The sequence below is a fragment of the Pelobates fuscus genome, chromosome 7 (assembly GCF_036172605.1).
Source record: "Pelobates fuscus isolate aPelFus1 chromosome 7, aPelFus1.pri, whole genome shotgun sequence".
In the NCBI taxonomy this organism is placed as follows: Eukaryota; Metazoa; Chordata; class Amphibia; order Anura; family Pelobatidae; genus Pelobates; species Pelobates fuscus.
In genome coordinates, this window is record NC_086323.1 from 84,181,218 (window position 1) to 84,325,396 (window position 144,179).

Sequence of the window (144,179 nt, forward strand, 5' to 3'; positions counted from 1 at the left end):
AACTCCTCTGCAGAGCCAAGCATTCCATGCTTGGCAGCCGTCAGCAGGTTTACCCAATGCGCAGTGTAGGTGATATACCTGCCCTGACCATGCTTTGCAGACCAGGTATCAGTGGTCAGATGGACCCTTGCCCCAACACTGTGTGCCAGACATGCCATTGCTTCCTTTTGCACAATCGAGTACAGGTTGGGGATTGCCTTTTGTGAAAAGAAATTTCGACCGGGTACCTTCCACTGCGGTGTCCCAATAGCTAACATTTTTTGAACGCCTCAGACTCCACCAGCTTGTATGGTAAAACCTGACGGGCTAATAGTTTGGACAAGACAGCTGTCAGACGCTGGGCAAGGGGGTGACTTTCTGACATTGGCTTCTTACGCTCAAACATGTCCTTGACAAACACATGACTGTGGGCAGATGAGCGGGAACTGCTCAAGGCGGGAGACGGAGTGGCAGATGGTTGAGAGGGGGCAAGGAGGACAGCAGTGGTTGATGTGGCTGAAGATGCTGGACCAGGAGGCGGATGGTGGCTTAGGGTTTGCGTGCTGCTTGTACTCATGTGTTGATCCCATAGGCGTTTGTGATGTGCGATCATGTGCCTACGCAAAGCAGTTGTACCTAGGTGGGTGTTGGACTTCCCACGACTCAGTTTCTTTTGGCACAGGTTGCAAATGGCATCGCTGTTGTCACATGCATACACACACAAAAAATCTACACTGCTGAGCTCTGCAATGACGGCATTCTGGTGGTGGACACAGCATGCGTTGATTGGCGTGCTGTCGGGCTGACCCCGGGTGCCGATGCATGCTGTCTGACTGTGCCACTAGCTCCTTGCGACAACCTCCCCCTGCTTTCAACTCGTCTCCTCCTCCTCCTCTCTGTCTCCCAATCTGAACTTTCGCCCTGTTCTTCTTCTTGCCGAGCGGGCACACACGTGACATCCATGGACGCATCGCCATCATCAACCACTTCACTTGTATCTGACAACTCAGCAAAGGAAGCAGCAGAGGGTACAACATCATCATCATCACACCGTACGTCCATGTGTGTAATGCTGCCTGCCTGAGACATATCCCTGTTATCTACATCCTCTGGCAATAATGGTTGCGCATCACTCATTTCTTCAAACGGATGTGTGAATAACTCCTCTGACATACCAAGTAAAGCGGCTGTGGTGCTAGTTTTGGTGGTGGCGGCAGGCGGGTGAGTGGTATCTTGAGAGGTGACTGAAGCTAAGCTGGAGGAGGATGGTGCATCAAGGTTCAGAGCAGAAGCTGTAGAAGACTGGGTGTCCTGTGTTAGCCAGTCAACTATGTCCTCAGAACTTTTCAAGTTCAGGGTACGTGGCCTCTGAAAACTGGGCATTATTCTAGGGCCAAAGGGAATCACAGCACCACGACCACGATGGCCCCTGCGGGGTGGCCTGCCTCTGCCTGTCATTTTTTTTTTGATTAGTGGTACTATGAGTGCAAGCTACTGTGAGACCAGATATGAGTGGCAATGTGCACTGGCAGAGGTTAGCACAGTACACGCTGTAGGCCTGACACACCCGCTTGAAGACAAGTAACTGCTATTCAATCTATAACAGTGAAAAAAGTTTTTTGGTTTTATATGCACGCTATTGTGTCACCAGATATGAGTGCCAATGTGCACTGGGAGAGGTCTGCAGAGTACACGCTGTAGGCCTGACACCCGCTTTAAGGACACTAACTACTATTAGCTTACAGTGAAAAACTTTTTTTCTTTATAAAAGGCACGCTATAGAGACACCAGATATGAGTGGCAAAGTACACTGGCAGAGGTTGGCAGAGTACACGCTGTAGGCCTGACACCCGCTTTAAGGACACTAACTACTATTAGCTTACAGTGAAAAACTTTTTTTCTTTTTAAAGGCACGCTATAGAGACACCAGATATGAGTGGCAATGTGCACTTGTAGAGGTTGGCAGAGTACACGCTGTAGGCCTGACATAGCCGCTTGAAGACAAGTAACTGCTATTCAATCTATAACAGTGAAAAAGTTTTTTGGTTTTAAATGCACGCTATTGTGACACCAGATATGAGTGGCAATGTGCACTGGCAGAGGTCCGCAGAGTACACGCTGTAGGCCTGACACCCGCTTTAAGGACACTAACTGCTATTAGCTTCAGTGAAAAACTTTTTTATTTTTAAAGGCACGCTATAGTCACACCAGATATGAGTGGAAAAGTGCACTTGCTGAGGTTGGCAGAGTACACGCTGAAGGCCTGACACCCAGACGCTTGCAGACAACTAACTGCTATTCAATCTATTACAGTGAAAAAAAAAATCTTTTTAAATTTCAAGCTTAAGCTATTGTGATACCAGATATGAGTGGAGGCACTGGGCAAATGGGCACAGTATCCACTGAGCCTGACACAGAAGCTGGCAGGCAACTAACTGCTCTTCAATCTATTACAGTGAACATTTTTTTTATTTTTAAAATGTCAAGTTAAGCTATTGTGACACCAGATATGAGTGGTGGCACTGGGCAAATGGGCACAGTATCCACTGAGCCTGACACAGAAGCTGGCAGACAACTAACTGCTATTCAATCTATTACAGTGAAAAAATATGTTTTCTTTTTAAATGTCAAGCTTAAGCTATTGTGACACCAGATATGAGTGGTGGCACTGGGCAAATGGGCACAGTATCCACTGAGCCTGACACAGAAGCTGGCAGACAACTAACTGCTATTCAATCTATTACAGTGAAAAAAAATATTTTTTTAAATGTCAAGCTTAAGCTATTGTGGCACCAGATATGAGTGGTGGCACTGGGCAAATTGGCACAGTATCCACTGAGCCTGACACAGAAGCTGGCAGGCAACTAACTGCTCTTCAATCTATTACAGTGAAAAACATTTTTTTATTTTTAAATGTCAAGCTTAAGCTATTGTGACACCAGATATGAGTGGTGGCACTGGGCAAATGGGCACAGTATCCACTGAGCCTGACACAGAAGCTGGCAGGCAGGCAACTGCCATTACATTACAGCAGAGATCAGATGAGTCCTTCAGGACTGTAGTGGACACTGAATACCCTAGCCTAGCTATCAATTTCCCTATCTAATGAGCAGCAGTTACACTTTCCCTCCTCTCACTAAGAATGCAGCCTCAGAATGAATCTAAAATGGATGCTGGGAGGGAGGTGGGAGGGTCTGCTGCTAATTTGCTGGAATGTGTCTGCTGACCGTGAGGCACAGGGTCAAAGTTTGCGCAATGATGATGAATAGGGGGCGGATCGAACCGCGCATGTGTTCGCCCGCGGTGGCGAACGCGAACACGCTATGTTCGCCAGGAACTATTCGCCGGCGAACAGTTCGGTACATCACTAATGGCCAATAATTCCACTCATTAGCTGATGGCATGCAGGACACTTCTGCACTATCAAGCTTGAATAAACTGGTTTTCACTGCATGTGTAATACTGTGACTCAACATGTTGTTACTACAGTGCCAAAAAGCTCAGTCTCTTGGCTTTAATTATTAAGCCCATGAGGGTATTTAATATGGCCAAAAAAACAAGAACCTGGATCTAAGACTTGGATCCTATACAAAAAAGTGCTTTGGATGTAGGAGATAGAACTCAGGAAATTTAACCCCTTAAGGACACGTGACATGTCATGATTCCCTTTTATTCCAGAAGTTTGGTCCTTAAGGGGTTAAAGCCATGGTCAAGTAATTTATATTGAAAGTGTTAGTGCAATGATTCAGTTGTTAAAGAGAGACAGCAAAAAAGGTCAGTTGAATCTGCACTTAAAGGACCACTATAGTGTCAGGATAACAAACTCTTTTTCCTGGCACTATATAGTCCTTATTTCTCCCAACCCTCAAGGGCCCCCTACTGCTGGGCTGGAGGGGTTAAAACCCCTTCAGCCACTTACCTATATATAATTAATGTAGATGATCATTGATGTGCTCCCTCGGTGATGGTGACCTCTCCTCCCCCTCCAACATCAGCTCCCGAGTGGAGCCGAATGCGCATGCGCCGCCAGAGCCACACGCACATTCAAACCGCCCATTGGAAAGCATTACACAATGCTTTCCTATGGACATTCTGCGTGCTCAATGCGAATTTCGCATTGAGCGTCGCGGAAGCACATCTAGTGGCTGTCAGGAAAACAGCCACTAAAGGCTGGATTAACCCTGCAATGTAAACATAGCAGTTTCTCTGAAACTGCTATGTTTACAGCTGCAGGGTTAAAACCTGGGGGACCTGGCACCCAGACCACTTCATTGAATAAACAAAACAATTGCTTGTTACACTTTTTATTTTCATAACAAATTAATACCCTATATAATTAATGTAGATGATAATTGATGTGCACAATGTACTTTCCAGTTGCAATAACAAGTCAATAATGTATATGGCAAAGAAATAGACTTGGAGATTACTTTATAAACTGCTATTTAACTGAATTTGCACTGATTGGGTCATCATTCCAATTCCTGGAATGATGGCCGAAATATATTGTTCAATCACAAGTAAACATGCAATGGCCGAGTATGTTCGTTTTGATTTGCAATTCTTAATCCTGACCTTGACACAAAAAAAGATGATTGATGGTTAGGGGACAGTCACTAAATGTTGATTTTATTTGCAGATCAAAGGAGACGTGACCAATAGAGGGGGGAAAAAAAATGTAGTGAAAAACCCTATAATAATTATAATTCTTTACTTTCTGCTTCTCTTCTTTTTCCCATCTATTGGTTACAGTTTCTTCCTTGATCTGTGAACCAATTGGTGGGAATATGTGCCTACTGGTGTACTGTAAAATATAAGAGATTTATATTTATAAGATTTATATTATGTATATATTTTGCATTGTACTGTCTGGCCTATTTTTACACCTTTGGTTCGTCTGATTGTTTTTCCTGAAATAAGGTCAAGCCAAATTGCCATATGAAAAAATCAAAACATAGGTGCGCTGTGCCTTTAAGACAAAAATGTATTTAAAGTGCAACAAGTGCTGTATTGTGCAAAATGTGCTTTATATAAAGTGCATAAATACCCTTAACACTTATATGGTGCTCTCAAATGCAATTGTGATATAATACACAAGACACTCACTTTTAAAGTCATATGTAGATCCTCTCCATATAACATAAAAGGAGGGGAAAAAAACAATAATAGTGTAATTCCATAACACAGAAAGTAAAATGTAAATGTGTAAAGTGTTCACTCACAATAGTAGAGCAAAGAAGAATGCTCTAACTAAGATAGCTCCTAAATCCCTCCAGGGATACAAACGGCAAAGACAGAAACAATCCACTTTGGGATTTATTGCACAGATTAAATAGCAGCTTATTCCAATGTATCAGTTCAGATTTCTCACAGTGAAGGGCCGGTGTTCTATCAAATTCCCCTACCTCGTGAAAATTCCCTACCCTCGTCACTTCCGGGGAGGGGAATCAGCTGGATCCTGTGCTGCACATGTGTGCTAGCACTCCTGCTACCCCTCCACAGCCAGGTCCTGGAAGGTAAGTAAAACTAGTTTTACACTTTCATTATAGCTAGTGCATTCACTAAGCTTAGGCACACGGGACATTTAGGGTTAAGTGAGGGTTCAAATTAGGGTTGCTGTGGAGGAGTAGCAGGAGTGCTAGCACGCATGTGCAGCACAGGATCCAGCTGATTCCCCTCCCCGGAAGTGACGAGGGTAGGGGATTTTCACAGGTAGGGAATTTTGATAGAACACCTGCTTCTTCCACCGCGAGCTGCCAAAACACTGCAATCAGAGACTTCCGGGGGGCGGAGTATTCAGTCTGCAAGCTTCCCAATGTGCGTCCGTACGTGGTCAGCGTGATGACGCATTTCGCCATGTGCACGGCTTCTTCAGTTCTGCCCAGAAGTCTATCATTATGGGCGTGTATTGCATCCTTTCGTTGAAATAGTCATGTAGTTTGACAAATCGTCCATATGAAAAAATTACTTTATAGTTTTATTCAATATATAAAACATCTAAAAATCTTCTTTATTTGAATACAAAATTTAACCTTTAAAAACCAAATAGCATATAATAGTACATTTATATCTATAGATATAATTTCTTATGATTATATCTTAAAGAAACAGCAATATAAAAAAAAATCAACAATATACATTCTACATAAAAATAACATAAATATCATTAGAATTAAATATGTATATGTACCTGAGTTTCTGTATATATACAGATTATGGAAAACCTGCTCAAATAGGAAATAAGAAGAAAAAATGGACATATACATAAGGATATCTCTTTTTTTCAGAAATACTTCAGTGTCTATAATTTATCCAAAGAATACATTTAAAAATTACATATAAATATATATATACACTAGTATATATAAAAAATGTATAAAAATTTATTAAAATCAGCTGTCATAATTAGAGCAGACTTTTCTGCTCTACTATTGTGAGTGAACACTTTACACATTTACATTTTACTTTCTGTGTTATAGAATTACACTATTATTGTTTTTTCCCCCTCCTTTTTTGTTATATAGAGAGGATCTACATATGAATTTAAAAGTGAGTGTATTATATCACAATTGCATATGAGTGCACCCTATAAGTGTTAAGGGTATATATGCACTTTAAATAAAGCACATTTTGCACAATACAGCACTTGTTGCACTTTGCAAAATTTTGTCTCGAAGGCACAGTATTATTGTATTGTATGTGTGTTTTTATGAGCTATAACACTGTTTATGGTGCTGCTTCTTTTAAAAGATTGGTTTGCACTTTAATCTAAAAGACAAATAACATTAGCGCCTATATTTTCACTTGTCAATTTTTTTTCCCAAATTGCCATATGGCCTAAACTCAAACGGCCCCCAATTGTTTTTTTTCAGGAGACATGATTTAGCGGAAATTATTTTTTCTGCCATGCATAAATCTTTTAAGACGTGTTTCTTTCTTCCTAAATGTTAAATTGGAGCCTAGTAGGCAGAGTAGTCAGAGTTAAAATGTTGAACCATGGAATCCATGTCCTTAAAGAACTATATTTTGTTAGAATCTATCTGGGTATAAATTTCACAGCACTGCGGAATATAGAGGCACTTTCTAAATGCCAGTATTAATTATAGTAATATAAGTAATATAAATCATGACCAATGGAAAACCAATCAACGTTTTAATTGATTGTCCTACTTGATGTTATAAGTTTTTAAGACTTCTATCTGATGCTATTTTGTCATGACTGGTTGTTGTTTGCTTTTATAGGATTAAATTACATGGGGTATCCATGTTCTTGGGTTTTCTGCAATGCAAGAATTAAATAGGTCCCTGTAATGAGGTACCTGTGACAGAAATGGGTGCAAACCTTGATTTGATGTGACAATGAATAGACCTGATCACTGTGTTTAAAGGTCATTGAGATAAGTTGCTGCAACTACAGATATAATAGTTAACAAGGAACTGGCAGCTGTTTTGTTAGACTTTATACAGGGGACACAGAACATACAGGTTATATTACTCAGTATAACATCCTACTCAAAAAAACAACAACTTTCACACCGAAGAACAAACAGAAATACAAGGTAAGTAATTTACAATTTCTATGAATATATCTTATTTCTAGTATATGAATCAAGGCAAGTGATCTTATTGTTAGAAACCCCGACTGGCTTTGATGTTCTTCCTGTGAAGTTTAAGAGTGTCTCTCCTGTGTGTGCAGGAAGCTATTTACAGAGAATAATAATGGCTTTCAAATTGCTGATGTAAGAAAGTTTGTAAAATGTAGTGAGCATTGATGGAAAACTGATTCTGCTTTAAACTGACAGCATTGTAATGTTTTAATGCATAGTCCACTGTTACAAGTGGATATCTTATTTATAGATACACTACATCAAGCATGTCAAACTCAAAGGCTAGCACATGTCAAACAAACAAGGTTTAAGATTATGTGGGCTGAAAAAACAAACCAAACCTTAAATTTTCATAGAAACGTAGGTTTATTTTGAAAAGTACAGTATAAAAAACAACAACCAGCACCGTCCTATTCTATCCCCAGCACCCTCCTCTATAAAACCCCAGTGCTTCCCTCTATACTAAATCCCAGTCCCCCCCTCTATACTAAATTCCTGTCCCCCCTCTATACTAAATCCCAGCCACCCCCCTCTACTTAGTACCAACACCCCCCTCTACTCAACCACAGCCCTTGTTAAAAAAAAAAAAAAAAAAAAAAACAATATTAGCCAACAAGCAGACTCCACTCACATTGCCTTTGCCAATATGCGACTCTGAAGTCCAGCCTCTGGTATAGCCCCAATGGGGGCATCGCCACTCTGTGCCAAAGCAGATCCTCTTGCTACTCCTTGAAACCCTGTGAAGGTGGAGCAGGTTGACGTCACGTCTGAATGTGACGTGGCGTTGCATGCCTCTGTGCACCTCCAGGTCCTCCACAGTCCAGCCGCGGCCATCACAAAACACTGACCAACACATGCACTGACATACACACACACTGACAGACAGACAGACACACACACAGACAGACATACAGACAGACACAGACACACTCACTGACAGACACACTCTCTGAGAGAATACACACACACACTCACATTTATACATTCTTGCACACATTCACAAATCATTTTATTTCTTGCTCCCTACCTTTGGGAGCTAATGTGGGGCATTTCCCTGGGGTCCAGTGGGGATCTTCTCTCTGGACGTCTCCTTTCCTGCTCCTCACTGCTCCCTCACGTGCGCAGTTTAGTGATGCTGGGCTGGAATGAAGCCAGTATAGACAGCACGCTCGAGGGAGCAGTGAGGAGCAGGAAAACAGACTGAGCTCCCTCGCTGCTGCCAGCATCCTCTTCCCCCGGACAGGTACATTTTAGCAGAGTAGGCACTTGCAATGTGGGGAGAGCAGGTGCCTACTCTGCCTTAACAGTAAGCATATTAAACCCGCAGTTGTCTGCCAGCTTCTGTGTCAGGCTCACAGTGGATACTGTGCCCACTTGCCCAGTGCCACCACTCATATCTGGTGTCACAATAGCTTAAGCTTGCATTTAAAAACAAAACATTTTTTTTCACTGTTATAGATTGAATATCAGTTAGTTGTCTGCAAGCGTCTGTGTGTCAGGCCAACAGCGAGTACTCTGCCAACCTCTGCCAGTGCACATTGCCACTCATATCTGGTGTCACAATAGCATGCATTTAAAACCAAAAAACTGTTTTCACTGTTATAGATTAAATAGCAGTTAGTTGTCTTCAAGCGGGTGTGTCAGGCCTACAGCGTGTACTCTGCCAACCTCTGCCACTGCACAGTGCCACTCATATCTGGTCTCACAGTAGCTTGCACGCATAGTACCACTAATCCCAAAAAAAAATGACAGGCAGAGGCAGACCACCCCGCAGGGGCCATCGTGGTTGTGGTGCTGTGATTCCCTTTTGCCCTAGAATAATGCCCAGTTTTCAGAGGCCACGTACCCTGAACTTGAAAAGTTCTGAGGACATAGTTGACTGGCTAGCACAGGACACCCAATCTTCTACAGCTTACGCACGGACAGCTTCGGGCACCTCTCAAGATACCACTCACCCGCCTGCCGTCACCACCAACACTAGCACCAGCTTCACTTGGTATGTCAGAGGAGTTATTTACTCATCCGTTTGAAGAAATGAGTGATGCACAACCATTATTGCCAGAGGATGTAGATAACAGGGATATGTCTCAGGCAGGCAGCATTACACACATGGATGTACGGTGTGATGATGATGATGTTGTACCCGCTGCTGCTTCCTTTGCTGAGTTGTCAGATACAAGTGAAGCGGTTGATGATGACGCTGCGTCCATGGATGTCACGTGGGTGCCCGCTCGGCAAGAGGAAGAACAGGGCGAAAGTTCAGATGGGGAGACAGAGAGGAGGAGGAGGAGACGAGTTGGAAGCAGGGTGAGGTCGTCGCAAGGAGCTAGTGGCACTGTCAGACAGCATGCATCGGCACCCGGGGTCAGCCCGACAGCACGCCAATCAACGCATGCTGTGTCCACCACCAGAATGCCGTCATTGCAGAGCTCAGCAGTGTGGAATTTTTATTGTGTGTCTGCCTCTGACAACAGCGATGCCATTTGCAACCTGTGGCAAAAGAAACTGAGTCGTGGGAAGTCCAACACCTACCTAGGTACAACTGCTTTGCGTAGGCATATGATCGCACATCACAAACGCCTATGGGATCAACACATGAGTACAAGCAGCACACAAACTTAAAGCCGCCATCCTCCTCCTGGTCCAGCATCTTCAGCCACGTCAACCACTGCTGTCCTCCTTGCCCCCTCTCAACCATCCGCCACTCCGTCTCTCGCCTTGAGCAGTTCCTGCATATCTGCCTACAGTCAGGTGTCTGTCAAGGACATGTTTGAGCATAAGAAGCCAATGTCACAAAGTCACCCCCTTGCCCAGCGTCTGACAGCTGGCTTGTCTGAACTCTTAGCCCGCCAGCTTTTACCATACAAGCTGGTGGAGTCTGAGGCGTTCCAAAAATTTGTAGCTATTGGGACACCGCAGTGGAAGGTACCCGGCCGAAATTTCTTTGCACAAAAGGCAATCCCCAACCGGTACTCGATTGTGCAAAAGGAAGTAATGGCATGTCTGGCACACAGTGTTGGGGCAAGGGTCCATCTGACCACTGATACCTGGTCTGCAAAGCATGGTCAGGGCAGGTATATCACCTACACTGCGCATTGGGTAAACCTGCTGACGGCTGCCATGCATGGAATGCGTGGCTCTGCAGAGGAGTTGGTGACACCGCCATGACATGCAGGCAGGCCTGCTGCCACCTCCTCTACTCCTCCTACTCCATCCTCTTCCATAACCTCCTCGGCTGAGTCCTCTTCTGCTGCTGCGTCTTGCTCCACATCAACGGCAACCCCCCCAGCTACCCAGATACTATTCTACATCCCGGATATGGCAGTGTCACGACGTCTTGGGTTTGACTTGCTTGAAAGCAGAGAGTCACACCGGACAAGCACTGCTGTCCGCCCTGAGCGCACAGGTGGAAAAGTGGCTGACTCCGCAGCAAGTGGATATCGGCAAAGTGGTTTGTGACAACGAAACAAATTTATTGGCGGCATTGAAGTTGGGCAAGTGGACACATGTGCCGTGCATGGCTCATGTGTGTAATCTGATCGTACAACGCTTTGTGCATAAGTACACAGGCTTACAGGACGTCCTGAAGCAGGCCAGGAACGTGTGTGGCCATTTCAGGCGTTCCTACACGGCTATGGCGCGCTTTGCAGAAATCCAGCGGCAAAACAACATGCCAGTGAGGTGCTTGATTTGCAACAGCCCGACACGTTGGAATTAAACACTGCTAATGTTCAACCGTCTGCTCCAACAAGAAAAAGCCGTTAATGAATATTTGTATGACCGGGGTGCTAGGACAGCCTCTGGGGAGCTGGGAATTTTTTTGCCACGTTACTGGACGCTCATGCGCAATGCCTGTAGGCTCATGCATCCTTTTGAGGAGGTGACAAACCTAGTCAGTCGCACCGAAGGCACCATCAGCGACATCATACCATTTGTTTTCTTCCTGGAGCGTGCCTTGCGAAGAGTGCTGGATCAGGCTGTAGATGAGCGTGAAGACGAAGAGGAAGAGTTGTGGTCACCATCACCACCAGAAACAGCCTTATCAGCATCGCTTGCTGGACCTGCGGCAACGCTGGAAGAGGATTGTGAGGAAGAGGAGTCAGAGGAGGAATGTGGCTTTGAGGAGGAGGAGGAAGACCAACCACAACAGGCATACCAGGGTGCTCGTTGTCACCTATCTGGTACCTGTGGTGTTGTACGTGGCTGGGGGGGAAGAACATACCTTCATTGAGATCACTGAGGAGGAGGAACGGGAAATGAGTAGCTCGGCATCCAACCTTGTGCGAATGGGGTCTTTCATGCTGTCGTGCCTGTTGAGGGACCCTCGTATAAAAAGGCTGAAGGAGAACGACCTGTACAGGGTGTCCACGCTACTAGACCCCCGGTATAAGCAGAAAGTGGCGGAAATGTTACCGATTTACAACGTCGGAAAGGATGCAGCATTTGCAAAATAAATTAAAAAGTAAGCTTTACACAGCGTATAAGGGTGATGTCACAGCACAACAGGAATCTAACAGGGGAAGAGGTGAAAGTCATCCTCCTCCTCCCACGACCACGCCGACAAGGACAGGACGCTTTAAAGATGTGTTGTTGATGGAGGACATGCGGAGATTTTTAAGTCCTACGCATCGCCACAGTCCTTCGGGATCCACCCTCAGAGAATGACTCGACCAACAGGTAGCAGACTACCTCGCCTTAACTGCAGATATCGACACTCTGAGGAGCGATGAACCCCTTGACTACTGGGTGTGCAGGCTTGACCTGTGGCCTGAGCTATCCCAATTTGCGATAGAACTTCTGGCCTGCCCCGCTTCAAGTGTCCTGTCAGAAAGGACCTTCAGTGCAGCAGGAGGTATTGTCACTGAGAAGAGAAGTCGCCTAGGTAAAAAAAGTCTAGATTACCTCACCTTTATTAAGATGAATGAGGGATGGATCCCGAAGGGACTGACAGTGGGTGATACATTCGACTAAAAAAGGCCTGATGAGATGAGCTGCCCTGGGCTAAAAATGGTCCACACGCTGCTATATTTCAGCTCTGAATGCCGGTTGACTTGCGTGACTTATCCGCCACCAACTACGGTTCAAGCCGCAATGTTTTAGGGCACTTTCTGCCTGGGAAACAAACATCAATTTTTATGGCCGCTGTTACAGCAGCGGCTGCAACAATACCTTATTTTTCAGGCATGTGTACATGCCTAATTTTTCGGCCCTCTGGTGCTGCACTGTGGCTTCAAAAACCAAACTAAAAAAAAGGCACATAACAGGGATTAAACTGATGTGTCAGTGTGTATCATGGTCTCTGAGGACAGGTGTCAATCCATATCTGCCAAGTGACCCTATGTAGGGGGGACAGTCTCTATTCTGCTCTGTGTCAGTGTGTATCATGGTATCTGAGGACAGGTGTCAATCCATACCTGCCAAGTGACCCTATGTAGGGGAACAGTCTCTATTCTGCTCTGTGTCAGTGTGTATCATGGTCTCTGAGGACAGGTGTCAATCAATATCTGCCAAGTGACCCTATGTAGGGGAACAGTCTCTATTCTGCTCTGTGTCAGTGTGTATCATGGTCTCTGAGGACAGGTGTCAATCAATATCTGCCAAGTGATCCTATGTAGGGGAATAGTCTCTATTCTGCTCTGTGTCAGTGTGTATCATGGTCTCTGAGGACAGGTGTCAATCCATATCTGCCAAGGGACCCTGTGTAGGGGGAACAGTCTCTATTCTGCTCTGTGTCTGTGTGTATCAGGGGCTCTGAGGACAGGGGTCAATCCATATCTGCCAAGTGACCCTATGTAGAGGGAACAGTCTCTATTCTGCTCTGTGTCAGTGTGTATTATGGTCTCTGAGGACAGGTGTCAATCCATACCTGCCAAGTGACCCTATGTAGGGTGAACAGTCCCTAGTCTGCTCTGTGTCAGTGTGTATCAGGGTCTCTGAGGACAGGTGTCAATCCATATGTCAAGGTGTCAATATGTCATATGTCAGGTGTCAATCCATATCCATTGTGATTTAGGAATGTTAGGTGATTTATGCCCTTTATGGATTAAAACCAGACTCTGCATCAACTGTGTAATTTTCCATGGGAGTTTTGCCATGGATCCCCCTCCGGCATGCCACAGTCCAGGTGTTAGTCCCCTTGAAACAACTTTTCCATCACTTTTGTGGCCAGAAAGAGTTAAAATTCGCCTGCCCATTGAAGTCAACGGCGGTTCGCCCGGTTCGCGAACGTTTGCGTAAGTTCCCGTTCGCCGTTCGCGAACCGAAAATTTCGTGTTCGCGACATCACTATAGTGAATATTGAGAAAGTTGAAATATGGTAAAACCTGCAGAAGACTTGCAGCTTTGTTCCTGGTAAAATCGAGAATCTCTTAGATTTCTAAATAATTGTGAAGCACTTTATAGTGCGCTTGTGTTATATATGATATATATAAATAGGGTTATTCACTAAAATTAGAACTGCCAGAAATTCAAAGTGAATTTCAAAATTTAGACCAGAAAATCTGAACAAACAAAATAAACAAACCATCTTGAAGTCACTTTAAATTCCAGAGAATTCTCACTTTTGTGAATAACCCTGAAATGTTCAACATAAGGACTAAATGCTAATGAAGAACAAAGAAAGAAAGTATTCTAAAACTTGGCAGCACTTGCAGAATTTAATTGCACCATCAACAATTGCTGACCATGTACCTTTTTTGGTAACAAAGCAGTCGAAAGAGCATGTAGTAGATGTACAAAGTATCCTTTTATCCCCCAGGACAGAGAATAATTGTGAGAATACAATATGTTTACAGTTAAAGCATGAAGCAGAAAGTTTAAACATGGTACAACGTGTATGAAACTTGTTAAACAAACAAACACATCCAACACTTTAAACAAATAAATAGTGTGATGGAAAAAACACTTATCTTAATAGATAGTGATAGTAGCTTTCTCCACGAATATCGTAGACCATGTTCCCTTCTAAATGGTACAAAAGCAGCAAGTGTATTGGAGAATATGGCTGTAGATCTACAAATAAGATAAGGAAACACAAAGGAACAAATATAGTGTTACACTGTATTGCATGAATTGATAGCGCAAAAACAAATCGCACTTACAGGATTATGTAGAATAAGGAGCCTCCCCCGATGTTTGTGGGGGGCTAATCCAGAACGCCTCTTCCTGTAGCAGTGACGCTACAAGTATGGAAAACCGGACTCATGTATCAGGTAAAAAAAGGCTGCTGTTTATTGTATAAAGTGTATATAAAAACACTAGAATAAAATATGCTAAAAGCAAAACAAAATCAGTTGCTAGGTTTATGAAACTTGTAGTTTTGTCGCTGGGTAAAAAAAATCTGTCAGGTTTCGAAATAGATTGTGGAACAGTTCATAGTGTTATTCTGTTACATCTGATAAACATAGAACTTCAACCTACAGGCTAGATAATAATGAAGATCAATAAAAGTAGTCTTAGACTTAGCAACTATTCTTGAGTTGAACTTTTCTGTACTTTATAACAATGTTCATTGTTAAACACTTCAAAGCAGAACTCAAGAATTTTAATATAGCAACAGATCACAGACTAGATTCAGAGCCTAGTATAGCCAATAATCCAGCCAGAAATGCATCCATCCAGAAAAGGATTCTGTCTAGATCAGGGACTCCAAATGTTATAGACTACAACTCCCCTAATGCTTTACTACCAATATGACTGTAAGAGCACATCTGGAGATGTAATCCACAACATCCTAAGTGCTGAAGGTTACCTACCCCTGGTCTATATCTGACCCATTTTAACTATTGACTAAAAAAAATGAAACCATTACCTCTAATTAAAATGGCAATTGATTTATGAAAAGCAAAAATAGAATCAGACTGTGGTGTAAAAATTAAGAAGGTTTATTATATATTGAGATTCTCCAGTCACATATCGAGTATCAGCCACTGAGATGTCTAACATATAACAAATCATTAGGTAAGGACATACGTAGGGCAAATAGCAATCTATGTGCGGTGCTGGAAAAAAAAAAATTAAAATATATTTAAGGGGGAAAGAGGGATCAGGGGGCTAAACTGTGTTTTTAACACTATAGGGTTGAGTAATACACAGTTGTGTTCCTGAGCCTATAGTGTTCCTTTAATCAGATTTCTGTTAATCTACTTTCAAACTCAATCAATCTGTCATGTAAATCCTGGACAGATCAATTTGTTTTGGTCTAGATTAAGAATTAGATTAGTTTGTGGGGACTGAGAAGTATTTGTGCGCAAGTCTAGTAAGCACTAAAATGTCCATAAAAGTTGTAGTGTATGTTACGAATATTTCAGATTAAAACAATAATACCAGTGCTTTTTTTTGTCAATTTTCTTTTCTTTTTTTTAAATTCAGCTTGCCAAATGTCCAGGAAGAGTCAATAAATTTTTTCTCTGTAAGCAATTAAGTGCCAATGTTTTAGTAGCATAACTAACTGAAATGTCAGTGGATTTTGTAATTTCATATTTTTATGTCCATAATTTCATTTTATGGTTTTTCATTCTATGATAAAAAAAAGTTTCACTGAAGTAACTGTAGGTTGGTATAGACACTAACAAGATTGTGATTTGGTTTATAAGAGGTTAAAGCAGTGGTTGCCAAACCAGTCCAGAATTTAGGGAGTACCCAGTTATGTCTAAGGTGTTTTTAGAAAAAAGTATAAACAAATAAACACCTTAGACACAACTGGGCAATCCGTAAATCCTAAACTGGTAGGAGCGCATGAAGATTGGCTTGAGAACCACTGGGTTAACCCCTTAAGGACGGTGGGCGTTCTATGCTGTCCTTAAGGGGCTGACTCTAAACACCAGTGGACGGCATAGAACGTCCTCGCTGTTCTTGCCGCCCACGTTGCCGCCACCATTTGCTCATTGCAGATTGCGGTCTGGGGATCTGCCTGGCAATCCAGGCAGTCCCCCTGTGGCAAATGACCGCGATCTGCAACATCTGATCACAGTGACAGCCAGTCACTGCAATCACTGTGATAAAGTGTCAGCCGATAATTTTAAATCACTGGCTGACACATTGTCTCTGCCCCTCTCCTCACCTCACTTCGATCTGAGAGCGAAGCAGAGAGATCGTTGCTGATCCTGTGGCACTATAGCTTCCCCCCCACCCCTGTCAAGTGCCACGCCCCTCCACCCCCCCCTCATGGTGCAGGGGTTAAAAACCCCTTCTGCCGCTAACCTGGGACCAGCGCTGATGTCTTTTACCACCTTCACCCTTTTTACCCTTTGTGTCAGTTGCAGCAACCCCAATCTCCCTTAACCCCTTCCCTGCTGCCATGATCACTGTACTGTACAGTATATCTACTGTACAGTACTGTATCAGTTACCACTGTGATCAGAGGGCTCTCTGATCAGGCTGACCTTTTTTAGGGTTATTTTTATAAAAAAAAAAAAAAAAAACCCTTTCGGTACTGATCACAGCTGCCTAAACTGTGATCAGTACATTTATTTTATTTTTTTGTGGGTTTTTGAGCATGGGTAGTAGATGTTAGGCAGGTAGATAATAGGTAATTACCCCATAGTTTTTTTTATTAGTTAATTGATTTGTCCCCCTAGAATGGCACGTCGCTACTCAGCAGAGGAGATGTATGCCATTCTGGCAGGCAGTGATAGTGATACTCTTCAAGACAGTGACACTATCACTGCCTCTGACATTGAGCCTCTGAGTGAGACCTCAAGTGATGGTGCCCCACCACCACCCACAAGAGGACGCTTAGAATTCCCAGACGGAGACTGGGTGCCCCAAACATGATGGCCCCAGAAATACCGGCGTTCACTGTTACACCTGGCATCACTGTAACAGTGTACGACTGCAAGCCAATTTGTTTTTTTTTAGCTCTTTATGTCGGACGACGTATTTGAGCTCATGGTTCAGCAAACAAATTTGTTTGCCATGCAGTATCTCTCTGCACATCCGGGGTCCCATTATAGTCGCAGGAATATGTGGAGATCCACGGATGTTGCAGAGATGAAGCGGTTTGGGGCTTTAACCCTAGTGATGGGTATAGTTAAAATGCCCAGTATCAGTTTCTGCTGGAGCAAGCAACGCATCCTGGCTACCCCTCTTTTCCCTGAGGTTATGCAGAGGGATCGCTACCTGCTGCGATTCCTTCATTTTAATGATAACTCACTGTGTCCCCCTAAAAACGACCCACTGTTTGACAGGCTCTATAAAATTCAGCCCTTTACCAAACTCCTGTCAGACACATTTTCTGCAAATTATGTCCCTGAAAAAAATATTTCAATTGAAATATAGAATACTCTGGGCTGCCTACTTTTGAACAGGATATGCCATAATGGTGGAAATGTTATTACCCAGGCTGCCACAATCTCTCAAAGGCAAGATAGGCCAATAAAATCACTTTGCTAAATTTCCAACTTTGCAATGGACATCTAATATTTTTGTCCCCGTGACTTCCCCTCAAAACAGAAAATCTGGTACATTTATACTGTTATATTCAGGAGACAATGTTAAATATAAGTAGTGAGGCTTTGTTGCAATAACTCATATCAGGAATATGAAATGTCCTGTGAAAAGTGAGCTCATGCGTGTGAAAAGGACAAATAAAACTATAACCGCTATGTGGGCCCTTTCATTTCTGATAAAGTGGTTAGACCAAACATCTCAAATTATGCCATTTGGAATACTCTGTGTTGCCTACTTTGGAAAATTGTGTGCCATAATGGTGGAAATGTTATTACCCAGGCTGCCATGCTCTCTCAAAGGCGAGATAGGCCCATAAAAACACCTTGCAAAATTTCAATGTGTTAGAACATAAATGGACAAACTATATATTTGACCCTGTAACTTTCCAAAACCCCATAAAACCTACACATTGGGGGGTACCGTCGTGCTCGTGAGACATTACTGAACAAAACAGGGTGTTTCAGAGCAGTAAAATATATAATGATATTATCAGTGAAAATACAGTTTTTATGTGAAAAATGCAAAAAAAAAAAAATCTGAACCCTAACTTTGGCTAGGGTTTGTGCTCAAGTGGCTACAACAAAAGTCTGGACATACCCCATTTTAAATACCCTGGGATGTCTACTTTTTCAAATGGTATGCCATGGTGGGGATAATTTTCATTTCTGGGCTGCCGTACGGTCTCAAAGCAACCTAGACACAGCAAACTAATCTGACAACATTTTTATTTTAAATTTCCAAAACCCCATAAAACCTGTACATGGAGGTTACTGTTTTACTCGTGAGACATTTCTGAATACAAATATGTATGTTTTATTGCAGGAAAACTGAACAGTATTCTGACATTAACAGTTAAATTGACATGCCGAAATTGAAAAATAACATTTCTTAATTTTTAAAGTTTTTTTTAGATTTTATTCATATAAAATGGAGTTCTGTATATGAATGTTTGATATGAAATAAAAGTTCTGTTTCTCCTGAACAAAATGGTATATAATAAATGTGGGTGAACTTGGTAAGAAAGAGGTAAATTATTGTTGAAAAGACATATAGTCAAATTCTGGTTTGTTTACATTTTGTTTTGATCACAACTTGTAAGGGGTTAAAATAATACTACAAAGGGTTATAAATAAACAGAAACATTTAATCTCCTTTAGATAATGAGTAAAAATGTTATTTGTAAACTTTATATTAGAATATGTAAACATAAACCCTATATTGATCTATTACTTTGCACCCAAAACAGCACATCTTCCTGCATCGCAGGTAACATGTTTCTTGATATGACAGAGTAGCGACACTGACACATGCCTGCCACCATGCCTAGTACACAATCGAAGGCACACGCTCACATACACGAGTCAAACCCGAGGAGCTCATATGTAAACCTGTGACCGTATTAATTGTTTAAAAAGTAAGCATTATACTGTACAGACAGGGAACCGTCACATATTGGGATATCATTGATGTTTCTATGTTTTAAAACCTAATCTTATAAGCAACAGTCCACCTGTATGATACTGCTGGAAGGGATAGTGCTAGACACCAATATAAGACATGTTATATTCAGATTAGCCCATGCAAGGGTCATACCCGCCTACAACCTGTGAATATCTTCAACGCTGCTTTTGTTATATTTTGGTATATTTTGATAAAAATACGTGCAAGCTCCAACAATCACCCTAACGTTCAGCCTGAGAAAACTCGTGATAAGCATACTCAACCAGCATGTGTTTTTTAAATAGTGTTTTCTTAATTATTATTTTGCATAGTATTAAAGTTTATAGACACATATGACAACATATTAATTATTATTACTAGATCTATGTATAATCATGCCCCATAGTGCTTTAGTACTCCCTCTGATTGGAACATGCAGATCAAATTCATTATGACCCTTGCTCCAGCCCAAAATAAATTGGTTATAATGGGGGTCAGAGCCTACCTTTTTGCAACTCTGAAACTGGGGTATGCTCTGCATGCTGATAAGAGCTGCTAAACATTCTCAGAATTGATAGACTGACGGAAATCTTGTTCTTATGACGCTCCAATGACACTGCCTGAGGTGGCAGTACAACCAGTACATATAGACCCCAGACCAGGGCCGGTGCAAGGATTCTAGCCGCCCTAGGCAACAATCCATTTTGCCACCCCCTTATGAATGCAACTACATTCCCTCAGAAGTTTATTCACTAAACTCTAAATTGCAATGAAGAGACATTTAGGGAAAAAGGCACACTGAGTAGACATTAACGGGAAAATATAGTGCCAGGAAAACAAACTTCCCACCCCTGTCAAGTGCCACACCCCCCCACACCCCCTCATGGTGCAGGGGTTAAAAACCCCTTATGCCACTAACCTGGGACCAGCGCTGATGTCTTTTACCACCTTCACTTTAAGGATTTCTTTTGGGGCTTTGCGTGATGCTGTACATCCCCATAAATAGCCACTAGAGGTGAAGTTAAAGGGAAACTCCAGTGCCAGGAAAACGATCCGTTTTCCTGGCACTGGAGGGTCCCTCTCCCTCCCACCCACCAATCCCCAGTTACTGAAGGGGTGAAAACCCCTTCAGTCACTTTGCCTGTGGCAGCGGCGATGTCCCTCGCCGCTGTCTCCTCCTCCGCGCCGCTCCTCCTACTGACTCCATCGGCCGGCGGGCGAGACTGATCCCGCCCACCGGCCGAGGAGACCTAATGCGCATGCGTGGCAATTCCACGCATGCGCATTAGGTCTCCCCATAGGAAAGCATTGAAAACTAATTTCAATGCTTTCCTATGGGGATTTGAGCGACGCTGGAGGTCCTCACACAGCGTGAGGACGTCCAGCGACGCTCTAGCACAGGTTTCCTCTGCTATGGACTAGGAAGAGACCTCTAGTGGCTGTCTAGTAGAAAGCAGTTTTTAAAAACAGGGTTAGGAGTAGTGGGAGTTGCCACCCAGACCACTCCAATGAGCAGAAGTGGTCTGGGTGCCTGGAGTGTCCCTTTAACCCTGAATTGTAATTATTACAGTTTCTAAAAAAAACTTCAATAATTACCTTTGCATGGTAAGGGCCCTGGGACAATTCATCCAGATCACTTTTATCAGCTGAAGTGGTCTGGGTGCTTATGGTGTCCCTTTAAGTGAAAGCAGACACACAGTGAGAAAGAGCGGAAACAGCCTGGGGAAACATTTAGGGAAAAGTGAGAGACAGACACAGTGAGAGACAGAATAACAATTCCAACAACAATAACAAATCCAGAAAAACACATGTCAAAAAAGTTATACATTTTATTGCATGTCAATGAGTAAAATAAGTATTTAATCCCTTCAACTACTTGGTGGCAAAACCCTTGTTGGAAATCAGAGGTCAGATGTTTCTTGTAGTTGGCCACCAGGTTTGCACACATCTCAGGAGGGATTTTGTCCCACTCCTCTTTGCAGATCCTCTCCAAGTCATTAAGGTTTCATGGCTGATGTTTGGCAACTCGAACCTTCAGCTCCCTCCACAGATTTTCTATGGGATTAAGGTCTGGAGACTGCTGGAGACTGGTCTTCTTGAGGTACTACATTGTTGCCTTGGCTGTGTGTTTTGGGACATCGTCATGCTGGATTACCCATCCATGACCCATTGTCAATGCCTTGGCTGAGGGAAGGAGGTTCTCACCTAAGATTTGACGGTACATAGCCACGTCCATCATTCCTTTTATATGGTGCAGTTGTCCTGTCCCCTCAGTAGAAAAACACCCCCAAAGCATAATGTTCCCACCTCAATTTTTGATGGTGGGGATGGTGTTCTTGGGGTCCTAGGCAGCATTCCTCCTCCTCCAAACACGGCGAGTTAATTTGATGCCAAGAGCTCGATTTTGGTCTCATCTGACCACAACACTTTAAACCCAGTTTTCCTCTGAATCATTCAGATGTTCATTGGCAAACTTTATATGGGCCTGTACATGTGCTATCTTGAGCAGGGGAACCTTGCGGGCGCTGCAGGATTTCATTCCTTCACGGCCAATTGTTTGTTACCAATTGTTTTCTTGGTGGCTATGGTCCCAGCTGCCTGGAGATCATTACCAAGATCCTCCCATGTAGTTCTGGGCTGATTCCTCACCGTTCTCATGATCATTGAAACTCCATAAGGTGAGCTCTTGCATGGAGCAACAGACCGAGGGAGACTGACAGTTATTTTGTGTTTCTTCCATTTGCAAAGAATCGCACCAACTGTTGTCACCTTCTCACCAAGCTGCTTGGTGATGGTCTTTTAGCCTATTCCAGCCTTGTGTAGGTTTACAATCTTGTCCCTGACATCCTTGGACAGCTCTTTGGTCTTGGCCATAGTGGAGAGTTTGGAATCTGATTGATTGCTTATTTAGACAGCTGTCTTTTATACAGGTAACGAGATGAGATTAGAAGCACTCCCTTTAAGAGAGTGCTCCTAATCTTAGCTCGTTACCTGTATAAAAGACTCCTGGGAGCCAGAAATTTTGCTGATTGATAAGTGATCAAATACTTATTTCACTTATTGACATGCAAATCAATTTATATTTAACTTTTTTTGACACAAGTTATTCTGGATTTTTTGTTTTGTTTGTTATTCTGTCTCTCACTGTTAAAATACACATACCATTAAATTATACACTGATAATTTCTTTTGTCAGCGGGCAGACGTTCAAAATCAGCAGGGGATCAAATACTTTTCCCCCCTCACTGTATATATAGTATGATTGTTGATTCTCTTTGCACAGAATTTGTATCATGTTTTGATACTGTAAATACAATTTTTTCCATTTGACTAAAAGACCTGGAGTGCTCCCTTTTTTGATTATTTGCTATATTTGGACGCGGGATTGCACCTAGGCATTTGTTCTATTTGAATTTGAATATAGGAGGAGTGCCTTGTTTACCTATTTTTGTATATTTGACTAAGTGCTAGCGTGGCACTTACAAGAGCACCCCCAAGATTTAGAAAATTGCTTAACCTTTCAAGAGTGATCTATATCACTATCAGGATCCATTCAGTATGGAGGATTTTTTGGATCAAGCTGGAGCATTGGCAGAAACAGCTGAAACTCTATCTATTACGGAAGCACAAGCCCAACTAGTATTATGGCCACGGAGCTCTAAAGATCTTCCTCATATACACACGGCAAAAGATTTATACAACGATTTATCCAGATTAAAAAAGAGAGAAGTGGATTTAGACCTCCACGGCGTTTTCCTGTCTGACTATTACAGATCCAAACGGATCCCGAGGGGTTTCCGGATAAAGAATGCTCCAACAATAGGGAGACAAAACCCTATGTTTTGTAAAAAGTGGATGAATATCTCCAATAAATGCTCCCTCGATTGGATGGTGATAGTCATTGAAGAAGTCGGGATAGAACTACTTCAAGTGAAGAAATCGATACAGGAATTTGAACTGACCCATGTCACCACATTGCAAGCCACGCCATCCACTGATTTCATGCTGAAACTACAGGATGACATTCAGAAATACCAAAACGAACTTATTCGTTTTAAAAAGGTGAAAGTTGAGAAAGTGAACCACGACTACAAATACCATCAGGTTTACCGTTGGCTAAGTGGGACAGATTCCAATATACGGAATCCTCCGCCGAGATTTAGAACACGCATAAGAAAACCTGCGTTACAAACAGTAGATGTGAGCTCGGGAGAATCGGCTTCTGATGGAGAAAGGGCTACTGACCCTCAAACAATAAAACAGATTCCTTTTTTAAAGGATGGAGGTCATCCGAGCGATCCACCACGGTTAACCTATACCAACGAGCAAAACCGAAGGGAAGAAAGAGGCGGCCTAGACGTGGACAAAAGGGTTACAAGAAATATAGGAGCTATGGGAAAACCTCCCAGACTACGGAAATAACATCTATTTTCAATTTGTCCAATAAGGTCCTGGACCAGAACCATATATCCTTGCTTCAGAAAGGACTCACATTTATACCTGTGGCAAAACCCAAACAGTTTGACATGGCGATTGATCTGTATAAACTACAGAGGACTCTATATAGCCATGACATAATAAAAAAAGATGAGAGTTCTACTACAACACACATCTTTCCTAACCGGTATAAAAAGGATATCTATACACCAAACCATTCAATTAGGACTTTTATGCAAAAAGAGGAAGCTGAGTGGAGTGCACTAAAACAGTACATCCATAATCAGCTTCTAAACCCTAGATGGATTTGCTCCGTCAGTGTGTGGCAAAACAATGCTGTGAAAGGGAGCGTAGAACGAGCTATTTACAAAAAAATAAATCTTTATTGATCCCTCTTAAGGGAATAGAAATAGAGTAAAAAAATAAACAAGTGTATAGGCAATGCCGAGATAGACGGATTGAGGGAGTAATGTAGTTAGAACCTACTGAAACATACTCGCAATATAGATAGTGTATAACAATACATTTGTAGCTGTTCTAAACCTGTTAGACGGCTAATGGATGGATACAGTATCTATGAGTCATGCACAGTGTTACGTATATATACTCCTAAGTATCATACAGAGTATAGGGGATATTTGACAGCGTTTAGCGATAGTGAATTGAGGAGACCGTTAAAGAATCTAGGGGGAGCACTGTCATTCAAACTAACACACTTGTCAGGTGATAGCGGTGTCCCTAGTGTAGGTACAACTAGTGGTTTTAGAATCCAAGCTTGGTATTGAGGTATAAGGGGAAAAGTCGAGAGTGGACGGCAAATAGCAAGATTGGTGCCTATACACCTCTTAACACCCTTAGAAATACCAGCCTGATGTCCAGGTTGGAGTGGTATACACACTCCGTAGTTCACACTGGACCTTTTAAACCTAGTTGACAGTAACTCCTAAAAATCCACTAAGCATAACCAAAATTGAAAAACCATAACGGGAGTATACTTATGTTGAATTCCCACGTGGTAAACACATCTATCGGTGGGAACGAGAGCTAGAGACTTGTCTGTAGCCAGAGGTGTGTAGGGAACGGTATAATGGGGATATTAGTAAAGTAGCCCCTCCAGTCCCAGTACCCAGAAAATAAGCGTGTAGATCAAGCCCTAGAAAGTTCCCCGCATAACAAAACCCCCAAATCTAATGGTCACAACTAATCTCAGCATCGCTCAGGTAGGCTATACTATAGTCCTAAATAGGACCGAGTGGCCTGTAACACTTAAATAAAATGTCGTACTGGTCCTCTGTAGGACAGTCTGAATTAGCTTAAATCGATAGCACTCAGAGGTATAGCAATGGTCCTCAGTAGGACAGTATCATTACGATTAGAATCGCTACCGCTCAATACTTAAATAGAATAGCGTAGGGGTCTTCAGTAGGACAGTTTAAATTAAGTTTAAGTCGATAGCGCTCAGAGGTATAGTAGTGGTCCTCAGTAGGACAGTCTAAATTCAATTAGAATCGGTAAACGCTCAACGCGCGTTTCGGCGCTAGCATGCGCCTTTGTCAAGAGCTAACCGGTTATGGGGTTGGCGCCTTATTTTAAACCCTGTTAAGGCCAGCCCATCCCGGGGGGGGGGGGGGGGGGGGCGTAAAGATCCAAAATTGGACCGCCCACAAAAATAGGAGGGGCCGGGACCTTGAGTGGCAGCCAACTCGTAGGCTTGAGGGATTTAACCCTTACCAAGCGTGCGGATGGTATGTCGTTCATGAAAGCAAAACTGTCTAAACAAAGAATGTTGTTGTAAGAAGAGCATATGAATATGACTCCAAAGTAAGATGGTAGTTGCTATGCAGGCTATTTATTTAGGAGCTAATGGGATTATTAAGCTCAGATAAGCAATAAGGCATAGACTTATATTTTTATTATTATTATATATATCTCTCACATGGCTACTTTTGAGCCATACAGCAACAAAAAAGAGTGGTATTAAATTGTAGTAACTGTAATTTAGATGAATGGTGCAAATGAAAATCCTTCATTGAGTCCTCTGGGTTGTAGGGTCTTGAGCCTATATATCCAGAAACTTTCTCGTTGTCTTAGGAATTTATCGTAGTCTCCCCTTCTCTTCTCCCGTTTCACTAGCTCTAGCCCACAAAAGCGTAATCCATGGGATTTTCCAGAGTGATGTTCTCTGATGTGACGGGCAATGGGGGTTTCGATACTCAGTTTGGGAGATCGAACGTGTTCTTTAATTCTTTCTTTGAACGGGCGGAAAGTTTTGCCCACGTATTTGTAGTCACACTCACAGGTGAGAAGGTATACCAGGCCTGCAGTGTTACAATTAAAGAATGAGGTGATGTTGAATGTTTGTTTGTTTTCACTGTCAGATATTCTTTTTGAGTTACGTCTAATATATTTACAGGCGACACATGGCCCACATGGGAACGTCCCAACAACAGGTGTATTCAGCCAAGTTCGGATCTGAGGCCGCTGGGGTTGATAGTGGCTTGGTACTAGGAGGTCTCTTAGGTTTTTGCCTCTCCTTGCTGTCATATCAATCCTTGGGCCTAGAATCTTTTTTAGATGTATATCGCCTAGTAGTAGGGGCCAGAATTTCTGGATGCCTGATTTAACTTTGTTCCAACCGGCATCATGCGTGGTGGTGCGTTGGTGGGTGTGATTGGTAGCTTCTCAGCTAGTAATGTTTCCCTCTCTGAATCCACTGCTCTTTTGTAAGCTTTTTTAAGGCACCGGTTGGGGTAGCCTTTATCCTTGAAATGTTTTCGCAGAATGTCTGCTTGGATTTTAAATTCCTGTAATGTACTGCAGTTTCTGCAGACTTTTATGCAGGTTATTAAACATGAAATGGACCCTACTATCACGACTCCACCTCATTACAGAGATAACCTCACGCAAGGGGAACATGCAGCCCTAAAAGATCTAATACAGGACCCCACAATTATTATTCGGCCCGCCGATAAAGGCGGCGCAATAGTCATACAAACTTATGATGACTACAGGGGCGAAATACTTCGACAATTACAGGATACTACCACCTACTCAAGACCTTCGATCCAGTAGCCAAATTTCAAATAAGGATTGAAAAACTTATAAGTGAAGGTTTATTACATCGCTACCTGGATGAAAGAACTGCCAAATTTTTGTTTGTAAAATACCCGAAACACCCGGTTATGTGCACACTACCGAAGATTCATAAGGACTTGGCACAACCACCAGGCCGTCCAATTGTTTCCGCTAAAGGCGGACTAATTGAGCCTATTGCTCAATTTATTGATCATCACATTAATAATAGTGTGCAAAAACTTCCAACGTGTCTGAAAGACACACAACATTTCATTAACCAGGTAGAACAGATGGACTTGACAAACAAAAAGATCATCTTGGCCACAATGGACGTCCAAAGTCTGTACACTATAATACCGAAAAAAGAAGGAATGGAGGCTATATCGGAGATTTTAGCCAATGATGACAGCGGACCTCCCATTCTCTATCTCATGGAGTGGCTGGATATTGCATTATCATGTAATTACTTTAAATTTGAAGACAAGTTTTACCTTCAAATATCCGGGACCGCCATGGGTGCGGCCATGGCACCAGCCTATGCCAACGGCTTTATGTACTGGTTCGAAAGGAAATACATTTTACAGCAATATCAATCTCATATATTAAAATATGTTAGATTTGTAGATGATATCTTTGTAATTTGGCAAGGCACTACAACAACCCTGCAGGAGATGGTTCAACAGATCAACGCTTTACCTACTCCAGTAACGCTTTCGTTAAATTGGAGTGAACACAGTATCGAATTCCTGGACGTAAGGATATACATGATTGAGAACAGATTAGGATTTACATTATTTCGAAAACCGACGGATCGAAATACACTGTTGTCTGCCACTAGTTTCCACCCACAGCATGTTAAGGATTCGCTACCAATTTCCCAATTTCTCCGCGTGATGAGGTATAACAGCAATCTAGAATACTGTGAACAGCAACTCCAAGAGGTTTGGGATCGCTTTCTAAGTAGGGGGCTTCCATCCACGGACTCTGGAGGCCGCTAAGGAGAAAGCTTGGAAGAAATAACCAGACAGACCCTAGTAGGAAGAAAAACAATATCTTTCTCCCCATTACATTCAACACTGCCACTCCGTATTTGAAGAAATGTATCCAGAAACATTGGAATATGTTCCAAGTGGACCAAAGTCTGTCTGATAAATTCAAAAACAAACCGATTTTCAGTTATAGGAGAAATCGGAATTTGAGAGATCTATTGGTGAAGAACGATCCCCGAATATGCTACGCCAGGACGCCTAAAATTCAAAAGAAAGGCTGCTATAGATGCAGTGGCTGTGTTACGTGCAGCCATATGCTGACGGGTACCACTTTTGCTCATCCTCATAGTGGGAAACGGATTCCTATCAAACACTACATCTCATGTATGACCACACATGTGGTGTACATGATCACCTGCCCATGTGGCTTGTCTTACGTGGGGAAAACCGATATGACACTGAGAGTCCGGATCAGAGGACACCGCTCTGGAATCACTACAGCCTTCAGAGACCAGAGAACAGATAAACCGGTTGCTAAGCATTTTCTATCAGCATCACATCACCTACCCACCCTCAAGTTCATAGCAATTGATCATGTCCCAGCACCACCTAGAGGAGGCGATAGATCCAAATTACTACTTCAGCGAGAGGCTTATTGGATCTACCATCTAAAAACCGTAACACCTAAAGGACTCAATGAACATTTGGTTCTTTCTATGTTTCTTTGACCTTTTTTTTTATTTTTGTGGATGTCTTCCAGTGATCCACTCTTGCATTGATTTTGTATGATTCAGTACAGTTACTATGTAGGGTCAGTCGCCTTAGGTGGTATATGGAGAGAGATTTGGAAAAGAAGTGGCTTAGTGGATATTTAAGTTGAACAACTTTTCCGCATTCAATTTATATGATGAGTATTGCCAATGCTTCCTCTTGTATTTAATTAGAATTGATAAGATTGTCGCAAACCAGAGACAGATAATTTATGTATACAGGTTTGAAACTAGTGTTCTAAAATTTAATTTGTAGACTTAGTAAAGTTGGTTATGTATAGATAATATACACTAGATTGTCTTCGCAATTTAGATAGGACTATCTGACGGTTTATTTCCACTTATGTTTCACTTTGTCACTATGTAGATACATTTGGGTTTTGCACTATGCACTTTTTTATGATTAGTCCATCCTCAAATTGCGATGTGTAGTTTAATGTTGTCCTCCATAAGACGTGTTTTACGTACTCTCCCGTTCTTTATTCAGTAAGAGGGAGTTTTTTTAGTATTATGTTTGTTATAGGGGTTGCCTAGCAACCGCATCACATGCACGTCTATCACGTGATCACACCCACGTGACCTTAGCACTTCCGGGTATGACGGTGGTGTCGGCTGTTTGACGCACGGACACTCACTCACACATTGGTAGATTGCACGGCAACCTAGTCACATGCTAGGCGTAACCCACGTGGTGCTGTCACTTCCGGGTTCTGTAGCTGATCGGGTCTCCGATCTCTTGATTGGTAAGCAGCATTTGTTTGTATGTATATATTCTGCACTGTAATGCTAATTCACTGTGATCTTGATAAAGACCCCAGCAGGGTCGAAACGTTGATTCTCTTTGCACAGAATTTGTATCATGTTTTGATACTGTAAATACAATTTTTTCCATTTGACTAAAAGACCTGGAGTGCTCCCTTTTTTGATTATTTGCTATATTTGGACGCGGGATTGCACCTAGGCATTTGTTATATTTGAATTTGAATATAGGAGGAGTGCCTTGTTTACCTATTTTTGTATATATATATATATATATATATATATATATATATATATATATATATATATATATACACACTTGAGGGGCGGGGGGGAATTGTAGAGAGAATAAGATCCTATGTTCATGTGTATGTGTTGGAAACAGAAAGTGCCTCTCTGCATAACATAATACGTTTTTCCCTCACTGTACACACTCTCACTAACATACACACACTCTCACCCACATACAGGGCCGCCACCAGAAATTTTGGGGCCCCTAACTGAGCTCAGGGCCCGCCTCCAAAACCGCCCACAGAGACCGCCTCCAAATCCCGCCCACAGGAATACACACACAGACACAAACACATTCACTGATACAAAAGGACACAGATACACACACACACTGATACATACTAACAGACACACATACTGACACACACATACTGAGACATACACACATATACAAACACACAGGCGTACATAGTGACAGACACATACTAACATACATACAGACACACATGCATAAGGACATACAGACACAGACACAGACACATTCATAATGACATACAGACAGACATTCATACTGACATACAGACATTCATACTGACATGCAGACATACATACACTGACATTCATACACACATAATGACATGCATACAGATAGACATACATGCATACAGACATACATTCATACTGGCATACATTCATACTGGCATACATTCATACTGGCATACATTCATACTGGCATACATTCATACTGGCATACATTCATACTGGCATACATACATCCATACAGACACTGACATCCATACATACATTCATAATGACATACAGACATACATACACTGACATTCATACATACACACATTCATAATGACATACAGACATACATACACTGACATTCATAATGACATACAGACATACATACACTGACATTCATACACACATAATGACATGCATACAGATAGACATACATGCATGCAGACATACACACAGACATACATACACACAGACACCCATACACACAGACAGACATACATACACACACACAGACAGACATACAGACAGACATACAGACAGACAGACAGACAGACAGACAGACACACAGACAGACATACACACAGACAGACAGACAGACAGACAGACATACACACAGACATACATACATACACACACAGACAGACAGACACACAAACAGACAGACATACATACACACACATACATACACACAGACAGACAGACATACACACAGACAGACATACATTCACACACACAGAGAGCTCCTGTTTCTTACCTTGTCTTTGCAGGAGGGTGGCTGGCTGGGGCTGATGGGACTGGCAGTCGGCTGGATCTCCCTCTTCATTGTCGGGCGTGCGCTCCTCCCGCGCGGAGTGAGCTGGGAGGAAGTGACCACTTCCTCCCAGCAGCACTTGCGCTGCGGCGGCATTTTTTTTTTAAAGGGGCCCGGTCGCACTATACCACGGCCTAAGTGCATGGGCCACCCGATGGACCCCCTCAGCGTGCAGGCGCCGGTGCAACTGCACCGGCGGCAGTTCCACCGCTACACGTGGGGCCCCGGCGGCCGGGCCCCCCAGGGCCGCCAGGCACGTGACAACCGTTATGGTTGTCACCCCCTGAGCCCTGCTCACATACACATTGTCAGTTACACACTCTCACTAACACACACACCAAGAGTCACTTACACACTCTCACTAACACAAACACACTATTGCTTACACACTCTCACTAACACACACCTATTAGTCACTTACACATTCTCACTAACACAGTGTCACTTGCACACTCTCAGTAACACACTCTCACTGACATATACAGTGTCACTCACACACTTTGACTAACACACACACACACACACACACACTGTCACTCAAACACAAACTCACCACTTTATATAAAGTCAAACTTTATTTATACACACACACACACACACACACACACACACACACACACCCCAATGCCATACCTGGGTGCTGTATCTGGAGGAGATGGGATCCAGCATGCAGAAAGTGTTCTTTCTGCTGGGGGAGCAAGAGAGCCGTGCACTGTGAGCACAGCCTGCGTTCTGCTCCCTTTACAGTGCTTCCGGTGCTCACAGACAGGGGGCAGCCAAGATACTAAGTCATGTCCCAGCTTCCCCTGCCTGCAGGAAGCAGAGTGCTCTGCTTGGGTAAACCCCGCTCCCTGAGCAGGTAATCGGCTGCAGAGGGAGCCCAGCAGCTGAACGGGTATGCTGGGGGGTGGCTGAGGAGCCGCTCACTCAACACACCAGCCTCAGACAATTGCAGGGCAGCCTAATGGTAACGCCGGCCCTCTCCCAGACACTGCTAACACAGCAAATGACCAAGTCAGTGGCGGATCCGGGGGGGGCAACATCGGGCAATTGCCCCCCCTGAGAAAACAGACGGTCTCCCTCTCCCCTGCCAGCACATATAGGCGCTAGCCCTGCAATGTGCCTTCACGGACCGGAAGGGAGATCAGAGATCTCCCTCCCCGGTCCGCAGGCACTGTGCTGGCAGCTGCCAGGGAGGGACAGAGAGAACCCGGAAGCTCAGCCTGCAGCTCTTCCGGGTCCTTCTCTCGCGAGTATGGAGCGTTTCCACGGTTACCACGGCAACGCTCCAAATCTCGCGAGAGTGAACTCTAGCCCTCAAGCTGTGGGCTAGAGTTCACTATCCCCACTGGAACAACCAGGGATTCTCCACCAGACCACCAGGGATAGATAAATGTCCCCCCTCCACCCAGTAAAGGTAAGAATGGGGGACATCATGAATATTTATTTTAATTAAATTAAAAAAACATATTATAAAAAAGCCCCCCGTAGCCTTCTTATCACACACACTCACATTGCCCCTCCCCCCTCATACACATATACTGCCCCATATACACACATTGCCCCCCCACACATACATTGCCCCCCAGACACACACACACTGCCCCCCATACACACACACTGCCCCCCATACACACACTGCTCCCATACACACACTGCCCCCATACACACACACACACACTGCCCCATACACATTGCCCCCCATACGTACACTGCTCCCACACACACACTGCCACATGCACACACACTGCCCCACATACACAGACTGCCCCATACATACATACACTGCCCCAATACACACATTGCCCCCGCAAACACACATTCACTGCAATCCACACACACATACTGCAACTGTCACACACACATACTGACCCACACACACACTGCCCCCCTAACACACACACTGCCGCCCTCACTCACACACTGCAACCTTCACACACACACACACTGCTCACACACTGTCCCCCTCACACACACTGCACCCCTCACACACACCACTGCTCCTATGACAGCCCCATTTCCCAGCAGACCTCAGGTAAGTTGTCAAACTGTTCTTAAACGGTTTGACTACTTACTCTGGGAGGGGGTCCCGGCACTATTGGCACCATAACCATATGAGCTGTAGTGGTTATTGTGTCTGGATTATTTATTTAAATAATCTACAAGTGCCCCTTCCGAGATCAGGCTCTGGATCCGCCACTGGGTCATGGTGTGTGGAGTAACTCATGTCACCATTTGTCAGCCAAGTAATTATCATGGATGATGGCAGTTACACAGTTACAAAGAGACATTTATTCAAAAAATTAATTATCAGTGAAACGCATCCAATTTTAAAGGATGGCAGTAAATGCCGGAGGCAGGTTAGCTCATCTCTCTCTGCCTAATATTGCTATCCAAGGTTGGATAGAGTCACACTTGACAAAGCAGACCGACTGGAGAGAGGTAGGCTATCGAGAGCCGTGTTTTTTTGTCACAAGAGGTGGTGGGAGATGGGGGAAGAGGCATGAACAAGTGAAATTTATTCAGTAAACGCCAAAGTGTATGGAATTAAAATCCACTTGACAAAGCTGGGGTTATCTGGAAAAATTCAGCAACTATAGTAATATCTCCAACTATAGTAATAGCTTTGCTGTTTTAGTCTGAATTTTGCAATTCAGTTTCCAATTACATACAAATCAAATTTTACGGAATAAACCCCAAGGGTTTGGTGGAAGGTAGTGGAAATAGATCCTAGGAGGTTGTGGGAGGTGGAGAGACACACAAACGAATGGAAGAAATGGGTTGTGTGATATAGGGAGACCTTAAATGTTGTGGCCCTGGTGCAGAAGTAATTTAAATAGAAGAAAGGTCCAGGCACTCCGAAGTACAAACCAGGCAATTTTATTGAACCCACTCCATCACAACGTTTCGACCTACACCTAAGCTTGACAAAGACCGTGTAGGTCGAAACATTGTGATGGAGTGGGTTCAATAAAATTGCCTGGTTTGTACTTTGGAGTGCCTGAACCTTTCTTCTATTTTTGTTATTCAGCATTTGGTCTCTGGTACTGAGACTGTCCGAGTTGCACCCAGCTACATACTACTTAAAGGGACAGAGTGCAGTTCCACACCCTACCATAACTACTTCAGAAGTAAATTAAATACATTTTTTTAGGACCCCTTTCTAGCGCAAGGGTGACTAAAAGTTGGTCATCTGTTGCACATGTTCCACAATGCTTTGCCAGCTGGAAGACTATCATTTACCAATTCTTGCAAGGCTGTATTTGTGAAGTCTCTCCTGGAGATACAGTGTTTCTCATCTTTTTCTAGCTAGCATTTTAACCCCTTAACGACGAGTGACGGACGAGGTCCGTCACTCAGGGGAATGCGTTAATGACGAGTGACGGACCTCGTCCGTCACCCGTTAAAATTAACCCCAGATCGCCGCAATCGTGGTGATCGTGGGGTTAATGGTGCTCCGGTCTGCCTCTGCATTAGAGGCAGACCGGGAGCACCGGATCGGGCTGTCAGAGTACATGTGCCCGCTCTGACAGCATGCCAGAGCGGGCACATGTGCTCTCTATACTCACCTCCGCCTCCCTGCACTTCCTGGTTCTGTGTGAAGTGCAGGGAGACGGATCTTCAGTGATCCTGCCCCCTGGTGGAAAGAAAACATAGTAAAATTAAAATCCCACCCCCCTTTACCACCCCTTTACACATTTTAATAAAAAATTAACCCCTTCCCTGCCAATTGATCACTGACTACAGTGATCAATTGGCAGGGATTACATTTTACTAAGATCTGATTTTTTTTTTAACCCCTGAGGGTTAATTATTTTTTTTTTTAACCCTCAGGGGTTCAATTTATTTTATTAATTAATTTAAATATTTTAAAATTATAAATGTAGCTAGCTGGGGAGGGTGGAAGTTAGTGGGGAATTGGGGGATTTAGTATTACGCTAACTAGGGGTTAACGTTAAAAAAAGTTTAAAAATAAGCTTTAAAAAGTTAAAAAAATTAAGTTAAAAAAAAGTTTTAATAACATTTAAGTAAAAAATTTAAAAAAATAAACCCTTTACCCAGTCCAAATAAAAATTAACCCCTTCCCTGCCAGTCGATCACTGCCTACAGTGATCAAAATACAGATCACAGTATTATACTGTTCTAATTTTTTTTTTTTAACCCCTGACGATTAACTTTTATTTATTTTTTAACCCTCAGGGGTTAAATTTATTTAATTAACTAATTTAAATATTGTATAATTAAATATTTTGCTAGCTGGGGTGGGTGGGAGTTATGGGAAAATGGGGAATTTACTGTTAGTGCTGCTTACTGCTAGTTAGGGGTTAACGTAAAAAAAAAAAGCTTAGAAAAATGTTAAATCTGTAAAAAAAAGTTTTACGAAAGTTTAGGAAACTTTAAAAAAATGAATAATCAAAACAAAAGTTTAAAAAATAGTTTTAAAAAGTAAAAAAAGTTTTAAAAAGTAAAAAAATACATTTAATAACGCTCATTACCACTACACCTGGTACAAGCTAGCGGAAAAATGATCCCACGCTAAGGTTCAAAATATGCCTTTTGAAATACCCTGGGATGTCTTCTTTAAGAAATGGTATGGCTTTATGGGGTATTTGGTTTATATAGCCTGGTAAAATACTCTAAAATGGGACATATGGGCACAGCGTAAAAATTTAAAGTTTGAAAAAAAAAGGAATGGCTGTGTCCCAAATGTGCCCCTCCGATGTCCACATATACCTGGCAAAGGTACATACGGGGGTATTTTTGTACTCAGCAGACATAGCTGAGCAACATATGAAGTATTATACAGTGGTAGTACACATAAGGTTTGCAAAATATACTGTGCAAACTCACTTTGTGTGTCAAAAAGGCAGAAAAAACGCTTATTACCACTACACCTGGTACAAGCTAGCGGAAAAATGATCCCACGCTAAGGTTCAAAATATGCCTTTTGAAATACCCTGGGATGTCTTCTTTAAGAAATGGTATGGCTTTATGGGGTATTTGGATTATATAGCCTGGTAAAATACTCTAAAATGGGACATGGGCACAGCGTAAAAATTCAAAATTTGAAAAAAAATGGAATGGCTGTGTCCCAAATGTGCCCCTCCGATGTCCACATATACCTGGCAAAGGTACATACGGGGGTATTTTTGTACTCAGCAGACATAGCTGAGCAAAATATGAAGTATTATACAGTGGTAGTACACATATGGTTTGCAAAATATACTGTGCAAACTCACTTTGTGTGTCAAAAAGGCAGAAAAAAACGCTTATAACCACTACACCTGGTACACGCTAGCGGAAAAATGATCCCACGCTAAGGTTCAAAATATGCCTTTTGAAATACCCTGGGGTGTCTACTTTAAGAAATGGTAGGCCTTTGTGGGGTAGTTTGAATTTAAAACCTGCAAAGATGCTTGGAAATTGCACATAGGCCCGGCGTCAAAATTCAAAGTTCGGTCAAAACCGATATGGCTTGGTCTCCTATATGGCACTGTAGCTTCACAAAATAGTGCCATAGACATACAATGGGGTGTCCTTTTACTCAGAAGACTTAGCTGAGCATAATTTGGGGGGTTTGAACTTAGTGGCACACATGAAATATACAAAATGCCCAGCAAAAATGCAATCCGTATGTAAAAAATGCACAAAATTATTTTTTACCACATACTTTGGCATGTAATGGTAAAAAAATGGGGGCATGTTAAGGCACAATATGCACCTTATGAGATACCCTGGAGTGTCTTCTTTTACAAATGGTAGGCCTTTGTGGGGTGTTTTGAACAGTCAAACTGTTATAATACCCCAAATGGAAGCATAGGCTCATTAAATCCGTCTCTCAAAATTCTACTGTGAATACTGAAAAGGACAGGTCTCCTGTATGGCACTGTAGCTTCACGAAATAGTGCCATAGACATACAATGGGGGTGTCCTTTTACTCAGAAGACTTAGCTGAGCATAATTTGGGGGGTTTGAACTTAGTGGCACACATGAAATATACAAAATGCCCAGCAAAAATGCAATCCGTATGTAAAATATGCACAAAATTATTTTTTACCACATACTTTGGCATGTAATGGTAAAAAAATGGGGGCATGTTAAGGCACAATATGCACCTTATGAGATACCCTGGAGTGTCTACTTTTACAAATGGTAGGCCTTTGTGGGGTTTTTTTGAACAGTCAAACTACTATAATACCCCAAATGGAAGCATAGGCTCATTAAATCCGTCTCTCAAAATTCTACTGTGAATACTGAAAAGGACAGGTCTCGTATATGGCACTGTAGCTTCACGAAATAGTGCCAAAGACATACAATGGGGGTACCGTTGTACTCAGCAGAAGTAACTGAACACATAATAAAACTTTGTACAGGAATAGCACACACCAACTTTACAAAATACACATGAGAAGTTCTTTGTTATAAGTTTGTGTGCGAAAACCCCCCAAAAACACAATTTTACTCCAATATTTAGCAGAGGTTGGCGGTAAAATGGCTACGTAGAAAGTGTCAAAACAACCTTAGGTAAATAGCCTGTGGTGTCTACTTTATATAAATATATACGTTTGTGTGGCAATTTTGTTTTCTTTTATGGCTATTAGGCTTACAAGACAAACATACCAAATTCTAAAATCGCTCCACATAAAAAGTTTATTTTACTCCTTGTGCTTTGTGACCTGTAACTACCAAAAAAAACTGAAAATCCCAGACACATTATATATTCTGTAATTCAGAACAACTAAATTAATTTATTTTTAATTACTTTCCTTAACCTGCACTAATTGTGTACACATTATTATTGCAAAAACTGTAAAAAAACACACAAAAATTCATTTTTTTGCATATTTCTGTATTTTTTTTATAATAAATAAGCATTTATATATATATATGTGTTACATCAAATTAAAGCCCTTTCTGTCCTTTAAAAAACGGTATATAATATGTGTCGGTGCAATAAATTAGTAAAATGCAAATTGCAGTTGAACGCAAATAGCAAAAAATGCAAAAAATGCCGTTGTCATTAAGTGAAAGACAAGCTTCTGAAGCTCTGTCCTTAAGGGGTTAATGATAGCACTGAATAACACCTCCACACTATAGGTTTTATCAGTGCCACATCAAAATTGAAATAACATTTAGAATTTTAATCTTGAGGCTTTTGGTAAGTGGATGCCTATGTATATAATAAATGTGGGGGCACTTGGTAAGAAAGAGGTAAATTATTGTTGAAAAGACATATAGTCAAATTCTGGTTTGTTTACATTTTGTTTTGATCACAACTTGTATGGGGTTAAAAAAAAATACTACAAAGGGTTATAAATAAACAGAAACATTTAATCTCCTTTAGATAATGAGTAAAAATGTTATTTGTAAACTTTATATTAGAATATGTAAACATAAACCCTATATTGATCTATTACTTTGCACCCAAAACAGCACATCTTCCTGCATCGCAGGTAACATGTTTCTTGATATGACAGAGTAGCGACACTGCCACATGCCTGCCACCATGCCTAGTACACAATCGAGGGCACACGCTCACATACACGAGTCAAACCCGAGGAGCTCATATGTAAACCTGTGACCGTATTAATTGTTTAAAAAGTAAGCATTATACTGTACAGACAGGGAACCGTCACATATTGGAATATCATTGATGTTTCTATGTTTTAAAACCTAATCTTATAAGCAACAGTCCACCTGTATGATACTGTTGGAAGGGATAGCGCTAGACACCAATATAAGACATGTTATATTCAGATTAGCCCATGCAAGGGTCATACCCGCCTACAACCTGTGAATATCTTCAACGCTGCTTTTGTTATATTTTGGTATATTTTGATAAAAATACGTGCAAGCTCCAACAATCACCCTAACGTTCAGCCTGAGAAAACTCGTGATAAGCATACTCAACTAGCTTGTGTTATACTCGATACTCCTGTACTTATACATAAAATTAGTGCACTGTTATGACATACCCCACAGTTCTTATTGTTTTGTAATCATTGTGCTGAAATATGCATGCGGATGGCCTTTGGGGTACCGCACGCTTGTATGTTAACCTCATATGAACTGCAAAAAAAATTTAAAAGAAAAAAAACATCTTTAGCCTTGACACTCATTATTTAGCGCTTTGCACTCTCAAAAGCACTTGGTTTGCCTTGAGAAATCTCACCATAGTAAACACTTGCTGGAACAGCTTGTTGATCCAATAATAAATGCAGATGCAATTTAAGAATTTAGAAGGATTTTTGAAAATAAAATATTTTCTATGAAATTAAAAATTACTCCAAATTGTGTCTTTAATCTGCTTTGAACTTGATAGATTTGAGCCATTTTCAACCTGTACTAATATATATCTATATTATGAAACCATGTAAATCGGATTTCTCTCTTTCTTTTAGCGGTTTGGGGACGGGTGGAAGGCTACATTTTATAAATATAGGAAAGCTGCAGGCTTAAACAAGCTGTACTTTCATTTCCTGTAACGTACTTGCTGTCCTGGGATATGGCTGCTTGTATAAAAATGCTGTTTCTTGGAGTACTGTGTTACAAAACAAACCAGAGGAAAGGTTACATCCTTTCTCTATATGCATTCAATAAAAAGAAAACCAGCCACTGCCTAGCTCAATTCTCCCTATCAGTAGCGCTGCACTGGATTGGCTACCTTCAAATAGTCACGCCCCTTCTTATAGAACCATTCTATTCACTCTTTCATTGCTGGAAAGTAGTTTATAGTGCAGCAAGTCAACCAAACGAAATGCGTGCTGCTCCGGGCCTCCGGCCTGTATATAGTTACGACTGCTGCAGAGTTAATGGAGGTTATATTTACTAGGTCCTGCAAGTTAAAACAGGAAACCTGAGATTGGTATTCTGAAATATAGGAAAAGAGCAAGACAGGTGAGTGCTTACATGTCGTGACACTAATGATCCATGTGTATATAGAACACCAATCTATACACCATGTTTCCTGGACACACATCTCTTCCTTACGATGATGGGGCAACATAAAAAGTGCTGCCCTGCAGTATGTGGAATTCATTTTCTACAGATTTCTTCATTCATTACTTTATTTCCTGCCTGCAGAATGTGAATTCTGCATACCTCAGAGCAACCCCTTTTATCTGCTGCCCATCAATATGTATCTAGAAAAACATGGCGAAAATGGAAAAAAATATTTAATGTTTGTCATACAAGTATAAGCTATTCAATAAGTCTTTGACATTATGTTTCCTAGATATGTCTTATGTCATGTTTTTAAATAGTGTTTTCTTAATTATTATTTTGCATAGTATTAAAGTTTATAGACACATATGACAACAAATTAATTATTATTACTAGATCTATGTATAATTTTACCACATGACAGGAGACTTTGTATTTTGCATATCTCTCTTTACTAACTCCATACAGCAGTAAAGAAACACATAGAAAAAAGAACCAATCACAGGAGAGCAAGATGTACACAAGGCAATGTGACCTTATCATTTTCTCTTTCTTTACTGCTCCATCAAGCAGACAGGTCATACATAGTATTACTCTTCTCCATTACTTTATGTTTACAGTGCCTCTTTGAGATTGTTTCTGTATTATATTTTATATACTTTGCTGTATGTTCTTGCTGTGCTTCTGTACTATGTGCAGCTGTGTTTTTTCTGTTATTTCATAGATATTATGTAGATTTAATGTTATACTTATTTCATAATCTTTAGTTTTGATTAATATCACTTGTAATTTATCAGTTTTATAGGCATTTCATCCTTTGTTTTGATAAGTATTATATGTACTTTATATGTATTTAATAGATGTCATATGTATTTTATAACATGGATTTAATAGGTGTTAGTTGTAAATTTTATTATTGACTTGATAGGTTTTATGTATAGTTATGGTGTATGTACTTTACACCATATGTATCATGACTTTTCTGGCGATTTTCCTGGCCTTCTATACCTGGGGCATCTGGGGACCCTCTTTCCCCGCTTTCCTCCTGCATTAACCCCTTCTTCCGGCCTATCCATTTGACCCCTTCCTCCTACAACCCTCAGGGGGACGGCCGGACTCACTGCCCTCGCTCTCTCAGGCTACCCCATAACGTACACCCGGTAATGTGCTGGATGCTTTCCAACATCCACTACCTTGGTGCAGGGCAGTCTGTGGGGCGACCGAGCATGACGCGGTGGCCTTTTTTTGATCCCGCGTCTACCGAGACTCCAGGGACCATGTTCCCTCTCCTTTACCCTTGGCGGCCATCTTTAATCTTGCGTCTCGCCCACCACGATTTCGGCGCTCGAGAGTAACATATACCTGGGCTGTCAGTTAGCCTTGCTGCTCACGATTCTCTGACACAGATGTTGGACCCCAGGGTCCCAAGTTCGAATCCAGGCAAAGTTAAGTATTCTAACTGGCCTATTATTTACAGATTTGACTCGTTCTCATGTATAGTGGTTCGAGGTACTGGAACCTTAAAGGCATATCACCCCCAAAAAATCCCTTAAAGGAATAGCACCCTCAAATTCCTTAAAGATACCATTCTTGGACCCTTAGAGGGAACTCCTTAAAAGGATACCACTCTGGACCTACTTAAAAGGGATACCAAATCCTTAAAGGGATTTCACCCTTAAATTCCTTAAAGGGATAGCACCCTTGGACATGGAGTATCAAGATGGTACTGTATAAATACATATCAGTGATGGGAGATTTGAAGGGATATCACCTGGATCATGGTTCAGGAATCTACAGCAAGACTCTGTGTCTGGTAATGGATGCTCAAAGGGATGACCCCTATCACTTAAGACTACCTGTCAGAACATGACAGATGACGGAGCTTAGAGCTAGTGTTGTATCCTATTATCCCTCAGAGGTCAGTCACTTTTGTCTCATTACTGCCATATTAGGCACTAAAGGGCTTATTACCCTGTGCCTGCCTGGGGTGCTGCCCCTATTACCGTGCTGATTTTTGGAGGTCGCCTTTGGCCACCTCTGTGATCCTGGGTGAGGCCCAGTTATACAAATCCCAATATTGTGGTTTGCCCTGCTGGGACAATTTTGACAACACTAAGTGACAGATACAGAATACCCTGCCGGGGTTATTACACCTTACTGTCATTTATACAGACCCTGCTGTGGTCCACTGGCATTATTTACACTACAACAGATACCCTGCTGGGGTACCCCATATCACACACCCTGTGGGGTTGTTTTGGTACTTTGAGACAATAAATTGCACACAATAAGTGCACACTACTGCATATCACACACCCCACTGGGGTTGTTTTGATACTTTGAGACAATAAATTGCACACAATAAACTGCACACTACTACACCCTGCTGGGGTCTGCATGGTGCATTGCACACAATGAAATGGATTGTGCTCTCATCCAGTCTGTTTTATTTGGCCGCGACCTACGCTGGACGGGTACATACCCCGCGCACCTGAGGTGATCTCTGACTAGGTATAAACCAATCTATTCAGCAAAAAAGGGGACAGAGTCGCAAGCTTCAACGCAGAATATCCCCCATGGAGGTGCATTAATTATTGATAGAGCTGTATTACACTCTCTATCAGGCTGATGGCCAGCACTGATGGCTTCATACCCTGTGCAACCGGAGTGAGCCCCCTACAGCACTGCTGTTTCTACTCCTACCCCTCTCAACAGCGAGCTCGAGGATTGCAAATCCGAACTTCGGATCTGGGACCAGCACTTACAGGTTCCGACCCGGTGCTCTTGTGGTGAGACCCCTACGATAGGCGAAGGAAATCTTATGGCAACAGCCTCTACCTACAGCTGAAGGAATACCTCCATTGATAATGAATCATGATACGGTACGGGTTTATGCCCTGTACCTATTCTGCGGCCTGCAGTTAAAGGCCCAAGCCCAATGCACCGGACCTGGCTAGGCGTGCACTGCACTAAAATGCCGAACAGAGGCATGCGATTACAACCGCTGAACAGGAGTTCCGAGCCGCCTACTTAACGATATATATTCCACTTGAGGTGAATTTAATAATGGAAGAGGTGACTGACACTCTCTATCAGGGCGATGGCCAGCACTTAAGGGTTCATACCCTGTGCACCCGGGGTGAGCCCCCACTATACGTGCGCTGCACGGTGCTGCTGAGCGGAGGCAATGCTATGGCAACCTCTATGTACTGGGTAAGCCCCAGTCTGTTTTATTTGGCCACGATTCGGAATAGACCCGCAAGGGTTTCCGTGAACACTGCCTACTGTCATAATAAACTGATCTGTTTGCCCTGCATCCTGTGCCTGAATACTGGTTTGTGCCTTACACAGGGGTATCCCTTACTACGATAAACCTACTTGACAACGTTATGCACTCGTGGCTTTGCAGCCTCTTGCTTAGAATGTCCATATCCGCTGATGGTCGGGCAAACCCATGCCCTTCCATGCTGGTCAGAACGGCTCAGACGACTATAGTGACCAACAGAGGAGGTCTTTCAGGATTCACGACCTTACCATGGGCGATGCTGGATGCCGCCAAACATCATCCAGGAACCGGCATACAACTTGGATATATGGACTCAAAAAACAGTTTCTGCTTCTCGCAGGAAAACCCCAGTGTTGGCCTCTCCCATAGGATGCCCATAGCAGCACTCCTCCGCATTGACGGATGGTTGGCGGTACTGGGCGCCAGGATAGTCGGAACCCCAGGCACAAGGCACAAAGTTCCGAAGGGAACTTATTAGACATGCAAGGGTCCCACGGCTTTCATAAGGGCCCAAACCCCTAGGAAGGAGGTGTTATGCAATTACCTTGGAACCGGTTGGCAACAGAGCCGGTCGTCGACCACTTCGGGACATCTGACCTGAGATCCGCTACCGCTAGCTCTATTACCCATATAGAGTGAGAGTCAACCAATGGTGCTCCAGATAAGCGGACAGAGCACACGGTACACACAGATACCATCAATATACCTCCTACTACATCCACAGGGGATTTCACCACATCTAGGTGAAAGGCACTCAATCCTGGGGAAGATCACTTTCACGTAGTCAACCGACTTGCCTTCAGAACCTAAAGACACGTGAGGATGGTCTTCTTGCTTCCCGCTCGACCACCTTACCCAGTTTTCAGGGGACATCCTCTCCTTCCCGATCCAGTAGCTCGGAGCCTGGTGGGCCCTGATAAACTACTGAAAGAAGTAGTACAGGCAGGGAAGACGAGACACTCTCTTCCGGGAGAACCTCATTCAGATCACTCCAAGGAACTGAAAACTCGTCAACACCCACGTTCATCCGAGAACCGGCTGAAACCTCTTGTAGAAGACTATTCGCTCAGAGGATTCGTAGACTCTTCCATAACTTGGGAATATTCGTACGACTCTCCGCGGCACCACAGTGACCCTGTACGTTGTATACCTAGACTTCTTGGTCCTATACTTCACAATACATGGATTTATAAAGAAGTACTAGATCGGCTGCAGCCTACTGCAGGTAACCACAGATTAGGCAGTCAGGGTTCACATCCACCGGGATGGACCAACTCACGTTTATCAGACAACATGTAGGCTCCTTCGATCCCCGTCTTCTTCACAGAAGATCAACCTGTCTCCCAGGGGAGACACATCTCATAGGGGCCGACTGATTTGGATATTGCCATTCGTCACAGTATGAGTCGAGGCACGATGGTCATTGCGCTCCGTCCGACCTGACCTCCCCGGAGTACTTATGCTTCTCATGCTTACAAGGTCTACAGTAATTCTCGAGCAGGCGAGGATCTTCTCCTGCTACATTCATGGAAAACAATTCCTCACGGAGCCGTAAGGGTACTCACATCTTCTATCCCAGGAGGGTCGGCTACCTGGGGACCTGGACCTGCTTTGGGGGTTTCTTGGCAGGTCAGCAGATGGTCGCAGGCTGCCAGGGACCTCTTGGGAATCTGGGAACCCAGGGATGCGACGACCCTACCCCTACATCTGGACATTCCCAGCCTGTCTGGTTCGGTCCTGCACCTTGATCCCTTCTGTGAGGATAGAGACGGAACTGCAGCCCGTATCACTACCTGAGGATGCCCAAGGGACTAGGATCCTCTTGGATACCAACTACCCAATGTCATACCTCTCCAGCTTATGAGTTGTGGAGGTCGTTCTCCTTTCACTCTACAGGACTAAACATTCTGCTGACAAACGGTCAGACTTGGTCTTGTATAATTTCCCGTTAGATGGTGTATACGTGGGCGCTCAACGGGGAAGACCACCCCACAATGCCGAATGCTGGGTCTCTCGGCACACCGTAGTACTCTTATTTAGTTCTATACTCTTTTCTCAGCGTTAAAAATGCAAAATACAAAGCCTCCTGTCATGTGGTAAAATTGAAGATTATGCTAGCTTTAGTGTACTAATAATCTTAATTTTAATAATGACTGGTGGCGAGTATTTCCCCCCCCCTGCTTCGCTGCCCACCCTTTCTATTCGTTTGCTTTGCAGATATCAGGTGCTAAGGCAGGTTTGCCTCTCACATTGGTGCTTATATGATATGTTCGTACTTCCATTAATATGGAATCCTCATTAGAGTTCTCTCATACAATTACTCAGTTATCAGATTATAGTTACTATATTCTCCAATGGGATGTTAGGTGGTACTTTAATTGGAGTTACATGTTCGTGACTATGTCTAAACCTGTCACACATTCTCTTTTCAGTATGATTCGTCTCTGAAGATAATTGGCAGTTCATGTGAAACTATTGGAGATTTTTTTTTTTTTTTTTTTTTTAAATTCTTTATTTTTGTTGTGCTTGAAGGTTACATTTATGCTTGCACTGCCCCAATAGCGGTAGCAAGCGAATCCGCATACATCGTTTAACAGTACAGGGCAGTTAATAAATCAGCACATTTTGTTTTTGTAGCAGTAATATATGATAAGACATATGCTTAATAACTATTACACTTGAAAAGCATTCTAAGCAGATATGTAGCATGGTCAGACGTGAAAACAGATAAGTATTTTTGAGAGTGTAAGACATTGGCATAGCCGGTCTGATATTGCTCTTGCAGTACTTGGTACAGGGTTAAATATAACACATAAGACCTAATTGCTAGGCAGAGAACTATGCACATAAAAACTTAGGGTAGACGTTTCCTGCTAGGTCAGATAGCATACATATAAATTGCTTAGGCAAGATGTGGTAGGCTGCAAGGCTTAGGTTACATGCTAGGTGAACAGATTATATATTGTATATTAAGGACCACTGCGGTCGAGCTAACAACAGATCAGAGACTAATGTCTGTGGGAGACCATGTTGAAGTGGTCAGGTGAGAGCCGCATCAGGGATCAAGAGATGGCTGCTGGTGATGTTAGTGATGTCTGGGTCCGTGGCTGTAAGTGGTGTCCCAGCCGGCAGCCGCCGCCAGTCTCTTGTCATATGTGCCTCTGTGGTGACATGAGGTGTTCTGAGGTAGTCGCTGGAGACTTAAAGTCCGAGTAGGGTTTGGAGAGCTGAGTCGGTGTGGCAAGGCAGAACTACAGTTCTTGGCGGGTATTACTGGGTTCCGGTTGCTCAGTAATATTGTTAGGACTTCCCCTTCACGATTGTGAGGCATGTCGGCAGGTTTCCTGGCTGTCTAAGGTTGCCTAGCTTCCCCCCTGCTGAGCTTTCCCTCTTAAGGGTTAACAGGCTGCTTACCGCTGGGCTGCTTTGTGGGTTGTGCAGGCTGGTGAGCTTCTCTCCTCTGGGGCTTCACGAGGCAGGGGCCATTGGTGTTGGGCTCCACGCTCCCGCCATCTTAGAGGGCTAATCTGAGGAGTGCTGTGCCTCTCCTTCTCCATTCCTCCTGAGCTCTCCGCAGTGGGGGCCAGGATAACCCCCCCGGCCCACAGGGGGGGGAAACAGGACCGGCAGGCGTGTCAGGGTGTCGGCGTGTGGCAGCCGCAAAGGGAGACAGGGCAGCGGCCGTCCACCCCGCTCCCTTCTCGGGTAGGCCGCAGTCTCCGAAGCTTCATGCAGCCCCCTAGGGTCCTAAAGCTCCCGATCTCGGGGTCTGCCACCTTGTCCACCGCCGTGTGTACGTTTCTTGGGCTCTTTGCAGATATTATAGCTGCAGGATTCGCCTAAGAGGCCAGGTTTATCCGGAGCCTCTCCTGCATGCGACCGGTCAGCATGGCTGACCGGCCCCGCCCCCTACTATTGGAGATTTTAACCTTCGGATTTGTCTCAACCCTGAACTCTTTTTCGTTGTTCGTATAGAATTCTTTGGAAGTTTGCTCCTTCGCACATGGGAACTTGGAGTTATTATTAGTTTTATTGTTTGCTATATATATTTACTTCTGCTTGTTGTCGCTTTCTGAAAGAGGAAATGATAAGGTCACATTGCCTTGTGTACATCCTGCTCTCCTGTGATTGGTTCTTTTTTCTATGTGTTTCTTTACTGCTGTATGGAGTTAGTAAAGAGAGATATGCAAAATACGAAGCCTCCTGTCATTATTAAAATTAAGATTATTAGTACACTAAAGCTAGCATAATCTTCAATTATGCCCATAGTGCTTTAGTACTCCCTCTGATTGGAACATGCAGATCAAATTCATTATGACCCTTGCTCCAGCCCAAAATAAATTGGTTATAATGGGGGTCAGAGCCTACCTTTTTGCAACTCTGAAACTGGGGTATGCTCTGCATGCTGATAAGAGCTGCTAAACATTCTCAGAACTGATAGACTGCCGGAAATCTTGTTCTTACGACGCTCCAATGACACTGCCTGAGGTGGCGTTACAACCAGTACATATAGACCCCAGACCAGGGCCGGTGCAAGGATTCTAGCTGCCCTAGGCAACAATCCATTTTGCCACCCCCTTATGAATGCAAATACATTCCCTCAGAAGTTTATTCACTAAACTCTAAATTGCAATGAAGAGACATTTAGGGAAAAAGACACACTGAGTAAACATTAACGGGAAAATATAGTGCCAGGAAAACAAACTTGGAAAACTTTATTTTGTCAGAGGCAGACGTTCAAAATCAGCAGGGGATCAGCGCCTTAGGCAACTATTCTAAAAGCCCTATACCGCCAGAATTCAGGGCGCACCCCGCTCTTACCAAGCACCCTCCAGTCCTAGTAATACGCGCTGTGGCGCAGACATGAGGGAATTTAGCAAACAAACTCCTAAACACTCACAAAAAAGGGGTTAACATGATGCATATGTTGTTGTACTATAACCTGAAACCGTATTATTGTCTCTTTAACTTCAACTGAAAAGCTTTGTTATTAACAACCCGCAAAAATAAAGAATTACAAAACAAAATCAGCAGGGGATCAAATACCGTATATACTCGAGTATAAGCCGACCCTAATATAAGCCGAGGCCCCTAATTTTACCTCAAAAAACTGGGAAAACTTATTGACTCGAGACTAGGGTGTTATACTAGGACTAGGGTGTTATACTAGGGTATAAGACTAGGGTGGGAAATGCAGCAGCTACTGGTAAATTTCTAAATAAATTTAGATCCTTAAAAAAATATATTAATTGAATATTTATTTACAGTGTGTGTATAATGAATGCAGTGTGTGTGTATGAATGCAGTGTGTGTGTATGAATGCAGTGTGTGTGTATGAGTGCAGTGTGTGTGTATGAGTGCAGTGTGTCTGTATGAGTGCAGCGTGTGTGTATGAGTGCAGCGTGTGTGTATGAGTGCAGCGTGTGTGTATGTGTGCAGTGTGTGTGTGTGTGTGTGTTGCAGTGGTGGGGGGTGGGCAATTTTATTATTTTATTTATTATTATTTTTTATTATTTTAATATTTTTTTTCTTATTATTTTTTATTTAATTATTATTTTTATTTTCGTCCCCCCTCCCTGCTTGATACATGGCAGGGAGGGGGGCTCCTTCCCTGGTGGTCCAGCATTGGCAGTTCAGTGGGGGGGAGAGGGGGCTGGCAGAGATCTTACTTACCCGTCCTGCAGCTCCTGTCAGCTCTCTCCTCCTCCGCGCCGTCCGGTCAGCTCTTCTGTCAGCTCACACTGTAAGTCTCGCGAGAGCAGCGGCTCTCGCGAGACTTACAGTGGGAGCTGACCGAGGTGCTGAACGGACGGCGCAGAGGAGAAGGGAGCTGACAGGAGCTGCAGGACGGGTAAGTAAGATCTCTGCCAGCCCCCTCTCCCTCAGTCTGTATTATGACAATGCAAATTGCCATAATACAGATTATTGACTCGAGTATAAGCCGAGTTCCGGTTTTTCAGCACAAAAAATGTGCTGAAAAACTCGGCTTATACTCGAGTATATACGGTACTTTTTTCCCCTCACGGTATATATATAGTATAAGTATATATATATATATATATATATATATATATATATATATATATATATATATATATATATATATACTTGGGGGGCGGAGGGGAAATGTAGAGAGAATAAGATCCTATGTTCATGTGTACGTGTTGGAAACAGAAAGTGCCTCTCTGCATAACAAAATACTTTTTTCCCTCACTGTACACACTCTCACTAACATACACACACTCTCACCCACATACACATTGTCAGTTACACACTCTCACTAACACACACACCCAGAGTCACTTACACACTCTCACTAACACACACTGTCACTTGCACACTCTCACTAACACAAACACACTATTGCTTACACACACCTATTAGTCACTTACACACCCTCACTAACACAAACACACTATTGCTTACATACTCTCACTAACACACACCTATTAGTCACTTACACACTCTCACTAACACAAACACACTATTGCTTACACACTCTCACTAACACACACCTATTAGTCACTTACACATTCTCACTAACACAGTGTCACTTGCACACTCTCAGTAACACACTCTCACTGACATATACAGTGTCACTCATTCTGTTATTCTGTCTCTCACTGTTAAAATACACATACCATTAAATTATACACTGATAATTTATTTTGTCAAAGGCAGACGTTCAAAATCAGCAGGGGATCAAATACTTTTTTCCCCTCACGGTATATATATATAGTATAAGTATATATATGTAAAATAAATAATGGGGATTTAGTTACATTATATGATCATACATTGCATAAACCTGCCACAACGTCAATGTACCCCATCTTTGGCAGGTCCTACTCTCACTCATCTCAGGTCCCTATTTAGCCTTGTACTGCAGAGAGCCTCAGATGGAATTTTTTCCCAAGTAAGTGGGTTAATCTCATAAGAGCAGACATTAGACTGTGAGAGTAGAACCTGCCAAAGATGGGGTACATTGACGTTGTGGCAGGTTTATGCAATGTATGATCATATAATGTAACTAAATCCCCATTATTTTTTTTGCCTAGATTAGGTGTTTTTAAAAAAACTTTTAAGAACTAATAAAATCTGTCAACATTGAAGTTGCTGTTTAGTAGATAGGAGAGTGCGCTGGATCTTGTTTATTGTTTATTGTATAATATGGCCCCCAGCAGCACCCCATTTAAGCATGTTCAGGTGAGTGCAACCATCCCCCATGTTTCATATATATATATATATATATATATATATATATATATATTTGGGAGTGTATCCAACTCCTTGGTTTTGCACCCCTCCCTGTTACAGGTGCCTCATCTCAGGTCCCTATTTAGCCTTGTACTGCAGAGAGCCTCAGATGGAATTTTTTTTCCCAAGTAAGTGGGTTAATCTCATAAGAGCAGACATTAGACTGTGAGAGTAGGACCTGCCAAAGATGGGGTACATTGACGTTGTGGCAGGTTTATGCAATGTATGATCATATCATGTAACTAAATCCCCATTATTTTTTTTTGCCTAGATTAGGTGTTTTTAAAAAAACTTTTAAGAACTAATTCGATCTGTCAACATTGAAGTTGCTGTTTAGTAGATAGGAGAGTGCGCTGGATCTTGTGTATTGTTTATTGTATAATATAGCCCCCAGCAGCACCCCATTTAAGCATGTTCAGGTGAGTGCAACCATCCATGTTTTTTTTATATATATATATATATATTGCGCACACACACTTGGGGGGCGGAGGGGAAATGTAGAGAGAATAAGATCCTATGTTCATGTGTATGTGTTGGAAACAGAAAGTGCCTCTCTGCATAACATAATACTTTTTTCCCTCACTGTACACACTCTCACCCACATACACATTGTCAGTTACACACTCTCACTAACACACACACCCAGAGTCACTTACACACTCTCACTAACACACACACTATTGCTTACACACTCTCACTAACACACACCTATTAGTCACTTACACACTCTCACTAACACAAACACACTATTGCTTACACACTCTCACTAACACACACCTATTAGTCACTTACACATTCTCACTAACACAGTGTCACTTGCACACTCTCAGTAACACACTCTCACTGACATACAGTGTCACTCACACACTTTGACTAACACACACACACACTGTCATTCAAACACAAACTCACCACTTTATATAAAGTCACACACACACACACACACACACACACACACCAATGCCATACCTGGGTGCTGTATCTGGAGGAGATGGGATCCAGCATGCAGAAAGTGTTCTTTCTGCTGGGGGAGAGAGCGAGCCGTGCACTGTGAGCACAGCCTGCGTTCTGCTCCCTTCACAGTGCTTCCGGTGCTCACAGGCAGGGGGCAGCCAAGATACCAAGTCATGTCCCAGCTTTCCCTGCCTGCAGGAAGCAGAGTGCTCTGCTTGGGTAAACCCCACTCCCTGAGCAGGTAATCGGCTGCAGAGGGAGCCCAGCAGCTGAACGGGTATGCTGGGGGGTGGCTGAGGAGCCGCTCACTCAACACACCAGCCTCAGACAATTGCAGGGCAGCCTAATGGTAATGCCGGCCCTCTCCCAGACACTGCTAACACTTCAAATGACCAAGTCAGTGGCGGATCCAGGGGGGGGCAACAGCGGGCAATTGCCCCCCCTGAGAAAACAGACGGTCTCCCTCTCCCCTGCCAGCACATATAGGCGCTAGCCCTGCAATGTGCCTTCACGGACCGGAGGGGAGATCAGAGATCTCCCTCCCCGGTCCGCAGGCACTGTGCTGGCAGCTGCCAGGGAGGGACAGAGCGGACCCGGAAGCTCAGCCTGCTCAGCTGGTTACCACGGCAACGCTCCAAATCTCGCGAGAGTGAACTCTAGCCCTCAAGCTGTGGGCTAGAGTTCACTATCCCCACTGGAACCACCAGGGATTCTCCACCAGACCACCAGGGATAGAGAAATGTACCCCCTCCACCCAGTAAAGGTAAGAATGGGGGACATTATGAATATTTATTTTAATTAAATAAAAAAAAACATATAAAAAAGCCCCCCCTAGCCTTCACACACACTCACACCCTACACACACACATTGCCCCTCTCCCCTCACACACACATACTGCCCCACATACATTACCCCCCAGGCACACATACATTACCCCCCGACACACATACACTGCCCCACATACACACATACACTGCCCCACATACACACATACACTGCCCGACATACACACATACACTGCCCCACATACACACATACACTGCCCCACATACACACATACACTGCCACACATAAACTGCCCCACATACACACATACACTGCCACACGTACACTGCCCCACATACACACGTACACTGCCCCACATACACACGTACACTGCCCCACATACACACGTACACTGCCCCACATACACACATCCATACACACACTGCCCCACACACACACACTGCCCCCCACACACACACTGCCCCAATACACATTGCCCCCCATACACACACTGCAACCTTCACACATACACACACTGCTCACACACTGTCCCCCTCACACATTGCACCACTCACACACACCACTGCTCCTATGACAGCCCCATTTCCCAGCAGACCTCAGTAAATGCCGGAGGCAGGTTAGCTCATCTCTCTCTGCCTAATATTGCTTTCCAAGTGTCAGGATCGGGACAGGGATCCAACACGCAAAGTACAAACAGGAGGTAAGTACGTATACCGGACCTTAGAATGGCCGGACTAACGTAAGGGGTAAGCAAAGAATGGTCTAGAGACAAGCCGAGGTCGAGGGAACGAGAGAGCAGATAAGCGAGAGACAAGCCGAGTCAAAGGGTAATAGAGGTAAGCAGGATAGAACAAACAAGCCGGGTCAAAACCAAAGAGACAAATAGATAACAAGAGCACTGAGTGACTAGACAAGCTAGAACCACGACAGGGCAATGAACAAATGCATAAAGCCCTACTTTATACCCTGGTTCTAGATAGGTAATCACGCCCCCGACGAGTCCTGATTCGTGGTCGGGACTTGATTGACAGGTCGGAACGGATTGTCGTCATGACGTCGGCTACTGAGCGCCGCGTCATAAAAGGAAGCGGGTCCCTCGCGGCCGGCATGTAAACGGCCGAGTGAACTGCGAGGAACGAGTGAGTCAACCCCTCTGAGAGGATGAACGTCTAAGTATCTCACCTCCTCTGAGGTAGAGACAACAGGTACCCTGACAGTACCCCCCCTCTCAGAAACGCCCACCGGGCGGAAGGAACCGGGGCGAGATGGAAAACGAGAGTGAAAAGCCCTGCGGAGGCGAGGAGCATGCACATCCTCCTGAGGTACCCAAGTCCTCTCCTCAGGACCATATCCCTTCCAGTCAACAAGATATTGTAACCTCCCCCGAGAGATTCGAGGATGGAGTTGATCTCATACTCCTCCTGACCCTCAACCTGAACAGCGCGAGGAGAGGATACAGTGGAGGAAAACTTGTTACATACTAGAGGCTTCAACAAGGAAACATGAAAGGAGTTAGGAATGCGTAAGGCAGATGGAAGGGCCAGACGATACGCAACTGGGTTAATTCGAGTCAGAACCCTGTAAGGACCAATGTAACGAGGGGCGAATTTCATAGAAGGGACCTTCAAGCGAATGTTTCTGGTACTCAACCATACCCTATCACCTGGAGCAAAAACCGGAGCCGCCCTTCTACGCTTATCAGCGTGTTTCTTGAACAACACGGAATTATGCAGGAGAATTTGTCGATTTTGATCCCACAACTTCCTCAAATTGGCAACATGAACATCAACCGACGGTACCCCTTGGGAAGGAGAAACCGAGGGAAGAATGGAAGGATGAAAGCCATAATTCATGAAAAAGGGGCTAGAACGAGTAGAATCACAAACGAGATTGTTGTGTGCAAACTCCGCCCAAGGAATCAGACCGACCCAATCGTCCTGGTGTTCGGAAACAAAACAACGCAAATATTGTTCAATCTTTTGGTTGGTGCGTTCAGCAGCTCCGTTAGACTGGGGATGATAGGCAGAAGAGTAATTCAATTTGATGCCAAGTTGAGAACAGAAGGATTTCCAAAAACGGGAAACAAATTGGGAACCTCTATCAGAAACAATTTCGGAGGGTATCCCATGTAAACGAAAAATCTCTCGCGAATATCTCAGCCAATTCGGGAGAAGATGGAAGTTTCGGTAAGGGTACGAAATGAGCCATCTTAGTAAACCTGTCAACCACCGTGAGGATAACAGTCTGTTTTTTAGAAACAGGCAAATCGACAATGAAGTCCATAGCCAGACAGGACCACGGTCTCTCTGGAATTTCCAAGGGATGCAAAAACCCACATGGAAGCGTATGAGGTTGTTTAGTCTTCATACAGACCTCACATGCTCCGACGAAATCCCTAATATCCTTACGTAGTGAAGGCCACCAGAAATCTTTGGAAATCAAGGCACACGTCTTGCGAATGCCAGGATGCCCGGCCACCTTACTGTTGTGAAAGCACTGTAACAGTTCCAGTTGGAGTTCAGGAGGAACGAAATACCTTGCCCCAGGACCCTTTCTAGGAGCCAGATGCTGTAACTTCATGATCTCGGCAAGCAACGGAGAATGAATCCTGAGACTCGTGTTGGCGATAATATTGCACTTGGGAACTATAGAAGACAAAACCGCCTCAGATATAGTAGAAGGTTCATGTTGGCGAGACAAAGCATCTGCTTTAGAGTTCTTAGAACCAGGTCTATAAGTGAGCACGTAATTGAAATGAGTGAGGAACAAGGACCAACGAGCTTGCCTGGCGGACAAGCGCTTGGCCTCCCCAATATAGGACAAGTTCTTGTGATCCGTCAAAATAGTAACAGGATGCAAGGTCCCTTCCAATAAATGTCTCCACTCCTTTAAAGCCATGATGACCGCTAGTAGTTCCCTGTCACCAATGTCATATCTGCTTTCAGGCCCAGATAATTTCTTGGAAAAAAAAACACATGGATGTAACGGTTTATCCACACCTAACCTTTGAGACAAGATAGCGCCTAAACCTGTCTCTGAGGCGTCTACCTCGAGTAGAAAAGGCAAAGTCGTATCAGGGTGAACTAAAATTGGTGCAGAAGCAAAAAGTTCCTTGAGTGTCTTGAAAGCAACGAGAGCTTCAGTAGACCAAGTCTTAGTGTCAGCCCCCTGTCTGGTCATATTGGTAATAGGAGCAATAATAGAAGAGTATCCTTTAATGAAACGCCTATAATAATTGGAGAATCCAATAAACCTCTGAATGGCTTTGAGACCCCTGGGTAATGGCCAATCTAAAATAGACTGGAGTTTATCCGGATCCATTTTAAACCCGTCCCAAGAAATCACGTAACCAAGAAAGTTTATCTGAGATTGGTCATAACTACATTTCTCCAATTTGCAGTACAACCCATGTTGTAGAAGTTTGCGCAATACCCTTCTGACTTGTCTGTGCTGAGTCTTAATTTCTCTAGAGTGTATTAGTATATCATCCAAATATACAATAACGCAATCCTGTTGAAATTCCCTAAGAACTTCATTGATCAGGTCCTGAAATACTGCCGGTGCATTACAGAGCCCAAAAGGCATTACCGTGTACTCATAGTGCCCATATCGGGTATTGAACGCTGTTTTCCACTCGTCTCCCTGCTGAATTCTCACCAAGTTATACGCCCCTCTGAGATCTAACTTGGTGAAAATCTTGGAGCCTTTTAGACGATCAAAGAGCTCAGTAATCAAAGGAATCGGGTAGGCATTTCTAATCGTTATTATATTCAAGCCTCGATAATCAATGCAAGGCCTTAACGTACCATCCTTCTTATTCAAAAAAAAAAAACCCGGCCCCGGCAGGAGAGGAGGATCTCCTAATGAATCCTTTGTCTAGGTTCTCACGAATATACTCCTCTAAGACTAAGTTCTCCTTAGTGGATAAAGGGTATACCGTACCCCTCGGAGGCATGGTCCCAGGCAGGAGTCTGATCTTGCAGTCAAAGGACCTGTGTGGAGGTAAAGTGTCAGCATTCTTTTTGTCAAAGACCGCCTTTAAATCCAGGTACAGAGGCGGTATTTGTACGTCTGTAGACTGGGTAGAATTAGCCGGTGCGTTAACTACGCAAACCGGTGAGACTTTCTGTAAGCACCTGCTCTGGCAACCCTGGCCCCATGAAGTTATCTCCCCTAGTTCCCAATCAATAATAGGGTTATGTTTCTTTAACCACGGATACCCCAGGACTATAGGAACAGAAGGAGACGAAATAAGCATAAGAGATATACCTTCCTCGTGTAGGATACCAACAGTTAAGTTAACAGGTATGGTCTCACGAAAAATAACAGGTTCAGATAATGGTCTACCATCTATGGCCTCAACGGCCAAAGGTGTATCCCTTAGCTGGGATGGAATAGAGTGTTTAGTAACAAAAACTTGGTCAATAAAGCTCTCAGCAGCTCCGGAATCTACCAACGCCATAGTTTTTAGTACTCCCTTCTCCCAAGCTAAAGAAACAGGTAGCAGAAGCCTGTGATCTTTATAATTATGTATAGAGGACAAAATAGAAACACCCAAGGCCTGTCCTCTAGAGAAACTTAGGTGCGAGCGTTTCCCGGGCGATTAGGACAATTTAGGCGTAGGTGACCTCTTACTCCACAATACATACACAACTCCTCCCTTCTCCTGTACTGTCTCTCTTCTTCTGAGAGGCGAGTATTGCCTATCTGCATAGGTTCTGGAAAAGCTGAGGTTGTGGATTCAGGACTTTGAAATGAGGGAGCTAGTTTAAAGGAAGGTCTACGGGTTCTATCTCGAGTGTTCTGCCTCTCTCTTAAACGTTCATCAATACGAGAAATAAAAGAAATTAAATCCTCCAAATTTTCAGGAAGCTCTCTTGTAGCAACCTCGTCTAGAATTTCATCTGATAATCCGTTTAAAAATACGTCTATATAAGCCTGTTCATTCCACTTAACTTCTGCCGCCAAGGACCTGAACTCTAGTGCATAATCCACAAGGGTTCGGTTATCTTGTCTAAGGCGCAACAATAATCTAGCTGCATTGACCTTTCTTCCTGTAGGGTCAAAAGTTCTTCTAAAAGCAGCGACAAAGGCATTATAATTATAGACTAACGGGTTATCATTCTCCCACAATGGATTGGCCCATCTCAGAGCCTTATCAATGAGTAGTGTGATAATGAATCCAACCTTCGCCCTATCTGTAGGGTAGGAGCGGGGTTGTAATTCGAAATGAATACCTATCTGGTTTAAAAAACCACGACACTTATCCAGAGAGCCACCATAACGTACAGGAGGAGTAATACGGGAAGAAGCACCTACTGTGGCTACCTCTAGACCTGAACTTACAGGGGAGATGGATGTAGTACGCATCTCTTCTGGTTGATTATTAGAACGAGATAATAAAGCCTGCAGCGCTAGAACCATCTGATCCATTCTATGATCCATGGCCTCAAATCTAGAGTCGGAAGAACCAACCTGAGTGTTTGTACCTGCAGGATCCATTGGCCCTGTCGTAATGTCAGGATCGGGACAGGGATCCAACACGCAAAGTACAAACAGGAGGTAAGTACGTATACCGGACCTTAGAATGGCCAGACTAACGTAAGGAATAAGCAAAGAATGGTCTAGAGACAAGCCGAGGTCGAGGGAACGAGAGAGCAGATAAGCGAGAGACAAGCCGAGTCAAAGGGTAATAGAGGTAAGCAGGATAGAACAAACAAGCCGGGTCAAAACCAAAGAGACAAATAGATAACAAGAGCACTGAGTGACTAGACAAGCTAGAACCACGACAGGGCAATGAACAAATGCATAAAGCCCTACTTTATACCCTGGTTCTAGATAGGTAATCACGCCCCCGACGAGTCCTGATTCGTGGTCGGGACTTGATTGACAGGTCGGAACGGATTGTCGTCATGACGTCGGCTACTGAGCGGCGCGTCATAAAAGGAAGCGGGTCCCTCGCGGCCGGCGTGTAAACGGCCGAGTGAACTGCGAGGAACGAGTGAGTCAACCCCTCTGAGAGGATGAACGTCTAAGTATCTCACCTCCTCTGAGGTAGAGACAACAGGTACCCTGACACCAAGGTTGGATAGAGTCACACTTGACAAAGCAGACCGACTGGAGAGAGGTAGGCTATCGAGAGCCGTGTTTTTTTGTCACAAGAGGTGGTGGGAGATGGGGGAAGAGGCATGAACAAGTGAAACTTATTCACTAAACGCCAAAGTGTATGGAATTGAAATCCACTTGGCAAAGCTGGGGCTATCTGGAAAAATTCAGCAACTATAGTAATATCTCCAACTATAGTAATAGCTTTGCTGTTTTAGTCTGAATTTTGCAATTCAGTTTCCAATTACATACAAATCAAATTTTAGGGAATAAACCCCAAGGGTTTGGTGGAAGGTAGTGGAAATAGATCCAAGGAGGTTGTGGGAGGTGGAGAGACACACAAACGAATGGAAGAAATGTGTTGTGTGATATAGGGAGACCTTGAATGTTGTGGCCCTGGTGCAGAAGTAATTTAAATAGAAGAAAGGTCCAGGCACTCCGAAGTACAAACCAGGCAATTTATTGAACCCACTCCATCACAACGTTTCGACCTACACCTAAGCTTGACAAAGACCGTGTAAGTCGAAACATTGTGATGGAGTGGGTTCAATAAAATTGCCTGGTTTGTACTTTGGAGTGCCTGAACCTTTCTTCTATTTTTGTTATTCAGCATTTGGTCTCTGGTACTGAGACTGTCCGAGTTGCACCCAGCTACATACTACTTAAAGGGACAGAGTGCAGTTCCACACCCTACCATAACCCTACCATAACTACTTCAGAAGTAAATTAAGAATTTTTTTAGGACCCCTTTCTAGCGCAAGGGTGACTAAAAGTTGGTCATCTGTTGCACATGTTCCACAATGCTTTGCCAGCTGGAAGACTACCCATTCTTGCAAGGCTGTATTTGTGAAGTCTCTCCTAGAGATACGGTGCTTCTCATATTTTTCTAGCTAGCATTTTAATGATAGCACTGAATAACACCTCACTATAGGTTTCATCAGTGCCACATCAAAATTGAAATAACATTTAGAATTTTAATCTTGAGGCTTTTGGTAAGTGGAGGCCTATCTTTGGGTTATTTTTATTTTTTGTGTGCACAGGGTTGCATTTGTGTACAGTGTTTGTGCATATGCATGTGTCCACTGGATGCAGCAGGTGCTGCCTGAGGCTGATGGGAGTCTGCTGTTGGACTCAGAACCCTTCCCCTCCTCTCTGTGCCTCTTCCTCATGCTTCCTGTGCAGCTCTCTGCTAAACTGGGATTAATCAATGCATACCGCTGTACACTATCACTGGTAGTTCCGCTGCTTACGTGGCACATGATTGGGTAGATGGTGACATTAGGGGGGAGGATGATGATAACGACACTGGATTAGGAGATCCCGTTAATGTGCAGGGGAAATAAAAACCGTGACTTGAGTGGAGAATGGTAATACTGTGGAGGGAAGATTTTGACACAGGGATAGGGAAGGAATAGATTGATAGAAGAGTGGGTGGAAATCTTAAAAGTGAGGAAATGAGACGGTAAAACTGTGAAGGGGAGTTGGATAAACTGGAATGGTTTGAAGAAGGTGAGTCAAAAGTGAGGTGTGGAAATGGTGGTATTTAGGTAGATGGTATATGGGATATTTTATGCTCGTAGATTTACTGGCTAGAAAATTGTGCAGCTGTTATTACTGGTTATATACATAAAAGGGCATAGTTTTACAAAGGCAAATAAGTCAGGGTAAGTAGGTGGTAACTGATGCTGACTGTGGGCTTAGAGGCAGATTATTCAAATACACCCCTGCAGAGTTGGACCTTGGAGAGGTTTGGGCCAGTGTGGTCCATTTCTATGCTATTTTTTAAATATTTTCAGTTTTCATAAATTCCAGTTTTGTGTTTTTTTTCTGTTTTATTTTTTTTTTTTATAAAACACAGGACTGCATTTATTAAGTGAGGTCCTAGCGCCACATTTTAGAATATTATTTCAAATGTTTAATACGTGTGTATTAATGCATGTATGTTGATATATGAATTCACTGGGAAACCAGACAAACATTTTTTTAATCAGACAACAACCAGTTGTTGACAAAATAGATTCTGATTACAATCTCAGTGAATCTCTACAATATTGATGAATATTTCTTACCATTTGTATTTATAAGTTTAGTGGTATCTGTTATAGTGTCAACAAAACATGTTTAAGGGTGGTTCATCCAGATAACAATCTCAGTTATTCCCTACGGTTATAGGGATAACAATAGAAACTGGAAGAATAACAATGTCTTTGAAAGTTAGGCAGTAATTTAGGTTATATGAGAGCACAAGGATGTAGTCAATATATAGAAGGAGGAAAACCTCTTTAACTGTGTGAGAGAACATACTACCTGAGCAAGCATGCTCTCTTACTAGAAAGGAACATTTGCACCAGGAGAGAAGAGAGTATGCCATCCAACCCTCTCTGTTACTGTGCTGTAACATCTTTACCAACTAAATATTGTTTGTCATATTGCTATTTGCATATTGCAATTTTCTGAAGAACATAATCAAAAGAAAGTTGATTTATGGCACACATACTTATATATTAAATAGGTATTGTCAGTGGCAACCCATCCAGGAGACTAGTAAGCCTTTTTTCCCTATGGGAGAATCCTAGTACGTCACTCAAGACATGGAATTTAAGGCTCCTGGAAAACCTTGATGTGTCAGGATTTGTTAAGGCAACTTGAGGAGTGTCCTTGGTGGTTTCCAGCAGAAGTTTTTGACTTTTACAAGTCAAATTTGTGCTCAGGAAACTAGCACAGAAGATTGGAGCACCAGAAACTGTTTCTGTACTGCTAAAAGTGATGCAAGAGGCATTCCTTGCATGGGTGGTAAGAGTCCTGAAAAGCAGATGCTGACATGGAAAGCAAGTAACTCGGTATAACATCAGAAGAAAGTCGGTTTATGGCACACATACACCTATATTAAATAAGTATTTTCACACATATAGACTATGTTATGACATTCTGCTTCTGTTTTGGGAATCATCATTACCAAAATGTGATGCAGATTGTTTGCACTAATAATTTTTCACATTTGAGGGACTGGAGAACTGAATATTGAACAATGTCCATGGTATATGTTGATATAACACATTGATTAACCATGCAATGCTGGGCAATCAGTCCTGGAAGGCAAATGTATATCATGGTTTTAATTTAAAAAGGGAGGGGGGCGGGCAACACACAACATTAAGTGATCTATTTCATCTTGAATAAATATTATTGTATTTGGAAGGGCAGTGATACTAAGGAAAATAAGAGTCTCATGTGTTTGATTTTTCGCAACACCTACTAATAAGTTCTTTTATATGCATATAAAACTGCATATCTAATACAGACAATTGTGATAAAATATTTATATGGATTTGAAAACAGTGGCAGAGAATTGAGAGAGAGAGACTGCCGGGGTATGATCTATACACCAAAACTGCTTCATTAAGCTAAAGTTGTTTTGCTGCCTACAGTGTCCCTTTAACTACATTTTTTTAAAAAGTAGTTTTCACCTAAACTTTCTAAATTTGTATTTCTAGATGAAATATTGTGTTCATTCTAGCTCTGCCCACAGATGCGATCATTTCATACTTAACACAGCATCTACTCATGTTAACTGTCCAATTAGAGACATGTAAAGTGTTTCCTCTGTGTGTGAATGGCCAGTGAAATGACTGAATCCAACTATCTATATAATCTTTTTCCTTTACCCTATAGGTAGCCATGGGCAAGAAAGTTGCTGTGATCGGAGCTGGAGCAAGTGGTCTGGTTGCTCTTAAGTGCTGTCTGGACGAGCAGTTGGAACCAACTTGTTTTGAGAGATCTGATGATATTGGTGGACTTTGGAGGTTCAAGGTTTGTGAAGACTTTTGAAGCTGCTGGTTTATTTTAAGAGTTTGTTTCATAGGATCCTCCTGGACAATTAGTGACGGATTTTAGAAATAGTGGAAAATAATTATTCACAGTCTTATCAGGCTTTTCGCTGCATACAGTAGTAGTTGAATATTAATAGGGGTGGAGGAGAAATGTCATCAGGCACATTCCAATAATGATTCATGAATATTCTGTATTAGAAGTCTCTTGCTTTAGGTAACACATGTCAATATATTTTGCAGGTAAACTTTACAAAACATAACCCAAACGAAAATTAAAAAGGTACTTTAAGCACCAAAATCTCTAGAGCTCTATAGTCTACTGTTTATGGTACCATGAATCTATGGGCACCATCTCACCATTTAAAAAAAGAATAATTTGTGGTTTGAATAAAAACTTGAACTTTCCCTGGTGCCTGCAGTATTTTCTGTCTTCAGCCACAGTGATACACAGTACAATAAGCTGTAGATATTGTACTTGGAGTGTCGATTTAAAGGTATTCTATAGTGTAAGGTATACAAAGCTATACAACCCTCTGGCTGAAAAATCCTTACTGTACTCACCCGATTCCAGCGCCCATCTCCCTCGCATTGCTGTAATGCTTTCCTACAGGGATTTAACTGGCACTGGATTTCCTCATGCTAGGGGTCAGAGTCAGATGACCAAAAGTCATCTAGCAATCAGGAAGTGCCTTTAGTGGCTGTCTGACTGGCAGCCACTAGAGGCAGTCTTAGCCCCGCAATGTAATCATTTCAGTTTCCCTGCTATTGTTTTGAAGTGGCCTGGGTGCCTATAGTGTCCCTTTTAGTGTAATTGAGCATATGCATGAATCTGATATTTGTGAAATTACCTTTAAAACACAGGACACCTGAAAATATCAAATATCTGAGTGTTTCCAAAGGGACTTATCTGTGGATGACACAGAGTAGGGTTCTAGACTTGAGGGAAATGTACTTTTCTTTACATCAAATATTACTCCTCTGCCATGCCCCACACTTGAACAATATAACAAACAGTTTTTAAAACTCTACTTCTTCAGCAACTCATCTTTAAACACAAACACTTTTACTTACGTCTATGTATATAAAATTTCATTAAGACACGCATACCCTCCCTCTTTATGTATACTTATGCAGAGAGGCACTATCTGTTTCCAACACATACACATGAACATAGACTCATATTCTCTCTAATCAATAGAGAAAACTACCTCAATAAAGAGATAGTGTTTCTTTACAGTGCCCAAAATGTAAAAGCTGCTCAACACTAAAAGTGGAATACCCCTTACCCACAATAAAAAACAAATATACAGAAATAAGGTATACAAATTATACCAAACAAGTGGAGCGCTCTAAACAGTAGAGGGGTTTACTCACCCCTTTGGTACAGTGACAGTCTTGAAAAACTTGAATGTACATATACAAGGAAACAAAAACAAGAAAAACAAAAATATAGTGCAGATGTTCCAAAAATGGATAATTGGTAGTAAGTAATGACTGAAACCACTCACATGGACAGGAGCCTATATGGTATTGGCTCCGTAAAAGGATCCTTTATGCTTTTAGGGCAGCAACACACCCCTTTATCCCAGGTAGTGTCCCTCCAGGAGTATACAACGAGAAGAAAAGCAGAAAAACAACTGTGTAGAATTGCACATACTATAATGGTATTTTGAAATATAAATAGTTGTGCTCACCTTCTGCAGAGCCCTGAAATCCCGGCTCTGAGGTTGATAAACAATGTGCTACTTTAGAGGGGGAATAGCACTCTCCCCAATGGAGTTCCTGATGGCTAGAAAGGACTTTGGACTAAAGTATAAAATAGTAAATAACATTTATTGTATTAAAAACAAAATAAATGGGTACTTAGAAAGTAAAAAGTAAAAAAGATCCAATAAAAGTCCAATAAAAAGTCCAGAATAATCAGCTAAACGCGTTTCACTCTATGAGCTTCCTCAGTAGCTGCATGATAGCCTCAGGAATCCTTCTTTTTAAATGTTTGAAAGTCCTTGTGGATCCTCCTCTTGAAGTCACATGGTGTGGAATTAATCACAAATTGGAAAACAGGTTACGCTCTACATTATGTTACAAGAGAAAACATCTGTGGTAGAGAATTTCCATTTGTTGACAAAATTGTCAATCACCAGTGATGTTTAGTTACGTAATGTTCATTGGTAGTGACATAATTTTAAATATCCAATGGTGTGAATGGTTGGCGGAAGTGACATCACTAAGTGATATTGCCAACCATCTCCATCCTCCATTTTAAATGGTAACATAATTTTAAATATCCAATGGTGTAAATGGTTGGCGGAAGTGACATCACTAAGTGAAATTGCCAACCATCTCCATCCTCCATTTTAAATGGTGACCTAATTTAACCCCTTAAGGACCAAACTTCTGGAATAAAAGGGAATCATGACATGTCACACATGTCATGTGTCCTTAAGGGGTTAATGGTGTGAAATTACACTTTTGGTATAGATTTAACCCCTTAAGGACACATGACATGTGTGACATGTCATGATTCCCTTTTATTCCAGAAGTTTGGTCCTTAAGGGGTTAAAGAAAATGGCATAATTCGAAATCAATGTTCAAACCGTTGGGTTGTAGAGTACCAAGGTTGAACATCCATCTCATTTCTTGTTGGCCTAAAATTTGGTTGGAATCCCCCCCCCCCCCTCCAATTTCCTAAAACTTTATAAATACCAATAAAAGACAGTCCCTTAGGATTACTATTATGGGAGATCTTAAAATGGTTAGAAATACTATGTCCCTCATATCCTTTCTTGATGTTTCTAACATGTTCCTCTACCCTTGTATGTAAATTGCGTTTCGTGCGGCCTACATATTTTAGGCCGCATGGACATTCCAACATATAAATGACATTTTTAGAGTAACAAGTAATTAAACTTTTTATATGGAACTCCTCATTGTTTTTTGCATTATTGAAATGTTCTATGTGTCTTTTCTTATTTCCAGTATTCTTACATGCTAGGCATATACCACATCCAAAGAAACCTTTTCTACAGTCAATCGGTTTTATATTGCAATCTTTTCGAATGTGATTTCTCACTAGTAATTTTTTCATATTGGGAGCTCCTCTAAAGATTAGTTTAGGTTTTTCTGGCAGAATAACGGTTAGAGCAGGGTCTTCCCTTAGAATTGGCCAATGCTTATTGATTATTTTTCTGAATTGATCATTTCCATGGCTATAATTACAAGTAATTGGTATTGTGGCATTAGATTCTATCTTATTATTTTTTGTATTCTTTTTGTTTCCTTGTATATGTACATTCAAGTTTTTCAAGACTGTCATATTCTCTCTACATTACACCCCACTATATATATATATATATATATATATATATATATATATATATATATATATAAACAGATAACATTTGTATCTTGTAATACCTTTTTTATTGGACTAACAGAGAAAGGGAGGTTCTCCCGAAAGCTTGTCATTAAAAAATTCTGCTAGTCCAGTAAAAAAGGTATTACAAAAGTTTTTTTACATCTACACCACTGGACTAATATGGCTACAATCTCTACTTGAACACTATATATGTGTATATGTATATGTATATGTGTATATATATATACACACACAGTTGTAATCAAATAATCAAAATTGTTTAACCCCCATGGAAACTCAGGTTTATTGTCAAAATTGACAGATTTTCAACTGTTTGCAATGAACAATTCAAACAAGAGAAATTGAAATATCTCAACACATCAAATGCTTAAAGTGGTTTCCCTCAACTAAAAATGCAACTTATGACTTCACCAGGTGTGCTTGAGTTGGAACACTTGAAATACTTGAACTGGCTAGGGGTTTGTTAACCCCTTAAGGACACATGACATGTGTGACATGTCATGATTCCCTTTTATTCCAGAAGTTTGGTCCTTAAGGGGTTAAGTATCACATTTGACTGCATATTAGAAATATAGCTATGTCAAAAGAATGGTGCACAAAGTTAAGAAAAAAGATCGCATTTCACAAACAAGGAACAGTATACAAAAAGATAACGAAGGCACTGAATGTTTCTAGAGACAGCATTGGAAGCACAGTTCACAAGTTCAAGTTCAGTTGAAGGAACAGTGGTTACACTACCGGATTGGGACCTGTAGAAAGACTTGGTCACAGTAAGGTGTGTACTAAATGTAGAAGATTTCCATGCCAGGTATCCAAGATGTACACCACTACTGACTCAAAATCATATAAATAAGCCACAGAAGTTTTGGGATTCTGTTCAGAGGAGCGATGAAACAAAACTAGAACTTTTCGGCTCAATAGATCACTGATATGTCTCGAGGAAGAAGAATAAAGCATAAACTGAAAAGAACACTCTGCCCACAGTTAAGCATGGTGGTGACTTGTTGATGCTCTGGCGCTGCTTTGCATCCTCTGGAAAACTGCATCGTATGGAAGATGCATTAATTGAAGTATGAAGAAAACGTCATACCATCTGTGAGGACACTGAAGCATGGGCATCATTAGACCTTCCAACAAGACAATGATCCCAAGCATACCTCAAATTCCACCAAGGCTTGGTTGCAGAAGAAGTTCTGGAAAATTCTACAGTGGCATCACAGTCAGATTACTTGAACCCCATAGAAAACATCTGGTGGTATTTGAAGAAGGTGGTTGCAGATTTTCTTAATATTGTGTATGATATGGGTCTATACTAATTTATCTAAAGAGACTGGGGATTTTCATAGAAAATGACCAGTACATTGAACATGTCCCTTATAGGTCATTGCTATTGTATATAAAGAGCCCAGGAGACTGGGCCATTTTTTGCCATAATTTTAATATAAACAAGCTCAACAGACTGGGCACCTTCTGGGCCCTTATCTCCTGGGCTCCAATGTACTACCATTTACCCGGCTGCATATAGAGCGAAGATGAGGAAACCTACTCTCCCTTTCCCTTTTATTTTAATATTTGTAATACAAAGACCTGATCGGTTCTCTCTATGGGATGTAGGGGGGATGTTGCATTGTTAACTTGGTTTTGTGTCTTTATGGGCTATAGTGGTTATGGTACTTGGAGTGTACCATTAATTAATTACTTGATCTACAGTTTCACCTCTGTCATGCAAGTTAGGAGTCTAGCAGTATATGCTTATCAAATACTGTAGAAGTTGTCATGCCATTTATTTATTTTTTGTTAGAAAATCATGTGGGGATATGGATATTTGTCATGCATATTTGAAATCTATCAACAAATACTGAAGTCTAAGTTTCAGTGGATGTATTGAATACCTATGAAAATAATCTAGGTTTTTATTGCTGATTGTAATATAAGATCATAAAATAATTAAGATATTTTCGAACGTTTCTGAATTCTAGGAAAATCCTGAAGATGGAAGAGCAAGCATCTACAGGACTGTGATTATTAACACTTCTAAAGAGATGATGTGTTACAGTGATTTTCCCATTCCTGAGGATTACCCAAATTATATGCACAATTCCAAGATCTTCAAATATTTCAAACTGTATGCTGAGCATTTTCAGTTAACTAAATATATTCAATTCAAGGTAATTCCTGAAGCATCCAGAAAAGTTACCATCTTACTTAGAAACATTATAGTTTTTGCTCCAGAGACAGAGATCTTAGAATGCGTGGGGTAGGATGTGCTTAGCTTAGAACCTGTAGTTGGTAATGCCAGGTGCTTATCATCAAATACTCTGATCAGTCACAACATTAAAACCATCTGCCTAATATTGTGTTGGTCCCCCTCATGCTGCCAAAACACCTCTGATGACTTGAGGCATGGACTCCACAAGACTTCTGACCTTGTCCTCTGGTACCTGGCACAAAGACATTAGCAGCAGTTCCTTTAAGTCCTGCAGGTTGCGAGGTGGGGGTCTCCATAGATCAGATTTGTTGTCCCAGCACAGGCCACAGAAGCTCAATCTGATTTAGATCTGGGGAATTTGCAGGCCACGGCAACACCTTACATTCTTTGTCATGTTCCTTACACAATTCCTGAAAAATGTTTGCAATGTGGTAGGGTGCATTATCCTGCTGAAAGAGGCCACTGCTATCAGGGAAGGGGTGTACATGGTCTGCAACAATATCCCAAGGTTCCCAGCCAAACATTGTCCAGAACATAACACTGCCTCCACCGTCCTTCCTTTTTCCCATAGTGCATCCTGCTGCCATCTCTTCCCCAGGTAAATGATACACATGCCATTCACCTGATCTAAAAGAAAATATTTATCATCAGACCAGGCAACCTTCTTCATTTGCTTCATGTTCCAGTTCTGATGCTTATGTCCCTAATTAAGGCACTTTCTGTGGTGGATAGGCATCATCATGGGCACTCTGAATGGTCTGCTGCTACGCAGCCTCATATGCTACAAACTGTGATGCACTGTGTGTTCTGAAAAATTCTATATTGGCCATCATTAAATTTTTCAGCAATTTGAGCTACAGTAGCTCTTCTGTGTGATTAGACCAGACAGACTAGCCTTCGTTCCCCACGTGCATCAATGAGCCTTTGGTGCCCATGACGCTGAAAAAAGCTTCACCAGTTGTCCTTCCTTGCACCACTTTTGGTAGGTTATAACCAATGCATACTGAGAAAAACCCATAACACTTGTTTTGGAGATGCTCTGACCCACTGATTTTAGCCCATGTCAAAATCACTCAGATCTTTTCGCTTACCCATTTTTCCTGCTTTCAACACAGGAAATTCAAGAACTTACTGTTTACTTACTGCCTAACACCTCCCACCCCTTGACTAGTGCCAGTGTAACAATATCATAAATGTTATTTACTTCACCAGTCAGTTGTTTTAATGTTGTGGCTGATCACTGTACATTGATATGTTGAGCCTACTAGTGATATGTGTTAAGCCTTTAATGTTACAGGTTTTTACTTTGTTTTCATTTTTTTTTTCTTACTGCTATACCATTCACACAGTGGTATTGGTTGAGAAGTAACAGGTGAGGGTGACACTTTTTTTTTTTTTTTTTAAGTTTTTTTTTAATTGTATGTATTTTGCTAAATTTTTGCAGGTACAATGCATGGATGAGATTTTTACTCTTTTATGCTCTTGAATTTTATCATTTTTTTTATACGTATGGTAAGTGCTCTTATTAATACTGCTGTCTGTCATAGTTAATATTTGGTTATAACAACACTTTTTTTATTGTTTAAGTGTCAGCATATGGTCCTGTATTATATACTATGCTGCTTTGTTTTTTTCATATTAAACATCTAATACTATTGGACAAGAAATGAGGAATGACACACAAAGGCAAACATTTTTTATAAGTGCATGGATCAATTAAGTTAAACGTATTTTAACGGGATACTCTTAACAACAATATAACTTTAGCTTAATGAAGCAGTTTTGGTGTTTAGATCATGCCCCTGCAGTCTCAACGAATAATTCTCTGTTAAATCACTTTATGTATGCAGCTCTAGGCATTCCTTCCCTGGCTGTGACTCACACAGTTTTAATGAATAGGTACATTTTTTCCAGCGCAGTGTGTTTACTGTAGAAGTTATTGATTTCTGCTGTGTTGTTTGAATGTTAATCACACACAAGACTGCTGCAGGCTCTTAGACCTTAGATATAACAGAAATAAAATCAATATTAAACACACTGTGCAGTAAGTTAAAATATAGATCTCTTTTTATGGATGTATGTAGTGAGGCTCTGTGTCACAGCCTGTGGAGATGTGGCTTTTAAACTAATTTAATTAATATACGGTAAAGAACTTAGCAGTTAGACTGAAGGGGCATTACCTATGACCAAAACCACTTCATTAAGCTAAAGTTGTTTTAGCATTTCCTTGTAACTCATGTTTTACATCATATTCTTTTCAGGTTTTAAAACATTGTAACCATATTATTATTTTCAGACAACAGTTTGTAGCATAAAGAAGTGTCCAGACTTTGCCAAAACTGGCCAGTGGGAAGTTGTCACAGAAAAAGATGGAAAACAGGAGACCACCATTTTCGATGCTGTCCTGGTTTGCAGTGGACACCACACAGATGCCCATCTCCCTCTGGATTCTTTTCCAGGTCAGTTTCTCAGAAGTAAAGACCTTAAACAAACCATAAAATGCTCTGTTCTCATGCATTTTGTATAGTTGCACTAAAAGTTCTATTATGCCATGTCAAGATAGGCGATGGAGCATATATGAGATAATACAAATTATGAACCAAATAGATCACTCTAACTTGATTAATATATTAATGTGATCTAATCTACCTATTTGCCTGATCTAAACTTACACTAGATCTAGATAATAATTTTGGGGATTCTTCTATAACTCACATGGGAAACACAAGAAGGGTTATTTAGTAATTTCAGAATTGCCAGTAATTAAAATTTAGGGCCAAAATAGTCCAACTGAAAAGAAAATTGACTTAGAGATTTTTTTCCCAATTAAGCTATTTTGACCTATAATTTGAGATTTAACTCTGCAGACAGCAAAGTAAACCTGTGGCTCCCTAGCATCATCTTCAGCCAAATCCAACAAGTTCTACACCCTACTAGTTACTCAAACAGCAGAAGTGTCTGTTTGAGGCTGACAGGTGGGATTACGATTCCAGGGTATCATTCTTGAGATAGAATTAACCCTTTGTATACACGGCAGCCAATTTATTTCTGTAAAGCTGGTAAGTAGGCTGCATGACATTTAAAGGAGGAGGCACAGGGAGAAGGTACCTCGGATGCTACTAAAAGCGTTTGGAGTTTAAAAATAAAAAAAAAGCACAATACAAAATATATTATGGTGCTGCCCTCTTAGGGCTAGTCAACCTAGTGGTGCACAATAGACAAAACAATCCATATAGAATTTACCTATAGAGTCGTATTCATTGAATAAGACTCCACAGGGAAATCATTAAATTATCAATTAATTCAGGTGTAGATTTCAAGGACTTGTATTGTTTGCACCAGTGTGTGCACAAGTCTAGTACACATGTCACTGAAATATACCCCTGTATGTGTCATTGGAATATACCACAGTACATGTCATTGGAATGCACCCCAGTACATGTCATTGGAATATATTTTAGTCAGTGTGTCCATCCATAAGTATAACGCCTGCTGGGCATAAGTAAAAAACATTTTTATTTTAATATATATTTCCAGATAGGGACTATAACAAGTGGTCACTGCTGTAAATATGATTATATCTCTAGATGTTTAACACTGTTTACACATTCTTAAATGACTCATATTGTTTCTATTGTAAATGCTGATAGGTATTGAGAAATTTAAAGGACAGTACCTGCATAGTCGTGATTATAAGGAAGCAGAAGCTTTTAAAGGAAAAAGAGTGATTGTAGTTGGGATTGGCAACTCAGGTGGGGACATTGCGGTGGAGCTCAGCAGGACAGCTGATCAGGTAACATCTACATCAGTTCAAGCTAGTTTTTATCTAGACATGTCATAAGGTACTCAATTATACCATGCACATTTATCCTATGTCACTAGCATAAAATATAGATGCTTATCAAGGCAGGGCTATACAGGCAAAGATGCATTTTACCACCCCTTTAACAAAAATAAATGCATCTTTATCTTTGTGTCTTGCAGCCCCCCTTTTAAATCTCTTACTGCCTTTAGTTTTTCATATTCCCTTTCTTGAATGTCTTACCCTTTTGCCCCTTTGTGTTTTACACCCAGAGCCGTCATCAGGGGGTGACAACCATGATGGTTGTCATGGGCCGGGCGGTCCTGGGGGCCCAGACACATTTGACTATTATTTTGGGCTATCAGACAATTCGGCACAGAGGGAGTACTGATCCCTTGCTGTGCCGAAACTGACAATAGCCCGTAATTGGTGCCGCGAGGAACAGGGGAGGGGGTGAAAGTGTAGGTGAAAGTGCCCCCCCCCTGCCCAAGTGCCATGTGATGGGGGTTCCTGCCGGGAGACAGAATTTCCGGGTCTGATCGGGCCCCCCTTCCTTGAGCTGGCAGGGAGATCAATGGATCTTTCTGCCAGCTATTACAAATGGTCTCCTTGGTGGTCTAGTGTGTTTCTGGAGCTGCCGCACTCCTGTGAGGTCCCGGTGCTCTGTGAGTGTCAGAGCACAGGTGCCGGGTTCGCAACCCCCTAACTCTGTCACAATTACTCCTTACCCGTGGCATGTTTACCCACCCTCACACCTACTCCCCAAACCCTGTCATAATTACTAAATGGATTACTAAATGGATGTCTGTGTGTCAGTGTGTCTATGTGCCAGTGTGCATATCTCTGTGCATGTGTCAGTGTGCGTATGTTTGAGTGTCTGCGTATCTGTATGTGTATCAGTGTGTATGTGTGTATCTGTGTGTGTACGCCTGCATTCAAAAGCCAACATTCACACACACTCCATAAAAAAACATGCTTACATTCAAACACACAAACACTGCTCAGTGCTAACTACAACCCTGCAAGGATGGGCAACTTGTAGATCCCCATTTAGCAAAGCATTGTGGCCACCTTTGTGCTAGAAGGTGGTCCAAAAAATAATTCTTGCCTCTGCAGGACCTCTACAATTGGTAGAATAAAGAGGTGGCCTGGCACATGCGATCTTTATCTTCCAGATGCTCTATCCAACTCTCGAAAGTCCCCAGCCATCAGTGTGTTGCTGCAGGTTACCATGGCAACACTCAGCGCAACACTCAGACTGGAGAGTTGTAGAGAGGAGCTGTAGTAGTGTAGGCATTTGAACGCAAGCATGCCTTTATGTGTAGTGTTGGTTTTTGATTCCAGTGGTGTGTTTACACATAAATTGGTGTCTAATATAGATGTGTGTTTGTATGTAGTGTTGATGTTTGAATGCATGCATGTATTTGTGTGTAGTGTTGGCGTTTGAATGCTGAGATGTATGCACATATACACATACACTGCCACACACACACTGTGATACAAATACACACAGATAAACACACTGACACACATGCAGATATACATACACATATAAGCACACACTGACACACATGTAGATAGACACACAGCTACATACTGACACATATAGATGCAGACACACAAATACACACACTGACAACATACAGATACAGACATACACTGACAATCACACACAAACACACACTGACTGAAATACAGATACACACTGACATACAGATAAACACACTGACATACAGACACACAGATATACACACTAACAGACATAGAGATACACATGCAGATACACATGCTGGTCAAGATTTACACTTTTATATCCACCCTCCTGTTTACTACCTAATGGAAGCAGGAGGGGTTTCTTCCCTGGGGTACAGTTTGCTGGCTGAGGCTGTTGGGAGTTAGGCACTGGCTCACCAGGGCCCAGTGCCCCTCTTCTCCTGCCTGTCACTTCCTCCAATGGATAAGAAGGGGGCTCGATTGCGCTGTTAAAGGGCCACAGCTCCTGATAGGGCTCCTGACAAATGACCACATGGTGGCCTTAAGTCCATGGGCCCATCCGATGATCCCCTTAGTGTATGGGCCCCTGTACAGCCACACAACCAGCACTAGCAGTAGTTCCACCACTGCTGGAGTCAGCCACATGGTGTGCTACACAGGGAGCAGGTATATGAGGCAATTCATATCCCCACCACCTCCACACAGCCTGCAGCATGCACGAGAGTGGAAGGCTGGGTTAGACAGAGTTGCTGGCACTCGGCCACACTACAAGAGTTGACCAGCAGGATCGGAGTGCTGTGCGCTTCCCTCTTGCTAGTCACCCAGACATTTGCACCCCCAGGCTGGTGCTCCATAAGGTGGCCGCCTTTGACTTTATTCTCTTTCCTGCATGCTCTTTTTATGTTGACAGGGAGCCAAGATGGAGGTGTGGAGTTGAGTTCTACATTTAATTTTATTTTTCACAAATAATAATTGGTTAAATATAAACATAAGTAAACCTAATAGTAAAATTCTGCAAAGTGAACATTTAAAGAATGGCCGGATTATTTGCCATTTTTGGAGAGAATACCCTTCATTCACTGATTCTGGTGCTCTGCTTCCTCCAACATCATCTGACTAGGAGGGTGGTGGTGGGGAGCTGATGCGAATGCGTGGCAAGCATTGCTAGCACTTTAGGCCCTCCCCATAGAAAAGCATTGCTTCAATGCTTTTCTATGGGGATTTTACTGATGCTGGCTTTGTGCAGAGCGTGAGGATGTTCAGTGTCAGTAAGGCGACCAAAAGTCGGTTAGCCACCAGGAAGTGCCTCTAGTGGCTGTCTGACTTCCATTAGAGTCAGTCTTAGTACTGCAATGCCCTTTTTTCAAAAACGGCAATGTTTTGCATTGCAGGACTAAGTGGGCAATGAGATGAAGTGGCCTTGGTAACTATAGTGTTCCTTTAAGACTAAAAGCTTACCACCTTATGTGTATAAAAGCAGGTGCTCCTTCTTTTGCCTCCCAAGTGCTAGACCCCACCCAATAATTTCAACAAAGGATTTTTCTCTGGTATGGCTGCAAAAAAAGATAGCTGTTATAAATAGTCTTCAGGCCAAGGTAACAAAAGGGGAGCTAGGATCACCCTTATATATTTCAACCTTTTACCTAACCTACTACTTGTTAATTTAATATACCTATAAATAAGCACAGTTTGGTTCTGTCTGGATCTTACCTTCAGTTTGACCCTTAAAACTTAGCCTGCACAGTAGTGGATGGTGGCTTCTTTAGCTGCAGGTCTGTTATAACCAAATGGGCAAATACATTACAAGACCCTTTGTTATCCTGAGTGAGGCTTTCCCTAAATTGGCTGAGGTTGATTTCACTGTTCCTGGCCTGAATACAAGAACTTTATAACTGATCTTGTCAAAAATGCAGTTTGTCAATGTCAACCCTTATCTATACCACATCTCGATTCTGCCCCTTATCCCATCTTTTTTGTCTCCCTAGATTTTCTTTCTGAGTCTCTTATTTCAGTAACTCTAAAGCCTCCGTTGTCTCTGCTGTTTAAAACTATTATTCAATCTCTATCATTTCACACTGTCTTAACAGCAGTCTGCTATGTAAATGTCTCTTATTATGTGTGTTGGAAACTGTCGAAAAAATAAAAAAAATATATATATGTTCAATTTTCTGTGCTAAATATGCTAGATCACTCGGTTATTACTTTGAATAGTGGGACCAGCACCTTTTTATAGCTTCCATTTCTTTAGGTTTTCTTAAGCACCAGAAGAGGATCCTGGATTTTAAACCGTGTCTCTGACTATGGTTACCCATTAGACCTGCTAGGTCTGACACGCTTCCTAAACAGTATCAAGAATGTTATCCCTGTTTCTTTGTTGAACAAGATTGGGGAGGCCAAAGTGAATAAGCGATTTGATCATGAAAATTATGGCCTAAAACCTAAACATAGGTAAGCTTTTGTTAACCTCTTACCTATTTGTTTAATCTTAGAGAATAATTTATTTATTTAACATGTATAAAGAGAGACCTAAGACCTAATGCCATCATGGAAACATGCAAATATCTTGTTGGATTTAGTGATATGTGTCTGCAGAGAAGTTACAACAACACAAGTTAGATGGAAGAAGAGCTTTCGATGTACCATTATAAATAATACACAGGGCCGATGCAATGATTGTTTTGGCAACACAGGCAAATATGCATTTTGCTGCCCCCCTAGCCCCCCCCCCCCCAAAAAGTGTCTTCACCTATGTGTCTTATAACCCCTCTTTTGATTTTCTTACCCTTTTTAGTTACTCCCTTTACTATGTCTTACAACCTCTTGTTTGTCTCTTATAATCAACCTTGTGTATCTTTCTTTCTCCAGCCCCTTTGGGTGTCTCCACCCCATTCTTTTTGCATTTCTCTTTCTTCCCCCTAGCCCCTTTTTGTGGCTCTCTCCCCTCAGTGAATTTTGTGTCATTTTCCATGTGATATAGACATAGATATATAGCAACACACAACAATACAAGCACTCAGCCACAGAGAAATGCAGGCACACAATCAAACAAATACAGGCACACAGCCATGCAATCTACAAATACAGGTACAATGTCATACAAACAGACACACACACAGACACATTCAGACACTGTCATACAGATACAGGCATACAAAGGACATACATACACAGGCTTATAGTGATACACAGCAGGGGCAAATCCAATTATTGTCCAGAAGTGTAAGGCAATCAATGGAAGGGTTAAATGTATTTTTAAACACTTTTTACTACAGGATGACCAAAAATTTAATAATGGTAGACCATGTGGCATAGTTATTCTGGAAAAGCATTTGCGGGCTATGCTGATTTTAAATAAAATGGGCAAGTAGCATATCATATTGTTTTAAACAAACTCTATATAATATATTAACATACTTGTGAACATATAAGGTTTAAAAAAAGGCATTCTAAGTTGAATAAGCTTATTCTTTTTTTGTAATAGCTTTTCAATATTGGATTAGCTTTTAGAGGCAACACCTATCATCTATCATCTACCTAGCCCTTATATTTCTACCATCCTCAAGAGTTAGCAATTTATTGTATTAATAATAATGTTAATAAATACACTAATGTGTTATCATCCAATGCCCTTTGTATGTTTCTACAAAAAAGATAAATGGGTAATTACATGAATTATACAAGCATTTGCTGCACACTAAAATAAACAGTCCAACATTTTAAACATAGAGATTTATAAGTAGCTACAAATTCCACAAGATCAGTACACAAAAAATAAAACATATACAACATATTTGGCATAAAATGAATGATAGCAGTGAAATTGTATGTCCTTATTTAAACTCAAGATGTGCTTCCCAGCATTGTTGCATTGTTTGTGCACAGATCTGCTTCCTGTCTCCCAATGTGACATTATTAAACTATTTTCTCTATTCATATTTCTGTGCGTAATGCTATTGGTTATCACATTTATTCATAATGTGTTCCTGCTGCTATGCATTGACTTCTGCTAGCTTCGTACCATTGATCCCAGGTATGCATCTCCTACAATTTTGTCAGCATCTATTTATTTTCCTTATGAGATTAGGTATCCACAGTTTTCCACACCTTGGTCTGACTATATCTTTGCCATCTCCCATAGTGACTAACCCGTAAAAAAATGGGTTCAGAGAAGTCCATAATGAAGCCCATGGAGCAGCGCAGCTAAGGGGAATGGGCCTTGACATTGCCAGGAGGCAGGCAGCTAGTTGTCAGTAGTTGGGGGCTGGTTTAAGGACATGGAGTAGGGAGGAGTTACTAGGGGGGTATAAGTAGCGGCCATCTTAGGTCTAACGGCACTTTTAATCCAAAGTTACACTTACCTGTTCGTTGTAGCAGGATTTGTGTGGCTTTGTTTTCTTTTGTCTCCTCTGCAGGTTGTCAGGAAGATGGAAGATTAGCTGGAAAGAGTCAGGGCTGCTGTGCAGGAGAGGGGTCTCGAGTGGCTGAGGGACCGTCTTGGAGATGCTCTGCCGTCCGGATCTGGAAGCTCCCAGGGTCAGAGGCTGGTGAGGAGGACGAGGCCCCCGCAGAGACCGAGCCCCAGCGTGGTTCCGGCTTCCCGGCGTCCGAGGAGCCCCTCCAGAGGTCGTCGGGGCGGCAGTGAGGCTGTTGGCGGGCAGGCCGCAGGTGGAACCGGCCGCGGGCGTCGTCGCGGTGTGGCCGCACGAAACGGCCGTCAGGCGAGGCCGGAGTCGCAGGCCGCGGGTTCAGGAACCGAGTCGGAAACTGCCGAACGTTCAGGGAGCGAACGTGGAGGTAGGAGTATCGCTGTTCGGACGGAAACTGCCGAACGTTCGGGAGATGAACGTGGAGGTAGGAGATCTGGCGAATGGGCCGAAACTGCCGAACGTTCGGGAGACGAAGGTGGAGGTGCTACTACTGCCGAACATTCGTTTCCCGAACGGGGAGGCAAGACTACTGCCGAACGTTCGGGGGTTGAGCGTGGAGGTAGCTCTACTGCCGGCCGTTCGGCTGCCGAACGTGGAAGCAGCAAAACTGCCGAACGTTCGGTTTTTGTGTCCTCTTTTACAGGAAGGGAAGGAGAAGTTTCTGATGGTGCCAGGAGTTCGAAGAAGCGGCCATTGCAGGCGCAGGCCAGCGGACGGAAGAGGAGCGGTACGGTAGGCTTGGCAGCAGGTTCTGGGAGTGCTGGAAGTGCTGTTGGAGGAGCAGGAGCCACGGTTGCGAATCGCCCGGGTGAGTCGCCCTCCAACGCTACTGCCCCCTCAGTTGCTAGCCCACGGGCTACCCCGGGGGTGGGTCCCGGTACTGGCATGGTTGGTGACGGTAGGGTGGCAGGTGGTAAGCAGGGGACTGCTAGGGCTCGGAGGGAACAGGACAGATTCAGCACTGCGAGATGCCATGGAGGGTCCCCAGTCAGCGGGCGGGAGCGCAGCGCTTCACCAGGGTCTCCTGTGCGACTAGGCCGGGGGCGTAGACAGGCTGGTCGGGAAGTCGGAGACTTGTCGGACGGTAGCGCCAGCGAGGGACAGCGCTGGAGATCGGCGCCCGCTAAGGGGCAGGCCCGCAGGGCACAGGTCGCGGAGCGATCACCGGAGGGGAACGGAGTCGGACGGCAGGGGCCCCTGCGGGGAGGTCCACACCCGGGGGCGGCGTAGGTTGCCCTGCCAGGCATAGGGGACGGACGCTGCGGGACGATAGTTCCAGGAGTGGGAGTTCCTCGGAGGGATTGCGGACTGCGGCGCAGGCTCTTACCCCTCGAAGGCGGACGAATAGAAGGGAGTTGGGTGACTGGTCCCAGGAGGAGGGAGGACAGGGCAGGGTTCCTACGACCAGCCTACCCAAGATGTCTTCTTCTCCTTGCAGGTCTCGCAGACGGTCACCCGCCAAGGGGGCGCGACCCTACGCAGCGAGGACTTCCAGACGGTCGCCGGCGGGCGAGGCGGACCGGGCAGCGGGACAGGAGTCGTCAAGGTCGCCCGTGGACCGGGTGAGACCCAGCGCCACAGGCCCACGGCCCGGAGCAGCTGAACGCTTGGGGCAGGTCGCACAGAGCCGGATGACAACTCCACGGCCTTCGGCGGCAAGGGGTTCGGAAGGTGAGGCACTGTCATTTCAGCAGTCGGGGGAGCTTTTAGCGGGCATTAGACAGTTGATTGATTCCTGGGGTGAGGGGAAAAGGAAGGAAGGGGATTGTAGTCAGGTTTGGGCTCCACAAGGGAAGGTCATCGGGTCTAGTCCAGTGGGGGTTTCCGGGGCCGGGGGCGGTGTAGACGGAGGCGGGGGCGCGACCCCCGCGGCGGAGGCGTCCGGTGTAGGGACCGAGGGTGAGAATTTGCTTGGGGGGGTCCCGGAGGCGGCGAGACAGAACGTCCACGTTTCGTTTGCAGGACCTTTAGGCTGTCACCTCAAGCCCGAGGTGAAGGAGAGGATCTGGAAAGGTGAATTTGTGGAGCTCTTTTCGCTTCTCCCCCTTGAGGAATACATTGACCTCAAGGAGGAGGATAAAAAAGACGCAAAAAAGGAGGAGGAGGAAAAGAAACGGAGGTACAGGAAGATTCCCAAAACGTTTGGGAACTGGCTCAGAGCTTTTTGCATCTTGGCCAGCGTGATGGGCGAGAAGGCGGCGGAGCGCTGTTCGCAGCTCTTCTGTTACCTGGACGGGGTTTGGGAAGCATATAGGACGTACGGGGGCCTAGCATGGTGGCGGTACGACGAGCAATTTCGTCAGCGTCTGGCCGCTAATCCGGGGATGCGGTGGGACCAGATGGACCTACCTCTCTGGATAAAATTGATGATGGCGCAAAAAGCGTCCCCCTTTCAGTCCGGGGCCGGCACGGGCGCTTCTACCGCCGTGTCGGCCAACCAGAAACGGGGCTACTGTTGGTCATTCAATGAGGGGCAGTGCAAGTGGGGGGCCACCTGTCGCTTTAAGCACGAGTGCTCAGGGTGCGGAGGAACTCACGGCCTCCACAGATGCTTTAAGAAGGGGCAGTCAGCCCCTTTAGCGGGCGAAGGTTCGGCCGCGTCCCCTGCCACTGGGAGCAACGCCAGTGAAAGTCGGCGCGATGCTTCCCTGGCTAAAGCAATACGCTAACAGGGCGGATGCTGGGTTGTTGGAAGAGGGGTTTTCCAAGGGGTTTGTAATACCGTTTCGGGACCGGGATGGGGTGCCGCGGCTTCGCAATCTGAAGTCGGCCGGGGAATTTCCAGGGGTGGTTAGGGAAAAGTTGCTTAAGGAGGTGCAGTTGGGCAGGGTAGCGGGGCCGTTCAGCGAGCCCCCCTTACCTAACCTGAGGATTTCACCGTTGGGGGTGGTTCCTAAGAAGGAGCCCGGCAAGTACCGCTTGATACATCACCTGTCCTACCCCAAGGGGTCGTCGGTCAACGACGACATCGACAAGGCCCTCTGTTCAGTTTCGTACGCTTCGTACGACCAGGCGGTGAGTCTGGTGCAGCGAGCGGAACGGGGGGCGTTGTTGGCTAAGGCGGACATTGAGGCGGCTTTTCGCCTTTTACCAATCCATCCGCAGTGCCATCACCTGCTGGGTTGTCATTTTGAGGGGGCATACTATGTGGACTTATGTTTACCCATGGGGTGCTCGATATCGTGCGCATACTTTGAGAAGTTTAGCACGTTCCTGGAATGGGTGGTGAAGTTGGAAGCGGGCACTAGGATGGTAGTCCATTACCTGGATGACTTCCTGTGCGTCGGGCCTCCCGGTTCGGAGGAGTGCAGGAGGGGATTGAGGACTCTGGAATGGGTGGCGCATGTTATTGGAGTCCCCCTGGCGGGTGACAAGACGGTGGGTCCTACGACGTGCTTGAGCTTCTTGGGTTTGGAGATCGACTCGATCAAAGGGGAGTGTAGGCTGCCACAGGATAAGTTGGTGGCGCTGCGGCAGGCAGTGGCGGAGGTACGAGGAGCGAAGAAGGTCACGCTCCGGGCGCTTCAGTCGCTGCTAGGCCGGCTTAACTTCGCCTGTCGGGTGATCCCAGTCGGCAGGGTATTTAACAGGTTCCTGGCCCGGGCGACAGCGGGGGTGGCGTTCTCGCACCACCTTATTCGGGTCTCGGCGGCCATGAAGGCCGACCTAGAGGTCTGGGGAGAATTCTTGCGGGAGTTTAATGGGAAGGTGTTTTTTCGGGAGCCGGTGGCTTCGTCTCAGGAACTGGAGCTTTTCACGGACGCTTCAGGTAGCGTTGGGTTTGGGGCCTACTTCTCCGGGCAATGGTGCGCGGGGACTTGGCCAACGGAGTGGAGGGTCAGCCCGCTGATCCGCAACTTGGCGTTCCTCGAGTTATTCCCGCTAGTCGTAGCACTGTCACTGTGGGGTCCGCAGTTGAGGGACAAGAAGGTCGTTTTCTTTTCGGACAATATGGCAGTGGTTGACGCAGTGAATGGGCTGTCAGCATCCTCTATCCCGGTGGTTCGGCTTCTCCGCCGTTTTGTATTGTTGTGTATGCGTTTTAATATTGTTTTTAGGGCCCGGCATGTGCCCGGTCTGTTGAATGTGATTGCCGATGCGTTATCTCGTTCGCAGTGGGAGAGGTTTCGGCAGGCGGCGCCGGGCGCGCAGGAGGAGGGGATGTCTTGCCCGGAAGAGATGTGGCGGCTTGGGACATCATGCTTGGTGGACTGATACGGGACTCCCTGGCCCCCGCTACATGGACGGCTTACAGTAAGGTGTGGGGGGAATGGGAGGAATTGGTGCAACAGTCGGGGGGCCAGCCCTCGCAGGAGGGCCGGTTGGACACGCTGTTGTGGCTCGTGTGTAGATCGGTTACCAAAGGGTCTTCAGCAGCGGTGATAAGGCGAAAGCTGGCAGCGCTAGCTTTCTTGTTTAAATTCAATGGTTGGGAGGACGCCACGAAACACTTTCTGGTGAGGCAGGCGCTGAAAGGGCTAAGGAGGGGGAAAGTGTCGGTGGACTCCAGGAGGCCGGTGTCGTTTGAGTTGCTGCAACGGATTGTGGGGGCCTTGCCCGGTGTGTGTTTTTCGAGTTACGAAGTTCAGTTGTTCTCTGTGGTTTTTAGTTTCGCCTTTTTCGGGGCGTTTCGGATCAGCGAGCTGGTCAGCAGCAACCGCCAAGGGGCGGGGGGGCTTCAGGCAGCGGATGTGGAGGTGTGGAGTGACATGGTGGTGATCAATTTGAGGTGGTCCAAAACGGACATGATGGGGAAGGGGACCTTGGTTACGCTGAGGGAGCTCACAGGTGGGGGCACGTGCCCGGTCAAGTGCACCACGGCCTTCCACGGAGTCCGGGCGGCCGCCGGAGGTTCATATTTTCGACACGAGGATGGTTCTTCACTGTCGAAGTTCCAGTTCCTCAAGGTGATGCGGAAGGTTTTGGACAAGTTGGGAGTGGACCCAAGGCAGTTTGGGACCCATTCCTTCAGGATTGGTGCGGCTACGGAAGCGGCGAGGCTGGGGTTGGGTGATGATCGGGTGAAAAGGATCGGAAGGTGGGAGTCCCTGCGGTTCAGGTCGTATGTTAGGCCAGACAAGTTGGTGTGAGGCCTATGGGTGGTTCAGAGGGGTTTATTATGTTAATGTTGTGTCATGGTTGGAATTTTGTTTTATGTTTTACAGGTTGGACGGCATGGGTGGTTGGCCACTCATATATTTACTGGGCACATCGGAGAGCTGCAGTTCGACATCGGGGTCTACAGCTGGGCTTTCCAAGTTCCGTGGTGCAGCTCCGGTGGTTTGGATACCGGGGTTGGGGTTGGAATGCTATTTGTGGGGAGGTATTTCGTAAAATTTTGTTGGGCCAGGTCCCGGACATTGTGGTGCTGCATGCAGGAGGCAATGATGTGGGGTTGCAGGAGTTAGTGCCAGGGGTTATAGTGGTGTGGTCGGAAATGGTTCCGAGGTTTTATTGACGGCACGTGCGGAACCCCTCCGCGGTGGCGAAAATTAAGGGTAAGGTCAACAAAATCATGGCGGCGTATGTGAGGCGAGTGGGGGGGTTGTAATTAGGCATAGAGAGTTGGAGGATATGCTGCCAGGCTATTTCAGGCGGGATGGGGTTCACCTCTCAGACGTGGGCTTAGATTTTCTCCTGCTAGGTTTCCAGGAGGGCCTCCAGCGGGCAATCTTTTCCCTGGGGGGGGGGGGGGGTGTCGCTCAGGAACTCGAGGAGTCGAGCTCTGAGCTGTGGCGGGGGATGGAGAGTAAAGTTGGGGGGAGAAAAGAGTGAGAGGGGGGACAGTTTGGAGTTCAGGGCTAATAGGTAGGCCTTTGGACTGGTTTGGTAGGTTCGAGCTCGTAGGTAGCTCCGAACCAGGGTGTGTAGGGGTGTCTCGGTATGCCCCTACACTGGTGGTGCCCTTTGGTGGCAATGGATGGTGCCCTTGGTGGCAATGGTTGATGCCCTTCGGTGGCAATGGTCATGTTTCAGATTAAGCTAATATGTTACAATGTTGGTGTATTATGTTATGATGTTACGTTGGGGTGAGTCATTGTCAAGGGGTTAAATTGTAAAATAATGTGGTCAACTGTGCAGGCCAACATGGGCCTGTTGTGTGACAATGACCTTTATAATTCTATGTTAATAATAAATAAAAGCTGTGATATATTTTTGCCAAAACCCAGGTGTCAGTGTCATTATTATAATTAAGTATGTGGTGGGGGGTTTTGTGCATATGCCGACAAGGACGACTGTGCACATGTCATGATTTATAAGGAAGAGAGCTACTAAAAGACAGAAGGTTGTGAGTTAGGAGTCTTTGAATCAATTCAGAAAAAAATGTGTGTTCTGTCAAATGTCCTATTAGACATAGAATCAGGAATCTTATAGGGAACTAGAGAATACAACCAGGAACTCCTGGACAAGCAGAGGTAACAGACGGTCAGAATATTAAGCAGAATCATACAGTCAAAGGTTTATGCTTGGCAGCAACAGTAAGCAAAGTAACTAACAAAGTCGAGGTCAATCAGTAGAAAACTAAATATTTAGAAGCTGGCAAATGATGACAGGAAAACAGAAACAAGTAAAATACAGGGCACACGTGTTACAAGAACACACAGCTCTATCAGCACAAGAAAATCAGAGAGATGAAAGTGCACATTACAAATTTGCTGTTTATATCTTTTAAATTCTGTAGGCATTTTTTTTGCAAGGCATTAATGTATCTAGTCCTAGGATTTTTTTCCGCAATATGTTTAAAGGGTTGCTCCAATTACCATGGCCACTTCAGTGATATGAGGGGATCATGGGAGTAGGAGGCAGTATGTACAGTGTTTCAGCTTAAAACACTGCCCATACTGAGATATTTGTAATTGTGTGCAGGGGCTAGTTGCACGTGGCATTGAACAGAGTTCAGGACTGCTAATGTTTATTCTGTGCATAAAATATGTCAGCCATTAGCGCGCACTGCACACGTGTGACATGGCAGGTCTGCAAAAAAGCTTGGAAAAACCATAAGTACTTAAATACATATTAAGATTTATAATGTTGATCCAAAACCTTAATGAGCAAATGGACAAATGGTATATATTGCAGATTACATTATTTTCATCACTAATAGTTTTCTTTATATTACCTTACAGAATATTTAGCCAGCACCCAATGGTTAATGATGATCTTCCAAACCGTATCATCGCAGGCACAGTGGCCATAAAGTCTAATGTGGCAAAATTCACTGAAACAGATGCCATTTTCGATGATGGAACAGTAGAAAAAGACATTGATGCAGTTGTTTTTGCAACTGGTTATTCCTTTAATTTCCCTTTCTGTGAGCATCTCAAAGTCCAAAACAACAAGATCTCTTTGTATAAATATGTTTTCTCGCCAGAGCTGGAAAAACAAACTCTGGCTGTCATTGGCTTAATACAGCCACTTGGAGCCATTATGCCAATCTCAGAGCTTCAGGCACGGCTAGCCACCAGGGTTTTCAAAGGTAAGACAAGTTAATTTAGGGAAAACTCAAATGCATTAGGTCCATGTGATTCTTCCAGTAATCCCTACTGTGAGGTTGAATACCATTTAGTTTCAGGAGTGCCTCCTTGTGTAACTTTTTAGAGAGCAATATGAATCCAAAGTTACGGGGTTGGTTCTGTTAATCAATACCTTCACATTTCTTATGCATACCTCCACATCTATTACATATATTACACATACACATGTCCACGTATTATTCATTTTACAATTTACATGCATTACCGAGACACATGTAGGCATGCATTCACACTCTGCACATATTACACATACAGACGTGTGTGTGTGTATGTATGTGTATATATATATATATATATATATATATATATATATATATATTCACACAATGCGTGCCTCTTTACAAGCAGTGTTTACAAATGGCAAATATGGGGCAAGTGTTTGAACCTGGTTTGTCTTTGAGGCAGTGGACAGCATATTTTCTGTTGACGTATATGAAGAATTTGTCCAGACCTATCAAGTAACACAATGTTTTACCCGTCTTCTCAATCACATATCAGAGCATTTCTGTCACAAGGTGTTGATAAGACTGTTTCAAACTGCAGTGTGAGTGCAGTGTTTAAATATGCTCATTCTGCACTTGGAATGAAAAACTGAGTATTTATGCCCACATGTCAGTGTTTCGACAGCAATCACTATATGAACTGCCCTGGTTGGCATGCCAAAGGTGATTGGTCTAGTTAATCATCTGTTTTACAAGGATCGCTGTAGGCTCCTATTGCACACTACAAAGAAATAGTGAAACAATGTTTTTTATGTAATTTTTTTTCTGTAGGTGATCAGTCGCTGCCTTCTGCATGTGCCATGAAAGAAGATATCCAGAAAAAGAAAGAAGAGATGGAAAATCGGTAATTCTCATTTACTGTTCTATACATGAAAAATCATGTGTAATGAAACAGCTATTTCCTGATGTTTTTACCTTTTTGAATTAATTTCTTATAGCAGTGAGTATCAACTGTAGTTTTGAATACAGCTTGGTTTCAGTAAGGGCAGAGTTTTTTTTTTTCTAATGAATCTCACTGCTGCAACAAAATACATTTTAAAATAACATGGGGGGCGGGGCCTGACAGCCAAGATGGCCGGTCGCACAATCTAAGAGCTCCTGTAATAAAGAGCATAATCGGGCTACTACAGAGCGACCTACTAACGATGGCAACAAACGGTGCCCGGGGACCGACCCAGGACACCATGAGACACAGAATGGTACAGTCCGGTTCCAATTCGACGCAGAAAAACTTGTGCCGACCATGGGGCCTACATCAGAGCAAAGCCTGAGGTCCAGGGGAGTCGGCCGATCACCCGGCACAGGACACGCTCACAAGCGAGACCTCCACACAGCCCTGCCACCCCCCCCCCCCCCCCTCTGGACCGGTGGGGGATATCCCGGTCCTCACTGGGGGTGACTACCCCCCCAAAATTGCCTGACCAAGCGACGATGTCTAAAGCACAACATGGAGGGCGAGGCCCAAGCAAGATGGCGGCACGGATGCAGCCTACAACAAAGCGCCCACTTACTGAGCCTCCTAAGCGTACATGGGAGTTCTATGACTGGCTCCGAACCAGCCTCTGGACACAGCTAAACACCTGGAGACTGACCTTCAAGCAGGTGATGAGAGCGGTAGCGGGATGGATCCGCCCGGCAATCCGACGCCACCTGGGAGTAAATCCCCCTCAAGCCAGAACGGCCCCCCGACGGAACCGGAGCCAAAGGCCAACACAGCGGGAAACAGTGCAAGGCTGCTTGGACACCAGAGTCAATGCCCCCAAGCACCAGAGCGAGAACCGCTGGAGCACCCAACCTGCTCGCCCTTCAGTGGCCCCAGCAACCTATGCCCAGCGTGACACGCTCCCGCACAGGAGAAATCATGGTACCGACCGCGACGCTTACCGGGATGTGGTGAGGTCAGTTGCAGGAGGGAACCCCAGGCGGAGGACCCCTCTACAACTCAAAGAAGGGGGTACCTTTGAACCATCCCGGAGCCGAAAGGAGGGAGAGTGCTGCCCCCACCGTCCCACGACCCTGGAGAAGCCATCAGCTAGCAATCAGACCACACCGAAACTGGGTATTGGCTAAAGCAAGCACTGGACTGAATACTTGAGGCGGGTGGCCGCCGGCTGCACCGGACACTGAACACTGAAAATCCGGTGATCCCCCCCTCTATTAACTCTTACGCGCTGTGCAATCTGCCTATATATGTTTTGCAAACTGCAACCCTAGGCATCTCATCTCTTCTTACACTTATGTAGCCTTAGTTTATACGCCTAGACCCACAGTTTAGCCTACCTACCATGCATATACTAATAAGCACTTGCCACATAAGATAGATACACTAGCAAAGTACTGTGCATGTTACTAACCTAGGTCAGTCATGTATATTAACCTCTTGCACCCGCAACTCTTGCTATAGCGATCTACATTTACCAATAATCACAATATACATTGTAAACCAACACTGTTTAGATATCAAAAGCATAGATATAGCCTAAATTAACCATATAGCTACCTACACAAGCGACTGTTTCTACTTGTTATTATTATAAAATGTGCTTGTTTTTCTTATGCCCCGCATATTGAGCGTGGGAAAAGTTGGAGGACTGCTCTTTGGGCACCTCCTACCTGCCTGTGATATATATGTGCACAACAAAAATAAAGAATTAAAAAAAAAAAATAACATGGATCCATTTCGCTCAATGCCGTTTCAGTTTAGTTGATTAATTAATTAATTTTACAGCTGAATTAAACAGTTCTGAGCAAAATGAAAGAGGCTAAATGTTCTTTAACAAATAATAAACAAACCCCTGTGTGTTCTTAGAAGAGCACTATAGGGTCAGGAACACAAATGTGTATTCCTGACCCTATAGTGTTAAAACCACCGTTTAGGTCAGTGCTCCTCAACCCTCTCCTGAAGGAAAACATAACAGTCCAAGATTTAGGTATTATCCGGGTGTGCCTGAGGTGTTTAGAAAAAGACAAAAAACACCTGAGAATCAAAGGTGTTTTTAGTTTTTTTGGTTTTTTTAAACACCTTAGGTAACTCTTTAGGTAATTATTGATTTAGGTGGGTTCCCTCCCCTTAGCCCCCATTAAAAGGTACAACTTAAGATAAGGCCAGGGACTAAAGAAAGTATTTAGAAAATTGAGCAGACTAGGTGAGCCAAACGGTTCTTATCTGCCGTCACATTCTATGTTTCTATGTAAGAAAACTTACCTCATTTTGGGGTTCTGCCAGTGCTGGCTCTGCCCCGATCTGCCTTCTTGCAGACATCATCAGAATTTAGGATTTCAGTCGATCCAATGCTTTCTCTTAGGGAAATCATTGGATTGGCAGAAATCGGCAGGGAGGTGGGATGGGAGCGGGCCAAGCACCAGTTTGGTCAAACATCCACCTCCTCATAGATATGCATTGAATCAATGCATCTCTATGATGAAAGTTCTGCATCTCCATTCAGAGCATGGAGATACTGAATGGCAGTGCCAGGAAGAACCTCCAGTGGCCATCTGAGAAGGGGCAATGTAAACATTGCCTTTTCTTTAAAAAGGCTGTGTTTGCATGAAAATTACTGCAGGTAATGATTATACTCACCAGAACAACTACATTAAGCTGTAGTTGTTCGGTTGACTATAGTGTCCCTTTAATGAACACTATGTCACCTGACATCCGCAAACTCCCATCAACATTGTATACTATATATTTGAACTGTGATCCAAAATGTGAAAAAAATATGTGATCCATTCAGTGCTAAAAAAGTATTAACAGGCCAGAGCAACAGAAAAAAAGTTTGTGAAAAAGCTAATGAACATTTTACTAAACATTAACCAATTTAAATTTATAATATGATATATTTTAATTTTGTGAAGCTCTCTGTTTTATAGATTAGTTATCACACGTAACGCACATGTCACAGTTTATGGAAACTGATAGTAATGTATCATTGTGCCTGGATGAACTACAAATAATATATTTGTTTACTTTTGCATTTGTACATACATAAACTTTTATGTTATCCAACATCAGCCTCAATTTTTTTTTTTGTACAAACTTTTCAAATAATTCATTATATTAGGATAAACATTTAAAAAAAAAATTTTTTCAAAATATTACAATTGTATAATATATTACAAATATATATCTATATATAAAAATATTTTTCAAAATATTCAAATAATTTTAAAAGTTTATCTAAAAATATTAAATCATTTAAAAAACATATATAAACAAATATTAAATCAAGGCCATCATTGGAAATGTGGTCACTTTTTTTTTCCATGTATTGCATTCTTTACTTTAGCTGTGATATTATTCTCATTGGCAGCTACGTGCACAGTCCACGTCACACCATACAAGTGGATTACATGGACTACATGGATGAACTTGCAGAATTGTTAGGCGTAAAACCAGACATGACCAAACTCTTTCTCACTGACCCCAAGCTGGCTTGGAATGTATTATTTGGACCATGCACACCATACCAATACCGACTTTTTGGTCCTGGAAAATGGGATAAAGCAAGAAAGGCCATCCTGACTCAGTGGGACCGGGCTTTGAAACCAATGAAAACTCGGTGTACAGAACCTTCCAATGGCAATTCTGTTTTCAATCTAATGGTTTTAGGGATAGTGGTAATTTTGTTTGCATGGTTTTTTTACTTCTAAATGTCAAATAATATCTAGTCTAGCTATCTAACCCCAATCACGACCAAAGGTTTTCCGAGATTCCAACCATTCGTGATGAGGCCTTTTTGACACTTGTTTTTTGTTTTGTTTGTTTTTTACCATAATTCAACACCTTAAGTAGGTACAATATTTTGTACACTGAGTGAATTATGGTTTTAAAACTAAATATTGACAAGTCAGCCATGCTGAGACTATAATTTTAATAGCCATCACAGATTCTAAAATTGCTACAGAAATCTTTACACATATTTGATGAAAGTAGACCAATCGGATTATTTAAGTATAAGTATTTTAACAGTTGTCACTTAACCATTGTATCACCAATTCATTGGGCAGAATATATATATATATATATATATATATATATATATATATATATATATATACCGGTATATATATATATATGTATATATGTGTGTGTGTGTATATATATTTCTTTGCAGAATAATGTGAATATACAAATGTAAATGTTTGAAATATGGGACTATGGCCATACTGCAATTGGATACTGTAAATCTAATTGATGAACATTTCATTATTTTATTAATTAAATAATTTGTTTTAATATGGGGGAATGGACAGTTTGCATTTCCCAACATTTTAGCTAAAACATAGGCATTAACATTACATGAAAATTAATTTTGCATCAATCATAAATACATAATTTTTTTTAAATACCTGTTTCATGAAAGGAAAGTGGAAGGATCTGGTTTAATGGCAAATGTATATTAATTAAAAAAAGTTAGAAAATTACTTGTCTGTTCGTCATTTGTCACACCAAATGGTTTTAGTAGTGCTCCAACTATTGTTTACAAAAAGCTAAGGATAGTAGTACTCCGCCAGCTAAAATGCATGTCTGGGGTCCACATTTACATAATCAATGTCAGTACTTGTATAGCATCTCCACATTGAGTCTCCATTGATTTTAACCCCATCACTACTAAGCACATTTTGATTTGAATATACTAGCATAACATATATTTGAATCAAGGAATACATGCATAGCTGGCATATAAACTTATCATAACTCAGCAATTTTGAGTATAGATTGCTTTACAGAAAAAAGTAAACATTTAAATTATGTAAATTTGCAAAAATATGTAAACATGTTTATACTTGATATTAGATGTACTATGCATTGAAGGGGTAAATGGTTATTCCACTCCACTTGATGGACACATGTCACAGCTGACTTGGTAGTGGTATGTTTTCTTCGCAAATAAAGACATTTTGCATTTTACTTCATAGTCTCAGTTTAACTCATAAACGTTTGAAATTGTCATCATAAAAAGGCCATGGTGTACTTAAATCTTAAACAAAAGACAACAAACAAAATCGTATACTGGTCAAGCCACAAATTACTAACTGATTACTTGCTTACAAATGTATAAGAAATGTAAAAAAAATCGAATTAAAAACTGCCTGCAGATGAATATAAAAAGTATTTCACTCAATTGATAGCAAGCTAAATAAATATATAGTACTGCTAACTTTGTCGGTACATCCTCCATCAAAGAGTTTGAAATACAAACACTAACTCCCAGCAGATAACAATGTGATCATATAATCTAACACACTGTTGTCTAAAACAGGAAATTGTTTTAGGAATTTAACATTTTACCCAGTACAAGACTTTTTTTGTATAAACAAGTAAAACAATATTTAGGGAACTTGGAATCTCATATCTGATATTTATCAAAATGTTAAAGGCTACCAAAGAGTCATCATTGATGTAGACATGATCATAATCCTACCACTCTGATACTTCTCTACACCAGTTTTATTGTTGAATTGATGAAAAGGGCTCTTTATCTTATGTTAAAGGGAACCTTTCATGCCTAACCCTCCCTCTGTCAGGATCTCCTTACAGTGGTGGGTGTAAAACCCAGCTCAAGTCTGCCCTCACTCCTCACTGATTTTCCTTGCATGGAGAATTTTCCCAAGCAGGACAAACCTTCTCCATGATGCTGAGATGCTGGCTTCGATGCCAGCATGCCAATGTGTGAATATTAGAGAAGTACTGGATACCGCAATCACCAAATAACCCAGGTGCTCTGAAGCTCTGAGCTAGCTTGATAAAGACCAGTTAAGGTCGAACCATTGCTGCTTATGCCCCAATAAAGCTCCTATTTCTGTTATCCCGGAGAGCGTGAACCATAATGTGTGAATGTCTTTTATACTCCTGAGCCAGCGCAAACAGCATGCACTGTGGTTGCTATAGGTGGAAAGTAGATAGCACTTCCTGCGAGAGGTCTCTTCTGCTCTCCTTGTCAATTAATTCTTCGGCATAGAGTCTATGCCAAAGAATTGATTGACAGGTGTGAGAAAAAAACTATTTTTAAATAGTTTTTTCTCCCCGTCTATATATTTTCCTTTTTAAGCACCCCATTTTTGGTAATCAGAATCCTAATGAAGAGGAGTTATTGACTTTATAATGAGAATGCGGAAAACTTGATAAAGACTTGAAAACACTTTGTGTATGGGAGGATGTATGGCACATTTACATTTGTTGAATTTCCATTTATCCGGTCTTAATTTCCACTTGCCAATAGCTAGTGGGCTAGTGGAAATTTGGAGCCCTGTGACTCACATGCCCTTTATTAGAATTGTCTAGGCACTTTGATGCCTGTGAACTTTATCCTGAAATTGTAATTGAAAAGTACTAAAGATGAAAACAAACTAATACAAAATGATTTACTTTCTTGAGTATGCAAGTACCCCACAATGTATCTTCATAAAAAGTTATAAATAAATTTTCAAACAGAAAAAAGATATGCACTACTAAGCTCTACACCCAAGTGATGTTACGGAGCTCCACAATGGTCCAATCCAATGTTCCTCAAAGGGGTGCAATGGGTCACTAATTTTCATGCATGCTGTGTGCTGCCCTTACATTCAAACTTTCACCTAGGAAAACATTTAATCAATGCTTTTCTATGAGTCTTCTGTGTCACATGCCCAAGGTTTACTCAGTCAGTGCAGTGGTAGCACCTGTAGTCGCTGTCATTCTGTCATGTGTTTGACATATATGTATGTGTTTGCTCATACATACATACATATTTTCTGCAGTTTGTGTTGTCCTGCATGCTAAGGCTAGTTGCTCCCCGCCCTGCTCATCACTGGTTTGTTAACTTAAATGTTATTCAACATTCTGCTTATCTCTAAAGACTTTCTCTGTTATTTTTGCTCCCCCCCCTTATTTTATTGATACTCACCCGAATGTCTTGCTTGACCAATCCTCACCTCTTCTGTGCATCTCCATTCCATAGCTTTTATTGCAGTCCTGTTTTGACCCTATCATTAGTGATGTCCCGAACGGTTCGCTGGCGAATAGTTCCTGGCGAACATCGCTTGTTCGCGTTCGCCACGGATGGCGAACATATGCGCTGTTCGGTCCGCCCCCTAATCGTCGTCATTGAGTAAACTTTGACCCTGTACCTCACAGTCAGCAGACATATTCCAGCCAATCAGCAGCAGACCCTCCCTCCCAGACCCTCCCACCTCCTGGACAGCATCCATTTTACATTCATTGTGAAGCTGCATTCTTAGTGAGAGGAGGGACAGTGAAGCTGCTGCTGATTTGATAGGGACAACTCATATCTGGTGTAACAGTAGTGTACATTTTAAAAAAAAATAAAATTTTGACTGTAATAGATTGAATAGCAGTTAGTTGTCTGCCAGCGTGTGTGTCAGGCTCACAGCGTATACTGTGCCCACTTGCCCAGTGCCACCACTCATATCTGGTGTCACAATAGCTTGCATTTAACAAAAAACTACTTTTTGGACTGTAATATAATAGCAGTCAGTTTTCTTCACGCGTGTGCGTTTCAGGGCCTGCCAGGGCACAGTGTCACACCAGTGCAACTCATATCTGGTGTAACAGTAGTGTACATTTAAAAAAAAATAAAAAATACAATGTTGACTGTAATAGATTGAATAGCAGTTAGTTGTCTGCCAGCGTGTGTCAGGATCACAGCGTATACTGTGCCCACTTGCCCAGTGCCACCACTCATATCTGGTGTCACAATAGCTTGCATTTAACAAAAAAAAAAACTTTTTTGACTGTAATATAATAGCAGTCAGTTTTCTTCACTAGTGTGCGTTTCAGGGCCTGCCCAGTGCCACCACTGACTCATATCTGATGTCCCAATAGCTTGCATTTTAAAAAAACAAAACTTTTTTGACTGTAATATAATAGTAGTCAGTTTCCTTCACGCATGTGCGTTTCAGGGCCTGCCAGGGCACAGTGTCACACCAGTGCAACTCATATCTGGTGTAACAGTAGTGTACATTTAAAAAAAAATAAAAAATTTTTTTTTGACTGTAATAGATTGAATAGCAGTTAGTTGTCTGCAAGCGTGTGTGTCAGGCCTACAGCGTCTACTCTGCCAACTTCTGCCACTGCACAGTGCCACTCATATCTGTTGTCACAGTATCTTGCACGCAAAGTACCACTAATCGAAAAAAAATTACAGGCAGAGGCAGGCCACCCCGCAGGGGCCGTCGTGGTCGTGGTGCTGTGATTCCCTTTGGCTCTAGAATAATGCCCAGTTTTCAGAGGCCACGTACCCTGAACTTGAAAAGTTCTGAGTTGGTGAATGAGGAAAAAATAGAGAGAATGTGTCAAACTGCTGAAATGGATTGGGGGATAACCCCTACTAAATGAAATATATGCAAAGAAGAGAATACAAGTAAACCTGGAGGGTGCACACACAATATGTCCCGGTACACCTGCAGGATACTAGTATAGAGGTCAGCAGTCCCAATAATTAAAATATAACTTTTAATAATCAATTTAAAACAAGTGTCAAATAAAAAAGAAAAAAAGATTTTAAAAATCAATAAGGACAGAACTCACAATAGTAAGGAGAAAGAAGATATGGTTGCCAAAGTCATGGAAGGAAAAATACCACACATATAATAGTGGCAAAATAGTAGAAGCACAGGAGGGAGGAGGTTAATAGAGACAGTCTAAACTCCAAAAGAACCCCAGCGTTCCCCTTACTTTCCTAAAACAACCAAATCTCCAAACTAACGAAATCACTGACTCCTAACTGGTGAGCTGCACTAATCAGCCGAACGGTAGAAATTTATGCCTGCTCGAGGAGTAGCTGTCCTAACTAAAAACCAAATTGGATAAAGAGATCTCGAGAGGGTTGACTGTGTATAGAATAATAAATCTCCCAGGAGCGTCCTCCCTAACTGTCAATTTCACCCTCCCCTCAGTTCGTCCCGACGCGCGTTTCGCCGACTGGCAGCTTTTCAAGGGAAGTCAGTGATTTCGTTCGTTTGGAGATTTGGTTGTTTTAGGAAAGTGAGGGAATGCTGGGGTTCTTTTGGAGTTTAGACTGTCTCTATTAACCTCCTCCCTCCTGTGCTTCTACTATTTTGCCACTAGTATATGTGTGGTATTTTTCCTTCCATGACTTTGGCATCTTCTTTCTCCTTACTATTGTGAGTTCTGTCCTTATTGATTTTTTTTTTAAAATTCTTTATTTTTGTGTGCAACAAAGAAGTAACATACAGGCTGGTAGCGCCACAACAGCATCTACAAGCTTAATGTGGTCGAACATTTGTATACAGTGTCATGGCATGAGAGACAATTGCACTTTTTTAAGTTAAAGAAACATGCTTCATTATAGATAATAGTAGAACACTTGAATAATAAACATAGTGATGCAAGCTCTAGTAAGTGACGTTAAGTGAAATAAAATGGGTAAGTGATGCTTAACAGTTAGCTGCGTAGATCAAACAGTGTCTCAATGACATAGAGCGTTCTATATCTGCCTTAAGCAGCTACACGAGTATCCTTAAGCTGCTCTAGTCTACAGTGTATGTAGTGCGGGTACAGAGCGCTAGATAGTTAGACATGCTAGCGTAATTAGATTAGGTAGTAGCTTAAGTTAAGCAGTGTGCCTATTTGTATTGAATTCAGAAGTAGCCACCTTGTTCTTTGAATCTGCAAATACTATTTGAACACTATATGCATAATTATTGGCATTTGTAGGTAAGACAGAATAACATGAAAGGACTGAAGATTAATTATATAGGTTAATTTAAAACATTGCTTCTCTGTCTTATAATGCTAACCCGGCTAGGGCGAGTAGTCATTCTAACAAGTGGGTATATTAAGTATGCATTAGATTCCGCTGTTTATTTTGATATATAGTGATGTCGATAACGTAAACATAAACAAAGAATCTTGTGATATTTTTAACCACTCGGTTTTACAAGGGGTTTGAGTGGGCAGGGCAGAGTGACAGTCCTGCCATCCGAAGTGGGTCTCTCAGGGGTGGGCTGCACCTTTGGGCAGGGTACAGACCCGAGAAACTCTGCAAGTTGCTGCTCAGATAATTAGACAGGTTTGTGTCCATATGTCAGTCCCAAAGGCTCACAGGAGAGTCTGAACTCGTCGGGTGTCCACTAGGATATACCAGGACTGCAGTGCCATCAGTGCCCGTGCCATGAGACAGTCCGGAGCTTCTTGCCCATTCATCCAATGCCTTGTCTATGTGGTGGTCGGTGTTTGCTTGGCAGTGGGTATGTATCATGTCGGAATGTACCTGTCAGCCAGACGTGAAATATCTCTGTGTCCGGGTGCCTCATGGTGCTCCTGGACGCAGGTCCGCCATCTTGTGGGCCTTTGTTTGTCCGGGTCCCGTTTGTGAGGCAGGTGTCTCGCCGGTCAGTCTTAGTTGCTGGGTTCCCCGAATAGTCAGCAGTTTGGGTGCGCCAGTGGTGTGTGCCCTTTTGTTTGGAGGCATAACTGCTGCTGTTGGGGGGGCTGCTGGTTCGCGGTGCCGTTTATTACTGGAAGCCGGATCCATGCCTCCATGTCTCTTAGCGCTTGCCTGTAGAGTTGACTTCGGGAGCTGAGTTTCCCCCAGAGGTAAGCGCTGAACCTCTTGTAAAATTCCAGAGTGTACTGGGGTGGTTTGGTGATTGCGCATTTTGTTTTGGTCTGCTGTGGGGCCGCCATCTTGGCTAGGCTCCGATTGCCCTGCATGCTGCGGGGTTTCGTCGCTTGGGCTTTCTGAGGCGTGGGGAAAGTCGTCCCCAGCGAAGACCGGGATGTCCCCCTCCGGTCCATAGGGGGGGGGGGGCAGCAGGGCTTTGGTATTTTCCCGCTTGGGAGCGCTTTCCGGGCCGTCTCTCCCGGACCTCGGGTCCTGCTCTGTAGTAGGCCGCATGGCCGGCGTCTGTTTTTTTTTGTTTTGTTTTTCGGCGTTCCGGTGCCGGGCAGGTATCTTTGGATAGCTTGAGTCCTCCTGTGCCCTTTGCTGGTCACCGTTTGCCGCTAGTGCTGTCCATTTGCTCGTTTTCATCAATTTTTCGTCAGTTGCTGCAGCAGCTCTAGGATTGTGCGTCCGGCCATCTTGGCTGTCAGGCCCCGCCCCCCCCTGTCCTTATTGATTTTTAAAAAATGTTTTCTTTTTTATTTGACACTTATTTGTTTTAAATTGATTATTAAAAGTTATATTTTAATTATTGGGACTGCTGACCTCTATACTAGTATCCTGCAGGTGTACCAGGACATATTGTGTGTGCACCCTCCAGGTTTACTTGTATTCTCTTCTTTGCATATATTGAAAAGTTCTGAGGACATAGTTGACTGGCTAACACAGGACACCCAATCTTCTACAGCTTCCGCTCGGAACCTTAACGCACCATCCTCCTCCAGCTTAGCTTGGGGGCACCTCTCAAGTTACCACTCGCCCGCCTGCCGCCACCACCAACACTAGCACCACAGCCGCTTCACTTGGTATGTCAGAGGAGTTATTTACACATCAGTTGGAAGAAATGAGTGATGCGCAACCATTATTGCCAGAGGATGTAGATAACAGGGATATGTCTCAGTCAGGCAGCATTACACACGTATGGTGTGATGATGATGATGTTGTACCCGCTGCTGCTTCCTTTGCTGAGTTGTCAGATACAAGTGAAGCGGTTGATGATGACGATTCGTCCGTGGATGTCACGTGGGTGTCTGCTAGAAGAGAAGAAGAACAGGGGGAAAGTTCAGATGGGGAGACAGAGAGGAGGAGGAGGAGACGAGTTGGAAGCAGGGGGAGGTCGTCGCAAGGAGCTAGTGGCACAGTCAGACAGCATGCATCAACGCATGCTGTTGCCACCACCAGAATGCCGTCATTGCAGAGCTCAGCAGTGTGGCATTTTTTTTTGTGTGTCTGCCTCTGACAACACAATGCCATTTGCAACCTGTGCCAAAAGAGTCTGAGGCGTTCAAAAAATGTGTAGCTATTGGGACACCGCAGTGGAAGGTACCCGGCCGAAATTTCTTTGCACAAAAGGCAATCCCCAACCTGTACTCGATTGTGCAAAAGGAAGTAATGGCATGTCTGGCACACAGTGTTGGGGCAAGGGTCCATCTGACCACTGATACCTGGTCTGCAAAGCATGGTCAGGGCAGGTATATCACCTACACTGCGCACATGTCACAGTTTATGGAAACTGATAGTAATGTATCATTGTGCCTGGATGAACTACAAATAATATATTTGTTTACTTTTGCATTTGTACATACATAAACTTTTATGTTATCCAACATCAGCCTCAATTTTTTTTTGTACAAACTTTTCAAATAATTCATTATATTAGGATAAACATTTAAAAAAATTTTTTTCAAAATATTACAATTGTATAATATATTACAAATATATATCTATATATAAAAATATTTTTCAAAATATTCAAATAATTTTAAAAGTTTATCTAAAAATATTAAATCATTTAAAAAACATATATAAACAAATATTAAATCAAGGCCATCATTGGAAATGTGGTCACTTTTTTTTCCATGTATTGCATTCTTTACTTTAGCTGTGATATTATTCTCATTGGCAGCTACGTGCACAGTCCACGTCACACCATACAAGTGGATTACATGGACTACATGGATGAACTTGCAGAATTGTTAGGCGTAAAACCAGACATGACCAAACTCTTTCTCACTGACCCCAAGCTGGCTTGGAATGTATTATTTGGACCATGCACACCATACCAATACCGACTTTTTGGTCCTGGAAAATGGGATAAAGCAAGAAAGGCCATCCTGACTCAGTGGGACCGGGCTTTGAAACCAATGAAAACTCGGTGTACAGAACCTTCCAATGGCAATTCTGTTTTCAATCTAATGGTTTTAGGGATAGTGGTAATTTTGTTTGCATGGTTTTTTTACTTCTAAATGTCAAATAATATCTAGTCTAGCTATCTAACCCCAATCACGACCAAAGGTTTTCCGAGATTCCAACCATTCGTGATGAGGCCTTTTTGACACTTGTTTTTTGTTTTGTTTGTTTTTTACCATAATTTTAAACCATCAACACCTTAAGTAGGTACAATATTTTGTACACTGAGTGAATTATGGTTTTAAAACTAAATATTGACAAGTCAGCCATGCTGAGACTATAATTTTAATAGCCATCACAGATTCTAAAATTGCTACAGAAATCTTTACACATATTTGATGAAAGTAGACCAATCGGATTATTTAAGTATAAGTATTTTAACAGTTGTCACTTAACCATTGTATCACCAATTCATTGGGCAGAATATATATATATATATATATATATATATATATATATATATATATATATACCGGTATATATATATATATGTATATATGTGTGTGTGTGTATATATATTTCTTTGCAGAATAATGTGAATATACAAATGTAAATGTTTGAAATATGGGACTATGGCCATACTGCAATTGGATACTGTAAATCTAATTGATGAACATTTCATTATTTTAATAATTAAATAATTTGTTTTAATATGGGGGAATGGACAGTTTGCATTTCCCAACATTTTAGCTAAAACATAGGCATTATCATTACATGAAAATTAATTTTGCATCAATCATAAATACATATTTTTTTTTTTAAATACCTGTTTCATGAAAGAAAAGTGGAAGGATCTGGTTTAATGGCAAATGTATATTAATTAAAAAAAGTTAGAAAATTACTTGTCTGTTCGTCATTTGTCACACCAAATGGTTTTAGTAGTGCTCCAACTATTGTTTACAAAAAGCTAAGGATAGTAGTACTCCGCCAGCTAAAATGCATGTCTGGGGTCCACATTTACATAATCAATGTCAGTACTTGTATAGCATCTCCACATTGAGTCTCCATTGATTTTAACCCCATCACTACTAAGCACATTTTGATTTGAATATACTAGCATAACATATATTTGAATCAAGGAATACATGCATAGCTGGCATATAAACTTATCATAACTCAGCAATTTTGAGTATAGATTGCTTTACAGAAAAAAGTAAACATTTAAATTATGTAAATTAGCAAAAATATGTAAACATGTTTATACTTGATATTAGATGTACTATGCATTAAAGGGGTAAATGGTTATTCCACTCCACTTGATGGACACATGTCACAGCTGACTTGGTAGTGGTATGTTTTCTTCGCAAATAAAGACATTTTGCATTTTACTTCATAGTCTCAGTTTAACTCATAAACGTTTGAAATTGTCATCATAAAAAGGCCATGGTGTACTTAAATCTTAAACAAAAGACAACAAACAAAATCGTATACTGGTCAAGCCACAAATTACTAACTGATTACTTGCTTACAAATGTATAAGAAATGTAAAAAAATCGAATTAAAAACTGCCTGCAGATGAATATAAAAAGTATTTCACTCAATTGATAGCAAGCTAAATAAATATATAGTACTGCTAACTTTGTCGGTACATCCTCCATCAAAGAGTTTGAAATACAAACACTAACTCCCAGCAGACTACAATGTGATCATATAATCTAACACACTGTTGTCTAAAACAGGAAATTGTTTTAGGAATTTAACATTTTACCCAGTACAAGACTTTTTTTGTATAAACAAGTAAAACAATATTTAGGGAACTTGGAATCTCATATCTGATATTTATCAAAATGTTAAAGGCTACCAAAGAGTCATCATTGATGTAGACATGATCATAATCCTACCACTCTGATACTTCTGATACTAAGCACCCCATTTTTGGTAATCAGAATCCTAATGAAGAGGAGTTATTGACTTTATAATGAGAACGCGGAAAACTTGATAAAGACTTGAATACACTTTGTGTATGGGAGGATGTATGACACATTTACATTTGTTGAATTTCAATTTATCAGGTCTTAATTTCCACTTGCCAATAGCTAGTGGGCTAGTGGAAATTTGGAGCCCTGTGACTCACATGCCCTTTATTAGAATTGTCTAGGCACTTTGATGTCTGTGAACTTTATCCTGAAATTGTAATTGAAAAGTACTAAAGATGAAAACAAACTAATACAAAATGATTTACTTTCTTGAGTATGCAAGTACCCCACAATGTATCTTCATAAAAAGTTATAAATACATTTTCAAACAGAAAAAAAGATATGCACTACTAAGCTCTACACCCAAGTGATGTTACGGAGCTCCACAATGGTCCAATCCAATGTTCCTCAAAGGGGTGCAATGGGTCACTAATTTTCATGCATGCTGTGTGCTGCCCTTACATTCAAACTTTCACCTGGGAAAACATTTAATCAATGCTTTTCTATGAGTCTTCTGTGTCACATGCCCAAGGTTTACTCAGTCAGTGCAGTGGTAGCACCTGTAGTCGCTGTCATTCTGTCATGTGTTTGACATATATGTATGTGTTTGCTCATACATACATACATATTTTCTGCAGTTTGTGTTGTCCTGCATGCTAAGGCTAGTTGCTCCCCGCCCTGCTCATCACTGGTTTGTTAACTTAAATGTTATTCAACATTCTGCTTATCTCTAAAGACTTTCTCTGTTATTTTTGCTCCCCCCCCTTATTTTATTGATACTCACCCGAATGTCTTGCTTGACCAATCCTCACCTCTTCTGTGCATCTCCATTCCATAGCTTTTATTGCAGTCCTGTTTTGACCCTATCATTAGTGATGTCCCGAACGGTTCGCTGGCGAATAGTTCCTGGCGAACATCGCTTGTTCGCGTTCGCCACGGATGGCGAACATATGCGCTGTTCGGTCCGCCCCCTAATCGTCGTCATTGAGTAAACTTTGACCCTGTACCTCACAGTCAGCAGACATATTCCAGCCAATCAGCAGCAGACCCTCCCTCCCAGACCCTCCCACCTCCTGGACAGCATCCATTTTACATTCATTGTGAAGCTGCATTCTTAGTGAGAGGAGGGACAGTGAAGCTGCTGCTGATTTGATAGGGACAACTCATATCTGGTGTAACAGTAGTGTACATTTTAAAAAAAAATACAATTTTGACTGTAATAGATTGAATAGCAGTTAGTTGTCTGCCAGCGTGTGTGTCAGGCTCACAGCGTATACTGTGCCCACTTGCCCAGTGCCACCACTCATATCTGGTGTCACAATAGCTTGCATTTAACAAAAAACTACTTTTTGGACTGTAATATAATAGCAGTCAGTTTTCTTCACGCGTGTGCGTTTCAGGGCCTGCCAGGGCACAGTGTCACACCAGTGCAACTCATATCTGGTGTAACAGTAGTGTACATTTAAAAAAAAATAAAAAATACAATGTTGACTGTAATAGATTGAATAGCAGTTAGTTGTCTGCCAGCGTGTGTCAGGATCACAGCGTATACTGTGCCCACTTGCCCAGTGCCACCACTCATATCTGGTGTCACAATAGCTTGCATTTAACAAAAAAAAAAACTTTTTTGACTGTAATATAATAGCAGTCAGTTTTCTTCACTAGTGTGCGTTTCAGGGCCTGCCCAGTGCCACCACTGACTCATATCTGATGTCCCAATAGCTTGCATTTTAAAAAAACAAAACTTTTTTGACTGTAATATAATAGTAGTCAGTTTCCTTCACGCATGTGCGTTTCAGGGCCTGCCAGGGCACAGTGTCACACCAGTGCAACTCATATCTGGTGTAACAGTAGTGTACATTTAAAAAAAAATAAAAAATTTTTTTTTGACTGTAATAGATTGAATAGCAGTTAGTTGTCTGCAAGCGTGTGTGTCAGGCCTACAGCGTCTACTCTGCCAACTTCTGCCACTGCACAGTGCCACTCATATCTGTTGTCACAGTATCTTGCACGCAAAGTACCACTAATCGAAAAAAAATTACAGGCAGAGGCAGGCCACCCCGCAGGGGCCGTCGTGGTCGTGGTGCTGTGATTCCCTTTGGCTCTAGAATAATGCCCAGTTTTCAGAGGCCACGTACCCTGAACTTGAAAAGTTCTGAGTTGGTGAATGAGGAAAAAATAGAGAGAATGTGTCAAACTGCTGAAATGGATTGGGGGATAACCCCTACTAAATGAAATATATGCAAAGAAGAGAATACAAGTAAACCTGGAGGGTGCACACACAATATGTCCCGGTACACCTGCAGGATACTAGTATAGAGGTCAGCAGTCCCAATAATTAAAATATAACTTTTAATAATCAATTTAAAACAAGTGTCAAATAAAAAAGAAAAAAAGATTTTAAAAATCAATAAGGACAGAACTCACAATAGTAAGGAGAAAGAAGATATGGTTGCCAAAGTCATGGAAGGAAAAATACCACACATATAATAGTGGCAAAATAGTAGAAGCACAGGAGGGAGGAGGTTAATAGAGACAGTCTAAACTCCAAAAGAACCCCAGCGTTCCCCTTACTTTCCTAAAACAACCAAATCTCCAAACTAACGAAATCACTGACTCCTAACTGGTGAGCTGCACTAATCAGCCGAACGGTAGAAATTTATGCCTGCTCGAGGAGTAGCTGTCCTAACTAAAAACCAAATTGGATAAAGAGATCTCGAGAGGGTTGACTGTGTATAGAATAATAAATCTCCCAGGAGCGTCCTCCCTAACTGTCAATTTCACCCTCCCCTCAGTTCGTCCCGACGCGCGTTTCGCCGACTGGCAGCTTTTCAAGGGAAGTCAGTGATTTCGTTCGTTTGGAGATTTGGTTGTTTTAGGAAAGTGAGGGAATGCTGGGGTTCTTTTGGAGTTTAGACTGTCTCTATTAACCTCCTCCCTCCTGTGCTTCTACTATTTTGCCACTAGTATATGTGTGGTATTTTTCCTTCCATGACTTTGGCATCTTCTTTCTCCTTACTATTGTGAGTTCTGTCCTTATTGATTTTTTTTTTAAAATTCTTTATTTTTGTGTGCAACAAAGAAGTAACATACAGGCTGGTAGCGCCACAACAGCATCTACAAGCTTAATGTGGTCGAACATTTGTATACAGTGTCATGGCATGAGAGACAATTGCACTTTTTTAAGTTAAAGAAACATGCTTCATTATAGATAATAGTAGAACACTTGAATAATAAACATAGTGATGCAAGCTCTAGTAAGTGACGTTAAGTGAAATAAAATGGGTAAGTGATGCTTAACAGTTAGCTGCGTAGATCAAACAGTGTCTCAATGACATAGAGCGTTCTATATCTGCCTTAAGCAGCTACACGAGTATCCTTAAGCTGCTCTAGTCTACAGTGTATGTAGTGCGGGTACAGAGCGCTAGATAGTTAGACATGCTAGCGTAATTAGATTAGGTAGTAGCTTAAGTTAAGCAGTGTGCCTATTTGTATTGAATTCAGAAGTAGCCACCTTGTTCTTTGAATCTGCAAATACTATTTGAACACTATATGCATAATTATTGGCATTTGTAGGTAAGACAGAATAACATGAAAGGACTGAAGATTAATTATATAGGTTAATTTAAAACATTGCTTCTCTGTCTTATAATGCTAACCCGGCTAGGGCGAGTAGTCATTCTAACAAGTGGGTATATTAAGTATGCATTAGATTCCGCTGTTTATTTTGATATATAGTGATGTCGATAACGTAAACATAAACAAAGAATCTTGTGATATTTTTAACCACTCGGTTTTACAAGGGGTTTGAGTGGGCAGGGCAGAGTGACAGTCCTGCCATCCGAAGTGGGTCTCTCAGGGGTGGGCTGCACCTTTGGGCAGGGTACAGACCCGAGAAACTCTGCAAGTTGCTGCTCAGATAATTAGACAGGTTTGTGTCCATATGTCAGTCCCAAAGGCTCACAGGAGAGTCTGAACTCGTCGGGTGTCCACTAGGATATACCAGGACTGCAGTGCCATCAGTGCCCGTGCCATGAGACAGTCCGGAGCTTCTTGCCCATTCATCCAATGCCTTGTCTATGTGGTGGTCGGTGTTTGCTTGGCAGTGGGTATGTATCATGTCGGAATGTACCTGTCAGCCAGACGTGAAATATCTCTGTGTCCGGGTGCCTCATGGTGCTCCTGGACGCAGGTCCGCCATCTTGTGGGCCTTTGTTTGTCCGGGTCCCGTTTGTGAGGCAGGTGTCTCGCCGGTCAGTCTTAGTTGCTGGGTTCCCCGAATAGTCAGCAGTTTGGGTGCGCCAGTGGTGTGTGCCCTTTTGTTTGGAGGCATAACTGCTGCTGTTGGGGGGGCTGCTGGTTCGCGGTGCCGTTTATTACTGGAAGCCGGATCCATGCCTCCATGTCTCTTAGCGCTTGCCTGTAGAGTTGACTTCGGGAGCTGAGTTTCCCCCGGAGGTAAGCGCTGAACCTCTTGTAAAATTCCAGAGTGTACTGGGGTGGTTTGGTGATTGCGCATTTTGTTTTGGTCTGCTGTGGGGCCGCCATCTTGGCTAGGCTCCGATTGCCCTGCATGCTGCGGGGTTTCGTCGCTTGGGCTTTCTGAGGCGTGGGGAAAGTCGTCCCCAGCGAAGACCGGGATGTCCCCCTCCGGTCCATAGGGGGGGGGGCAGCAGGGCTTTGGTATTTTCCCGCTTGGGAGCGCTTTCCGGGCCGTCTCTCCCGGACCTCGGGTCCTGCTCTGTAGTAGGCCGCATGGCCGGCGTCTGTTTTTTTTTGTTTTGTTTTTCGGCGTTCCGGTGCCGGGCAGGTATCTTTGGATAGCTTGAGTCCTCCTGTGCCCTTTGCTGGTCACCGTTTGCCGCTAGTGCTGTCCATTTGCTCGTTTTCATCAATTTTTCGTCAGTTGCTGCAGCAGCTCTAGGATTGTGCGTCCGGCCATCTTGGCTGTCAGGCCCCGCCCCCCCCTGTCCTTATTGATTTTTAAAAAATGTTTTCTTTTTTATTTGACACTTATTTGTTTTAAATTGATTATTAAAAGTTATATTTTAATTATTGGGACTGCTGACCTCTATACTAGTATCCTGCAGGTGTACCAGGACATATTGTGTGTGCACCCTCCAGGTTTACTTGTATTCTCTTCTTTGCATATATTGAAAAGTTCTGAGGACATAGTTGACTGGCTAACACAGGACACCCAATCTTCTACAGCTTCCGCTCGGAACCTTAACGCACCATCCTCCTCCAGCTTAGCTTGGGGGCACCTCTCAAGTTACCACTCGCCCGCCTGCCGCCACCACCAACACTAGCACCACAGCCGCTTCACTTGGTATGTCAGAGGAGTTATTTACACATCAGTTGGAAGAAATGAGTGATGCGCAACCATTATTGCCAGAGGATGTAGATAACAGGGATATGTCTCAGTCAGGCAGCATTACACACGTATGGTGTGATGATGATGATGTTGTACCCGCTGCTGCTTCCTTTGCTGAGTTGTCAGATACAAGTGAAGCGGTTGATGATGACGATTCGTCCGTGGATGTCACGTGGGTGTCTGCTAGAAGAGAAGAAGAACAGGGGGAAAGTTCAGATGGGGAGACAGAGAGGAGGAGGAGGAGACGAGTTGGAAGCAGGGGGAGGTCGTCGCAAGGAGCTAGTGGCACAGTCAGACAGCATGCATCAACGCATGCTGTTGCCACCACCAGAATGCCGTCATTGCAGAGCTCAGCAGTGTGGCATTTTTTTTTGTGTGTCTGCCTCTGACAACACAATGCCATTTGCAACCTGTGCCAAAAGAGTCTGAGGCGTTCAAAAAATGTGTAGCTATTGGGACACCGCAGTGGAAGGTACCCGGCCGAAATTTCTTTGCACAAAAGGCAATCCCCAACCTGTACTCGATTGTGCAAAAGGAAGTAATGGCATGTCTGGCACACAGTGTTGGGGCAAGGGTCCATCTGACCACTGATACCTGGTCTGCAAAGCATGGTCAGGGCAGGTATATCACCTACACTGCGCACATGTCACAGTTTATGGAAACTGATAGTAATGTATCATTGTGCCTGGATGAACTACAAATAATATATTTGTTTACTTTTGCATTTGTACATACATAAACTTTTATGTTATCCAACATCAGCCTCAATTTTTTTTTGTACAAACTTTTCAAATAATTCATTATATTAGGATAAACATTTAAAAAAATTTTTTTCAAAATATTACAATTGTATAATATATTACAAATATATATCTATATATAAAAATATTTTTCAAAATATTCAAATAATTTTAAAAGTTTATCTAAAAATATTAAATCATTTAAAAAACATATATAAACAAATATTAAATCAAGGCCATCATTGGAAATGTGGTCACTTTTTTTTCCATGTATTGCATTCTTTACTTTAGCTGTGATATTATTCTCATTGGCAGCTACGTGCACAGTCCACGTCACACCATACAAGTGGATTACATGGACTACATGGATGAACTTGCAGAATTGTTAGGCGTAAAACCAGACATGACCAAACTCTTTCTCACTGACCCCAAGCTGGCTTGGAATGTATTATTTGGACCATGCACACCATACCAATACCGACTTTTTGGTCCTGGAAAATGGGATAAAGCAAGAAAGGCCATCCTGACTCAGTGGGACCGGGCTTTGAAACCAATGAAAACTCGGTGTACAGAACCTTCCAATGGCAATTCTGTTTTCAATCTAATGGTTTTAGGGATAGTGGTAATTTTGTTTGCATGGTTTTTTTACTTCTAAATGTCAAATAATATCTAGTCTAGCTATCTAACCCCAATCACGACCAAAGGTTTTCCGAGATTCCAACCATTCGTGATGAGGCCTTTTTGACACTTGTTTTTTGTTTTGTTTGTTTTTTACCATAATTTTAAACCATCAACACCTTAAGTAGGTACAATATTTTGTACACTGAGTGAATTATGGTTTTAAAACTAAATATTGACAAGTCAGCCATGCTGAGACTATAATTTTAATAGCCATCACAGATTCTAAAATTGCTACAGAAATCTTTACACATATTTGATGAAAGTAGACCAATCGGATTATTTAAGTATAAGTATTTTAACAGTTGTCACTTAACCATTGTATCACCAATTCATTGGGCAGAATATATATATATATATATATATATATATATATATATATACCGGTATATATATATATATGTATATATGTGTGTGTGTGTATATATATTTCTTTGCAGAATAATGTGAATATACAAATGTAAATGTTTGAAATATGGGACTATGGCCATACTGCAATTGGATACTGTAAATCTAATTGATGAACATTTCATTATTTTAATAATTAAATAATTTGTTTTAATATGGGGGAATGGACAGTTTGCATTTCCCAACATTTTAGCTAAAACATAGGCATTATCATTACATGAAAATTAATTTTGCATCAATCATAAATACATATTTTTTTTTTTAAATACCTGTTTCATGAAAGAAAAGTGGAAGGATCTGGTTTAATGGCAAATGTATATTAATTAAAAAAAGTTAGAAAATTACTTGTCTGTTCGTCATTTGTCACACCAAATGGTTTTAGTAGTGCTCCAACTATTGTTTACAAAAAGCTAAGGATAGTAGTACTCCGCCAGCTAAAATGCATGTCTGGGGTCCACATTTACATAATCAATGTCAGTACTTGTATAGCATCTCCACATTGAGTCTCCATTGATTTTAACCCCATCACTACTAAGCACATTTTGATTTGAATATACTAGCATAACATATATTTGAATCAAGGAATACATGCATAGCTGGCATATAAACTTATCATAACTCAGCAATTTTGAGTATAGATTGCTTTACAGAAAAAAGTAAACATTTAAATTATGTAAATTAGCAAAAATATGTAAACATGTTTATACTTGATATTAGATGTACTATGCATTAAAGGGGTAAATGGTTATTCCACTCCACTTGATGGACACATGTCACAGCTGACTTGGTAGTGGTATGTTTTCTTCGCAAATAAAGACATTTTGCATTTTACTTCATAGTCTCAGTTTAACTCATAAACGTTTGAAATTGTCATCATAAAAAGGCCATGGTGTACTTAAATCTTAAACAAAAGACAACAAACAAAATCGTATACTGGTCAAGCCACAAATTACTAACTGATTACTTGCTTACAAATGTATAAGAAATGTAAAAAAATCGAATTAAAAACTGCCTGCAGATGAATATAAAAAGTATTTCACTCAATTGATAGCAAGCTAAATAAATATATAGTACTGCTAACTTTGTCGGTACATCCTCCATCAAAGAGTTTGAAATACAAACACTAACTCCCAGCAGACTACAATGTGATCATATAATCTAACACACTGTTGTCTAAAACAGGAAATTGTTTTAGGAATTTAACATTTTACCCAGTACAAGACTTTTTTTGTATAAACAAGTAAAACAATATTTAGGGAACTTGGAATCTCATATCTGATATTTATCAAAATGTTAAAGGCTACCAAAGAGTCATCATTGATGTAGACATGATCATAATCCTACCACTCTGATACTTCTGATACTAAGCACCCCATTTTTGGTAATCAGAATCCTAATGAAGAGGAGTTATTGACTTTATAATGAGAACGCGGAAAACTTGATAAAGACTTGAATACACTTTGTGTATGGGAGGATGTATGACACATTTACATTTGTTGAATTTCAATTTATCAGGTCTTAATTTCCACTTGCCAATAGCTAGTGGGCTAGTGGAAATTTGGAGCCCTGTGACTCACATGCCCTTTATTAGAATTGTCTAGGCACTTTGATGTCTGTGAACTTTATCCTGAAATTGTAATTGAAAAGTACTAAAGATGAAAACAAACTAATACAAAATGATTTACTTTCTTGAGTATGCAAGTACCCCACAATGTATCTTCATAAAAAGTTATAAATACATTTTCAAACAGAAAAAAAGATATGCACTACTAAGCTCTACACCCAAGTGATGTTACGGAGCTCCACAATGGTCCAATCCAATGTTCCTCAAAGGGGTGCAATGGGTCACTAATTTTCATGCATGCTGTGTGCTGCCCTTACATTCAAACTTTCACCTGGGAAAACATTTAATCAATGCTTTTCTATGAGTCTTCTGTGTCACATGCCCAAGGTTTACTCAGTCAGTGCAGTGGTAGCACCTGTAGTCGCTGTCATTCTGTCATGTGTTTGACATATATGTATGTGTTTGCTCATACATACATACATATTTTCTGCAGTTTGTGTTGTCCTGCATGCTAAGGCTAGTTGCTCCCCGCCCTGCTCATCACTGGTTTGTTAACTTAAATGTTATTCAACATTCTGCTTATCTCTAAAGACTTTCTCTGTTATTTTTGCTCCCCCCCCTTATTTTATTGATACTCACCCGAATGTCTTGCTTGACCAATCCTCACTGTCCGGGTACCTGAAGTCTCTACCTCCGAGAGAGGTAGAGACTTAGACGTCTATCCGTCCGGACGGGCTGTTTCCTCTGTTCCTCGCGGTCCACCCGGTCACGTAAACGCCGGCCGCGAGGGAGTCACTTCCTTTTGTAGCAGGACGTCCGGAAACCGACGTCATGACGCCAGCCCGGAATGACCTGTCACTCAATTCTTTAGAGACTAATCAGATCTCGTCGGAGGCGTGTCTATCCCTCCGAGCCAGGGTATTTAAACTTGCTTCTCCCATTTGTTCATTGCCCTGTCGTGGTCACACAGTGCTCTGGTATTTTCTGTTATCCCTTTGGTTCCGACCCGGCTTGTTTGACTTACTCTGTTTACCTCTGTTATCCTTGACCCGGCTTGTTCCTCGCTTACCTGTCCTCTCGTTCCCTCGACCTCGGCTTGTCTCTGACCATTCTCTATACTCTCCGTACGTTAGTCCGGCCATTCTAAGGTCCGGTATACGTATCCTGTACCTGTTTGTACTCTGCGTGTTGGATCCCTGTCCCGATCCTGACATTACGACAGGGCCAATGGATCCTGCAAGTACAAACAGTCAGCTTGGTCCCTCTGATCCTAGGTTCGAAGACATGGAACACAGAATGGACCAAATGGCACTAGCGCTACAGGCGTTATTATCTCGTGCCAATAATCCACCAGAGGAGACACGTACTACGTCTATCTCCCCTGTAAGTTCTGGCCTAGAGGTAGCCACTGTAGGTGCCTTCTCCCGCATTACCCCACCAGTACCACCAGTGGTGGTTCACCTGAAAAGTGTCGTGGTTTTTTAAACCAGATTAGTATCCACTTTGAATTGCAACCTCGTTCCTATCCTACTGATAGGGCAAAAGTTGGATTTATTATCACCTTACTCATTGAGAAAGCTCTGAGATGGGCCAACCCACTATGGGAGAACGATAACCCGTTAGTATATAATTATAATGCCTTTGTAGCTGCCTTTAGAAGAACTTTTGACCCCCCTGGTAGAAAGGTCAATGCAGCCAGATTACTGTTGCGCCTGAGACAGGAGAACCGAACTCTCGTGGATTATGCACTAGAGTTCAGGTCTCTGGCGTCAGAAGTTAAGTGGAATGAGCAGGCTTATATAGATGTATTTTTGAACGGGCTATCAGACGTAATCCTTGATGAGGTTGCTACTAGAGAACTCCCTGAAAATTTGGAGGATTTAATTTCGTTCATTTCTCGTATTGATGAGCGTTTAAGAGAGAGACAAAACACTCGAGAGAGGAACCTTAGACCTTCCTTTAAATTAGCTCCCGCATTTCAAAGTCCTGATTCCACTACCTCACTGTTTCCTGAACCTATGCAGATAGGCAATACTCGCCTCTCAGAAGAAGAGAGACAGTACAGGAGAAGAGAGGGATTATGCATGTATTGTGGAGTCAGAGGTCACTTACGCCTGAATTGTCCTAATCGTTCGGGAAACGCTCGCACCTAAGTTTCTCTAGAGGACAGGCCTTGGGTGTTTCTATTTTGTCCTCTACTCATAATTATAAAGATCACAGGCTTCTGCTACCAGTTTCTTTAACTTGGGAGAAGGGAGTACTAAAGACTATGGCTTTGATAGATTCCGGAGCTGCTGAGAATTTTATCGACCAAGCCTTTGCTACTAAACACACTGTCCCATCCCAGTTAAGGGATACACCCTTGGCCGTTGAGGCCATAGATGGTAGACCTTTACTTGAGCCTGTTATCTCCCGTGAGACTATACCCGTTAACTTAACTGTTGGTATCTTACACGAGGAGAACTTATCACTTATGCTCATTTCGTCCCCTTCGGTCCCCATAGTCCTGGGGTACCCATGGTTAAAAAGACATAACCCTATTATCGATTGGGAGTTAGGGGAGATACTCTCATGGGGTCAGGGCTGCCAGGAGAAGTGTTTACGCAGGGTTTCTCCATTGGCTGTAATAAACACACCGGGTAGTTCCACTCAGTCTACAGAGGGACAGATACCGTTCATCTACCAGGACTTAAAAGCAGTATTCGACAAGAAGAATGCCGATACCTTACCTCCACACAGGTCATTTGATTGTAAAATTAAGCTTCTACCTGGTACTATGCCTCCGAGGGGCAATGTATATCCTCTATCCACTCAAGAGAACTCAGTTCTAGAGGAATATATTCGTGAGAATCTAGAAAAGGGATTCATTAGGAGATCCTCTTCCCCCGCCGGGGCTGGTTTTTTTTTCGTTAAAAAGAAGGATGGTACTTTGAGACCTTGTATTTATTACCGAGGTTTGAATAAGATAACCATCAGAAATGCCTATCCCATTCCTTTGATTACCGAGCTGTTTGATCGTTTAAAGGGCTCTAAAATTTTCACCAAGTTAGATCTCAGAGGGGCGTATAACTTGGTGAGAATCCAGCATGGACACGAGTGGATGACAGCGTTCAATACCCGTTATGGTCACTATGAATACACGGTTATGCCATTTGGTCTTTGTAATGCTCCGGCAGTATTTCAGGATTTGATTAATGAAGTTCTTAGGGAGTTTCAACATGATTGTGTCATTGTATACCTGGATGACATACTTATACACTCTAGGGAGATTGAGACCCACCACAGACAAGTCAGAAAGGTATTGCACAAACTTCTGCAACATGGCCTATACTGTAAATTGGAGAAATGCAGTTTTGACCAGTCTCAGATAGACTTTCTTGGGTACGTGATTTCTGGGGAAGGCTTTAAGATGGATCCTGACAAACTCCAATCTATTTTAGATTGGCCATTGCCTAAGGGACTCAAGGCTATTCAGAGGTTTATTGGTTTCTCTAATTATTATAGGCGCTTTATTAAGGGATACTCTTCTATTATTGCGCCTATTACCAATATGACCAAACAAGGGGCTGATACTAAGACCTGGTCTACTGAGGCTCTTGTTGCTTTCAAGACGCTCAAGGAACTTTTTGCTTCTGCTCCAATTTTGGTCCATCCTGATACGACTCTGCCGTTCCTACTCGAGGTCGATGCCTCTGAGACGGGAGTAGGGGCTGTTCTGTCACAAAGGTTAGGGGTGGACAAACCGTTACATCCTTGTGGGTTTTTCTCTAAGAAACTATCTGGTCCTGAAAGCAGATATGACATCGGTGACAGGGAACTGTTAGCGGTCATTATGGCTCTTAAGGAGTGGAGACATTTATTGGAGGGGACCTTACATCCTGTTACTATTTTAACGGACCACAAGAACTTATATTGGGAGGCTAAGCGCCTATCCGCCAGGCAAGCTCGTTGGTCCTTATTCCTGACTCACTTCAATTATGTGCTTACTTATAGACCTGGTTCTAAGAACTCCAAAGCCGATGCTTTATCTCGCCAATATGAACCGTCCACTATAGCTGAGCCAGTTCTTTCCTCGATAGTTCCTAAATGTAATATCATCGCTAACACGAATCTCAGGATTCATTCTCCGTTGCTTACCGAGATCATAAAGTTACAACATCTAGCTCCTAAACAGACTCCTGGGGATAGACACTTCGTTCCTCCTGCTCTCCAACTGGAAGTGTTACGGTGTTTCCACAACAGCAAGGTAGCTGGGCATCCTGGCATTCGCAAGACGTATGCTTTAATCTCCAAAGATTTTTGGTGGCCTGCTTTGCATAATGATATTAAAGATTTCATCGATACTTGTGAGGTCTGTACTAAGACTAAGCAACCTCATACGCTTCCATGTGGATTTCTGCATCCCTTAGAGGTTCCAGAGAAGCCATGGTCCTGTTTAGCTATGGACTTCATTGTCGATTTGCCTACCTCTAAAAAACAGACTGTCATCCTCACCGTGGTTGACAGATTCACCAAGATGGCTCACTTAGTTCCTCTGCCTAAACTCCCGTCTTCACCCGAATTGGCAGAGATATTCGCAAGGGAGATTTTTCGTTTACATGGGATACCCTCCCGAATTGTATCTGACAGAGGTTCCCAATTTGTTTCCCGTTTTTGGAGGTCCTTCTGCTCTCAACTGGGTATCAAATTGAACTTCTCTTCTGCCTATCATCCTCAGTCTAACGGAGCTGCTGAACGCACCAACCAAAAGATTGAACAATATTTACGTTGTTTTGTTTCTGAACACCAGGACGATTGGGTTGGTTTGATTCCTTGGGCGGAGTTTGCACACAACAATCTCGTTTGTGATTCTACTCATTCAAGCCCCTTCTTCATGAATTATGGCTTTCATCCATCTATTCTTCCCTCGGCTTCTCCTTCCCAAGGGATACCGTCGGTTGATGTTCATGTTGCCAATTTGAGGAAGTTGTGGGATCAGACTCGACAAATTCTTCTGCACAATTCTATGCTGGTTAAGAAACACGCCGATAAACGTAGAAGGGCGGCTCCGGTGTTTGTTCCAGGTGATAGAGTATGGTTGAGTACAAGAAACATCCGTTTAAAAGTACCTTCCATGAAGTTCGCTCCTCGTTATATTGGACCTTACAGGGTGCTGACTCGAATTAACCCAGTTGCGTATCGTCTAGCTCTTCCAACTGCCTTACGCATCCCTAACTCATTTCATGTTTCATTGCTGAAACCACTAGTCTGCAACAGATTTTCCTCCACAACGTCCTCTCCTCGCTCTGTTCAGGTGGAGGGTCAGGAGGAGTATGAGGTTAACTCTATTATCGATTCTCGAATCTCCCGGGGGAGAGTACAATATCTGGTCGATTGGAAGGGATATGGTCCTGAGGAGAGGAGTTGGGTACCTCAAGAGGATGTTCATGCTCCTCGTCTCCGCAGGGCGTTTCACTCCCGCTTCCCATCTCGTCCCGGTTCCTTCTGCCCGGTGGGCGTATCTGAGAGGGGGGTACTGTCAGGGTACCTGAAGTCTCTACCTCCGAGAGAGGTAGAGACTTAGACGTCTATCCGTCCGGACGGGCTGTTTCCTCTGTTCTTCGCGGTCCACCCGGTCACGTAAACGCCGGCCGCGAGGGAGTCACTTCCTTTTGTAGCAGGACGTCCGGAAACCGACGTCATGACGCCAGCCCGGAACGACCTGTCACTCAATCCTTTAGAGACTAATCAGATCTCGTCGGAGGCGTGTCTATCCCTCCGAGCCAGGGTATTTAAACTTGCTTCTCCCATTTGCTCATTGCCCTGTCGTGGTTCTAGCCTGTCTAGTCACACAGTGCTCTGGTATTTTCTGTTATCCATTTGGTTCCGACCCGGCTTGTTTGACTTACTCTGTTTACCTCTGTTATCCTTGACCCGGCTTGTTCCTCGCTTACCTGTCCTCTCGTTCCCTCGACCTCGGCTTGTCTCTGACCATTCTCTATACTCTCTGTACGTTAGTCCGGCCATTCTAAGGTCCGGTATACGTATCCTGTACCTGTTTGTACTCTGCGTGTTGGATCCCTGTCCCGATCCTGACACTCACCTCTTCTGTGCATCTCCATTCCATAGCTTTTATTGCAGTCCTGTTTTGACCCTATCATTAGTGATGTCCCGAACGGTTCGCTGGCGAATAGTTCCTGGCGAACATCGCTTGTTCGCGTTCGCCACGGATGGCGAACATATGCGCTGTTCGGTCCGCCCCCTAATCGTCGTCATTGAGTAAACTTTGACCCTGTACCTCACAGTCAGCAGACATATTCCAGCCAATCAGCAGCAGACCCTCCCTCCCAGACCCTCCCACCTCCTGGACAGCATCCATTTTACATTCATTGTGAAGCTGCATTCTTAGTGAGAGGAGGGACAGTGAAGCTGCTGCTGATTTGATAGGGACAACTCATATCTGGTGTAACAGTAGTGTACATTTTTAAAAAAAATAAAATTTTGACTGTAATAGATTGAATAGCAGTTAGTTGTCTGCCAGCGTGTGTGTCAGGCTCACAGCGTATACTGTGCCCACTTGCCCAGTGCCACCACTCATATCTGGTGTCACAATAGCTTGCATTTAACAAAAAACTAAACTTTTTTGACTGTAATATAATAGCAGTCAGTTTTCTTCACTAGTGTGCGTTTCAGGGCCTGCCCAGTGCCACCACTGACTCATATCTGATGTCCCAATAGCTTGCATTTTAAAAAAACAAAACTTTTTTGACTGTAATATAATAGCAGTCAGTTTCCTTCACGCATGTGCGTTTCAGGGCCTGCCAGGGCACAGTGTCACACCAGTGCAACTCATATCTGGTGTAACAGTAGTGTACATTTAAAAAAAAAAAAAAAAAAATACAATTTTGACTGTAATAGATTGAATAGCAGTTAGTTGTCTGCAAGCGTGTGTGTCAGGCCTACAGCGTCTACTCTGCCAACTTCTGCCACTGCACAGTGCCACTCATATCTGTTGTCACAGTAGCTTGCACGCAAAGTACCACTAATCGAAAAAAAAATTACAGGCAGAGGCAGGCCACCCCGCAGGGGCCGTCGTGGTCGTGGTGCTGTGATTCCCTTTGGCTCTAGAATAATGCCCAGTTTTCAGAGGCCACGTACCCTGAACTTGAAAAGTTCTGAGTTGGTGAATGAGGAAAAAATAGAGAGAATGTGTCAAACTGCTGAAATGGATTGGGGGATAACCCCTACTAAATGAAATATATGCAAAGAAGAGAATACAAGTAAACCTGGAGGGTGCACACACAATATGTCCCGGTACACCTGCAGGATACTAGTATAGAGGTCAGCAGTCCCAATAATTAAAATATAACTTTTAATAATCAATTTAAAACAAGTGTCAAATAAAAAAGAAAAAAACATTTTAAAAGGTGAGCTGCACTAATCAGCCTAACGGTAGAAATTTCTGCCTGCTCGAGGAGTAGCTGTCCTAACTAAAAACCAAATTGGATAAAGAGATCTCGAGAGGGTTGACTGTGTATAGAATAATAAATCTCCCAGGAGCGTCCTCCCTAACTGTCAATTTCACCCTCCCCTCAGTTCGTCCCGACGCGCGTTTCGCCGACTGGCAGCTTTTCAAGGGAAGTCAGTGATTTCGTTAGTTTGGAGATTTGGTTGTTTTAGGAAAGTGAGGGAATGCTGGGGTTCTTTTGGAGTTTAGACTGTCTCTATTAACCTCCTCCCTCCTGTGCTTCTACTATTTTGCCACTAGTATATGTGTGGTATTTTTCCTTCCATGACTTTGGCATCTTCTTTCTCCTTACTATTGTGAGTTCTGTCCTTATTGATTTTTAAAAAAAGTTTTCTTTTTTATTTGACACTTATTTGTTTTAAATTGATTATTAAAAGTTATATTTTAATTATTGGGACTGCTGACCTCTATACTAGTATCCTGCAGGTGTACCAGGACATATTGTGTGTGCACCCTCCAGGTTTACTTGTATTCTCTTCTTTGCATATATTGAAAAGTTCTGAGGACATAGTTGACTGGCTAACACAGGACACCCAATCTTCTACAGCTTCCGCTCGGAACCTTGACGCACCATCCTCCTCCAGCTTAGCTTGGGGCACCTCTCAAGTTACCACTCGCCCGCCTGCCGCCACCACCAACACTAGCACCACAGCCGCTTCACTTGGTATGTCAGAGGAGTTATTTACACATCAGTTGGAAGAAATGAGTGATGCGCAACCATTATTGCCAGAGGATGTAGATAACAGGGATATGTCTCAGTCAGGCAGCATTACACACGTACGGTGTGATGATGATGATGTTGTACCCGCTGCTGCTTCCTTTGCTGAGTTGTCAGATACAAGTGAAGCGGTTGATGATGACGATTCGTCCGTGGATGTCACGTGGGTGCCTGCTAGAAGAGAAGAAGAACAGGGGGAAAGTTCAGATGGGGAGACAGAGAGGAGGAGGAGGAGACGAGTTGGAAGCAGGGGGAGGTCGTCGCAAGGAGCTAGTGGCACAGTCAGACAGCATGCATCAACGCATGCTGTTGCCACCACCAGAATGCCGTCATTGCACAGCTCAGCAGTGTGGCATTTTTTTTTGTGTGTCTGCCTCTGACAACACAATGCCATTTGCAACCTGTGCCAAAAGAGTCTGAGGCGTTCAAAAAATGTGTAGCTATTGGGACACCGCAGTGGAAGGTACCCGGACGAAATTTCTTTGCACAAAAGGCAATCCCCAACCTGTACTCGATTGTGCAAAAGGAAGTAATGGCATGTCTGGCACACAGTGTTGGGGCAAGGGTCCATCTGACCACTGATACCTGGTCTGCAAATTATGGTCAGGGCAGGTATATCACCTACACTGCGCATTGGGTAAACCTGCTGACGGCTGCCAAGCATGGAATGCGTGGCTCTGCAGAGGAGTTTGTGACACCGCCACGACTTGCAGGCAGGTCTGCTGCCACCTCCTCTACTCCTCCTACTCCATCCTCTTCCATAACCTCCTTGGCTGAGTCCTCTTCTGCTGCTCCACATCAACGGCACCCCCCCAGCTCCCAGGTACTGTTCCCCATCCCGGATACGGCAGTGTCACGCCGTCTTGGGGTTGACTTGCCTGAAAGCAGAGAGTCACACCGGACCAGCACTCCTGTCCGCCCTGAACGCACAGGTGGATCAGTGGCTGACTCTGCACCAACTGGAGATCGGCAAAGTGGTTTGTGACAACGGAAGAAATTTGTTGGCGGCATTGCATTTGGGCAAGTTGACACATGTGCCGTGCATGGCACATGTGTGTAATCTGATCGTACAACGCTTTGTGCATAAGTACCCAGGCTTACAGGACGTCCTTAAGCAGGCCAGGAAGGTGTGTGGCCATTTCAGGTGTTCCTACACGGCAATGGCGCACTTTTCTGATATCCAGCGGCGAAACAACATGCCAGTGAGGCGCTTGATTTGCGACAGCCCGACACGTTGGAATTCAACACTCCTAATGTTCGACCGCTTGCTCCAACAAGAAAAAGCCGTTAACGAGTATTTGTATGTCCGGGGTGCTAGGACAGCCTCTGCAGAGCTGGGAATTTTTTTGCCACGTTACTGGACGCTCATGCGCAATGCCTGTAGTCTCATGCGTCCTTTTGAGGAGGTAACAAACCTAGTCAGTCGCACCGAAAGGCACCATCAGCGACACCATACCATTTGCTTTACACAGCGTATAAGGGTGATGTCACAGCAGAACGGGAATCTAACAGGGGAAGAGGTGAAAGTAATCCTCCTCCTCCCATGACCACGCCGGCAAGGACAGGACGCTTTACAGACGTGTTGTTGATGGAGGACATGCGGAACTTTTTTTTTCCTACACATCGCCACAGCCATTCGGGGTCCACCCTCAGAGAACGACTCGACCGACAGGTAGCAGACTACCTCGCCTTAACTGCAGATATCGACACTCTGAGGAGTGATGAACCCCTTGACTACTGGGTGTGCAGGCTTGACCTGTGGCCTGAGCTATCCCAATTTGCAATAGAACTTCTGGCCTGCCCCGCTTCAAGTGTCTTGTCAGAAAGGACCTTCAGTGCAGCAGGAGGTATTGTCACTGAGAAGAGAAGTCGCCTAGGTCAAAAAAGTCTAGATTACCTCACCTTTATTAAGATGAATGAGGGATGGATCCCAAAGGGACTGACAGTGGGCGATACATTCGACTAAAAAAGGCCTGATGAGGGGGACGTAACAGGGTGTCACGGCTGCCGGCCCGCCGCGTGATATTTAAATCCCTAGCTCACCCCAGTACCTTGCCCTGTCGTGGTTTCCTGTTCCTTGTTTCCGGAGACTGCTTTATCATAGTGAATCTGATTTCCTATTATCCTGATCTTGGCTTTTCCCTGGTTATTCTGAATTCTGGTTTCCCTGACTTGGCTTGTGTAAACGGTATTGTGTATTTTCTGGCTTCCTTGACCCCGGCTTTCCCTTTGACCATTCTCTGTTTCTAGCGTATTAGTCCGGCCATTCTAAGGTCCGGTTTACGCTCTGTCCTTTTTTTTTCCTTTTCTTGCCTCTGTATATGTTTACATTGTTTCTGCGTGCTGGACCACACTAGTAGTCGTGACATTGGGATTAAACTGATAAGAATAGTACTACTTAACACACCACTCCTAGTAGGTGAGTAGGAGGTATGAAGTAGGAGGACCGACCAAGCATCTTTTTCCATCTCCCGGTTCCTAAAATCGATGCCTTATATAAACGTCCCCTGATAGGGGACTTAACAGGGATTAAACTGATAAGAATAGTACTACTTAACACACCACTCCTATCTGGTGGCACATTAGATTGCACGCGCAGTGCCCCAAATTTGAAGTAGGAGGACCGACCAAGCATCTTTTTCCATCTCCCGGTTCCTAAAATCGATGCCTTATATACACGTCCCCTGATAGGGGATGTAACAGGGATTAAACTGATAAGAGTAGTACTACTTAACACACCACTCCTATCTGGTGGCACATTAGATTGCACGCGCAGTGCCCCAAATTTGAAGTAGGAGTACCAACCAAGCATATTTTTCCATCTCCCGGTTCCTAAAATCGATGCCTTATATACATGTCCCCTGATAGGGAACGTAGCAGGGATTAAACTGATAAGAAGTACTACTTAACACACCTTATAATAACGCAGAGAGAGGCAACGCAGAGAGAGGAGTCTGAAGAAGAGGAGTCCGAGGAGGAAGGTGGCTTTGAGGAGGTGGAAGACCAAACACAGCAGGCGTCCCAGGGGGCTTGTTGTCACCTTTCGGGGACCCTTGGTGTTGTACGTGGCTGGGTGGAGGAAGAGACCTTCAATGACATCAGTGAGGACAAGTTACGGGACATGGCTAGCTTGGTATCCAATCTTGTGCAAATGGGGAGTTTGCGGTTGTGCAAATGGACTGTTTGCGGTTGTTTGCGGTGCGTTAAACGGGGAGTCTGGTCCGTCACTGTGAAGCGGGCGTAACCCTTACACTACCTGATCGATACAACATCATACCTGATGTTTTAAAGCACGTTATTCCAAAAATTTAGGAATGTTTGGTGATTTATGCCCTTTATGGATTAAAACCAGACTCTGCATCAACTATGTAATTTTCCATGGGAGTTTTGCCATGGATCCCCCTCCGGCATGCCACAGTCCAGGTGTTAGTCCCCTTGAAACAACTTTTCCATCATGTGGCCAGAAAGAGTCCCTGTGGGTTTTGAAATTTGCCTGCCTATTGAAGTCTATGGCGGTTCGCCCGGTTCGCCCGTTCGCAAACATTTGCGGAAGTTCGCGTTCGCCGTTCGCGAACCGAAAATTTTATGTTCACGACATCACTACGTATCATCTCTGTCTTCCACAGTCAGAGTTTTAAAAGACCACTTCTAGCAAACCTGAACAGTGCTCAGGGTCCCACCAACCCCTCCCCTCACCACCCCACCACAAGTTCCTTACTACATTTATAGATAGAATCCCACACACAACTTTAGATAATTCCAAATAGCAGCTGCAAACACTACCAGTAATGAGCACAATCCACCTTCTTAACCCCTAACACTCAGTCCTCCTCCTTACTGCTGCTCATTCTCCTTTCCTCTTATTACCTACCCATCAGAGCAATGCTCTATACTCTCCTGCTCTCCTTCTCTCTCATCTCCCTCAGAATCAAAATATCCCATTCCACCCACTTCCCTCAACAACACACTCACATTTACATTAATCCCTCTTTGCTACATGCCCCCCTTCTCTCATCTCAAGCCCTGCACTCATTTCTCTATTCTCTCTCTCCTGTTCTAACCCAATCTCACCCTAGTCGCTGCACATATAAAACCCATTCACACCTCCTGTCACTATCTCTCCTCCTACTTCTGGCAGCTGGTGAAGTCTCTCCCAACCCATGGCCCCTCACCTCATCTGCTTACACCAAAATAACTAGAAACCATGCAAACCTCCTCCAAATACCTTGCAGTTTATCCTCCTCTACTAAAATTCAGTGTGCACTCTGGAACGCTCGCTCCATTTGTAGTAACATCAAATCTACAGCTATACATTACCTCATCATCTCTAACTCACTCACAATACTGGCACTCACTGAGACCTGGCTGTCCCCATCCGATACCACTACTCCTGCTTCTTTATGTTTCGGTGGTCTTCAGTTCTCCCATACTTCTAGACTCGACTGTAAAGGAGGTGGTGTAGGCATCCTTCTCTCCCCTCACTTTACCTTTCAACCTATCCTCACTGCCCCTGCCCTATCCTTTACTTCCTTTGAAGTTCACACTGTACGCCTTTTTAAGCCCACTCCTTTAAGAATTGCCATCATCTATCACCCTAGGTCACCCTAAACTATTTATTGAACACTTTTTCTCCTGGTTACCCCACTTTCTTTCCTTTAGCACTCCCTCTCTCATACTTGGGGACTTCAATATCCCTATCAACAAGCTCAACTGCCCTGATGCCTCTCGTCTGCTCTCTGTAACCTCCTCCTTTGGACTCACACAGATTTCTTCCTCAGCAACTCACACTGCAGGAAACACTCTTGACCTCATCTTCACCAATCTCTGTACCACCTCTGATCTCTCCACTGTTCCATTTCCTTTGTCTGACCACCATCTGCTAAAAATTATCATCTGCATACCCCATACCAAAATTTCACCACCATCAACTCTCCAACCTCGCAGAAACCTCAACTCCCTCGATCTCCAGCACTTCTCCACCACACTCCAAACACTCCTTTTACCCATCTCAAAGCTCAACTGCCCTAACTCTGCAACCTCACTCTACAACTCCACTCTCTCCTCTCAACTTGACATCATGGCACCTCCTACAGTTAAACGCAGCAAGCGCCCCCAACTACAACCCTGGCACACTAAGCTGACCCGTTACCTCCAAAAATGTTCCAGAACTGCTGAACGCTGCTGAAGAAAGTCTCACTTTGCATCTGACTTTGTCCACTATAAATTTATGCTGCGCTCCTACAGCATGGCTCTTTCCTCTGCAAAAGTAAACTACTTCAAAACCCTCATAAGCACACTGTCCCATCAACCCAAACACCTGTTTCACACTTTTGATGCTCTTCTTCGCCCTGTGACTCCCCCTCCTTCCACCACCTTGCCCGCCAAAAACTTTGCATCTCATTTCACTGAGAAGATCTCTACAATCAGGAAAGAGATCTCTAATCTCTCTCCTACCCCTATCATTACATCACCCAACCCCACCCCCCCCTGCCATCCTATGCACATTTGCACCTGCTACAGCACAAGAGGTTTCTGCTCTGCTCCTGTCCTCACGCCCCACCACCTGCTCCCTCGATCCTATTCCCTCGCATCTCATCTGCACTTTGTCTCCTTCTCTTGCTCTTCCTCTCGCTAGCATTTTCAATCTCTCCCTTTCCTCTGGCACATTTCCCTCACCCTTCAAACATGCAACTGTAACCCCAATTCTGAAAAAGCCCAACCTTGATCCCAACTCCCCATCCATCTACTGCCCTATCTCGCTACTGCCATTTGCCTCCAAGATCCTCGAGAGAGTTGTGTACGCCAGATTGACAGACTTTCTCGAATCCAACTCTCTGCTTGACCCCCTTCAGTCTGGATTCCGCGCTGGTCACTCTGTCGAAACTGCTGTGACCAAAGTATCCAACGATTTAATTGCTGCTAAATCTCACGGCCAATACTCTATCCTAATCCTCCTTGATCTTTCTGTCGCATTTGATACTGTTGATCATCAACAGCTTCTTCACATTCTTCGTAACTTTGGTCTTCGGGATACTGCTCTCTCCTGGTGCTCCTCCTACCTCTCCCAGCGCTCTTTCAGTGTTTTTTTCTCTGGTTCTGCCTCTTCTCCCCAACCCCTCTCTGTCGGCGTCCCCCAAGGTTCTGTCCTCTGCCCCCTATTGTTCTCTATCTATACTGCCTCCCTTGGTAAACTCATCAGCTCCTTTGGTTTCCAATATCATTTATATGCAGATGACACGCAAATTTACCTGTCCTCCCCTGATCTCTCTCCGCCCACCTTGACTCGTGTTTCTGACAACTGGATGGCTGCTCACTTCCTTAAACTCAACCTGTCCAAAACAGAACTTCTAGTTTTTCTTCCCTCAAGTGCTGCTACTCCTGTGTCTGTCTTCATCCAAGTCAACGTCGCTACTATCACCTCTACCTCGCAGGCTCGCTGCCTAGGGGTTCTTTTCAATTCTGACCTCTCTTTTACTCCCCATGTCCAATCGATAGTCAAATCCTGTCACTTCCAACTCAAGAACATAGCGCGCATCCGCCCATATCTAACACCGGACGCGGCTAAGATACTGGTTCATGCTGTTATTCTCTCTCGCCTCGACTACTGCAATCCCCTTCTCACCGGTCTTACATGTTCCCAGCTTGCACCGCTGCAATCTATAATTAATGCGGCTGCGAGGCTTATTTTCCTGTCCGGTCGCACCTCCCACGCCTCCACGCTCTGTCAGTCCCTGCATTGGCTTCCCGTTAGATATAGGGCCCAATTTAAAATGCTGGCGCTTGCTTACAAATACCTACATAATGCTGCTCCAACATACCTATCCTCCCTCATACACAAGTATGTCCCGTCGAGACCCCTGCGCTCATCCCAAGACCTACGCCTATCCTCTGCCCGGATCCCCACCTCTGACGCTCGCCTTCAAGACTTCTCTAGGGCTGCACCTATTCTGTGGAACTCTCTTCCCTCCTCAATCAGACTTTCACCCAGCCTCCACTCCTTCAAAAAATCTTTGAAAACTCACTTCTTCATTAAAGCGTATGAATTAAACTGTCAGCAGGCTTCTCATCCCCCACCCCATGACTCCTTTCCTGCAAATGTCAAAAATGACCTACCAAGCACTCAATAAACCCTTCTCTAACAAACTATTTAATTCCCCTACTTTAACCCTTTGTGTCACTATACCCCACTCCCTCTAGCATGTAAGCTCATTGAGCAGGGCCCTCAACCCCCTCTGTTCCTGTACATCCAGTGGTCTGATCTCAATTATGTGTCTGTTAGTCCACCCATTGTACAGCGCTACGGAATTTGTTGGCGCTATATAAATAATAAAATAATAATAATAATAATAATAATGTGACCTCTATCTGGAGCTCAGGCATTCTGAGTAGATCAGACCCACACCGACATGGTCGAACGGAAGTAGAGACGAGGAGTGGGAGCACCAGGTTAGCAGCAGAAGCCTGACAGTCATTCAGGTGTGTCAGGTCGACCCAATTCTTGTGTAAGAGTAATTACTTCTTTAGTAATCAAAATGTTAATTAATTTCATTTCTACTAGTAAACAGAAGGGAATTTTAATAATTGAAGATGTATTCGCTTCTGGGAAAATTCATCGTTGCTGTCTCAAAGTTTTTCCAGTTGATATTTGGCTCAGAAATGTCAGGATAAACAATCATTTTCCCAATTCTTTGCATCTTTGAGACACAAAATAAACTTCATCATCCTGTGTACATTAAAAAAATAACATTGTTTCTATTCTTATCTACCATTTCATTGCATCCTGTATTGTAGTTTAAAAGACTGCCGCCAGCCGCCATTTGTGGACAGGAATTTAAATAGAATACACAGGATATTTTTTTACTTTTTATCCGTTTTGTGTTTATTTCATGGATTGATATTGTGTTCATGTGCTGAACCAACATGAGGAAAGATTGTTCCATTTAGAAAGATATGCAGTTGGTTTTAAAATGAATTCTTAGTTGTCCATATATTATAGTTTAGCTATTCCCTTAGCACCAATTTGTACCTTTTATTAACACACCCATTGTATAGCATTAAATGTTGTCACTTTTCAAATAAAGGTAGCAACAACAACAACAACATTGCGTATAGTAAAGGGAATGAACCATATGTAGCCAGACTGTTTTGGGTTATTTTTGGCCTTGAAATAGACACTCTAATGTTGATCAGATTAACATGTAACAGCATATTGTGACATATCTCATGGGTTCGTTCCACCTGGATAAACTGTTCATCCACTGGACCGGTGACCTATTTTAAAATTATGCATTCTGTGTTGTTGGAAGCAGAGATTATTTACAGAAATTCCTATATTATAAGACCTCTGTCAGTGTGTAGAAAGATGACAAATATATGCACATATACTAAGCAAACGTAATTATAGTGTTTGGTCCATAGAGCACTGTAACATTATCTTTTATGTTGAGATCATTTATCACATGAGTGAATGAACAGAAACACTGTTTGTATTTTTGGAGAAAACAATTTGAGACTGAATACATTTCATTCAATGACTTTAGAGGCAGCTATTTTACGGTCCCAGGAGCAAGGTCTTCAAGGTTAGATTACACAAGTACATAACAACGGAACACATGCTGCTAGTAGTATGATTGCTAAAAAAAAACAAAGTTGATATGACTTGATTCAATAAAGGAAAACACAACTATTGCAGTCAGGAGGAAGGAAGATGATCAAATCATAATGAACTGCTTTAAAGGACCACTCTAGGCACCCAGACCACTTCAGCTTAATGAAGTGGTCTGAGTGCCTGGTCCAGCTAGGGTTAACCCATTTTTTTATAAACATAGCAGTTTCAGAGAAACTGCTATGTTTCTAAATGGGTTAAGCCTTCCCCCAAAGCCTCTAGCGGCTGTCTCATTGACAGCCGCTAGAGGCGCTTGCGTGATTCTCACTGTGAAAATCACAGTGAGAGCACGCAAGCGTCCATAGGAAAGCATTGATAATGCTTTCCTATGCGACCGGCTGAATGCGCGTGCAGCTCTTGCAGCGCGTGCGCATTCAGCCGACAGGGCGGAACGGAGGAGGATCGGAGGCAGAGAGCTCCCCGGCCAGCGCTGGAAAAAGTTAAGTTTTACCCCTTTTCCCCTTTCCAGAGCCGGGCGGGAGGGGGACCCTGAGGGTGGGGGCACCCTCAGGGCACTATAGTGCCAGGAAAACGAGTATGTTTTCCTGGCACTATAGTGGTCCTTTAAGGATTGTTTTCTTCTTGTGATATCATTTTTTTAAATGTCATTTTTTTTCTTTTAATTTCAGGGTAATATAAAGTCACAAACAGATAAGGACTCAGGAGGGAAAACTAAATAGTGGATAGAAATAGAACCATAGAGCATCGATTGAAAAAAAACTTATTTCAGCACCAACTACTAGATAAAACACTTCAAAATATCTTACAACTTTGGATCTTTGCGAATTAAAGGCAACGGTACAAGAAAAATATCATAATTTTTTTTTTATTATTCTTTATTTTTGTTGAGGCATGTGATTATAGGGGTACAGAAAAAAGAGAGGGAGACTTTCAAGAGTTGTACAGGATAGGGTCGTCATAACATATTGTCCACGTCTCCTATGATTATCAACCTCATTTTATATATAGTAACATGCTATGGCTAAATACTGTTATCTCTCGCTTTAATACTGTAATCTCTTGCATTAACACTGTTATCTCTCGCTTTAATACTGTTATTTCTCGCTTCAATACTGTTATCTCTCGCTTTAAGACTGCGTTGACCTGGTTTTGCTAAACTATGCATAACTAAGCGGTAGGCATGCTAAGTGAGAGGCATACATTTTATACACATTATACACAGTAACTGCTGGTCTAGGTGGTCATAACATGCAGTAGAAAGTACATTAATTATGCTATTAAATGTAGTTGGCAAGCTATGAAGCTTCAGTGGTTAATCTATAGATATGAGTATGCTAGGCTAGGTATATCAGCTGATATAGTGTGCCTAGATGGTAGATGTGCTCAGGTCGCATTGCTTAGCAGCAGGCTCAGGAAGCCATGGCCTCCACCCCGTGGTTTACACTAGTGAGAGATGTGGGTCTGGCCCGGTGTCCCCCATACAGGCTTGCCGTGGGTGCGATGTGTGTGTGTGGGTGTTTGTGGTCTGCTGTGTAAGTAGGTGGCTTTGCTCTTTTCATTTTGTATGCGTGTATCAGTTGCATGCTATGTATGTTCTGGTACTAAACCTGTAGCTTATTGGTGAGTCGCTTAGATAATTCACATGCATATCAGATATACTGCATCAATTGCTTTAACGTGTGTCCGGAGCAATTATACTATTTCAGGGTACTAGTGTCACAGTTCGCTAAGAGCGTAGCCCTGTGCAGGGTTGGAGCAAAAGCAAGATTGGCATTAGTGGGTATTTAGTCCCGTTTACTGTGGCTATCTGCGCCAGTGTGCTGCAAAGACTCAGTCCATCTTATGCTCTGTGTCGGTATCCATCTCAGGGGGTGGTGTGAGGGCTGGGGGCAGCGTCCAAGCAGTTTCCCTCCCAGAGCCTGGGCTGTCTGGCAGGCCTGCACCTCTTGGCCTTGTATCTGGGTCCTCGGGCAGGAGGTCGCGGTTTTCTGTCTCTCTTGTTCCCTGCATTTAATCGCCGCCAGCTGTGATGAGTCTGCAGCGTTAGTGGTCAGAGCTCCGGGATTCCTTCCCCGGTGGCCTTCAGCCCGGGAGGGCCTGGTGAGTAGGAGTGTGGAGAAGTTGTGAGAGGGACGCCCGGGGGGTCCCGGTCGGTCTCTGCCCCCTGTGCAACCACTGGAATTTAATAAGTGGTTTGCCCCAGCTCTGCTGTGTCGCCCCTGATCCACACTACCTGGTGCACGAGGTAGTCGGTCGGCCGCCATCTTAGGGCACCGTGTCCAGGCCGCGATTCTCCGCAGGTTGGGTAAGTGTGGTCGAGTGTGGCGGTGGTTTGCCATGGGGACCGGGATGACCCCCACCGGTCCAAGGGGGGGGGACGGGGCAGCTGAGCGACGATCGGAGAACTGGGAGAGCGGCCGTCTCACCCCAGCTCAAGCCTTCCTAGGCCGCAGACCTCAATCGGGTTACGCTGAATCTGGGTAGGAACTTGAGAGGTATCCCCGTGTTCAGCATCAGCTAGTGACTATTGTAGGTCCAAAGTTAGGGCTGTAGCTGTGATCGGATCGCTGTTAGCACCGATATTCCGGTTCTGGTGCAGGAGCTCAGACGAGATGCGTCTGATCCGATCGGCGGTCAGGCCCCGCCCCCCCATATCATAATTTTTTAACATTCCATTAAGGACAATTTAAATTTCCATTACTTCCCTTGATTGTCTGGACTGTACTAGTCAGGTCTAATGTATGACTTTTTTTTTTACCAAAACACGTTACTTGCGCCCTGTCCTAAACGACAATATACACGTTTGAATAAGAGTTTTTAGTTCTATTATATGGCCACAAAAAATATACTAATGTGTTACTGTCAAGTAAGCATATATCATTTTAATTTGAAAAACAATTTTGATTGAGCACATTAATGGTGTATCCCTTTAACTAATTGCTCCGAAAGACTGAAAAGCTCACCACTATTATATATATATATATATATGTGTGTTAATTCAAAGTTAGCTAACTTAAGTCTTACCACTGTTGATTTATTGCTTAACTTACATGCTGTTGTTTGCCATTCCCATGAATTATTATGAGTGGAACAGTCAGGGCGGATTCACTCCCTTAATTAAACACTATTCATTGCAAGTAGTTGCTGCTCCTTTCTGAACAGTAATGTTGTCTGGAGACAATAATACTCTGTGTACTTTATGTTGGTATCTATTTAAAAAAAATAAACTGTTCTTACGAGATATAAGGTTACAGATCTTAGGAAACTATAATGTTAATTATTAAGTATGTTCTTTTTTCTTAATTCTGTCTTCACTGTTTCACTTCAGCAGCCTCTGTAGTGAAAAACAAAGTGTCAAAAACACATAACCATTTTATGCCCATTCTTTAGGCTTTTAACCTACTCGGTATTTACATTGCCAGTCATTTAAGATTGTCATTCTCTTGCACAGGAAACTGCATTGATTATACACATCCTAATGGCTGCAAAAAAATGATATAGCTAGACTATGGAAAACCACACAAATGCCTTCAATATACACAATACGGGCAATAATCCCCAATATTAAATCATATGAGGAGATGGCTTTCAAACTACTGGGCAAACACAGCATGTATGAAAAAATATGGATGAGATAGGGACAAGGGGGATTAGCGAGGGACTCCTGGGAGATATCACACAGCACTAAATAACGGAGGGCATCATTAGCTCCTATGTCAACGAGGGCCTTGGATGACATAGGGCAAGGCACAGTGCCAAGTCTGAGTAAGCGACTACGTGGTAAACACGACTACTAATGCAATGCAGCTTAAAACATCCTCATAACCTTTTCTTTTTTCGTTTCTGTAACTTCAATTTTATGGCAGGACAGGAGGCTTCATATTTGCTTTACCTTCTTTACTGAAACCTCCAGCAGCAAAGAAACAGTTAACAGAACTTTTCAAAACAACCAATCAGAACACAGCAACAGTAGTATAAAACCCCTAAGCAGGCTCTTCCACTTCCTCTTTCTTTGCTGCTGCCTCAAGGTGAGCACTCACCAACTCAGAGTTGTCTCTGCTCTGGGTTGTTTTTTTTCTCCTACATGCTGCTTGCTTATTTGAACAGTCTGTTTAATCAGTCTATTTAATAGGTTTTGTTTAAGCAGCCTAATTGCTGGATTTATTTAGGCAGGTTCTTGCTAAATTTATTTTAACAGTTTGTCTGCTGTGTTTATCTAGCCAGCCTGTTGCTGGGTTAGCTGGGCAGTTTATTCTGTGTTATTTCCTATACCACTCCATGCTATGTAGCTGCTGTACCACTTGTTAACATCTGTTGCTGTGTTTAAGCTACTTATATGATAGATTCTGGATACTGCTCACTGACTTATTGTTATTCTGGGTTACTTTATGCAGTTTTTCTCACTCTGCTGCATGGGGACTGGATGTCCCTGCTTTGATGCTTTGACTGTGCCTGTACTCTGTTTCCCCTCCCTGGGTCCCCCTGCTGGGCTCTGTCGCCCATACCCTTTCTCCCTTATTCCCCACCTGCTCCCCGCGGCCCCTGGCCGCTTGCTGAGCAACTTTTCAGCCGTGGCAGTGCCGCGCGAGCACCACGCGGTAGGCCACACTAGTCCTTTTGTTGGAGCCGCGGCGGCCATTTTGTTGGAGCCGCGGCGGCCATTTTGTTGGAGCCGCATGGGCTCCATGCATCACATACAGCCCGGTCTCACCCACCGAGCTGCCCTGCTGGCCATGTGGCCAGCCTTCCCTCTCCCTATACAAGGGGAGATAGCCCAATATTTCAGCTATCCCCCTACTTACTGTGCCTGTCTCACATGCTGCATATGTAACAGATCCTGGATAGCAGGATCTGCCCCAGGCACTCTCACAGCTCACACTGCAGCTTCCTATGATGTCTGATGCAATGTGACTAGGTTCTCTATCCTAGCAGTAGACTTGCCACACTTTTTACTACTAAGGAGAATCTTAGATTTACAGGGGTATTACTGCTCAAATAAATATCTTTGTTTAAAAATCATTGTGTAACAAGACTATGCCACATGTGATATATGCTACTCAAGCCTTTCTCTCAACAAACATTATATGGTCTGTTTTCAGCACCTTGCTCCCCTGCCAAGGTTTTGCTGCCCTTCCTGCAAGGGGCTTAACATTTTCCACTATACATACTCTTCAAATGTATCCTAATATTATTATGCCTGAGTGGTCTGTAGCTGTGTATCAGCTTCTAGCTGTATGGACCCTTCTACCCCTCAGGGGGGCTAACCAACCCCACATACAGTCCTGTCATAACCGTAATGAGAGCCCCCCCCTCTCGCTGACCGCACTACTGGGTGTACAGACCTCTATGATACCGCTCTGAGGGTGACCCCCTCTTACCTACAGCTCTGCTGGATCTGCAATGCCCGGTTATGGGTATATGAGGGTGACCCCCTCCTGCCGTCTGCACTGCTGGACTGGTAATGTCTGGCTACTTTTATTATACGGCTAGCCACTACGGCACTACTGTACCTACAGTGTCCGATTATGTTCAGACTGAGGGTGACCCCCTCCCCTGCTGGCCTATACTGCATAGTATGCTTGTGCTTGTTGGGTGACCCCCTCTTGCACGCTGGGTGACCCCCAGCTGGCCGCACCAGGTATCACTCAGACAGTGTTACCTCTATGGCAGTTATGCAATCACGTCTGAAGGCTAGCCACTACGGCACTACTGTACCTACAGTGTCCGATTATGTTCAGACTGAGGGTGACCCCCTCCTCTGCTGGCCTATACTGCATAGTATGCTTGTGCTTGTTGGGTGACCCCCTCTTGCACGCTGGGTGACCCCCAGCTGGCCTCACCAGGTATCACTCCAACAGTGTTACCTCTATGACAGTTATGCAATCACGACTAATGGACAAATCTCCCGTGCCCAGAAGGTCACTTGGCCTGTCCTCATGCCACCCCACTGACCTCACTGCCAGAAACCATCGGTACCCTACAGGGGACACTCCACCGGCCATTCTAGACGCTACACCGAGCACCCCTGGTACGCGTTGGCTAGCGGATGGATTCATCTAGAGGATCAGTCTTCATGACGGAGTCCGGAAAGGTCCCCGCAGACACCTGATACAGGGTTTGCACTCTATCTGGGACTAACCACTGGGTGTCGACGACACGCGGACACAGATGGTTCCTCGGGACAAATGGCGCGTTACAGCTTGGAAAGCGAAAAATACTAAATTCCCTTTTGGAATGTACCTATATGACTTATAGGTATCGCCTAGTGGGTTTCTACCCCTGAGAACCGCAAAACGGGGATCAAGGTTACAGAACCTTGGACCGTTCCATGAGCAATACGCATGACCAAAAGAGGCGTCCATTCCGAAGTTGCCATGCTGGGCGAAGTGTGCGGCGGAGTGGACTCCCGCCCATCCCCATCCTACATGCTCCCAATGCATATGTCGCCTGTGGACACTTGGAGACGGAGGGCACTCATTCCCTCAGAGCTGCTCGGCGTGGATGATTGGTTCTCTCCCTCAACTGGACATGAGAGAAACCCACATGGATTTTGCCATCAACATAGACATATTGAATCTGACTCACTCCCAGTCAACCCAGTTTCTGGTCTTTCATAGGATATTCGGTCCAGGCATGCTCTGCCACCCGAGGACCAAGATGTCCGCCTTTAAGGAAAATGCCAGGCATATGCTCTGCAACCTGCGGGTCACACTTAGGGGCCCAACCCGGTCGATTGACCAGTTGTTATTCGCCATCGAGGCCATACCTCCAGGATTCGGTACTATCAGCTGCTCCAACATGACGTTTTCTCGGGTCCTCGGCCTGGTATGGCCGAATCATGTGACCTTCGGACGAAGATCATCTAAAACTTAATTGATGACTCCGACCTAGGGGAACCTGGCCTACCTAGGAGTTTCGGACCCCAACCAACTTCTGCCTGGACTCTGGAGTTCAAAGGAGGAACCTCTTCACGCCAACTGCATGGAACTACTTGCAGGTTTGTTCAACGTTTACAGCTTTCCCAGGGGAAGTAGTACTGCTCGCTACCTTCCGGCTTGGACCTATCACTGGTTGCCCACTTTGGACTGCAGTCGGATCTCACGTAGGATCGCTATCTATAGCGTCTGGACAAGTATTCGTCATTTGTGACAATGTCTGCGGGACACTCATGTGGCGGACGGCTTCATCCGACCATGGAGAGACCCCAATGATTGGTTGCCTCATCCTCCGGGGTCTCGAGTACTGGCATGATTAAGTTTGGTGCGAACTGCCATACGGAACGCTTCTCCAGCTGACTGCCAGACCCTCAGCAAGGTGAGGGACGCGTTTTCCAAGCTTGGTCTCCTTCGGGGCGTATGCATCCTGTTTACTTCCAGGATACTTCGGGCTTTGCTTCAGACCGAATTCCTGGGAGTGTCGTTTCGCCTGGCCACACCACTTCGGAGGAGTCCTCCGTGCTTTCCCCTTTTGCTGGAGTTTGCCATGGGAAGGCAATCTACGTCTCCCTGTCTCCATGTCCTGTGTGGGATCCACAGGGGTAGCCTGCCATGACTGGTGTCTGGAGAGATGTTTGGCTGTCCCCATTGTCTGGCTGAGTTGCCCTCTCAGGGTAGGATCGTATGGGGCCATTTACGTCCTATGTCAGCTAGAGGACGACTCATGTGCGTTTTCGCAAGATTCTGGCATTGGTAAGGATCTCGTGGTCTGCAGTCTACCAAGAGGAGTATACCTTACGGGAGCCCTATCTCTCGCTATTCCTCAAGTCTAGTGGTATCGTGTGTTCTGCATTTCCTTGAGGAATTACCTGATGACAAGGACTTGCCCTGCACCAGTTTTTTCCGCTTACGGTTTTCCCCAGTACATCTTGTATTTCATGGCGTTCTGACGTCATGGTATCGACGTGGTGTCTTCTCCCTTCTTGCCGTTCAGTACATTAGTTTCTGCTCCACACATATTTCATTTCTATTCATCCTCTGTGTTGTACCCCTATTCTCCGGATAGGCCACGGCTCTGACAGGTTGTACACGACCATGTAGATCCAGGATCTGGTTCTTTCCTCCGTCTACTCATGGACAGCTGTTGATTTCTGCGTACGGACGTTTTGAACTGTTTCTGCATTTTCTATACACCGCTGCTTGGTTTAGGGAATGGGCTTTTCCATTCTCCTTTTATTTCAGTCCTCTGTCATATTGCTTCTGGTTCTACTATTTGGGCATTAAAATTGCAAATATGAAGCCTCCTGTCCTGCCATAAAATTAGGGATTATTCTAGCCTCGGTGAGGGAATAATCTAAATTTTATTAAAGACAGGAGGCGAATATTTCCCCCCCCTTTTCTTACGTTCCCTCCCTGGATTTGGGTCTTATAATTAATTGGGGATATTGTTATTTTTTGTGAATGCATTGTTTTACATAATAAAGGTTATTTCTATTATTCGGTGATGATTGTCTATGTGCATTTTTATTCATCATGTTTGTGTTGTATTATGTTTCGTCAATGCCTTTTAGTTTAGGTACATACTAGATACTAGGTCTTCATAAGATCTGTAGACTTTGTTTATTCATCAGGTATTATGATGTGCAAGTGATATTGTATGGATATGACATCTTGCCTTGACAGTTTACTTTCACAATGTTTTCTTTTTTCTTGCAGTGTAATCTATTTTCTCTCTGGGCTTGACGATTATTTCTCTGGATGTGTCTGCTACAAGGTGGATTCGTTGGTTTCCCTGCTCTCCTGCTCGACCTCATCAAAGAAAGAGGAAGTGGAAGAGCCTGCTTAGGGGTTTTATACTACTGTTGCTTTGTTCTGATTGGTTGTTTTGAAAAGTTCTGTTAACTGTTTCTTTGCTGCTGGAGGTTTCAGTAAAGAAGGTAAAGCAAATATGAAGCCTCCTGTCTTTAATAAAATTTAGATTATTCCCTCACCGAGGCTAGAATAATCCCTAATTCATAGTTCTGTTTTCATAAAACTTTATGTCGAATGTTAAAATTGCAATATGTTCAAGAATGATAACAACTATGGCACTCATCACCTGTTAAAAGGTACAAATTGAGTTCACTATGCCAGGACATATGTTCTGGTGTGTAGGCCATGCCATGTAATGCTTGATCAACGGATTCTATATGTTATGTACCAACTGTAAAAGATGGGTGCTCAATGCATTTGACTGTGATTATTTGACTGTAAACTCTTGCAACATATTGAAAAAAATAAATAAAAATTTAAATATGAAAAAAAAAAAGATTGTCATTCTCTGATCCTAAACATATCTCGTGTTTACTGACTGTGTCCAGCAAAGTGATTACTTTACCCCACTCCTGAATCCATACATGCTTCTGGGAAACATGTTTACTCCACAGTTGTGTGGTAGCTGTTTGTGTCGCTGTGTTGGCTCTTATATTTTTACTCAGCCCAGATCAGAGGATTGTTTGACCTGTTTGAAATGAAACAATGGTCCAGCGGCAGACTCTGGTGTGAGATTGTTTTTGCAGTAACATCTATGATGAGAATTAAGATGATACATACTGTACACGTACCATTATGGTTTTAGTAGCTCACCCTATACTTACCATGCATAAATCTGTTCCTCTTCTCTTCCTCACTCCAGATCTATCTTTTCTACTCTTTCAATATTTTTCTCCTAAAATACATTTTACAGTATTTTTGCACAGTAGTATTTTTCCTTCCCCTGACAAAACTTGACAAAATGTAGAGCTACTTTTGTAAAGTTGTCACATCCCACAGTCGTCGCTGGCAACAGCTAGAGGAATTGTATCGCTTATTGCTATATTATCTATAGAGGCTCCTGCGTTCTCATTTGACCCTCCGTAAACCTCAATGTTGAACTTTTATGCATGTACAAGAGTACAGCATCGACATAGGCTCCTGGTAGATGAGGCACCAGAAGCTGAAGAGGATCCAAAAGATGCAGAAGACTGCGCCTGCGATGTACAGCTACAGGTTGCTAAAAAAAAATGTACTTTCACCTGCATCAAGGACTTCGAGCAGTGAAGTCAACATTGGGGGTCAAAGACCCTAGAACATTACATGCTTTTACCCGGTTTAGACCAGATAATAGGACAGTATGTTCATCTAGGTCAGCAACATATTTCTTTATCCTGGAAATAATTAACATATTTGTTCTAATCATAAATGAGTATCCCACCAGAGACTGTCATAGGACCATTATATACTTTAAAAATAATAAATTCACCTGCAGAATTATGATTCTTGGGGCTTAGCTAGTGCAACCAGAACTGCAATTAAGTCAAATCTTAGTAAATGTCTAATACAAATCCGGAGATATTTTAATCTAAGTACTCCATTTTGTGATATTTCAGTCAAAGTCTTTGTGATCTGTGGAAACAGAGTCAACAAAACATGCTTTTCAGAAAACCAAATGTTTACATTTGTATTTCTTTTTTTTTTTTTTAAACACTTATGCTATTCATAGGATAAACTCGTATCAGAAGTATAGACTGCCCTATATCTAATCCTGGTGGTAGTGCTGGCTGTTTTTCTCAGTCCCTGCTTGCAGGAAGATCTGAGTACCAGAATGAGACATCGGTGGGTGTTCCAAACCAGTTAATAGACAGACCTTAAGAAATAAGGAAATAAGCGTTAGGAAAACGGTGTTGTGTTCCTAACACGATAGTGTTCCTTTAAATGACCTTTGGAGTGATACTAAAAAAACATTTTTTTTTAAAATGTTAGGGATTTCAATTTGAGAACAGGTACCTTTTTGGTGTCTTTTCTATGTAGTTGGGCTAATGAATATTGGAGACATTACTGCTGTCAGGAGAAGAGTTGAGCGGACACCTGGATGTTCGGGACCGGCGGGTTCGGCCGAACTTTGAAAAAAAGTCCAGGTTCGGGCTCGAACCTGACCCCAAACCCCATTGAAGTCAATGGGGACCAGAACTTAAAATAGCACTAAATGGAATCTTTGATTTTAGCTTTGGAAGAACATAAATCAAAATCTAAAGCATGGCTGTCACGAGGATCAACAGAATTATCCATTTGAGAGAGGGTTGGAGTGCAGGGTATTCTCTTTCATTGTTTAAACTGAGCTCAACTCCTGATACATGGAGAAAAGGCCTTCACAAGCCTCTGCTATTGTGTACATAGTTTATACTAAGTGACCCATAGGTTAAGGAGGCGGTGACCGTGGCGATGGAGGTGGAAGCAGCTGTGGAGGAATAGGATGAGGTAGCCAACACTGTTTTTTTTTTTTTTTTTTTTTTATTGTGGTAGCCCACACAATATTGGGACATACAAAAAAAGAAACATTTGCGGCCTGCGGTGCATTTCTTGCAGTCCTGATGCATGGAGAAATGCTCAACTCCTGATGCATGGAGAAAAGGCCTTCACAAGCCTCTGCTAATGTGTACCTAGTTTATACTAAGTGACCCATAGGTTGAGGAGGCGGTGACCGTGGCGGTGGAGGAGGAGGATGAGGTAGCCAACACTTTTTTTTTATGTTGTTTTTTTAAATTGTGGTAGCCCACAAAATATTGGGATATACAAATAAAGTAAAATTTGCGGCCTGCGGTGCATTTCTTGCAGTCCTGATGCATGGAGAAATGCTCAACTCCTGATGCATGGAGAAAAGGCATTCACAAGCCTCTGCTAATGTGTATCTATTTTATACTAAGTGACCCATAGGTTGAGGAGGCGGTGACCGCAGTGGTGGAGGAGGAAGCAGCGGTGGAGGAGGAGGATGAGGTACCCAAACACTGTATTTTATGTATTTTTTTTTTTTTTATTGTGGTAGCCCACAAACTATTGGGACATACAAATAAAGAAACATTTGCGGCCTGCGGTGCATTTCTTGCAGTCCTGATGCATGGAGAAATGCTCAACTCCTGATGCATGGAGAAAAGACCTTCACAAGCCTCTGCTATTGTGTACATAGTTTATACTAAGTGACCCATAGGTTGAGGAGGCGGTGACCGTGGCGGTGGAGGAGGAGGATGAGGTAGCCAACACTGTTTTTATATATGTATATATAGTAAAAATGAAAATCCAGCGCACTCACTTATCTACTAAACAGTTATTTTAGTGCTGAACAATTTTGTTAGTTTTATTAAAAACACCTAATCTAGGCAAAAAATAATGGGGGTTTAGTTACAGTATATGATCATACATTGCATAAGCCTGCCACAACGCCAATGTACCCCATCTTTGGCAGGTCCTACTCTGTCTGCTAAATGAGCTACTCACTTGGGGAAATCCTTCCATCTCGAGTTCTCTGCAGTACAAGGCTTAAATAGGGTCTTGAGATGAGGCACCTGTAGTAGGGAGGGGTGCAAAACCAAGGAGCTGGCAAGACTCCTAAATATATACATATAGGATAAAACAAGGGTTTGGCTGCACTCACTTATATATATATATTTTAATTGGGGTAGCCCCCCAAACATTGGGACATATAAAAAAGACAACTCTGTTCCGCAGAGTAGCTGTTGACATTATAGTTGCGCAGGAACTTTGTTGACTCTAGAGAACCTCGGGCAAATCGCACATCCCCGTGGCGGCGACTTTGCATGCGGATGTCATCCATATCAACTTTCGATGCCAGTTGCTGCGCCTACCATGGTGATTCTCGAGCTAATACATGCCGACGAGCGCTAGGGGACGGCCGCTCCGCTTTTGCACCCTGCTCCTCTTATGCTGTGCTGGTGCCTCTGTGCGACTAGCGCCTCTTCCTCCAAACTGCACACGTCACTTGCATGACCTTGATTCCATGTGGGGTCTAGGACCTCATCATCCTCCACATCATCTTCCACCCACTCCTCAACCCTGCCCACCTTGCCGGTATGCACACTGCAGAAAGCCACAGCAGTTGGCACCTGTGTTTTTCCAGCATGTAAAGTCTGTAAAGGATATATGGAAATTGTTTTAGAATTTCCTCCAGGCAACAGTTTTCCCTATAAACTGACCTCTCAGTTTGACTTGTGAGGGTATTGCCCCAGAATTACATTATTGTTGAAGTACCTTTTAGCTATTGATCACTGGTTTAAATATAGCAGCTGGTTATCTGTTAGTTTCTAGTGTAGAAAATATCAATCTGTTTTCTATCACTTAGATTTGTGTAACAAGTGTTGTAGGTGTGAAACAATACTACAAGTGACCGGTGTAGTAAATTCAAATCAAAGTTACGCTTCGATTTGACTCTCAGATATGAAGTGAACACCCTAAATATACTATTTAGCGCAATTTTTTTTTTTTTTTTTTTTAAAACTACTTACTTTTTAAAACTCCAATGTAAGCAGCAGATTAGCAGCAAAACAATTAGAATGTTTACCACTGCGCAGGAAGCGCACTATTTGACGCTTCTATTTGACTCTCAGATATGAAGAGCACTCCCAAAATGTACTATTTAGCAGATTAGCAGCAAAACAATTAGAATGTTTACAATTGCGTTGTAACCGCACTATTAGAGGCTTCGATTTGACTCTCAGATATGAAGAACAGGCCGCAAAATGTACTATTTCGCAGTTTAGCACCCAGAAAATAGGAATGTTTACCACTGCGCAGTAAGCACACTATTAGACGCTTCTATTTGACTCTCAGATATGAAGAGCACTCCCAAAATATACTATTTAGCAGATTAGCAGCAAAACAATTAGAATGTTTACAATTGCGCTGTAACCGCAGTATTAGACGCTTCTATTTGACTCTAAGATATGAAAATCAGGCCACAACATGTACTATTTAGCAATTTAGCACCAAAACAATTAGAATGTTTACAATTGCGCTTTAACCGCACTATTTGACGCTTCTATTTGTCTCTCAGATATGAAGTGCACCGCAGGCCGCAAATGTACTATTTAGCAATTTAGCACCAAAACAATTAGAATGTTTACAATTGCGCTGTAACCGCACTATTAGACGCTTCGATTTGACTCTCAGATATGAAGAGCAGGCCCCAAAATGTACTATTTAGCAGATTAGCACCCAGAAAATAAGAATGTTTACCACTGCGCAGTAAGCGCACTATTTGACGCTTCTATTTGACTCTTAGATATGAAGTGCACCGCAGGCCCCAAAATTTACTATTTAGCAGATTAGCAGCAAAACAATTAGAATGTTTACAAGTGCGCAGTAAGGGCACTATTTGACGCTTCTATTTGACTTTCAGATATGAAGAACAGGCCCCAAAATGTACTATTTAGCAGATTAGCACCCAGAAAATAAGAATGTTTACCTCTGCACTGTAAGCACACTATTAGACGCTTCTATTTGACTCTCAGATATAAAGTGCACCCCACTAAAATACTATTTAGCAGTTTAAGACCCCCAAAAAATTAACGTTTTAAAACTGCAATGTGACAGCAGTATTTGACGATTCTATTTGACTCTCAGATATGAAGTGCACTCCACTAATGTACTTTTTAGCACCCAAGAAATTGTAAGTTTTAAAACTGCAATGTGACAGCAGCATTTGACGATTCTATTTGACCGTCAGATATGAAGTGCACCCCACTAAAGTACTACCCCACTAATGTACTATTTAGCACCAACAAAAAATTTATTTTTAAAACTCCGATGTAACCGCGGTATTTGAAGCCTCTATTTGACTTTCAGATATAAAGTGCACCCCGCCCCAGTAATGTACTAGTTTGCAGAATTCTTTCCTAAGCTGTCCCTATCAGCGGCAGCATCCTCTCCCTACACTAATAACACTGCATGTGCGTGCGGCGCTACACGACTCCCGCTTATATATAGAGGCTGGGTCACATGCTGCACTGGCCACTTGAAAACGCGCCATTAAATCGCCGAACTCCAACCTGAACATACAGTGATATGTCCGTGTTTGGGTCCAGGGTCCAAAAACACCTAATGTTCGGTACGAACCCGAACTTTTCAGTTCGGGTTCGCTCAACTCTAGTCAGAAGTAGTTGGGAGTATGAGCGCAGGGCTCCAGTTTTGTGTGTTTACAAAAAAAAAACCAATAAAAAACAACAATGGACTATTTTGTGTAGATCTCTGACAAAAAGTTGCAACTAGATACATTTTGATTAAAGATTGTGCTACAAATAAATGTGAAAACTCATAACCAGAACCAGAAAGTTTACTTTCAATTTCTGGCATGTGGCCGCAATTTTCTCTAAATTCCAACTCCACTTTGAACCTTCCTTCAGACTTTGGACTGTTCTGGAAGCTCTCAGATGTGTTTGCCAATATTTGTCTAAACTATTTGACATCTAACGTAACATTATGCAATAATGATGTAAATCATTGTATTTGAAAGTGATTTATTTATATTTGAATTCCAATAATGATTGGATGGTTTTTTTTTTAGATTGTGTCAGTGTTACATACTTTTAGTGGACTTATGGCTTAGTCAATAATGCTTGGATATTAATCTTGCAATTCCAAAGTTAACACTAAACTGATATTATTTCCAAGCAATGTTTGTGTAATGTTCTTAGACCACATAAAGGTGATCACAATTAATTCCTCACATTATTGTGTACAAGCTCTAAGTTGGCATACCTCATAAGGGCCACTCCTAAACCACAACAACCTATGCTTTTTAAATTTAATTTTTGTTTCAAGGAGGTCCCCCTTGTACAATATCATAACTACATTATTTTGTAAAAATCATTGCAGCAGCGAGCTTGCCACCTTAACCCCTTAGTGACCAGACCGTTTTTCAATTTTCTTACCGTTAAGGACTAGGGCTGTTTTTAAATTTCTGCGGTGTTTGTGTTTAGCTGTGATTTTCCTCTTACTCATGTACTGTACTCACACATATTATATACAGGTTTTCTCACCATTAAATGGTCTTTCTAAAGATACAATTATTTTTATCAAATCATATGTTACAAAAAAAATATATAAAATGTCATGAAAAAAATACACACTTTTTCTAACTTGACCCCCAAAATCTGTTACGCATTTACAACTGCCAAAAAACACCCATACTAAATAGTTTCTAAATGTTGTCCTGAGTTTAGAAATACCCAATGTTAACATGTTTTTAGCTTTTTTATTTGCAAGTTTTAGGGCTAAGTACAAGTAGGACATTACTGTTTCAAAATATATATTTTTAAAATGTATCAATAGTGACATTGTAACACTGTTATCACTGAGTATGTCCAGTCTTTTTTGACTAAGTGGCACTGGCTACTAAAAAAGACTGAACATACTCCATTTGCAATACCTTGGGTTGTCTTCTTTTGCCATCATGCCATCATGGGGGTAATTCTCATTCCTGGGCTACAATACGCTCTCAAAGGCAGCATAACCAATCTGACAAATTTCAATGTGAAAAAACATAAAATCAAGACTTATATTTGACCCTGCAACTTTCAAAAACACTATAAAACCTATACATGGGGGTTACTGTTATACTCAGGAGACTTCGCTGAACACAAATATTAGTGTTTCAAAACAGTAAAATGTATCACAACAATAATACCATTAGTGAAAGTGCCGTCTGTGTGTGAAAAATGAAAAAAAAAATCACTTTCACTGACAATATCCTCGCTGTGATATGTTTTACTGTTTTAAAAAACTCATATTTTGGTTCAGCCAAGTTCCCCCGAGTATAACAATACCCCCATGTAAATGTTTTATGGTGTTTTGGAAAGTTATTGCCACGATACCTTACCTGACCTCCTCGGACCCACGCAGCACAGCGTCCTCCTTCACTGAGCGGCACGGCACTTCTGACGCCAGCCGCTCACTCAGCTCGGAATTTCGGCATGCGCGCCACTGCCTTCGCTTGAAGCCGACAAGGTCCTGACGCAGCCACGCCCCCGGACCTTTTGGGGGCGTGGTTTTAAGGCTACACACACCACACTATATAAGGGCTACCCTGACAGCAGTAAGACGCCCTAGTGTGGTTCTTGCTGGTTCCCCTAGTGCTACTTTCTGTGATATTTGTATTCTACCCTGGTATTTGACTTTTGGCTTCTCTATTCGACTACTCTACTCTCTGGTTCCCTGTACTTTGGCTTGCTTATCGTTATCCCGTCTTCTGTTATCCCTTGACCTCTGGCTATCCCATTTGACTACTCTAACGTGAGTCCGGCCATTCTAAGGTCCGGTATACGTTCTATAGTTAGGTTACACTCTGCGAGAAGGGGTCACTGTTGTGACATTACACTAGGGCCATGGACCCTGCAGGTGTTAACCCTCTTGGGCTTGGTACTGACAATAGGTTTGAGGAACTGGACCATCGTATGGACCAGATCGCTCTCGCCGTACAGACGTTAATTAACCGTACTGCTTATCTCCAGCCGGAGGAGCAGACTCCTAGTCAGAGACCCCAGGAACATCCCATGGAAGTGCTACCTACAGGCACTTCCAATCAGGCTACAGCGCCTCTCCGGTATGGGGGTGATCCTAAGGGATGCAGGGGTTTTTTGAACCAAATAAGCATCTATTTTGAACTCCATCCTAGAGCGTACCCTACCGATAGGGCTAAGATTGGGTATGTTATCACCCTTTTAGTAGATAGGGCCTTAACCTGGGCTAATCCCTTGTGGTAAAATGACAACCCAATTGTCTTTAATTATATAAACTTTGTTGCAGCTTTCAGGAGAACTTTTGATCCCCCAGGCAGAAAGACTAACGCTGCCAAATCCTTGTTACGTTTAAGACAAGGTACCTGTTCTCTAGTAGACTATGCTTTGGAGTTCCGTACTTTAGCTGCAGAAGTCAGATGGAACGAACAAGCTTTCGTGGATGTGTTCCTGAATGGAGTGTCTGACAGAATCATAGATGAAGTAGCC

At 43.0% G+C, this 144,179-nt stretch overlaps 1 protein-coding gene across 2 annotated transcripts; it reads left to right on the forward strand.

The window, feature by feature from the left end:
• Positions 1-7,418: 7,418 nt before the first annotated feature.
• LOC134567970 (flavin-containing monooxygenase 5-like) lies at positions 7,419-90,093 on the forward strand. 2 transcript variants are annotated; one of them, XM_063426158.1, is made up of 9 exons: positions 7,419-7,538; positions 62,080-62,217; positions 67,596-67,784; positions 70,122-70,284; positions 71,476-71,618; positions 75,370-75,569; positions 84,676-85,025; positions 85,857-85,929; positions 89,396-90,093. In XM_063426158.1, the coding sequence occupies exons 2-9, from the start codon at positions 62,086-62,088 to the stop codon at positions 89,733-89,735; spliced, it is 1,590 nt and encodes a 529-aa protein (XP_063282228.1). In that variant the 5' UTR covers positions 7,419-7,538; positions 62,080-62,085; the 3' UTR covers positions 89,736-90,093. The 2 variants fall into 2 exon arrangements, with proteins under 2 accessions (XP_063282228.1, XP_063282227.1); XM_063426157.1 differs by lacking the exon at positions 7,419-7,538 and adding an exon at positions 39,847-39,973.
• The last annotated feature ends 54,086 nt before the right edge of the window (positions 90,094-144,179 follow it).

Bases quoted from the DNA above. Each gene is read 5' to 3' on its own strand.
- LOC134567970 (XM_063426158.1), top strand. From the start codon at position 62,086: ATGGGCAAGAAAGTTGCTGTGATCGGAGCTGGAGCAAGTGGTCTGGTT. The intron at 62,218-67,595 runs GTTTGTGAAGAC...TCTGAATTCTAG, and splicing joins GTGGACTTTGGAGGTTCAAG to GAAAATCCTGAAGATGGAAG. The intron at 75,570-84,675 runs GTAAGCTTTTGT...ATTACCTTACAG, and splicing joins GGCCTAAAACCTAAACATAG to AATATTTAGCCAGCACCCAA.